The following is a 144,179-nucleotide window of genomic DNA, read 5'->3' as shown; positions in this document are numbered from 1 at the left end:
TGAGTGATTGGGTGATTGGACAGCGAGGGAATGCCCGAGTGAGGAAACGAGCCAGCGAGCGAGAAAATGAGTGAGGCACTGAATAAGCATGAAATTCAGCATTGCAGTGAATGCATGAGTAAACGAATAAGCAAGCGAGATAGTATGCAAATGAGTATGTGAGCGGATTGTTAGGGGGCAAGTGAGTGAGTGAGTTAGCGATCGAGCGTGAGCTAAAGAAAGCTTGTTAGCGAGTAACCCAGTGAGTGAATGAGTGAACAGCGAGGCAGGGAGCGAACGATTTAAACAATGATTAAATGTGCGAGCGAGCAGATGAGTGAACTAGATTGTGAGTGAGAAAATTAGAATAAGTAAACGATGAACGAGCATCTCAGTAAATACTAACTGAGGTGTGTGTGAAGGGTGGGGACTGAGTGATTAAGTTGGTAAGTGAATAGATGAACTAGCGAACGATCCAGTACGTGATTGATTCTGCCAGCATTGAGTAAGTCAGTGAGTGAATGAGTGAGTGAATGAGGCGATGAGTGAGGAACTGTGGGAGCGAGGTAAAGGGCGAGTGAAAGTGCCAGTGAGCGTCTGAGTGACTGACCAGTGGAAAGTGGCTATGTGACAGCCATTTAGTGAATCACTGCGTGAAGAAAACGAGCAAGTGTGCGACTGCGGAGGACACATGGGTGAGCCGGCGAGCGAGTGTGCGAGTACGTGAGAAAATGTGCGAGTGAGGCAGTCAGGGAGTGGATGATTAAGTGTGCGGACTACTGAGTGAGCGTGACAGGGAGCGCGCAAGTAAGTCAGAGAGTGAGCGAGACGGTAAGCATTTATGCGGTTGACTGAGTTAACAAGGGAGCAGTAAGGGAACCAGTGATCAAGCGAGCGAGGCAGTGAGCTAGTGAATGAGCGATCCGCCCAGTATGCGCGCTAGTGATTGATCGAACAAGTGAGCGTGCCAGTGAGCGAATGAGTGAGTTGGTTATCGAGTGACTGAGTGAGTGAACAATTGAATGAGTGAGTGAGTTGACGGGTCAGTGAGAGAATTAGCGAGCCATGTAGTGAGCGTGTGGGTCAGAGAGTGATCGAGTGAGCGGACAACGAGTCATTAAACGGGTGAGCCATTGACTGAGCAAGTGAATTAGGGAGGAGATTAGCGAGTGTGGGAACGAATGAGCACACCGGTGAGCAAGTGCGTGCGTCAGATAATTAATGAGTGAGCGAGGGGATGAGAGTGTGCTAGTGACTAAGTGAGTGGATGAGCGAGCGAGCTGGGCAGTGAGGGAGCTGAAGTAAAAGACACGCAGGCCTAGCAGGGCGGCACGATTGGGCGTGTATGCGGTACCGCATCGATCATATATAGCATCGAAAAAGATGAAGACTTGGCGAGCCCGAAAAGCGCGTATCAGGTCATGCCAGCCAGGCGATACACCACTCTCTCTCACTAAAAAGCTAGGTGGCTCTTGGGGCTTCCTTGCACGAGAAGAGGCGCCGGGTCAGGGCCGCTGCTGGAGACACGCTCCCGTTAGCGTCATTAGACCGGTCAGGGACAACTCGAGGTGTTGTCTCACTGGCATCGTCCATCTAAGTACTCGACTCACTCATTGGAGGCCTGATCTCGACAGACGCCTCCAGAAGCAGAAATCTCGGACATGTTCACCGTTACCACACGTTTGCCTGAACTTGCCGCCGCGGTGCCCGATAACCACCGTTTGCCGGATGGATCACACGGCCGTAACCAGACGGAGGCGTACATAGTCCTGTCGAGAAAGGTTGCTTAGCAGGTATGGAGGAAAAAAAAAACTAGGAGGAAGCGTGACGTCATAATCTTGAAGCCTAGTCATAAAAAATATAATGAAAAACATCATGGGAAATAGGCCCTCACGTAACAAGGCAGCGGTAGCTCTTTGCCGGATTTCGGTTTCGGCTTCGCTCTCTCGCTGTGTTGCGTCAGCCTATAAAGCACCCCGATCAAAGCTGGTTCGCAGTCTGGTGACTGTGGAGGGCCTATTTCCAAAGAGTCAGTGCGCAAAAGGGCCCTCGGCAGCGGCGTCAGAGAAGGATGGCTTGCAGAGGCTTAGCGCGTGACGTCATGCTCCCTCCTAGTTTTTTTATTCCTCCATGTTCGCAGGTGCCATGTTGGGGCTCGATCTTTGCACCCTCTCGCTCTACTGGAAAGCGGCCAGACAACCAACTTCGATGGTATAAATCTAGCAGTTTCTCCGCCCTGTGTCGACGTAGTTTTCGTCCTGTGTAGACGTAACCCTGTATCGCAACCGGAACTAATAATGCGTCTTTGCAGCGTACTAGCCTTGCCTTGCAGCGTAAGAGCGTACCAGCCGTGCCATGCGTGCTCGTGCCTTGGCGAGCACTGAAGACGTGCATCGGATCATGATGTTAGTACAGTAGGAGTGAGTGAGCGAATTATTAAATTAATAAGCTAGTAAGCGAGTGAGTGAGTCATACAGCATTTGAAGGAATGAGGCCGCGAGAGAGGCAGCAAATGAGTGAATGAGCGGGTGAGCAAGTGAGTGGTAATTGAATGAACAAGTGAATGACGGGGAGAGATATTTAATGAGTAAATTAGCTAGTCAATGAGTCAGTAAGTGAGTGAGCGAGCGGGAGAATAAGTGAGTTAGGAAGTCACTGAGGAAGAAGGTGTGAATAAGCAAGCTAGTAAAGTGACAACCAAAAGGATGTGGAAACAGTTAAGAATTAAGTCCAGCTTTCTCGGACAAAACATTTGAAAATCTGAAAATTGTAAGACACTGTTATAGAATTATTCAAGGCAATGGTCTATAATTCTCATATATAGCAAAATCTTTCTTTTATTGTGTTTCCAGCGATCGCATTGAAAAGTTAAGAATGCCATAGAAAACCAATGGGGAACGCCATTGACGAAAGCAAAAACGTGAATGGAAAAAAATACAAGACTGCCGTCGGGTGATCTGCAGATATATTGATTGTTATAGACATATCTTACATTATATGAAAAAAATGCGATCATAAGCGGTTTCCCCGCTAAAAAATGCTTTTGTCCAGAATTGCTAGCTATGGAAAAGGAAAACGAGGTAACGATTTTGTGCCAATTGTTTTCACCACATATTCGCCTGATTGAAGCACGGAATAGTAACGTACGTCTGACTGCAACCTTACGGCACAGTGTTGCATGAGTAGAGAGATTGCTTAACCTGGGACCAAGCGAAAAATGAGAAGAGAGACGACAAATCGACTGAACGCTATTCGTGCTGCACTAAACGCACAGAAATGGCTTCCGCGAAGAGCTGGCTGCAAAATAATTCATACAGACGAACAATTTGAAAACCGTTTACTTCAGCATAGACAGGACGAAAAAGGAGTGGGAGAGTTGACAAGCAGAGGAATGAAATAAAGAAGAAAAAAAAGCAGAAGAATGAACAGGGATGGCTTGTATAAGAGCGGTGTACATAGAATTGTATACTGTATTGTCACGAAACACTGCAGCCGGTTAGTAACGATCCTCACAGCGCAATGAGGATAGTACACGAAGAAGGGCAGCGATGCGCTTCAATGTGTTGAAAGTCTGGTGAAGTAAAGACACTCATTGGTCACAGGCGCCGTGGCTACTAACGAAGCATCGCACATCAACCAATCATGGCGTTGGAACGCTCAAGTTGTAGAGTTCGCTAGACTGCTGATTTGTATTCTCGTGTCTCGAACGCCAAACCCCAATGAAAAGATCTAGCGGCCGTGCTTAGGCCGCGAATACGCAGGCTGCACGAGCTGCGGGAGTATCTTGTTTGTTACGTGATCGAAACAAATGAAACAAAGAAGGGACGCTTTGAATCAGCTCGGCTCAGGCACGCACTCTGCCTCCGAGAGACGTCTGCTTATGACGTCTCCTACTTGCCACACGTGGCTTCCGTCCGTGTTGGTGCCTCGGTGAGATCTCTGCGGGACAGGTTGCGAGCGCTGCCGCGCCATCGTAAATCGCGTGCCGCTTTCAAATTAGCGCCGCTGTCTTCCCGCACCTGCTCCCGTGTTACACGGTGTCGCGTTCGCAGGCATTGTGCTAAGCGGCGCTGTATGTACGGTTGTGTGCACCCGAGACCGTTCTGGATGTTTGGTCATCTGGGTATTTATATAACCAGCACTGTACTGTCGCGATGCAAAGAAATGCGAGCAGATTTCTTTCGTCGCTCTTGCAGCTTGGTGGTGAGAAAGAGACGCTGCAGAGTCGCCCATGACTGTAATATAATGGACAGCTCTAGCGTCTTTTTGCGACCACCTATGCACGAACGTGATGGAAATGAGTGCCAACAGAAAATCGCGTGGGTGTCGCGCTGTGAGCACTTCCTCGTATCGCCCCTGTGTCTGGAACGAAGCGTCGCCTCCATTGTCTGCAGGAGGTGGCGCTCGAAAGTTATTCCTTTATAAAAAAGCAACAAACCGAGAACGGAACGACAGCTCACACACACGTTGAGCTGTGAGACGACGTACAGCGTGGCGCCCGCAAACTCGTCCGCATGTAGTAGGCTGGCAGAAGGAAAATGAAACAGCTGTAGTGGTAAGAAATGAAGCAGTCGCAGGTCCAGCTGGCGTATAGCGCGATATATCAACGCGTTCCACGACGTGTGCCTTGAAAGTGCTTTTTACACTGGCAGCTGTAAGAGAGGGGCTTGCCAAACTCACTGCGTGCTTTCTTTTTATTTCTCATCGTGCCGGTGTTGCTGATTAAAGAAAGGGGGAGTTTGTACACGTAGATCAGAAGACTGCCCTTTGTGCGTAACACAAAGCTGGTTTCACAACAAATCATTCCTGTACGTTCGGCGCTGCGAATTAAGCCGTCATTATTAATTTAAAAAAAAGGCGACATTCAAGCCTACCTCTGCTGATATTACTGGGTGACGAAGGTATTAAAGGAACATAATAATAATATAATAATTGTTTTTTTGGGAAAGGAAATGGCGCAGTATCTGTCTCATATATCTTTGGACACCTGAACCGCGCCGTAATTGAAGGAATAAAGGAGAGAGTGAAAGAAGAAAGGAAGAAATAGGTGCCGTAGTGGAGGGCTCCGGAATAATTTAGACCACCTGGGGATCTTTAACGTGCACTGACATCGCACAGCACACGGGTGCCTTGGCGTTTTTCCTCCATAAAAACGCAGCCGCCGCGGTCTGGTTCGAACGCGGGAACTCCGGATCAGTAGCCGAGCGCCCTAACCACTGAGCCACCGCGGCGGGTTAAAGGAATAGCAGTAACACATTCTGAGTTAAGAGTGCAGAGGAATTTCAGTCGCTATATGCTCTCCTTCGTTTTTTTCTTCTATGTGTATGTGCAGTGACGGGCTTTCAACATGGGCTGCACATCTGGCAAAAACTTAGACCACTATACATAACGTACACTAAATCTGTGCAGTAATTCCTCGTAAACGCAAGCACCCTCCGCAGTAGAGAAGTAACGGACATACAAAAACATACAACAACATACAAAAACATACAAAAAGTCATACAAAAACATACAAAAAGTCATACAAAAACAGGTACAATATAAATCAAGCAAACTGTTTACCCCAAGAATTACCACAACACTGAACGGCAGAAGTAGTTGCGACATTGCAGTTTTGAAGTAATGTAACTCAGGGCCGTATGGCTGTGGGCCAGTTGGCAAGACATTGACCCGAAGCACTGCAACAGAGGACACCGCTTTCTTGGGTTTCTTTCTGTCGTCCTGTGCTCCCGCTGTTATTAGCGTCAGTAATGTCTTATCAATTAATTGTTATAAAGCGGACAAATTGAAATGACATTACTTCGCGGTGAAAGCTCTGTGAAGGTCTTTGTCCGGAGTTTATGGCGCTGTCTAGTCAGGCAGCATCAGACAGCATCCCGAGCGCGTGCTCTCAGTGTTGAGACCATCTCACGATTTGCAGTCTCTGGCCTCCACAAGACTATCAGCGCTCTCAGACTCTTGCGAACCCTGAGGAAACGCGGCCAGCGACACTAAAGAGATATGCTTGCGTCGGAGTTGCAACTGCTTACAAAGGGTCTGTAATTTCTGCCGTAATCGAAATTGGTTCTGAAATAGATTTTTTGATGAAAATATTGATGCAGTAACTGTCTCAAATATCTCGGTGGACACCCGAACCATCGAGATATGTGAGACAGTTACTGCTTCATTACGCGCGAAAAAACTGCATTTCTCTGAAACAAAAAGAAAAAAACTGTGCAGCATCGAACATTTCAAAAGCCAAAGAAGCAATGAAAGCAATCCACCAAAAGGTTTAAAAAACTTTGCTATTCGAACATCGCCTCGTGTATAAAATACGAGAATTATAGCAGGGGTAAGTTCTTGAGAAGATTGAGGTACTGACTGACGCTGCGTTACATTGCCGGAGATACCTCTTCAGTTGCGATACTTTATAAAAGTGTTAAAGGCCATCGTCACTATCAGTGGCATTGTTCAGTGCCCTAAATGTGCACTCTCACTACTCGTTCAAGCAGCTAGAAACGTTTCTAGCCACCGCAGTCATCATATCAAGCACAGTTCAGTATAGGACGCGGGTATATTACGTACCCTGTGATAACCCTGTATTTTCATGCGTGCGGTGTTGGGTGTATTACCCTCGAACATTATAATCTTCATTTGGCGCAGCCTCATTAAAGTATCTAAAAAGAACTAGCCAGTTCTTACTCCAAAATGTCCGGTTCCCCACGGGGAAATTATATCCTCCATACAGTCGTATGACGCCCCTGGCCTCTTCGTAGGTGCTAGGAAGGCATCTTCTGGGCAGCACAAAATATAGCGTGGCAGATTGCAGTAAGCAATGCACGAATAGCTGTAGTTGACGATGCTTGTAACACCTCATATAGTCATGTTAGAGTCTAGGCAGAACCTTTCGCTTCGCATGCACCTGTGAAATTTGCTGCCACATCTAATTTCTTTGCTATCAGAAAAATCCAAAGTGTTTATGAATTTTGCACTCACTTGTGATCGCCACTGAATGCAATGTCCAACACAGCTGCCTTTTTTTTTAATGGCGTAGATTCAGCGGCTAAAAATGTGTCGCACGGTTTGAATGGCCTATATTTTTATCCGTGAAGCCTTCCTAGGAAATGCGAGCCTTTAAAAGCATAACATAACTTAGCTTTCGAAAGGCCATCAAGGTATTAGCTCCGATTCATTTTTGCCCCCTTTCATTCGAAAACGTGTATGTTGCTCGTGTGAAAAAAGATGCCGGGCTCCGTACGCATTCAGTGCATAAAGCAACGTTTTAAATAACCGCATAGGAGCAGCTGCAGTCTGCGATGACACAACGCGTGCATAGAAGTCTCCTCTGAAGCTTCTTCATTCGTTGTCAAATCCACGATCGAAAATATAGACAAGTCTGGCGAAAAAATGTAACACAGCTGCAAATAAAGTATCTAGACTGTGGTCACCGAAAGATATAACGAATTTTATGCTGAGCTGAAATAGAAAGCTCTGACTGTTCCGTGCAGGCTGCGTCTCTTTTGGCAGAATGCACTGGAGAAGTAGCTAAGCCTGCAAAAAGCTACCTGCTTAGAAGAGTGGAAACAACCAAACGCAGCTCTTCACATGCGATTAGACTCAATTAGAAAGGGCTTGAGTAGCAGTTTAGCAGCTTCATCAACGCACCAGCGATCACTCTAGAGTTAACATGAATAGGAGCGGCACTGCGCGAACAACTCACACAGTGAATAGCTGATCACGACAGTGCTCTTTTAGCTCATCGGACAATAATATTAGATCACAGAAATGTGAACACTCGTCTGTGTTAGATGATGAGCAACACTTTTGTGCTAACTCAGCCTGCCGCACCTGCAGTAGCTTTACATAAAGGTAGATAGAGTCATGTGTAGAAACCCCAGAAGAAGCGCACATGATATTACAACACTGTCACCGAGAGCAATTGTAAAAAAAAAAAGAAGAAAATAGCACGCTTCACTTCAAGGAAACAACTGACATTCGCAGCCCAGCACGCTGAAGTCAAATTACTGCGATGTAGAAACACAAGCTGTTCTATATGCTTAGTGATTGGGGGGCCCCTCGTGCAGCTCACAATGGCAACCGCAGCTTAAAAGAGCATTGCTGATATCGAGCGGTATATGAGCGCTGCTGGTACCATGCATGAGCACAGGTGACCCCTATGGCATCTCCACCAAACCGAAGTATTTTGGAACAGCGTAAATAGGAGGCTTTCAGGTAGCCAGACGGCCAGTGGCTTTCATCAGAAATAAATTTATTAAAAATACACCACAGAGAGTTCAGCTGAAGTGTCAGATCTTGAATATGCACAGGCTCAGAAGGCTATATGCGCCGGTCATGGTGCAAAAAGGTTGAACACTCGTGCTAGAGAGTCAAATGCGTGATGCGCAATTCTGTACAAAAGCATTTTTGAGCGGGAAACCGTTTGTGAGCGCAACTTTTTCACAGAATAAAAGATTTCACTATAACAGTCAATATATCCGCAGATACGGTGAAACTAATGATTCTCTTGAAATCACTGTCAACAAAAAAATAATACAAGACACCCTAGAGCTAGACCCGGTTGCTATTGAACGAATAAATCGTTAGGGAGACCAGGACCCGAAAAAACACGGCCGGTCATTTTTAAACTTCTTGATACAAGGCAGAAATCCGCAATACTGAAAAACTGTCACAAGCTAAAGAAAACGGAATACTCGATTGGCGAAGATTTTTCACCAAAAATACGAGAACTGCGCAAGAAGTTGTGGGAAAAAGCTAAGCCACACCGTGACAAACGTGAGAAGGTTTCAATGGCATTTGATAAACTTTACATCAACAGCCGCATATTTGTATGGGATGACGAAAGAAATGACATAGTTCCATTAGAAAAAAACTACGATCTAAGCCGGCCGCCGTCGCAGAACACCCGAGGCAGGGTGCAATCAAGGACTTAACAATAGTAAACATAAATGCCCGAAGTATCCTCAACAAAACTGATCACCTTGAGTACTTACTACTAGAGCACGATCCCGATATAGTAGGCATCACCGAAACGTGGCTGACGGCAAACATTTCGAATGATGAAATCGCCCCTCCAAACTACTCAGTAATACGTAAAGATCGCCAGACACGTGGCGGAGGCATAGCGCTACTAATAAAACAACACTTTTCCTTTGTCATCCTCCCAGATGGAGAAGACGCCGAGGCCATATTTTGTAAGCTAGAAGCCCATGGTGCTCATATTGTCATAGGTTGTGTTTATCGTAGCCCTTCTTGAGGGCACGAGAGCATAAAAATCATTCAAGAGTTCATGCAACGTCACATTCGCAATCCCAATACTCGAGTTATACTCATGGGTGATTTTAATCTACCTGAGATGGATTGGACAAATATGCACCTCTCATCCCCTGCAACATATGCGATCGTCGATTTAATGTTGAACTTTAACATTCGCCAAACTGCATCATGTGCAACACGCACGCAAGATACAATGAAAACAATACTTGATCTTATATATCTCAGCGATAATTTTCCGCTAGACCAGTCCCAGACTGACATCATCAAAGGGATGTCTGACCATGATATTCCCATATGCGTACTACCCCTGGAGATCACTATCACGCCTCGAACTAAATTAACAACGGTGCGAAATTTTGAAAAAATTGACGATGCTAGCATACTCACTTATCTCGAACATGAATTTCATTCCTTTTCCGCACTTTCATGCAATACTGATACAGATATTAATGCTCTCTGGCTTAAGTTTAAGAACACTGTAGGTCACTGTGTATCTCAATTTGTACCGCTGTTAACAAAACACCCTCGAACAAAAATCCTTGGATTACACGTGAGGTTATTCATGCAAAACGACGAGTTAAACGGCTCAGGCAGAACATGAAATCCAAAGGAGTAACCGCACTTGAAACAAGTAAACTGGCGCATGCTACTTCAGACTTTAAGCAAAAAGCAAAAATGGCCAAACAACGCTTCTTTCAGGTTACAGTTCCTAATTTCCTCATGAATAATCCGCGACGGTTCTGGAAACATTTTAGCACCAACAGAAATGATACTTCACACTTGCCAGTTGAAGAAAAGATTAAAAAAGCAAATGCTTATAATGATTACTTTCGTTCAGTTTTTACTCTAGATAACTGTGTTATACCCAGAGCAGAATTATGCAGTGGTTCGGAAATTGGTCCCCTTAGCATTACCGACGCTGGTGTTTTCAATCTTCTGCTCGGTCTGAACAGTAAAAAAGCAAGTGGCCCAGATGAAATTCCAAACGCCTTTTTAAAACGATATGCCGAACCCTGCAGCAGGTACCTCGGTCTAATCTACCGTAAATCCCTTGCCTCTTGCAGACTACCAGACGACTGGAAAATCGCCAAGGTAATGCCGATCCATAAATCAGGCAATACTTATTTGGTTTCCAACTTCAGGCCGATATCACTCACTAGTACCGCATGTAAAATACTAGAACATATAATTTCAAAGCACCTAACAGAGTTTCTAGAGTGCAATAACTTATTATCGCCTCATCAGCATGGATTTCGCCGCGGCTTATCAACAGTTACTCAATTACCAGAAGTTGTGCATGACCTAGCTTTAAGTACTGACAAAAACAGCCAAACTGACATCATATTACTCGACTTTGCTAAAGCCTTCGACTGCGTATGCCATTCCAAACTAATCGTAAAACTACGGGGTTACATCGGTGATGGGGAACTTTTGGCTTGGTTTGAAGATTTCTTGTGGCAACGTTCCAACCTCGTTTTGTATAATAACATTCAATCTGAAACGGTACCAGTCACATCCGGAGTTCCTCAAGGGTCTGTCCTTGGGCCACTGCTGTTTCTTGTATTTATTAATGACATCACCACCGACATTACCTGTAACATCAAACTCTTTGTATACGATTGCATAATTTACAGAGAAATCAGAAGCCATCAAGATCATGCCATACTTAACAGATCATTGCAAAAACTTTCGGACTGGGGTAGTGATTGGCAAATGTCAATTAACAAAGTGAAATCTGTAGCAATTGCAGTAACTAGAAAAAAGCAACCATCAAATTTCTTGTACAAAATCAATGGTACTCCACTGGCCTTCGTCAATGAACACAAATACTCAGGAGTTACATTAACTAACGATCTTAGATGGGGCAAACACATTGACAACATTACTTTAACTGCATTACGGAAACTGTTCTTTCTTAAAAGGTGTCTTCGTCTTGCGCCAACACAAACTAAACTTTTAGCTTATAAGACGTTTGTTAGGCCTGTACTAGAATATGCTAACACTGTTTGGTTTCCTCAGTCTGTAACCAATATTTCGCGACTTGAAAGAATTCAACGTAAAGCAGTGAGGTTTATTCACAACAGATACAAAAAAACGACTCACCAACACAACTAGCTGAAATCTCCAGGCTTGAAACGCTGTCAACAAGGGCAAAGCGCGCGCGACTAAAATTTCTTTATCAGCTCCTTAATAACACTTTTAAGATCGATTCATCAAAGTACATTTCACTGTCACTAACACGTGCATTAAGAAACCAGCACGCGTATACGCTAACCGAATATCCTTATCACAGTGACACTTTCAAAAATTCTTTCTTCCCGCTAGTAACAAGAGAATGGAACCGTCTAGACGAATCCATAACTAACGCCGATTCATTTTCAAATTTTTGTACCGAACTAGAAGCCGTGTTTTAAAACTAGAGTAGTGGTTAGAAAGATTTTTCTGCATTTTTGTCTATTTTAAGGAGTACACGACGTGTTGTGCCCATGTTAATGTTCATGTTTTCGAACGAGCATGTTTTTTTTCTTCAGTTACTTAAGCAAATCTGTCAACTGCTTTTGAGTTTTTTTTTCTGTGATATGAACTGTCTAATTTATAGCTGTCTTTCGCACAGCCGCTTTTAGAAATGTTATCCTCTGCTGTGATACGTGTTCTGCCCACCTGCTAAGGTCTCAACTAGAGACTGGCAGTATTTCAAATAAATAAATAAATAAACAAATAAAAGATCACCCGACGGCAGTCCTACATTTCTTTTTTATCAGCCTTTTTGCTATATTCGAAAGCGTTCCCCATTGGTTTTCTAGGGCAGTCTTAAGTGTTCGATGCGATCGATGGAAAGAGTTTAAAAGAAAGATATTAATACCGATCAGAAGAATGGACCAATACCTTGAATATTTCCATAAGAGTGGCCTACAATTTTCCAATTTTCAAAATTTTTGTCCGAGAAAGTTGAACTTGTGGCACGTCTTGGACCAATTTCTTTTTTACGCGGCAGTGTAAGGACCCAGTTCTGCAGAAACGCCGGCGTCGGCGTTGCCACCGTCGTCGGTGTGACGGGAAAATCCGGATTGGTCGAAAGGAGCTGTTACAGGAGGCTCCCACAGGTGGCGCCAGCCACACCAGCGTCGCATAAGATCTTCAGTGATCGGAGCAACCGCGAGCAACGCGTGCCAAGCGCAGGGGACGTCGGCCGCCGTCTTTCTTCTCAACCTGGTACAAAAACGGAGCGGACGACGACTCACGTTGCAGGCGTCGCCTCTCAAGCTTGCTACGCAGCAGACCCAATGCTGTATTCCTAGCAACTGCATATATACGTAGCCTAGACAGGAATCGAACCCCTGACCCTCGGGTTGCGTGCGAGTCATACACGCTAGCGGTTACGCCACGCAGGCACGTTCGTACGGCTTAGTTAAAGCGGGGGTATGCATACTTTTGCGGTATGGTATTACCAGGGTTGGCGGACGCCAGAAAGCTGGTGAATCATCTTAGCTAGTAAGATGTTTAACTAATTACCAATAATTAAATTTCTAACTATTAGAGTTAGGCGCCTAGTTGCAACTAGAGATTTGTAGCCGGCCGTTAGTAACCGCCGTATCAGTTTTTGGAATTTCAATAACACGGTTACCCTCGTCGCTGTGGCTTTTTCGACTAGTTACGTGCACTGGAGGGGTTGCTTGGCCTGCAGGCTTTCGAAAGCGCATGTATTTTCGCACGATGCAGCCAAATTCTGTGCAGCCACAGCGGCGAGGTTAATCGCGTTTTCGAAATTCTAATAACTGGTATGGCTATTACTAACGGCCGGCTACAAATCTCTTATTGCAGCTAGACGCCTAACTGCAATAGTTAGAGTTAATTATTGAAAATTTGTTAACCATCTCACTAGTTAAGATGATTCACCAGTTTTCTGGCGTCGGCCAATCTTACCAGCACCACGCCGCAAAAGCCATATTTTTGCCTCAAAAATACTATTTTGAACATTACTTAAAGTCTTCCTTGTAACACCCGGTATACGTCCACAATTACCAAATGTGATCAACCGAAATTAGATGGAGGCGTCGACTTGCAAGTGCTGCCGACCTATTTTCAGGGTCTGAGTGGGGTTTGGCCGAGCAGCGGGTATTACGCTGCTAGTTCCGAGCGCCCGTTCTCATCATGATGCATGGAGCTCCTCATGTCAAAAAGAAAAAATCGTCAGTTAGTACACAAATCATTCAACTAAAGAAATTTCGAACTGCGCGCTATGCCCAGCTCTCTCGCGCTGGCGTTCGCCTTCCCAGACAACCAGTCAAGAAAACCAAATTGCATTACTTCCGGTTAAATCAATGGTGTTTACTTCCGGTAACCCCCGGATCACCATGCTGCGGAACATGCGTCGCGCCGGATTCCGAAACTAAAGAACAGTTGGCAGTTCGGTTTGCCCCTTAGACAGCTGCGCCGTACGCAAGTGGAAGACATGGAAACTTCATTTTTTATCGCCTTTGATAGCCACTTGCCTCCAACTGCTGGTGCTAATTGCCAGTGCCTCGTTACCCGGCTGTTTTGAGCTGCGCGAGGAAGTACGTCGTCAAAGTTCACCAGGAAGAGATTGCGACTGTGTGAGAAGTCTATAAACGAAAGGGGAACAAACTTACAATCACCGGGAACTACATGTGTAAAAGAGACCGCGGTAGGAATACATCTTTTTTTTTTACTACCTAGACCTACAGCGGGGCCAGTGGGAAGGGGTGGGATCATATTATATTTGGAGTAAAGTTTTTATTTTGGTCAGGGAAGGCTGCGAGTTGGGGATCGACTTGAACACAAATACGGCACAGCGAATATTACAGAAACTTTATATTCGCTTGATACGAATACTTCGGGATTTAGAATACGAAACATTTGGATGTCGTCGACTAGCGAATATCGAAACACGAATGTCAAATATCGAATACTAATCGACCGAGTATTTGTACAAGCCTGCCACTGCACATTCGTCCAGTTTATTGTTGTTGTTTTAGTTTTTCGATGACGCCACCGAAACATCAAGTAAATATGAAGGTGAAGCCGCTAAGTGAACAGTGAGTTCCGACTAAAATTACATTTAATGCTATTTACTTTATTAATTTCTAGGATATCGCAGGCCAAAGAACCATGCTGGAGGAGCACACAAACAGCACTACCAAGACGGCGCGACCAGTGGGAACAGAAGAGACACACAAACGTGCCTTTTGCACAGGTGTGCCTTCTGAGTTACTGACTGGAGCAACATTCTTTTCGTCAGTCCTTTCAAACCTTCCGTACAGTCAAGACTGCTGCTACGATTGATTTAATTGCGCTTTCGGCGCAGGAACAATTAGTTGTTACTAATTTTTTTATCACCAGCGAATGCAGAGTTGGGAAAGAAAGTGCAACAGCTTGTAGCATCAACTGAGACCAGCCTAGCAAAAAAAAAGAAAAAGATCCCTCCTGAAACGACAATCATCAGGCGTTGATATAGTCGTACCAAGGCTGAGCCGGTTAGCTTGCTGTCTGGCGTTGAAATGTTGTACACAGTTTTTGAAAATATAAACAAAGACAAGGAAATTTTTGAAGCTGACAGCAAAGCCTTGAGAGTCAAAAACGAAGCTTTGACGGAATATTTATGAGCACGAACAAAATTCACGAATGAATAATGCTCAGCTAAAAGGGATACCCTGCACTCAGGATGAAGATTGTCCTCTTTGTGAGAACCAACGTAGCAAAAAATGACTGCTCCATCACTAGTTCTGACATTGATGTTCGCATTCTAGGATGACATCAGATAATAATCCGATTTGTTGACGATTATCTTGTCATTCCTCATGAGACCCTTCCGTCCAGAGCCTCGAAAGTTCTTTGTAATTTTTCCAGCATTTGGAGCCATTTGGTTGTGACCCACAAACTGTGCTGGGCCTTCGAGCCTCGAACCAACAAATCCTTTCTGACCTTTGACTCAGCTCACTTAAATTTAGCTTCTATGATGCAGTGAAAAAATATTGCAATCATGAGCTTGAAGATATCAACCAGACGCGCCGACTTGTGCAGGCTGGTTACCCGCTCACGCTCTTATCCTGAGTGGCCGAAGCCAAGTTGACTAAAAAAGAAGCACGCCAAAGAGACAAGGATAAGAAGATTGCTGTGATTACTTATGAGCACGAGATTTTTTACCCCCTGAGGAAAATAGGAAAAAGAGTAGGAATAGATGTTTTTTCAGCTCCGGATCGCTTGTCCCGCCTGTGCAAGCCCGTAAACCAGATGGGTCGGAGATAAGTTGGTTGCACCACAAATCACCGCAATCGGTTTGTTTCCTGCGCTCAAGGCGTAGTTTATTCCCTTCCCTTGTCTTGTGGCCATGCTTACGTAGGCCACACCAGCAGATGTTTTGACAAAAGACTATTATAACATAACTACAATGCGACTACGCGGATTTCAGGCCACCTGGGCGTCCCCTGCCGCGATTGCAAATGCACCCCTCAGTTGAGTGACAGAAGCGTGCTGAGCAGCGGCGAGACCAAATCACGCGAGAAATTATAGAGGCCAAAAACATCGCGAGCCTTAAAGACCGCTCTCTGGATGTTGTTGAGAGGGAATAATGTTGATGAAGGTACAAGAGAATGCAAAACGTGTTCTAGGTTCGAACTCGCTGGACCATACTACTCGAAGGCAATTTCGGGACAGCTGAATTGTTTATTTACACTTAACGAAAAAAGTTAAAGCAGTACAGAACAACAAAGCGAAATCTGTTTACACGTGACTGCATCGCAGATAGCCTGACCTGATGATAGGTGACCTCACTAAATCAGCCTCCGGTTCCCCCAAAACAACCCCTTTTAGTACCCATGTCCCCGTCCTCGGTGGGCACAACAACCAATTGGATAAATTCCCAAACACTCGTTCAATAAAACCTTGTGGAAAGGACGACACAGCATATCAAAGGTGTGGGAAAGAGGACGAGTCTTCGCCATCCAGTACTACACAAGTAACTTCCCTCTCCACTAGTTCAGCAAACACCCTCACTTTCTCGCGCTTTGCATATTTGCAGATTCAAAGGACAAACATAGTAAATACAGTACCACCCAAAACCTGTCACCGAGGCAGACCTACCAAATTGTCATCATTCTAAAACCTCAGAGACCCTCGCATGCACAGTCTGCGGGCGAACGCAGCCTGTCCGCCAAAGTGCGTCTCCAGAATCTCCATTCCCTGCGCGCCTCACCTCAGAGTGGCGTCCGCCAACGAGTGGTCATTGTCACCTGCGAAGCTGTCGTAGGAACCGACTCGTTGACGATGAGCCATCTAGGAACGCCGCAATGGACAACATCCGCAACCGGCGGCGGCGCCGTAGAGTCGGGAAAAAAGGGCGCAAGGCGAGCGACCCGATACTTACCGCGTGCTTCAGCGCTCAGGGTCAAGTGTGGACGAAGGATGCCACCCTCCCAGTTTAGTGGAATATGATAATAGAATTTTATGGCGCAAGGGCATCTGTGCCCAACGAGTACCATGGCACAAAGTGGTTTCGGCTACTCAACGTAGTGTCAAAGACCCATTTTCCAAGCATTTCATCCCGGGTATGCCGAATACTCCGCGCCTCGAAGGCGTCCCCATCCATCGCTCAGCGCGCTGGCCAGTATCATTCTCAATAGCAGCAGCGACTTGTCTTTGTTCTGCTGTCACATTCGACAATCCAGCAAATGAGTGAAAACACACAAACATACACACAGCGGTCGCTACATCAGTACGTAAGAGGGGTTCCCGACTGACGCGCACAACACTTTGACTCCTTCATATGCTCCAGTAATTTAGGTCAGCATACCATTCCTGCGGCTAACTATACGTTTCATTGTGTTACCCCTAACTGAAATAGGTAGTTGCGCGACATACCTCGCATATCAAGTTAAAATGCTTCTGCGGAATAAGCCAAGATCCAGCGAAACCAAGGAGCATAGGAGATGTGTTTATCTTTTGAATTTGGGGCGTTATTTGTTTGGATATTAGCAATGAAATTAATTTATAGCTCAAAGATAACTGACAACAAAGCAGAAGGAAAACAAACGACATGTCGCCGGTTGGATCCGAACCCACGACCTCCGAATTTTGCGTCCGGTGCTCTACCAACTGAGCTACGGCGACGGCTGTCCAATCATCTTGCTTTCGGGGGTATTAATGTGTAGTGTAACCGAACATTGAGAGTGTTCATCGCTGTAGCTCAGCTGGTAGAGCACCGGATGCGAAATTCGGAGGTCGTGGGTTGGGATCCAACCGGCGGCATGTGGTTTTTTTTCAGCTTTCTTATCAGTTATCTTTGAGCTATAAATTAATTATATTGCTGATATACAATTAATTAACACCGCAAATTAAAAGACAATCATCCCTTATGGTCTTTGGTTTCGGTGGCTGTTGGCTCCCGACACTTACGGAATAACAGTGTTTGTTCCAACATTTACTTCTCCTAATTGACGCTGATTTCACTTTAATACGCAGTCATTCACAGTAACTTAGCTTATTGGAATACGTCATGGAAAAACGCCACCACGGGCGTTCAGCACAGCTGCAGCTTATCCAAAATCAAGCCACTCGCATTATAATCTACAGTTCATATCGATGTGACGCCTGGGCACTTCGTCACGATTAACGCATTCCATCAATTTTTCGTCCACTTATCGTCACCTCGTGAACCTTGTTTACAAATCCGTCAACGACCTTACCTTGTTAGTAGTATTTAGTAAAGGTGCTCTTATTAATCAGAACTTAACAAGGTTCACTAAGCATCATTTTCTACTACCAGATGGGCGCACGAATTACGGCCATTAAATCGTTATTTCTCGCCGTTGTCACTATAAAAAAGTTCACCAGCGATTATTAAACAGTCTTCTCATCTCTGCACATATCCAAAGAATTACTAACGATTGAATTATAAAAAACTTGAAAGGTGCCCACTGACATCAGATTAAAATATTAAGCTTCCTTTGCTTATTTTTTCTTTGTTTTGAACCAAATGTGCTCTTTATTACTTTTTCTGTTCTTGCGTTGCTTGACTGGCTGCTTTATGCTAATTTTTTATGTATATAACTGTTTGCTTTTCATATCGGCATCATTCACAATATTTGACATTGCAGAAATTCTCGCTAACACTCATCGCACTTTTGTTTGTGTAACTGTGAGTTTTGCGGGAATAACATTCACGTGAATTATTAGCAACTCATGCATTAAAACTATGCCTGTGCTAATTATGCTTTATTTTTTCCCCTTTGGCACTAAACGTAGATACCAATGCAGCCATAAACTATGGGACTTCCTTCAGGATTTAGCCTGATTTCACAACTTTCGGTACACAAATAAAAATAAAATATTATGATATCGTATTGTATATAGATATTAGTAAACGGTTCGAAATGACGCTCGAATCTTCGAGTCTAGGTCTAATTAAAGACGTATAATTCCTTATCCTGCACGGGCGCGTTTCTAAGCATGCGTTGCAAAAACGAAACCTGCGACGAGCGGAAGAGCCCATGTCATTAACATGCGATTTTCACTTTATGTTGTTTGTTAACGTCACTCCCAGAAACTTCATAGGTATCCATAAATTATGTTGACTTCTTAGCGACCACGCCAATGTTATTGGCATGCGATTTCCACTTTATGTAGCTTGTTAACGTCACTCCCAGAAACTTCATAAGTAACCACAAATTACTTTTCTCAGCGACCGAGTGCTTTCTGCTCACTGCTCGCTCTTGCCGTGTCTTTGGCGCTGTCTTGTACACTTTTGTGTCTCTGCTGACAGCCGCCCGAAAAGCAAAATAAAACAAAAATAACAATGGTCGCGTGCAACGTAAAGCTGCCGTGCTCACCATCCTGCGTCCAGTGGTGGGACGCCCCCTTCTTCGCAAGGTTCATCCACCAGGGAGGAGAGGAACAGGAGCAGGCATGGCTCGGGACGTCGCACTGACGGAGAACCACGCACACCGACTACTCAACAGCGGCAGCGGACTATTGCGAAGCTCGCCGCGGGCGATGCGGCGGATGCAGGGATGACTACGCAGGCGGAGAAACGCGGAGGAGACAACTCCGAAAAGGGTGGCGCTTTCTTCGAGGAGAGGGGACGGCCAGGTAAACAAAGCGCAGGCCGACCAGCTACATCTAGCGGCGGCGTAGACGGCATGGAGGGGGGATAAGACGCCCGTGAGGCTGCGGCGTGTTGCACACTCGCGGCCGATGCAAAGTGACTCGTGAGAGCGCACGCGCTCGCGCGCAACTGGCTGCGTCGCCGCACGTCTGCCGCCGCCGCCGCAGGAGAGCGCACCGCGTGGCGCCCGGCGACCTTCTTGTATAAGCGTACGTTGTTTCCTGCACACGATGTCTGCGCGCGCGCGGGTGACAGCGGGCAAGGGGAATGCGGTTGTTGAGTCTAGTGTGGACGGGCCCGGCTGACGTGAGCGCCTCATGTGGGTCGTCGCTGTGCGGCCCCGTAACACTCTTGCTCGTGTCCGCCTCACCTTGTTCATGCTGGCTGAAAAGAAGCCTACCAGTTTCGTAACTTGTATACAGAAGAGCAAAAGTTGTTCAAGGCCCGTCGTCCCGCCCCTCAAAGCAGCACCGTGCACTGAACTTTTTGTTTGACAGCCGCAGGACATAGGACTTGTTGGAAAACTTTGAAAGCTTGTTGCTTCCCTTATTATATGTATGTGATGACCGAAGCGTAGAAGAGGTATGCGAGGTGATGGGAATAAACATGGCGTTCGCTTACCATCGCCTCGGCTACACGCCACATAACCCGACAAGATCCTACCGCATCGTGTCAAACCGCTCAGCAACCCCAAGTACTCCGCAACACCAGAGGTCGTATTTCATAGCCTGTTCATCGTCCATTTATGCATTCCACCCTCGGTCATTGGTCTTTGAGATATATCTGTGGTTTTCAAGCGTCTGTGGAGAGCAACCCAATGGTCGGGTCGCTTCCCACAGACACATAAAATCCGGTGTCGCGGGTATATCCCAGTGAACAATGTTAGAAGTCCAAATGGATAACGGACAGTTATAGAATGTGGCACCAGGTGATGTTCGGGTCAAAAAACGGCTTCGCCTCTTCGAAGCCAAAGCAGCGGCTGTGTATTGCGCATAACGCGACATGTTCGGTAATATCAGGGAGTAGAGTCTGCGTCGGCCTTCTGTAGAGCGCTCGAGCAGTGCGCTCCACGCAACTAAAAATAGAATGGAGCCCCAGGTTTCCAAACAGAGTGCTCGAGAACACCTTGCTTGCAAGTCTGTGGGGCTCTACTTGCGTGCAAGCGTTAACTCAAAATCGTAGAAGCTGCGACAAGGTGTCGGTTTTTTTTACTGGAATGTTCGCTGCACGAGCGCTCTACACAAGGGTGACGCGGACTGCACATCGACGGCGACGCGTTCTGTAGGTATTTTCCAGAGCATGTATCGCTGCATGCATCAACGGAAGATCTTTTATTCATAAATACAGGAGCAACAATCATATGTATCAACGAGGCTTTCCCCAACAAATCACAGTTGCTGTTGATAAGGGATTCCTCCATCAGTATTCAGGAAGTTATGACCGCCACGAAGTCTCTGGGTCGGGTCTATGAAGAATATACAGATTGGAAACAAAGAGAAGAGTTAAAGTTCGCGTACAGCAGGTCGTGAACACTGATTTACTCCTTGGCTTGGATACAGCGTTGTACTTTATTGTACCTTCGATGTCACTGAAGGAGATAGCATCAGGTTTCTGCCATTGAAGGCAGAAGAATATCATTCAGCCAGCACAACCTCAATTGCTGGCAGAGTGCTCGGTGGTAAACTGACCCAGTGTCAGCAGAGCCTCTTTGAAAGGCTTTTGACCAAGTCCGAAGGTGCTTTGTCCAAATCACAAACGGGCAATAGCAGCATCACAGCCGTGTAGCGTTGAGTAACTGTTACCACTAAAACTCCAATTCATAACCTTTCGTGCAAAGGCTCTCAATCGCATCGGGTAGAAATTGACAGGCAAGTGGGTGGCCTTGTATTTTTCACTGCTTTATACAATGTCCAGAGTTGAAATGCAGAAATTCGGCATCTAGATTGATTCCCGTGTAGCGCCGATTCTTTCTAATATCTTTCTCAGCCAAATCGATAGAGATATTATAGAGACTCTGGACAGTTTTTCTTTGAACCTTTTGCGTTATGTAGATGTCTATTTAGTGATCGCGCGTTCTGATCGTTTCAGTAACTCTGTGTTTTTGACCTTTTAAAGGTTTTTAAATAATGTGGACAATGTTTGAGCTTTACCATTGAATTTCCTAATCACAATTGCCTTCAGGTCCTTCACTTATCACTTCACTTTAAACACAAGGATGTCCTTCTTGCTCGCGCTTTTGAGAGGCCTTCGTTATCTCCCTAGCTGCTCCTAGCATCCTAGTAGAGAAGAAAGAAGACCGCACACACCTTTTTATTGCCTCCCAGCGACTGAACGCAGTCGCCTTGCTTGATTACAAACAAATTCCTCGAATGACGACGTTTTAGATCACCACGGGCATTCCAAGTGCTGCGCTACGCTGGGCATCACATCAGGATGCTGGCATATCCGAATGCATCTCGATGATAAGCACAAAACGGCGTTTCTCACTATAGCTGGCATTATGAATGGGTGGTCATACCGTACGAATCAGCAGTAAATAAATAAACAGCCTACTTATTCGTACACGTGCGTGCACAATGCGCGTTGTACCCTCCATTGGCTCAGCATATTGCACACGTCTTCGGGCAATGATTACTTCACTAATTTCTCTACAGGGCACCTTTTCTGTTCTTCAACCTCCCACTAGTGCATCGATAACGCCTTCTGCAGCTTCTGTAGGCTGTGGCAAAACATCACAGCGTCAGCTTTCCGTACAACCTTTTCCTCAGTAAACAGTGTCGTCGTTGTAGTATGTCGCAACCTAAACGCTTGTTCCTGGAGGAGGAGAAGAGTATGGTACGTGCCCTCTCCTCAAAAGAGGGCACGAAAGTCTTGGGCATTTATTTTCTTGCTCACACGCACAGACGAATACGAGCCCTCTTGTCGAACCGTTGGCAAGCTCCCTGAGGCTTCCCCCCGCCTTGTTCGCTTTGTGTTTGCAAGAAACCCACCGGCCTGCCCTGTCTCTGCCACACACATTCAAATGCCATTGGCCCCGTGTCTTAATGGAGACACTGAATGGAGCAGCGTGCAAATGCATGAGTCGTCCTCCTGATCCCCCTTCGCTCCGCGCATGACGAGAAGAAGCAGCTTCGGCCATTCTCCTACTCTGCGCCCTGGTCGGCCGCCGAGGTCTTGGAGCTGCCGAAGGGAAAAGGACGGAGAAAAACACGGCTGACCCCCTTTTCAGTATTCTCGGATTCCACTCTCTGCCTTCGTGCTCGTTTAAGTTTGTGTTTTTCCCTTTTAGTTATTTATGCGTTACACGCATCAGACTGCCGCACGTCACCGACTCAGTGAACCGTGGAGAGCCGTGGCCACTCAGCCGCAGCGAGTGACTCTCTCTCCACCTCTGCGATTTTCCCAGTCGCAATGGGGCTTCGTGCTTGCGTTGTGCTGCGTGTTGTCGCGCGCCTAATCACACTTTTGCTTATTACAATAATGCTTATAGTATTTTTACGGTTATCACAAAGTCAAAGCATCCGCAGATGATTTTTAAAACAGCTCAGGCTCTGCGCAATGTCCGCCCACTTAAAAACTTAAACTTTGCGCTAGAAAACATGCACAGTATGGACACTGCCAACTGACTTCCACAAATGAGGTCAGGCTCGCGTGCTTAGGTGAAGTGGCAAGTTTTCTCCGCTCTAACACAAACTGCGCAGTGCTTTGGACGCATGCGTGGAGGTCACACGTGGCGTCAGCCAACCATGGGTCGAGTTTGCGACACTCTTCGCACGCTCGAATGATGCCGATTAACCTGCACACGATAGCAGGCTCAATTGGATGACTGGATGACGGCGACAGTAGTGGTCTACAGAGATGCAGGACTTCAGTGAAAACAGCACACGTAATATAGACAGAAAAATCAATTTTATTTTGCGCCTTATTTGGCGCACTGTAATATGATCCTTCATTTCGCCGTTTCGGTGGTGGCTGCCACACGACTCGCGGGTGTTGATATTGCACTGTTACTCAGCACGTCGGAGAAGTTAGGGGTAGTAAGTCAGCCACTCCTTCAGCGATGACGGACAGGACAGCATGAGGCTGGAGCGTAGGAGAGGGAGGGGAAAAGCGAGGAGCATTTTAATGAAACAAACACATATTTTAGCCTGCGCATAGAAACACGCTGACATGCAACCCTGCGAAGAAAAGGGGATTTAGGGAGGAAAGGTGAAAAAAGCATATGCAAAAAAAATTCGCACAGCTGGGGCAATACATGAAGACTTATATGTGACGCGTTGCAAGCAATTGAATATTCGTAACAAATTTTATTTTCTTCAAATTTTGTATTCAATGGAATAATTTTTGTAAGATGTAACATTCTCGGTAACACAATTATCCTTTTAAGGATTTTTTTCTGAACAAGTTGTACCTCTAGTCTACCTTGGAGAACCTAAACTGGACAGCAAAACTGTGGTGTAGCACGGAATTACCTAGCGTTGCAGCGACAACCGTCGAGCTGCGAAGAACCCGAGCGTGCGAGGATGCCCGCATATCGAAGCCCGGGCGACCTGTATTTGACTAGCCACGTGTTCCATTCTTCGCGTTTCGCATTTCACGACGAGGGCACAACGGAATGTCATGCTCAGTGAGCTTGGTCTTCATCGCCTCGAAGCACGAACAAAAGTCAAGCTCGGCGCTTCGCGTAACTTCCAGGTTTTGCACAAGGCCTTCGCGTATTGAAGTCCTTCCCTCTGAGTTGAGTTGAGTTGAGTGGTTGTAAACTACCGGTGGGATTAGCCTTGCAGTTGCTGCCGGCAATTGCTCCACCGTAGCGACACTTTAATAGAAATCACAGAAACACTGTCCGCAAAAACCCAAATAGACAATCCTGAGGTCACCATGTGGAGGCCAAATCCGTGTCCTGCAGGTAAAGTAGAAGAAGGCGAGAAGCATCCCTTCTACTCGACTGGCTCCCGCGCGGGAAAACAATGTCCTGAAGAGAACTGTGAGGAACTCCTGCCTTATTGAGGGATCCGAATAACACAGCCCGTTCCGCGTTGTACAAAGTACAGCACAAGAGGTAATGTTCTATGTCACCACACACACCACACGTTCAACACAATGGTGACAACGCCAGGCCAGTCTTATACATCCACGCCGGCGTACGAGCAGAATCCGTGCGAACGCGGTGCAGCAAAGTGGCTTGGTACCTTTTGAGACCCTTGGTCACACATGGCTGATGAGGAGAGCTCCACAAAGAACTGAAGTGGCACAACACCACATCTCTGAACATTTGCTTGACTTCATGAGGGACTCCATGTACTGGAATCCCGGAGAGAGCTGTATGGGCGAGGTTGTCTGCTATCTCGTTGCCTAAGACACCTATGTGCGAGGGCACCCATTGAAAACGTATAGAGAAGCCTTTGCTATGTAGATTCTGCACCAAACGTAGGGATCTAAGACTCAAGGCATCAGTGGGGAACCCGTACTCTAACCTTTGAAGGGCAGATTTTGAATCCGTAATTATGACAGTAGGTTGAGGCGTACAACACCGTAGCTTCTTTAGAGCTGCCTCAATGGCAACGCTTTCGGCCACTGTGGAGGACACGACTTTAGTAAAACGAACAGACCAATCATACTTCAAGGACGGAATATGAAAAGCAGCTGCACTAGATCCTCTGACCTTGTCCACAGAGCCGCCTGTAAAAATTTGAAGATGACTGGCATATTCGGTCTCAAGATGTTCCAGTACGAGCGAACGCATTGCCGCTAAAGGAGAATTCCGCTTAGCGCGAACGTGGAGAATTGTCAAGGAACAATCGAGGCTCGGAAAGGACCAAGGTGGCTTCAACGTCTTAGGTCGATCTCGAAGGTCGAGACCCAGAGAACGAAGAGTATTTAAAGCCAAGTAAGCCCGGGACTCAGATCTCTTTCGAAGGCGCTGTAGAAGCGCTCTCCTGGCAACAGTCTCTCTGAGGCGGCCAATTTGCAGCCAAAGTCTCTGTGAAGCGGCTAGCCGAAGAGGTTTCGATTGATACTCATAGAGTACTGCATTGTTTGGAGCAGCCTGCGGAACGCCGAGAGCCCTCCTTAGTCCCATTCTGTGCAAAACCTCAAGGCGTTTCAGCTGCGATACCGAGGGGGAAATTAAAGGGAGCTGGTACATTATGCGACCTGTCACCAGGGCATCGTGAAGCCTGATCATTGAAGCAGGATGGTTTCGCCATTGCTCACTAGCAACTCTACGAAGCACATTGAGACGCGAAGATAGTGAAGCCACAATCGAGTCCACAGCTCGTCGCCACTGTAGACGTGAGTCAATAGTGACGCCCAAAAAACGTATGTGGTTAACCTGACGAAGGCAAGACTGATCAAGGTCTATGCTCAGCCGCGCATACCGTCGTCCCCTACCTGGAAACAGGACGAATTCAGCGTTTGTGTTGATATCCGGTTAACCAAAGACAAATGTCGTCTGCATATATCGACATATGGACATGCCTACAATGTTTTTGCACTTTTGCGGGAAGACCAGCCATGACAACATTAAAGAGCGTTGGGGACAGGACACTACCCTGAGGTACCCCTCGCGATACCGCCCTTTCGGAGCTCATTGTACTGCCTAACCGCACTCGAAATTACGATCACTGAGAAATGAGTGAATGAATCGCAGAAGATAGCCCTGTACGCCTATGACCTGCAGACTATTCAGTATTGAGCTCTGGAGGACGCTATCATAAGCCTTTGATATGTCTAGGAAAATAGCTAGTGTTGAAAGTCCAAAAGCACTCTGATGTTCATTGTGGCTTATCAAGTCCAGGACGCTATCTTGCGCGCTTAAACCTGTGCGGAATCCAGTCATGCATGTTGGTAGTGCCCTTCTATCCTCAAGCCACCAAGACAAACGCTTACTTGCCATCTTCTCCATGAGCTTAGCCACACACGACGTCAGCGATACAGGACGATACGAGGCCGCGTCTGTCATCTCTTTGCTGGCCTTCAGCAGTGGGACTACACAAGTCCACCTTTCATGAAGGGGGAACGTCACCAGACTCCCACACTCGATTGAGATAGGTTAGGAGCATCGTCCGGTGTTTCAGAGGCAGGTTCTGTCACATTTGATTGGTAATGCCGTCAGGACCTGGTGCACAGCGACGCCGAGGCTGCGGAACGCTGTCTGTAGTTCTCAAAGTGTGAACGGGGCGTCCATAACAGACGGAGACGTAGCAGGCAGAGCGCAGGGATGAATGCCTGGTCTGGAATTTACAAATGCATCCGCAACTTCCTCTGCCAAGCACACGAGATGTTTCTGCGTGCGCAATGCAAGCGCCTCGAAAGGTTTACTCGGACGAGAGCCACCAGCAAGACTGCCAACGACACGCCAAATTCTCGTTATCGGTGAGAAAACAGTCAAACTAGCGCAAAAGGATGCCCACTGGGACCTACAGAGCTTGTTCGCATGACGTCTAATGGCAGAGTTGAGCCTGCTGAAAGTTGTCTTCAAGGCTCTGTCGTCCTTCTTCCGCAACAGTTGTCTCTCCGCCCTTCTGCCCTTCTGCGCCCTTCCCTCTGGCACGTACATCGAGGTACTCTTCAGTGTCACTACTGGTCTATTCACAAGGAACCGATGGAGAAACACAGAAGAAAACTTCGAAAAACAACTGCAGGTGAAATTATCAACGTACGTAATACAACAAATAATAGATGAAGCAAGCTGCACCAGCCCATTCTCGACCGTGTACTATCGGCGTCAAATGAAACGCGAACAGCGGAACGCGTGGCGATAGGCCTAATTGAAGCCGCCTGCCTGTCGTTATCAGAGAGAAGCGTGAATTACCAGTTCGCGATAGTTCACTTCTGTTTTCTTTAGCGTTCGTTTTCTTGCTTTGCCACTGGAGCGCCACATTCATAATTACCCCCGATTACACCTTGCAGAAGGCTTTGATTTTGCTTCCACCGATGCCATGTTATCAGCACCTGGTTGTGATGCGAACAGCGCAGGAGGCATATCGGGAACGGTCGGTGTGGAACGTGACGTTTTTGATCGCTCTTTTTCCTGATTATGCGGACAACTTTAAAGCCACCGGAAAGGCTCAAATACACTGGTAGCGATCGTTTACGCGTCAATTGGAACCGACAATGCCGAGTGTCAGCCACGAAGAAAGAGCTCGAATCGTTGCTCTTTGCAGTCGTGGTGTGCCACAACGTCGGATTGCAGAGAAAATAGGTCGTGCACTGTCTACAATTAGTATAATTTTCCAGGCCTACCGTGACGAGGGGCGGCTTGAAAGCTTGCCTCGTGAGCACAGGCAGCGGGCTGCAGGAAACGATGAAGACGTGCATATTGTGGCCGCTGCAGCAGATGCACCCAACATCACTGCTCGCGAAATTAAGGACACTTTCGAATTGTCTGCCAGCACGTCCTCTATTAGGCGCCGTCTCCACGAGGCTGATCTGCGAAGCTGCGTACCGTCGCAGAACCCGCTGGTCTCAGCAGCCAATCGAAACGCAAGACTCCTGTTTGCACAAAGCCATGCATCATTGCCTGCAGAGCGCTGGCGCTGCGTGAAGTTCTCTTATGAGTCTACGTTTTCGACTCGTTGTGACCAGCGTCAGCGAATATGGAGAGCCGAAAACACCAGGTGTGTCTTTCCTACCAAATACGCATGTTGACACTGCCGTAGTTGATGTCGGCTTCCTTTAATGATATGGCTAAAATATTTCATATTGCGACGCGAAAAGAGCCCTTTTATTTATTTATTTATTTATTTATTTATTTATTTATTTATTTATTTATTTATTTATTTTTATTATTTATTTATTCATTTATCTGAATTACCCTCAGGGCCAAAGGCATTACAGAGGGAGTGGCCAGAAAAAAGGCAAATACAGGAAGAGTCGCTCATAGTTATAGAATATTAGCTGAAATAGTTTACAAACTTTGTTACCTTCCTAGGTATACATTGTTAGTTAAGGCACTGCGAAAAAGGTAATGATCAACAATAGAAGTGAGTGATCCGGGAAGGTGGTTCCAGTCCTTTGAAGTACGCGGAATGAATGACTGAAGGCAGTTTCTCGTACGGTAAAAAGTGATGCCAACTTTTTGTGCGTGTTAAGTGCAGAGAGAGATAAACAAAGGGAGAATAAGAATGTCGTTATGAACATGGGGCTGTAAAAAATTTTACGAAATAACAGGGACGAGAACATTTACGACAGGAGGTGAGTGATACCAGTTGCAATGACTTTGTTTTATTGGGGTTACACTAGCGAATCGATTATAATTACGAAGATTGAAACGGACACAGTTATACTGAACTAATTCGAGGGAATAAAGTTTTCACTGCTGCAGTCCCTGATGGATACGGCATATTCAAGCTTTTGTCCGCTGTGTCCATATTAGGCACCTATGTGCATATATTTTGTGCAGAGTTCTTACCTAGGTATTTTCGCCGTCTCTGGTGATGGAACATATCATTATGAAAAAAATTCTCCGTTTTTTTTTCTTTATTCAGGTTTTAGCCCTCGAATCTCCAACGCGTCGCAAGCAACGGCCGCTGCTTGCAAATAAAATCAGTTGTAAGTCTGCGCCTTGTCTCTGCTTATGTGTGCCTTTCGTCCCGTTCTAATTGCGAAGTTTTGCACATTCGCTTGTGCGTTCACGTTACGTCCGAAGTTAACAGTGTCAACTACGCAGTGGTTTAATTTATCACTTATAATAACGACCCGCCGCGGTTGCTCAGTGGCTAGGGCACTCGACTACTGATCCGGAGTTCCCGGGTTCGAATCCGGCCGCGGCGGCTGCGTTTTTATGGAGGAAAAACGCTAAGGCGCCCGTGTTCTGTGCGATGTCAGTGCACGTTGAAGATCCCCAGGTGGTCGAAGTTATTCCGGAGCCCTCCACTACGGCACCTCTTTCTTCCTTTCCTCTTTCACTCCCTCCTCTATTCCTTCCCTTATGGCGCGGTTAGGGTGCCCACCGAGATATGTGAGACAGATACTGCGCCATTTCCTTTACCTAAAAACCAATTAAAAAAAAATAACGACATTGCGAAGGCGAACGCCCAGGCAACCGCGGGCGAGATTGTAGTTCAGGTAACTTCAGTAAGTGGCAGCCAAGAAGCGTCCAAACCCAGTGACAAGAAAACGAGGATCGCGGTACTCTGAAAATTATTTTAGTGACTCCATTTAACATCACTATTTAGAGCCGTCTGTCATCCATCAGTCGCGGCCACCTCGTAACTCAGTAGGAAAATTTTCATCGTAATTAAGAGAAAATTAAGAACTTCGTTCTATGTGCTGCAGAATCTGATAGATAAAATGCTTAATGCGCTCGCACCAGCCAGTACTCGGACCGCTAGAGGTAGTCGGTGGGACCTACCAAACATTCAAATTTCCCCCGGTATGGATGAATGGATGGACGATAGGAGCGTCCTCTTTGAAACAGGGTGGTGGCAGTTGCCACCGTGGTCGGCTTTTTTCTTTATTTTTATTTAACTCTGTCATAGAATGGTCTTACATTTCACCATTTTTAAAAAATACGCTTTAAGTCCCACTCTTGTAATCTTTTGCCACCTCTCCGCTTTTCAGCCATAAATCTACCGATCGCTTTTTCTAACTTCCACTGCAGATCAATTTCGATGACCATTGTTATCTTAAGCCCTAGGGCCTCAGGGAGAGTGAGTGTGCCTGCATCGACATCCGGATGGATACTGTCGCATTCGAGTATGAGGCGTTCAATTGTGTCTGCAGATTTACCGCACACAAGACATGTGTCATCTTCTTCGTTAAATTTATTTTTGTAGCTGCGCGTTCTAAAACAGTCTGATCTAGCTTCAAAGGGTAGGGCACTGCCTCTTGAGTAATCATAGAACGATTCCTTCATGATCTGCCTTTTCCAGTATCGATATAGTTCTACACTATGCTTCTTTTCCATTGACTTAATCCTGTTTTTACCTTCCACGTAATATTTCCGGTAATATTTGATGCTCAGCGCCGTGCAGCAAGTGGGGCATACGAGGACACGTTGCGTTTGTCTAGATTTTCTGGGCTTGCCAGCGCTTTATTTTGTAATGGTCGTACAGGTATGCGTACAAGTGAGGAATGGTGGGTGCTCCACCACGTACTTCATGTGCGAACACTGAGATAAGTTGGCCGTCAACGTTGCCTAAACCTGAGTGTTAAAAAAGTTACAAATACGGTTCCAAGCTTTAACTAGTCAAAACGTCCTTACTCATTATGGCGCCCTATTGGCTAAGGTCTTAGGCTGCTCAACCCAAGGCCACGAGTTCGACTCCCAGCCGAGCCTGCAACATATTAAAAGCGGCGAAATGCATAACCGCCCACTGTGTGGTATGAAATGTCGTTAAAGAACCCCACTGGTAGAAATTTATCCGGAACTCTCCACTGCGGCATCTATCATAACATATGTGCTGGATCGGGACGTTAAACCACGAACACCATACCATACCATACCATACCATACCATACCATACCATACCATACCATACCATACCATACCAAAGCGTTGCAAAGCGTCTGCGTCTCTCATAGCCTGAGTTACTTTGGGACGTTAAACACCTATAAACCAAACCAAGCCATACCATACCATACCGCAACGCAGTCGTACCATAGCATAGCATAGCATGCCGTACCGTACCATGCCGTACCACACCAAACCACACCGTATCGTACCATACTATAACATACCGTGTCATACCATACCGTACTGCACTGTACCATCGCATAACGTACCATACCGTACCGTACTGTACCATACCATACCATACAATATCGTAGCTTACCATACCGTACCGCACCATACCATACCAACCAGAATATACACAATGTGAGCAAAGGAAAGATCACGTGAATTACCAGCTGAACTCTCACCTGGTACGTGACATTTCAACTTAAGCTTTAGTGTCGGCTATAGCACAACGATCATAGTTACTCAGAAATTTGTTTATCCGTGATGTTGGTCAAAACCCTAACTCGGGAACCCGGAAAAATAAATTTGAAATTCGAAAGTTGTGCAGGAGGCAGATCCAGCGGCGGTTCCTTTTGGCGACCGTTCCTTTTCATGGTAACGTGAAATCGACGTCGACAAGGACGGGGCCAGCACTTCAGGAGAAAGACGAAGACAGCGGCCAATCCGCGAGGGCGCGAAATCGCCGATGTCTTCGGCACGTTTGCTTATCTTTTACTTGGGTCATATTCAAGATAATAAGTGGTGCTACGTGCAAACTATATTTAATTTTGTACAATAATGTAAAATAATCAATAACAAACTGTAATATGGCAAAAGATTCCAATTACCAACGGCCGTGACACTTCCATAGCTCATGCTTTCTTTCTCACCGCAACATGATATGGCCTCGCAGTCTGTTTTAAGTCTGCTGCCTCGCACGCGCACAAGCTTTGTGTTCACGCGATAAAGTTCTCTATATAGCCCAAAGTAGCTGAACACACCGTCGTCTCAACGCTGCAGTATATGATGTTAGTGATGTTCTTGTAGCGACGCCCTTATTTACTGACGGTCGTCCGTGCCAACAGCGGAGATTACGCAAGCGAGGAAGGCAGTATTTGTCGGGCGAATTAACAATGGCGATTTAAATTGACACTGAGGAGATATTTAACTTGGCTTGTATCGATAGAATACCAGCTCATAACCACAAATAGACCACACTTACTGAAATTCAATTCAATTGTTTTATTTACCTTTACCAAAAGAGGGAGCAGTCACTAAAAGCTACCGTTGACGGTTGCTTGACGGGGTGGCTGCCCCTGCAGGTGATGGCAGGAGCTGTACTTACATCGAGGTGCAGTTCAAAGAAGCATGTACGCACAATTCATGTTTGTACCATGTATATAAGTTGCCTGTACACATTCGTTAATAAAAATCAAATGAAGATTTGGTATATATATATACAAATTCTAAACATCATATATAAATTATTTGTGGAAGCATCAGTTAATTATATTGAGCAAAAGGAAAAAAGTGGGAAGTGGCAAACATAAAGAGAAGAGAAAAAATTATCATGAAGCCAAAAGAAAACAAACACTTCAAACATTCAAACAAAAACATTTCTAACGCCTTTACTCGACATACTGGTAATGTCAGTTTTCTTCAGTTCATAATTACAATTACCAAATGCAGGCGGTAGTTGTTACGAGGTATAGGAATGTGCGAGTACTTGGGATGGCCGGCATTGCAAAGCGATGTGTTTGGCGTAGGTTTGGATAGATCAGCAAGGAAGGAGTTATTTGCTTTCGTAGCAGTACGGTACGAGTCTGCTAAACTATATTTGTAAAAACTATCCATTTTAATTCCGTTAAGACGATGAAACAAATCCGTAGAGGAAAAGTCAAAAGGTACATTTGCAATTATTATCTAGGTCATTTTCTGCAAAATGAGCAGTCTGTCTGTATCCGTTTTGGTTGTAATCCCCCAAACAAACTGTCCATATCTTAACTTGGACAAAATTAGGGAACTATAAATCAGCAGCTTTACTCATTCTGGTATTGAGAATCTGTTTTTGTTAAGTAGGCCAATGATTTTACATAATTTTTTATGCATTTCATCTACATGTCAGTACCAACTTTAGTTACTGAAGAAATGAATCCCAAGTGTTTTTATGCACTCAACAACATGAATGGAAATGGCACCAAGATCTATTTTGGGCAAATGAACCGTTTCATCATTTTGCCATAATAGTACCGCTTTTTACAAGTAGACGATAATTATTCATGCAGTCCAAAACGAAGCTCTTGTAGGGCGGAAAATAGCAAGAACTAAAATATACGTATCGTCGATACAGGCCAATCTCGCAAGGACAGGCGCGATGACGAAATAGCCGAAAAACCCTGATCTCTGAGGCTGACCAATGTGCATGAAGGTTGCGTGTTTGATCGATAATGAAGTGTATAATTTCGTTTTGAGACCTTTACTGTACCTTTATCGCACGAGGAAGATGAAAACAACCTGAACTTTGGAAGTCAAAGAAAACGTATACTTGGCGGCGCAACCGCCGGCCAGCTCAGATTCTGTATGATATTGCCACGCTGCTGACTTTCTGCCGGCGCCACCTGGAGGTCGAACTGTGTTCCCGAGCGCGTGGCCGAACGTCTTCTTGGTCCAGAACGAGCGCGGCGGTGTTGGCAAACCTCGCCCGAGTGAACAGTTTGGTTCTCTGTATTTTTCGCCGGTGACATTTTTGGTGGAGCCGTGCTGGGTATCATCCCATGTACGCTGACCGGGACGATAGCCCTGACGCTTCTCCCCGACGAGCAGACGCCACACCTGTCCACAAAGCTAGCCGTCGCCTGCGAGGCCTGCAACCCGAATTTGAGCCACTCACGATTCCTGCTCGGGCCATGACTTCCGCCACTGGCAGCCAGACAGGTCAGTCCTTCGGCAGTGCCCCGCCGTTCGTCTTTCTTGCACCTCGGTCGCCACCATCCTTCCACGGCGACCGGTTCGAGGATGTAGAAGATTGGTTGGCCGGTTTTGACCGTGTGGCCGCGTTCAACCAATGGGACGACGAGCGAAAGCTGCTGAACGTGTACTTCGCACTGCAAGACTCGGCGAAAACGTGGTTCGAGAACCACGAGGCGTCCTTCTCTAACTGGGCAGCTTTTCGCCGCGAGGTGCTCGCCACGTTCAGTTCGAGCGAGCGAAAGGAGAATGCCGAGCTTGCCCTTCGCTCCAGGTCACAGCAGTCCAACGAGAGCGTGGCCATGTTTATTGAGGACATGACCCGCCTCTTCAATCGGGCCGACCCAGCCATGCTCGAAGCTACAAAGGTGAGGCACCTTATGCGTGGGGTAAAGGAGCAGCTGTTCGCTGGCCTCATGCGCGACCCTCCGAGAACTGTCGCCGCCTTTGCCAAGGAAGCGACGACCATAGAACGTTCCTTGCAGGAACGGAGTGCCCAATACGGCCGTCAGGCAAATGTAGCGGCCGCTCAGTACTGCACGTCCTTGCCAGGCCCCGGGGATGAGGCGCTGCGAGCGCTTGTGCGGAGCATTGTCCGCGAAGAACTGCGACACCTCCACTTGAGTGCTCCGTCAGAAAGCGTACCTTCGACAGGCGATGTTCTCCGTGACGAAATCCGGCGAGCGGTGCAGCCACCCCCAGCACCCCTTTCGGAGCCGCACGTAATGTCCTACAGCGATGCCCTGCGCCGACCTGCCCCGGCGCCGCAAGCGTTTCGCCCCGTTGCCGAACCACCACCACCCCATCGTTACGTGCGTCCCATCGAGCAGCAGCAGGACCCGTGCCCTCCATTCCGCAAAGCGTACGTGTGGCGAACGTCCAACGATCGTCCGCTCTGCTACCACTGCGGGGAGCCCGGCCATGTTCTGCGGAATTGCCCGTACCGGCGGATGGGTCTGAGAGGATTCCCACCGGACGCGCCTCGACCGCGCTATGGTGAAAGACCGCGGGACATAGAGGAGTACCTGAACTCTCAAGTGCGGCCCCCGACCTCACAGCGGCGACAGTCGCGATCGCCATCCCCGAGGCGCTTTGCTACGCCCAGTCGGCCCTCAACCTCCGGTCAGTTCGGAGGCACGTCCCCTCGGCGGGAAAACTGAAGACGGCGTCCTCCGGGGGTAGGGCCGCCGCCGCTGCACGAAGTCAACAGCCTCCACCCGACGATTGGACACGACGGCCCGAGCGTCAACGACCCGATCCGACGACCCCACCGACGTGCTGCGAACGATTAGTTTCCGCTGAAATTTTAGTAACCGTCGACAGTTATGAACTGACCGCACTCGTCGATACCGGCGCTGATTTTTCTGTGATGAGCAGGGAGCTAGCCATGACACTCCGTAAGGTTCTGACGCCTTGGTGTGGACCCGTGATCCGCACTGCCGGTGGCCATGTCGTGACACCAATCGGCGTTTGCACTTGCCGCATCCAAATCCGTGGTCTTACTTTCACCGGCTCCTTTGCCGTGTTAGCTGACTGTTCAAAGGACCTCATACTGGGCATGGATTTCCTTCACGAGTATGGTGCGATCATAAACCTTCAGGAACTCATGGTATCTTTTTCCGCCCAGCGAGCCGTTAACACAACCACCGAGCCCTGTAAAGTAATGTTGCGCATATGTGACGACCACATAACAATCCCTCCGCGAGCCAGCAAGTTCGTCACAGTCGAGTGTACTGACAGCACCGGCGCTCTTGGCATTGCTGAAGCGAACATGTCCCTGCTACTCGCACGGCAAGTTTGTGTCGCCCGAGGCCTAGTAGACCTTGCCAATGGTCGTACAGAAATCTTAGTCACGAACTTTACTCGTGAACCGCAACATTTGACGAAGTCAGAAGTCGTCGCTTATTTTGACGAGCTTGGAGAGTGTACGAGGCAGTGCTCTTTATCCACCACGTCAGACCTCGCCGACGCGACGACTACAGCCATTCCGACTGACGTGAACCCGCACCTCTCGGCCAGTCAGAAAAACTGCGTGCAAAGCCTAATCTATTCCTTCCGCGACTGTTTTGCGGAAACTTCCAAGGTCCGACAGACGCCGCTTACCAAGCATCGAATTGTCGTTGCTGACGACCAAAGACCAATTTGCCAGCGTCCTTATCGCGTGTCTTCCAAAGAACGCGATGCCATCCGCCGCCAAGTTACACAGATGCTCCAGGACGACGTCATCCAACCTTCCACGAGCCCCTGGGCATCGCCTGTTGTTCTCGTCACGAAGAAAGATGGCACCCTCAGGTTCTGCGTCGATTACAGGCGCCTGAATACTGTCACGAAAAAAGATGTGTACCCTCTGCCCCGCATTGATGATTCCCTAGACCGCCTGCGCCATGCCACCTTCTTTTCATCCCTCGACCTCCGCAGTGGGTATTGGCAAATAGAGGTCGACGAACGCGACCGAGAGAAGACCGCCTTTATTACGCCAGACGGTTTATACGAGTTTAAGGTACTCCCTTTTGGCTTGTGCTCGGCCCCTGCCACGTTCCAACGAATGATGGACACCGTGCTGTCCGGTCTGAAGTGGCAGACATGCCTCGTATATCTTGACGATGTCGTGATCTTCTCTGACACGTTTGATGAGCACCTGAAACGCTTGCGTGCTGTTTTCGAGGCCATACGTTCCGCTGGTCTCTCTCTCAAGCCAGAGAAATGTCACTTCGCATTTCAAGAGCTGAAGTTTCTTGGTCACATTGTCAGCGCACGAGGTGTTAGTCCAGATCCCGAAAAGACGGCCGCCGTAGCTGCCTTCCCTAAGCCAACAGACAAACGGAGCCTGCGTCGTTTCTTGGGCCTCTGCGCGTACTATCGCCGGTTTGTTCCCAATTTCTCCCGGCTAGCAGAGCCTTTGACCCGCCTGACGAAGGATTCTGAATCCTTCATCTGGGGCCAAGACCAGGACAGCGCCTTCACAGAACTCAAGTCCCGTCTGCAGTGTACGCCTGTGCTTGGCCACTTCGACGAAGAGGCCGACACTGAACTGCACACTGATGCTAGTAACGTTGGCCTCGGCGCGGTCCTTGTTCAGCGGCAGGATGGTCTAGAACGCGTGATTGCTTACGCCAGTCGCACTTTGTCCCGTTCAGAAGTCAATTATTCCACAACGGAAAAGGAATGTCTAGCTGTGCTGTGGGCCGTTACGAAATTTCGTCCGTACTTGTATGGCCGCCCGTTTCGGGTCGTGAGCGACCACCATTCACTCTGTTGGTTGGCGAACCTGAAGGATCCCTCGGGGCGGCTTGCTCGATGGAGTCTTCGGTTACAAGAATTTGATGTCACCATCGTGCACAAGTCTGGCCAGAAACACAGCGATGCTGACTGTCTATCCCGCGCCCCAATCCTGTGCCCCACTGACGAGTCCGACGACGATTCCGCTTTTCTTGGTGCTCTCACCACGTCCACCCTTGCCCAACAACAAAGGGCCGATTCTGACCTGCTGCCCCTCATAGAATACCTTGAAGGAATCGCCCCATCTCCACCTCGGCTCTTCAAGCGCGGACTGTCATCGTTTTCCTTGCGCGATGGGGTACTCTACAAAAAGAACTACGGCCCAACGGACACTGTCTATCTGCTTGCAGTGCCAGCTGCGCTTCGCGACGAAGTTCTGCGCGCGTGCCACGACGACCTTTCTTCGGGCCATCTCGGGTTTTCCCGCACGTTGGCGCGCATACGCACCAAGTACTACTGGCCCAAGCTTGCTGCGGTTGTCCGCCGTTACGTCCGAACCTGCCGAGAATGTCAGCGCCGGAAGACGCCACCGACTAAACCAGCCGGGCTCCTGCAGCCTATCGATCCCCCGCGCCTCCCATTTCAACAGGTCGGCATGGACTTACTCGGTCCGTTTCCGGAGTCTTCCATGGGTAACCGGTACATTGCGGTTGCCACTGACTATCTCAGCCGCTACTGTGAGACCAAGGCTCTTCCCCGTGGTACCGCCGCCGAAGTCGCAAGTTTTTTCATTCATAACATTGTGCTTCGTCACGGAGCTCCAACGGTCGTATTAACTGACAGGGGAACCCCGTTTACGTCGGCACTTACGAACGAGGTACTTCGACTCAGTGGCACCAGTCATCGAAAGACAACGGCTTACCATCCGCAAACCAACGGACTGACTGAGCGGCTTAACAAGACAATTGCCGATATGCTCTCTATGTATGTCGACGATGACCACGCGAACTGGGACCGGATACTTCCTTACATAACGTTCGCGTACAACACTGCGCTTCACGAAACGACGCGCTTCACTCCTTTCCATTTGGTGCACGGTCGCGAAGCCTTGACCATGCTGGACGCCATGCTTCTTCCGGATCCTACTCCCTCTTCTGTCGTGGATGCCGACCAATTTGTCCGTGACGCCGAAGTTGCTCGCCAAGTTGCTCGACAGCGAATCCGGTGCCAACAACAACGCGACGCCGAGCGTTACAACCTCCGCCGCAGGGAGGTGATTTACACACCCGGTGACCAAGTCTGGGTGTGGAGCCCAATCCGTTTGCGAGGGCGCTCCGAGAAGCTTCTTCGCCGTTACTTTGGTCCGTACCAGGTGTTACGCCGCCTCAGCGCGGTGACCTACGAGGTGCTCCCTCAAGGAACTGCCCGGTCCTCTCGACACCCGACGTCCGAGGTCGTCCACGTGGCGCGAATGAAGCCGTTTTATTCCCGTTAGCCACGGACCGAACCCCGCCATTACCTTTCGCCTTATTTTTTTTTTCTTCCCCTCGCGTGCGGCATCGAGTCGATGCCTCTTAGATGGGAGGGGCAATGCCACGCTGCTGACTTTCTGCCGGCGCCACCTGGAGGTCGAACTGTGTTCCCGAGCGCGTGGCCGAACGTCTTCTTGGTCCAGAACGAGCGCGGCGGTGTTGGCAAACCTCGCCCGAGTGAACAGTTTGGTTCTCTGTATTTTTCGCCGGTGACAATATATACTGAAATGTTCTGCATGTAGATATGTTCTGTATGTAGATACTGAAATGCACCGAGATAATCTCCAGCCAAATTCTTCAAATAATCTTCGAGCAATCCACTGTAACTAGCTCAATTCCGGATGACTGGAAGCTAAGTCGAGTAGTTCCGGTCTTTAGAGGAGGCAACCTTCATAAGCCGACTACCGTCCAATTTCATTAACATGCATTGCATGCAAACTACTAGACTACATTATACATTCACAAACCGCATCTCACCTTGATTACAATTTCTTCCTGTCTTCAAATCAGCACCGATCCGGTTATTCATTCGAAAACCAAATGTTCGAGTACACTACCGATCTCAGCTTAAACTTAGATTCTTCATTACAGACAGACGTCATATATGTGGACTTCTCGAAAGCCTTTCATCGTGTACCCCACCGACACCTATTAGCCAAAATTTTATGCTTGTGTCTTGATCCCCTGATATTAACATGGATACGCTGTTTTTTAACTTATCCACAATTTTTTTTCTCTTGCGTCCCGCAGGGCTCGGTTCTCGGCCAACTTCTGTTTTTAATCTTCATAAACGATCCTCCTTCCGACATTTCATCGACAATTCGTCTATTCGCAGATGACTGCGTCTTGTACCTACCGTCGCATAACTACCAACAATTATCAGGTATTGCTTGAAAGTGACCTTAATAAAATTTAAAACTGGTGTTCCACTTCGGTAATTACGCTCAAAGTATCCATGTTCGAATACACTGAGGTAACACGCAAGAGCACTAAGATCAACTGCACGTATTCATTGAACTTAACCCCCCCCATACACAAATTAAATCATACCAGTATCTTGGAATCCATATCATCAACAGCCTCAATTGGTCCGAGCACATCACGACGGTTGCTGCTGACTCATGGAAATCACTCGTTTTACCAGACGGCACATCAGTTTCTCCCCTTCTTCCAATCACAGCCTAGCCTACAAAACTATCGTCCGTACCAAACTAGAATTTGCTTCCCCAATTTGTAACCTACACCAAGCCTACTTAACTGAAAGTCTAGAAGCCGCACAAAACCGGGCAGCCCGCCTTATTACCTCCAACTATGACATCGGCTCCAGCATTACCAGTATAAATTTATCTAACGCCATCGAGCGTCGCGAGCGTAGGCGGAAGATCGTCCGTTTATCGTTGTTCCATAAATTGTACTATTGTTTTCCCACACTTCGAAACTCCATTCTGCTCCCGAATTCCCTTCCGAATATCGCGCAGTCTTTTCAACTTTGTGAGCATTTTAAGACTTCATGGCTCCTCTCACGCATTTAAGAAGTGATTTCTGCCTCTTGCCATGGAAGAATGGAATTCATTACCTGAATAAATTGTAATCCAACGAGATGTTTTCAAACTCCCGCAAATTCAGCCTGCATACTTAAAAAATGTGACTAATTGCTGCCTCTGCGTTTTATTTTTATCGCTCATTGTATCCTTCACTGCAGCTGCCAGCTTGTTTTATATAATTTTATATACTTTTTTTCTCTTCTTTCACTTGTATCCTGCCTACCGAAGACTGTCTCACCTTTTTTGACCTAAACTGTCACATGCTATTCCAATGACCCCCTCCCCCCTTATGTAATACCCTTCGCAGGGACCTTTCAGGGCTAATAAATTATGATCATGATGATGATGAACCCCAGCTGCATAGAGGCCCAGGTCGCCCAACGAAAGTTCTGAGCCGCCATCATTTGATAAAGGTGATTGGAACAGCATTTGAGAAATGCGTCGCCACAGACAGCTCTGTAATTCAGCTCGGCGCAAAGAAGACTCTAAAGACGCTATATAAATGAGAGCGCGAAAGAATACGAAAAATAGATGGAGAAGATAGAACCTCCTTCTTTTCTTTCTATAATAGTTAGACAGATAATTTAAACATACACAGTGCCGTCCATGTGGTATTTTAACGCCAGTGATTTGTCGAACAGCGAAGTAACGATGATGCGAGCGCGCTAATGGCGAGGTGATGGCAAGATGCGGATGAAATGATCGCCGTATGGGCTTACCTCATGGTACTTTTCGCGGCTGTCTTAATCAGGGTGAGCGTATGAAACCTTTGCGATGTAGCAGCGTTAGCAACGGACGTATTTTCGAAAAGCTCAAATGCGATCTAAGGAAAGGCTTTCTGCACCGAAATCAATTGTGCCGTGCTCTCCATTTTTGCTGCGTTTTTAGTCGGACTTGTGCCTTGCCTTGGCTCCTATGCTTATTCTTAGCCGAAAAAATTCCCCTAGTTTTTCTTATCAGTCTTAAAATTCTTTGAAAATTAGTGTTTCTTTGTTCGAACCAAATTTAGGCCGAAAATTCTCGGAAAAATTTTCTCCACTATTATATTTCCTAATCAATGCATTTGCCTAGGGCAACAGTCAGAAGTGTTGCGTTATCCTGGCGTGCACCCCACGAACATTTTTCACCCACTCTGGCCTCTTCTTTCAACAATGCGGCCAACTTGAGCGCATGTCTTTCAACCAATTAGATGCGTCCAGCAGTGACATGATCACCGAGCGAGCAGTGCGCTCAGACGGGCCCCTAGCCTATTTGAACGTACTCTGACTTCCTATAATTGTTTATCGGGGCGCTTTCAGTATTAAAGTGCCTACAGACGGCTCTGTAAAGCAGTAAAAATGCATGAATAGAATTTCATAAGGTCACTTTTGAATTTTTAACGGGCCCATTGTGTAGTTTCGTCGTACCATGCGTCACAACAGTATACTATACATGATTTGGAGTGATTAGAAAAACGATGAAAGCACAAAATGGCCAAGCCGCTTCAAGCGCCGTCGCCGAGGAGAGCTGTAACTGGCTGCGCAGCGTGGCATCATCGAAAGACGCGTAGTCTTCGTAAACGAACTTGGTGTCGCCTCCAAAATCCTTCTCCAGGGTGCTCTTCACATCCTTTGCGACGATCTCTGAAAAAGTAGAAGGCCAACAGCGACATCGGTTGTGGTTCAGAGCGCGCGGTCGGCTTGCGAACATCTGGATGTTAGGTTTCCGAAATGTGATGTAATTTTTTCGCCTAATCCAACGAATGTTAATTTTTTAATCGCCAAGGGCTCGTAGCGCCGGCAACCTAAACGAGCCTTGAACCTCGACAGCCGCCTTTTCAGCTGTCTCATGCGCTTTTTACAAGCGCACTAAGTCCTTCATGGCTTTGTAATGTCCTCCTTAAGTGTCAATCAGGATGTAATTTATTTATTTATTTGTTTATTTACTTATTTATTTATTGACGAACTCAGAAAGGAATGGCGGGGTAGCCGAGTTTGGAGGAGCGTGAGTAGGTTGTGGATACCCCGTTTCACTTCCCACGTGACAGCACAGCTCGTGTTCAGCTCTTGTCCTGTTGCTACCAAATGTTGTACAGTATCTGCCCTGCTGTAGCCATTTGTTGTGACATCATTGCCACGAATAAAAAAAAAATTGCGCTCACACTTCTTGAAACCCTCTTGCGACACTTTTCTGCAAAGACACTACACCTGAACTAACAAAAGGCAGGGAACAGGCCGAAATTAACAATAATCTGCCCTTCAGTTTGTTTGCTCATAACCCACTTAGTTAACATAACGCTTCGAGAAATGTAGTCAAAGCGGGCAATATGTTTTTGTCATGGCATCTTCAACTCTGCAACCTACAGCCAAAAGGGCGTCACAGAAAGCCATCACAGGCAGATGTGTCTCCAATTTTGAATGGATTCTTCGTTAAAAGTGTTCATTAGAATTCTTTGTGACTTGCCTGAGGCAAACATAACGCGATTTTTCTGGACCGCCGACAGCTAGAAGAAAAATTAACAAAGGTGCTCTGTACTGCCAACACTTTGGGACCCAATGTGGTCATCATCATCATCAGCCTCAGTACTCCCAACTGCAGAGCAAAGGCCGCTCCCATGTCTCTCCAATTAACCCTGTACTTTGCCGAGTGCGCCTACCCTATGCCTGCAAGCTTCCTAATCTCATCCGCCCACTTAACCGTCTGCCGCCTACTGCTACGCTTACCTTCTCTTGGAATTCCCTCCGTTACCCTTAAGGACCAGCGGTTATCTTGCCTTCGCAGTACATGCCCTGCCAAAGCCCATTTCTTCCTGTTGATTTCGACTAGGATATCATTAACACGTGTTTAATCCCTCACCCACTCTGCCCGCTTCCGGTCTCTTAACGTTACACCTATCATTTTTCTTTACATTGAAGTCTAGGGTTGTCCTGACTCTATAAACGATTACCTTAGTACATTGTAGGCAACGGACAATAAGCTGATTGTTCTGCAATTTTTCAAGTCATTGACGTCTGCTGTCTTATGAATTAAGATAATGTTAACGTTGTTCCGAGCTTCGAATGCGCTTGAAATCATAAGGCATCGCATATTCACGGTGGTTAGCTTTTCTAGCACAATCTCTCCTCCGTCCTTCATCATATCTACTGCTACCTAATCCTGATCAGCTGCTTCCCCCTTTGCATTGCCGCTACATCTTTCTTTACTTCCCCTTTCGCTACTGGCGGGATGCCCCATTGCTTCGTGCTACTGGATCCCTTACTAACGTCCTGATTGCATTCGCTGTTGTATTGATTTGTCCCAGTGAGGTACCGTGGATTAGGTTTACTCCAGAGCGTAATAGGCGCCTGTATGAACTGCAAGGGTTCAAGATGGCATGTTTTAAGAGCTCTTGGAGTCTGTGTGTTCTGCTAGCTATCACCCAGACCAGTGCCAACGGTCATGCACTCTTGCAGAACGTCTTTGGTACACTACACAGAAGTACACGGGTAACAACAGAGCTAACATACTCGTTCTAGGGAGCTTCCAGCAGAATCGCACTTTCATAAAGAGGCACCAACCTGACGGTTCGTTCCACCTGCGAGAAGCATTTGGCATCATGACAGTCTGGCCAGACTGGTCGCTTCTGCGGCCAATCTTCGGCAGCTCATACTTGGGCAGCACCAAAATGGCTTTGCTGAACAGATCGGAGCCCAAGCGGGCCCAACTGCCACGTTCGGACGAAGCTGCTGGTGGCCCGATCGGCGGCGACGATGACGACCAATAATAGGCGGCAGCGGCTCGCTCAGGCTCGGACGAGTTTTCAACGCCTCCGTGAGTAGACGGCGGCCAATGTACAACGCCGGCTTTGAGTGGAGCCGCCGCTGCAGCTAGAGCTTCCTGGTAGAGCGTCAGGTCTATCTCGTCATCTACGCCATCTGTAACCAGTTCGAAAGAGACACCTCCTCTATTATCCCAATTGTCCCGCTGGCAAAGTCGCGATAAAATTATCTTCTTCGCTTAATTTTTTTCCTGGAATGCCCGGAAAGACCTTCAAGTTTTCTTCAAAGGGCGGAGGCTAAGAAGATCCTCGACTACACCCTCAAATTTTGCCGTGCGCATGGAAATTGGCTCCAAAAACATACAGGTCCCATGAATGCCTAACCTCAAGCTACTAATGCTCCGTCTTTAGAGGTTTCGCCATAAAACAATTCCCATAGGCCGTGGTATACTATCGTTCACCGGCGGGAAATCAGGCAGATAACTGCTCTTGTTAGCCCATTCGATATAGCATCGATTCTAAGCCAGGCACAACTGGGGAATTCTCACTGGAAAGAACTCGCGAGATATTCGACAGCCTTGTATTGTGAGGCATTCGCAACATCTCTAATGGTGAATGTTTGAACCACGATGAACCTGCACCAAAGGTATACTAATACTATGGTCACACTACAAAAAGACTAGACTAAAAAATAACCGTGTCCCAGCTCTGAGCACGTACTCGGCAAATTCCACCGGCACTACTGCCGGGTATTCAGAGCCTGATGACCCACTGCCCCAGTTTACGCGACATTTTCTTGTATAGGATAATTTCATTTTAAAAATTTAGTAAAACCACATTTTCTCTCTAAAGAAGCCTTCCAATGGCTCACCAATGTAAAATGCTAAACGAACCGCACTGAAACTGGCGTACACCTTGAACGTATCCTAGACTGACGTTTACTGTAGAAAGAATAACGAGCAATCGTGGCGGTGTAACTCGGCTAAAACGAACGAGGAGGCGCCGCAAACTCGGCCCCGCAGTAGACAAACTCGCGCTTCCGGTAAGCACGTAGATGAAAGAGCGTCTCCGGGCATCCGGGCGCCTGAGACACTCTCTCCCGAAAAGAACGTGGGGACCGAAGAACGCCGTTAAAAAAGGCGAGAAATTGTAGACAAAACGCCACAGTTTTACCAAATCCTGCCGTCGAAAACGCATGCCTTCAGAAGGAAACATCTGAACTGCTTGAATACAGGGCAAGCTGTTGCGTTACCAACTGTAAACATCCTACGAGGAGGAACGGTAGTTACCGGCGGCAGCCCTTTGTCATCGGCAAGTCTCGCGCACTTTGATGGTTTGGTAGCTACGTTTTCGTACGCTGCAGTGCGAACACGAAGGCAAGGATAACACGGGAGGTTTTTAGTTTGGTGCGACCAGCGTGCATTCAGGCAGAAGTTCCAATGCCGCGATGGGTATTGCGCACGATTTGCTCACTCATTGGCTTGTTGAGTTCGACGATGACATGACGAAAACATACGAACTCCAAGTCGTGATTGACAGCTTCGCTACGCAACACGTGTTGCCTTCAATGGCTGTGGTGACAACGTTCTTGTCACCAACAAATGCAAGTGCAAGATCTAGCCACCGGACATGGGCGCCATTAACGCGCTCAAGATGTCTTATCTTCGATGCATCGTCCTACTCATGCACAAAGCAATTCAAACACTATGTGTTGTTTCGGTTCAGACATCTTTGTTTACTGCCGTGGAAATGTTTAAGGCCATGTGGATGGGACTGACTGCGGAGTGCATCAAGAACCGCTTCCGTAGGGAATGCTTTATGGGTCAAGGCACGACCGAGAACACTGTTGAACATCCGCATGATTAGACGCATATGTATTTATAGCCACGCCTTGTTGATGCATAGATGTCCGGACATGATTTCGCTTGAAATGACTGCTTTGGTGCGGATCATGAGGCTGACATCGTAGAGTGATACACCAACGAAGCCATTGTGCACAAAATACAAGCGCTGCCCGACTGCCGAGAGTTTGATGACGATGGCAAGGAGGGTGTCCTGCCGCTAACTACCACGAATAGTTATATCCTTTTCTTAAACCAGCTTAAATGTTGGCACTTGCGTTCTCGGCGAGGAACATTAAGTATAACCGCTTGGCGTACGTCCCAGGGTGACTGGGGCTATGAGGGACGCCGTAGTGAAGGGTTCCGGAAACTTAAACCACTTGGGGTTCTTTAACGTGCGCTGACATCGCACAGCTTAGGGCCCCTAGCATTCCGCCTCCATCGAAATGCGTCTTTCGGGTCAGCAGCCGAGCGCCATAACCATTAAGCCACCGCGCGGCTCGCATAACCACTCTTGAAGGCTTGAAAAGCGCCGTAATATGATCTCCCTTGAAGAAACCACGCGCATAACGACGACCTTCTGTTAAAAATAAGCGCCTGTTTCGTTCGACTTCTTATTTCTGGCTATAAAATGAGCAGTGTGCTTGCTACGAACCTCGCATACTACGAAAGCAATCCGCGTGACCGTCAGGTTCTTTATAAGTGGAGTCGACTGTACCTCCTTTAAAGGCGCGGTGGCTCTGTAGTCTACATAGATATTTTCCAAAACCTTCACGTATGCCTCTTTTGCCCCCTTGGCTACGCAATGCTGGCATGAATGCTGAGGGTTTGCTTTATCGTAATCTGTGAAGGTTATAAATGGGAGTTGCTAATATTCTGCGCTTTTCTGTAATTCCTGATTGATCGTGCTAGTACATTCTATTGGCGACCACGCTTTTCGAAAGCAAGTCTGGCCCTTCGGTTTAGTTGAACGTTCTTTCGAGCTACCTGGTTCATTTCAATAAAAGGTAGGACTGCGCGAAAAGACAGGACAGGAGACATAGAAACAGAAACAAAACCACGGGGTAGTTGCTTACTGGTTTACTTGAGTATAAAGTTGCTGCGATTTTTTCAGGAATAAATTAAGTAATCGCCTTCTAAACAAAGGGCAGTAAGCTCATCGGTCGGAAATTTTTAACATCTTGACGTGTCCTTTTTTACGCATAAGGGTTATGTCAACATTCTTCCAAACTTCTGGTACTATCGAGGTCGTGAGGCACTTCTGACACGGTGTCCCTGCTGTCACTCAACAGATGTGTAGTTACCTTATCCTCAAAAGCCGCTTCCGCTTTTGCAATGCTCTTAAGACTTTGAATAGTTCGTCTTTGGTTACGGGCGCGATGCACAGTTCAATTATGCCACTACATCCGTCATTATTATGATTGTTTCGGCTACTCTACAGATGTGTAGAATTCTCCTGCTGCTTTAGCTATCTTGGTCATATTGGTAACTACTCATGGGGCGTACATATCATTTCTGCCCGTGTTTATTTCCTGTAGAATGCTTTTAGGCTACCCCCGTTCTTTAGAGCTTGCTCGATGCTCTTCATATTATAACTGCGTGCGTCATTTTACGGGTAATGATTACTTTTGACAGTTATGCCAACTTTATTCGCATCAGGTTTAAGGCTGTCTTGCTTGGGCGCGTCTTAATTATTAAGAGAATTCGTCTACAAAGGCAACTTACCAATATGCTATCAAAATACCCCGCTCCCTTCTTCTACCCCCTATTTCCTGCACTTATATTGTGCAGTTTATGATTATATTGGTAAGATCTCCTCTCTCATAAACTCAGGTCATCGTCTTCAGTTAAAAGGAAATATCTGTCGAGCAGCGAGATTCTGGACTGCTTTACTTTCCGCTTTATCGTTAACTCGTTGATGTGCTTTTTCTCGCTAGTTTTCTCTGTTTCCTATTCACATACCGGCTAATGAGAAAGCTTCCCGTCCTGTGGTCGCTGCACCTTACCTTTCCTAGAACCTCCACAAGCTGCACGATGCCGCGTTTGGCGCGCAGTATAAAGTCGATTTCATGTTTAGTCTCGCCGGGCTCCTTCAAGTCCGCTTGGTTGTTGCTGAAGATTGCATTCATGATTCGCGAACTATTTCGTTCAGCGAACTCTGCTACTAGCTTCCTCTGCTATTCTTACTTATAACATCGTCCCTTACTCCATGGTCCCCTTTCCTGCTTCTTGCCTACTTAGACACTGAAGCCGCCTTTAAGTGTAGTGTACTGCGCTTTTACTTTACTCACTGCCGATTCCTGCACATCCTTCAACTTGTAGCTCCAATTAAATTGCACTGTTAGCCTCTCGGAGAGTGTGAATGATTCATCGATGTTGCCAGCTATATTCTTGTTGACCAGAAATTCTCCACGAAGTTTTGGCTTCTACGGAACAGCGTGATAGCAGAACACATGCTCACCCTGGTGTATGCGACACCAGTTTTTTACCTCACTAAGCCCTGCGACACCGCAGTTAATGACCTATAGCTCGTCTAACCGCAGTGCTAGGCTAGACACACCGTATCAGGTTTTTTTCATTAAGCGGCGCCAGGTTCAGTTTCCAGCTGGAGCCAGTCTGGATGCAGTGACTCTTAGCCCCCTCCGCTGCGTTACAGGTCTGACCGCCGACCCGGTCACTTGATATGCAGCCGCCGGCCGGGAGTGAGGGCTGAGGGTTATTCCCGCTCTAGTGCATTACTAACGGGCGCCCTTCTAATTAGCAGTGGTAAGTATCTCATCGCGAGACCTTTATTAAGCCAGATTAACAATGAGTTTTACAATTTACAATGAGCTTTCAGGAAGATTCATGGCTCTCGGTGTACGTAATTATTCCGAAATCTCACTAAACACCATTGAGACCAGAGCATAAAGACTATTAGAACCCTCGTCTTCCGCAGGAGCAAGAAAATGTGTGAAGGAGGGGAATTTCGTGTGATGATATACCACAGCATCAATGCCGCTTACGCCAGAGCTATTTGATTCACCAGCTGCGAAGCTCCTCGTGTAACACGTGCATTTAAACCCGGATCTGCGAGGCCCAGAACTAGAAGGTTAGCAGACTGCCACGCCACTTGCAGCTTTCAGACGAACTGTTCTTCGTCGCTCAGAACACGAACAAAGTGGAGGAATAAAGTTGCAGGGCACCAGCGTTTGTTGGCTGCTCAACTTAAAAGAGGTGCCACAGTGTGATCGCCTGCGTGAAGTGGCCGCGGGTAACAACCGGGGTTAAAGTTGAAATTTCGCACGCAACTGGTGTGATCAAAGAGCTCAACGTTACGCGGGAAGGCACCGTATAGCGCTGTCAAAGCCAATACAACAAAAGGAAAACAACGAACTATGCCCGTGGCTCACCGATTATGTACGACTCCAGGTCGTCCTCCTGCTTCGGGACGACGTCGACCCAGGACGGCGGAGGCGGCCTGAAAGTCCCCTGTAGAGCATCGTTGTACCAGTACAGGCCGGCTGCGGGAAAGGCGAATGCGCATGCGTAGCTTGTAACTTCAGACACTGGCAAACATCATTCATATTGTTCCCCAACCACGTTGGTTCAATGGCTTTGGCGTTTGGCGGCTGATCTCAAGTTCGCGGGTGCGATGCCGGCTGCGGCGGAAGCAAGAAACGAAAACGCCTACGTTCTATGCGATGTCAGTGCACGTTAAAGAACATCAGGCATTCTAAATCAGTCCGGAGCCCTCCACTACGGCGTCTCTAGTTGAACATGTCGCTTCCGGACTTTAAATCTCAGAATTTACAATTAAAAATCGTATTATTGAGGATAAACCTGTAATTATTGCGCGAAAATAAAACGTTACAACTTCCGGAAGCGATGCGTTGATCTGTAGAGCTCTTTTTCGAAAGCCCAGCGACAAGACACATATAGCAAGAATATATGGGTTTAGAAATATACGTGCAAAGCTTATGCCTAAGCGTTTAAAATGAACCGCTTTTTCTTCAGAAGATAAATTTTAGCGCGTATTTTCTCTCGAGCCTGATGTTTTTGCTCTTTTCATCGGCATGGCAGTGATACTTTGCATGAAACTGAAGCTCCCGCATTGTTTTCAGAAACACTGTACGAACTTGTATCATTGTATAACTGTAGCATCACTTTACCAACTTATCACATATGGCAATTTTTTTCCCTTTTTCAGTTCACAGCCCAACTGAGTTGAACTACCACGCGGCGGTAACCACAAACACATGAGCTTTCTTCGTCTAGCAGCGGTGGCCCTGCTTGTTTGCCTTTTTTTAATGAAAATGCAGAATAAATAATCGAAGATTCAACAATTGAGGAACTGGCCGAGAAGGCGGCTTTCCGAAAAACAAAAACGCAGCAGAGCTGCACGGGCAGGTGTGGCTCCCGATGGCGGCAGTCATGTTTAAATGGTGACAAGGTGCTGAAAGAATGCCTTTCCTGCCCGCACACCAAATCCCACGCGACAGGTGGTCGAAATTTATCCAGAAAACTTCACGCATAATTCGTGAATTTCAACAAAACGCGCACTGCATGTCTGCACTGAGGTCCGGAAATGGGTAAAAACAGACCACGCGAGATGTCACCAAACGTCACCAAACTTAATCAGCTTTTAGAGGAATGAAATTTTCTCACCAACAGCTGCTAGGTATATGCAATATTCTTTACTCATCTATCACAGACATGCTCGACCTAGAGAACCTACGATTCTCAGCGGAAAGCATGTTAACACAGCGTTTACACGCCATCCCTCCCTACCACGTTCAGAATTATTGGCTTGAAAGAAGAGACGTCATATTTCATTATATAGTGTGGGTTTTGACCGAATGCCGTCTGGTCGAGCAGAGGCTCTTTTCATGCGACGACGGTAAGGTCGACAGGAGTGCTAGTGAACAGCTTTTCAGCAACGGCGCTTGCTTTCAAGAGCGCACTCCATTTGACGTTACAGAGCTTTGCGATTGCCTCAGCTGCTGCTTGAAGGGACACTGAAGGCAAATAGAAGTTGACCTGTATCGACAGTGTACCGCGTTTTAATCCCAAAAGCACCACACTCAGCGATATAAAAGAAAGATAAGATAGAAAGTACAAAAAAAAAACGAAACACAGGTGTCGCCATCACCGGCCGATATCGTAAGTAAAATGTATGCGTCTACATAATTGCTTGGGCGCAGATCCCGCAGGCTATGCTGCACCGCCATTCACTTCAAGACGGTTGCAACCCATCCTTTCCGGCATATGGACGGCACGAGTTTGAATCCACGGGCGGGATGCTCTTTGAATCGAATCTTCTCGGCGATTAATGCGTCTCTTCGTGCCGGACACACGTGATCGCAGCCAGGGGGGTCCGAAGTATCAATTTCTACTCAGAACATTAACTTCATGGAGTTGTCCTAAGTGTCCCTTTAACCAGCCCGTACTTGACGTGTGATGGATCCATCTACAAGCAATCGATCGGAACCGCCACGGGTGCATGGATACCCGTTACAACAGTAAACTTATTAATGGAAGCAATTGAGGAGAAAGTGGCCAAGTCTTTCGTCGACCGAACGAGTTTGAGATGCGTCTAGGTCTGCTTCTGCATCCTATCGACAAAAAACAAATGCAACGCTTGCTGGATCATCTGAACACTGTAGACGTCTCCATTAACTTCCCTCTTGGTAGAGGAAACAATGAAAGTACCGCATTTTTTTACGTCTACATAACACGCTCTTGTATCGGCCTAAAGTTTAGAGCTTACAGGAAGTCCACCCACTCCGGAAGATGCCTCGATTTCAAACTGGCGCATCCATTAGCCTCCAAATGCTCAGTCGTGACGTCACTTTTGATCAGGGCACTCTGCTTGAGTTCCCATGACCACAGCCTCAGCATGGTATTATCAAAGCGACTTAGAAAGGAACGAGTATACTGCAAAGTGTGTCCAACGGTCAGCTCGACAAGTATTCCTAGCCGGAGCACGCACAAGATGCAACAGCATCATCTCTACCAAAAGTCGTGGCAGTTCATTACATCCCCAAGCGCAAGTGAAATCCTGGCTCGGGTTTTCAAAAACAAAAGGTGCGCTTTGCTGACATGCCGACTAGCAAACTGCGAGGGGAACTCTTCGACGTAGAAGATGTTCTGTCTCGTTCGAAGTTCTCGCCTATCATTTACAGTATAGCCTGCGGTGATTGCCATTTTTTATACAACGCGGAGACAGGAAACCTGCAGAAACGGCTATAAGAGCACCGCAATGATGTCAACCAGAATCACACGGCCTCAAGTACAAGCGCAAAAAGCATTCCATGAAACTCCCGGGATAACGTGTAATTCATTGCTACCGAAAGAAATTTGTATATGCGGCCGCGCTTGGAATCCTTGATAATACAGACGACACCGAATACACTCAACAGTGCAACGGGAAACCTCAGTCTAGCTTGTGAAGATGCAATACTGTGATTCGTTAAAGCTACAAGAGCTGCGCGTTAAAGGGCCAGTTTTTCATTGTGAAGAGGAAACCCGGGCAGGTACCGGGACCTCAGCTAATATTTTGTCAAGATCAGTGACCAAAGTGTTTTTCTACTATGATTGATAGCATCAAGACAGATATCGTGGCAAGCGCGCCCCTATTCTGTTAACCACGTTACCCAGGCATTGCCAAAAGTGGACAGGATGTGGGCTCGTGGAAAAAATGGCTTCGTGGCAAGCTAAGCCAGTTTACTGAAATGTCTGGAAGGAAGAGAGAACACCAAAGTCCCATCCACTCACATTACTCGGTAAACAGGCAAAATAAGAATTTTTTTTTCCTGAAAAACTGCATGCCGTAAAGTTGCGTCCATGGTGGAACGTGCCGTTGGTCAAAAAACGAACGCCATACAACGGTCTGAGTCGCACAGACCACTCCACTCAGTGTAACGAAAAACAAACAAACAAAAAGAATGTAACAGAGAAGAAAATAAAATTGTTTTTTAATTTTAAATGTCAATTGTGTGCACTGCGAACTGGTAGCATTCTTTTATACTGTTTGTCTTAGCATTTTTTTCCCTTCAGGCTTCACGTTTCATCGAGCAAACAGGGTGTTTTTTTTACGTCAACTAACGAAAGCAGAAGTCAATATTTGTCAGAATAATGAGCACGGTATCCCGTCAACCGCCATTTTCTAGCATATAGATTTGGCACCAGTGGTAACGTAAAATTATTTTCTTCAATTTCATTGCTTATGTTCGTTTCTTAAGCAGTAAATTACTCTCGTAACCCTGGAATTACAATATGACTTCGTTTGTTGAGGTTTAACATCCCGAGGCGACTCAGGCTATGAAGGACGCTGTATTGGTGAGCTTCGGAAAATTCCCACACCTGGGGTTCTTCAACGTGCACTGACATCGCACAGTACACGGACCTCTGGCATTTCGCCTCCACCGAAATACGACCGCCGCGGCTGAGACTGAGCCCGCGTCTCTCAGGTTAGCAGCCGGGCACCATAATTATACACCCGCCGTGACGGTGAATTACATTCCCACAAATCCTAGTATATTAACATTAGGGCTTCCAAATATTTTGATACATTGTAAGAAGTTTTGGATATGCGCGTTAAAAATTAACGTTTGCTGTTTTTTTAACAAAACTGAAGATTTGCCTTTCGTGAGGCATGGATGTACTGTTTAGGTTAGGTTAGGTTAGGTTAAGGATTTTCAATCAAAATGATAGACGGTGTCATAAAGGGTTAACGGCGTAAGGACAGGTTGGCCAAAAAGCGCCAAGGCTAAACTTGCTGGGATTTGCTGGAGGTGAGGCCAAATACGAATTTTCTCAAGCATCTGAGATAAAAACAGCCGAGTGCGAGGCTAGAAGAGAACTTGCACCCATTGGAAAACCGATGGGTGAGAGATGGCACTGGGGATCGAACTCCGCCCCTCCCGCAGACGAGGCGGATGCCCAAACTACAAGGCCATTGCAGCGGAAGCAAATAGATATGCGCAAGGATCACCAGGTGGTCCTCCGGCAACTCACAGAGCACCCGCGTGCCATACAAGGACCGGTCGCAGACGCAGCGCAGTCGCGCCCCTCTCGCGCTGTAGCAGTCCTGCAGGAAGCAGTGCATCAGCCAGCACCGGCCCGCGTACACGTCGCAGCGGTCGCCCGTGAAGCCGAACAGGCAGCGACAGCTGCGGCCCTGCATCCAATGGCCACGGGGGCAGTGGGAAGGTCGCTGCTCAACCAAGGTGCTCACAGACGCACACATCTAGAACGCTCAGTATCCAGAAGCTTCACGCTTCGCAGCAGGAAGCGGAGTATACCGGGTGTTTCAGAGAACTCTTACGAAAGTTAGTAAAATAGTGCTTCAGCACTCGTTAGCACCACTTTTATCTATAATACTCACATCACGTGTGCATGTTCCGACGCCACAGAACCGTGTGTGCCTCCCTCTTTTACACGATGGATCTGAAATGAGAACCACAAGACCCACAAAGTAGAATCGGCATCACACAACGAGCCTGGTTCGGACCCAGAGGACGGGAAGCGAGTTGTTTGTAGCAACACAGGTCTCTGACACCAGCACAGAATTTATCAGCAATGACGCCACAGGATAAAGGCGATTTACATCAGTTCGTGAAAAAAAAAATATTGGGACACTTAATACATAACGTGCGGGGAGTGCAATACCATTCAAATCACCGAATTTTTTGGCAGACAACTCCGACTTTTTTTCCTCATGCGGCCTCTGTTTGCTGTGATGCAGGGTAGCAAGTGGCGCATCACGCGACCTGATGACGTCATAACTGTCCCGACCAATTAGTGAATTTTATGGCATCCCAAATCCCGGGATTTTTTTAGTGCTCAGGCTTCTAATGCTATCTCACTAAAAAACTTAAATGTGGGCCATTTTTTTGACAGCAGCTATCTTCTTGAGACTTGCAATAAAGAACCAGTGTGCCGTTTGCAATGAGCGCTCGGTCGATGGATCATTTGTCGGATGTTCTCTACTTAATACCTTTTAGCGTCATGGAAATTTACGGCTTCCCTGACAGGCTAAGTGTTGACGCGATTGCACAGGAAACCTCCAACAAAAGGCAACGGCACAACTCTTTGAAATGTCTTTGTGTAAGCTGATACTGATTTAAAGCTTGCGTGCATTTACCTGCAAAGAATAAGGTACTCTCGAACCAGCGCGTTCTTAATGACCAGCCCTGATGCCCCTCCTGTCTGTCATCGGACTCTTGTTCGAAAAAATAGGCGCGAAATAGCAAGAATGCCGTTCGGAGATAATACTTCTGTGAACTGGCACTGAGAGTGGAAAAAAATTAAAGGTGCAATTTTTAGCTGTTATGTTTAGAGGCAACAGGAATTCTGCCATTTTCACTTTCTATGTTTCTTTATTGCAACTGGTCCGTTTTTAACCTTCTTAAGGCTGGTACGAAAGTTAATAATAATTATCAAGTGCGGTAATAATAAAACAGTGTAACTTAGCTACGGGTGGAATTTTGTCACGTCCAGCAGTCTGGGGCCTAACCTGGCATGTAGTATCCTGGCAAAATGATACTGAAACCACACGCTAGATTTTCCGTTCGTAGTCTCGTGATAGCATGACAGAGCATGCAAATGCAACGCATTCACCGACCATGGCGGACGCGGCGAAGGTAGTGGTGGAACTGGAAAAGCCGCTCGGGCGACATGGCCACCACCGGCCGGGTGGAGCCACGACTCTCCAGGCAGGTGAGGGCGCGCCGCACAGAGTTGAGCGCCAGCGCGTCGGGTGCAAGGTCGCCCGCTGTCGCCCTCTGGGACGTGCCGTCCGATGGAGCAAAACTGAGCAGCAGTAGAAGCGGAAGACACAGGCGCTTGCCGAGAGACCGGTGACTCATTTTCATGCTCTTCTTCTTCTTCTTTTCTGAACGATGACATTTTATGTAGAGAAAATAAAGCGGCCATGGATGGAAACAGTGAACGACCACTCGGTCTGTTTGCTGAGGTTGTTCTGTCTCTTGGTGCTTCTACCATTGGGCACAGCGACAGGAATGTGCTCTCCGCCATTCAAATTTTCCTTTTAGACGCGAAATGGCTGCCATCCTAAAATCTTTCTTAGTTCCATCTGCTGGCTCCTGTTCTTCAAAATTTACCTATAACCAAAACTTCCTAAACGCTGCACATTGACTCCCATCCCCATTTTCCGTAACCGACTTCACAGTGTTTTATTCGTTCTTAAATTAAATCACCAAATCTGCCTTCCTTTCTTCTTAAAAAAAACGTTTTGAGCACCTGTCAGTCACCACCTAGGTCCTGGCCAATCGCCCGAAGTGGGCATACGCCGTTATCTTCTTGAGGACAATAACAGTGAACGAGGCCGTATGAAGAGTTCGTTCATTGCCTGTACCAACGGTCGCCGTTGCTGTTGCGATTTTTCATCTATCTTTATGCGACTTTGGCCACAGCAACATTTACTTTATGCATGCGTTCTAGAAATGGGGACGTAAGAATGTCAGGTGAAGGGACGCCAGAAATCTTCCATTACATGGCTGAATGGTAGTGTCGTCCTTATTGAACAAGTAGTGAACGGAGTGCATCGCGGCCCTGTTGGGCAAACCTCCTGAGGTTCCAACCCTCCGTGTCGTATGGTATGCTTAGTATTTCATTGAACTGCGATCCGAAGGTGAGGTGGGATGACCGTTGACCTTGGCATAACCTCTTGCCTTTGACGGCTCGAGCCAGCTGGGCACGTCAGCTTGAGAGCCGCACCAGCCCTCGCGACTCGCAAACACGCTGTAGCCTTACAGCACGAGGCCGTGGAGCTGTAGAATGACTGCCTTGAAACTGGCGTCTGCTTTGCGTGCCTCTCACTCGCAGTCTTCTTACACTTCGTAGTTGCCCCCTTTGATGGAACGCCGAGGACAATTCACGCTAACCGACGCGGTTTTCGAAGTTACCCTCTCAAGCGGCCTGGTAGATGCTCCCATTGCACAATACTTCAGTGTGCCAGAGTGCAGAGCGCAAAACAAGCTGAGTGTTCCGCTCTCTTACCAAGGTATATATTCCCGCTTCACCATACGGCTCTCCATTTTGTGAGAGGCGCTGCCCCTAGGTATCATGCGCATTTTCGTAAAAGTGATGTTGAAGCTTTTGTGGCTTATTACTACTGGATTTTTATACCTAGTCGCTTGTCAGCCCTGGTGGATACGACAGCTATTTTAGCACACTGCTCGTTGTAACTGGTGGCTGCTTATGCATCGGCTGCGTAAGGTTTACGCTTCTTCTTATATTTGGTACGGGTATGTGCACTTTAACCTGGAGGAGGAGGACGAATATCTTGACGAATAAAGGTGAACGAAAGGTGAAGTGTATGCGATGTTTTACGACTGTGTGCTAGCGAGTACGTGTGCCAGGAGAAATTAAGGAAAGATATAAATTAAAAGCCTATTGCTTTCTCCTTCAAAGCACGTAAGTAGCCGCCGTTCAAGTAGTTTTTGAGTAAAAACTGATTCTCTGGGTATTTGTCGGCATGTTAACACTTTCGCTACTACGAGTTACCCATCCCAACATGTGATCTATCGCTCGCGTACCCATGCGCGGACGAACCATCTGCATCCGGACAGACAGCTACACGCTCAGACATACCCGCGGCCGCTGCTGCAGCACTATACCTGCCATCTTGACAAGCACCATCGCCATCTTTAAGTTAGGAAACAAAGACACAAGGGCAATGAGAAAAATATTGGCAGATATCGCTTGAAAACCCAGGTAATTACCTTTGTATTCCAAAGGCAAGAAAAAGCAATCGGTCGCCAAGTGTGAGTGACATGCAGTTCAGACAAGATGTGTTGTTGGGATTCCTGTTTTATTGGTCACATTCAGAGAAGAGAAAATGCGCAGCAGTTGAATTCCTTTCTCTAAAAGCCCTGAAAAACAAGTCTCCACCTGTTGTTCTGCCATGCCATGTTACACACTCTTCCCCAAATTTGAGCTCCTATTGAACCCATTGGAAGTAAATGTCCTATGTGATATTTTCTTTGCAAGCATCAATTTTATTTTGCAATATCTATTACTTTTATTGTGTTTACAACTCCAATGAGGATCAAATAGCAATTTGCACCATGTACTAGCAGATTTCCCAATTTCGAGTTAACAAAAGGTTAAGAGAAAAAATTACCTCTAACTCCAGTTCTCGTATGGACGTAACATAGTCAGTATGGACGTAACATGAGAGTTTTAAAAAAGAACGATGTACCACGGCCAATGCTCTCAGCTCAGTACAGATCGGCTTTCGTCGCGGACGCTCTATATGGTCCGCGCTTGTGGATCTGGAGAGCAGAATCCGGCTCTCGCTACGCAGAAGGGAAGTTTCAGCTTTGGTGACCCTTGACGTAGCAAAGGCCTATGGCAGTGTAGAACATACTATATTACTTAACAGACTTGCCCAATTACATCCTCCAACCTACATTTATGCGTGGGCATCTGAATTTCTGAAGGACAGATACTTTTACTGCGCACAGGGAACCCTATGTTCTAATAGATATTATCAATCAAGAGGTGTGCCGAAACCATGAGTGCTATCCCCGCTGCTTTTTAATATTTTGCTCAGTGACATCCCTATTCATCCAGATATAGCAGTTTTTGTGTATGCAGATGGCATAGCTTTCTTGGCCTCAGCCAGGTATATCCATTCCCATTACCTGATTCTGCAGGGATATTTGGATGCTCTTGAGCATGGTTGCACTGTATAAATTTATCCCTTAATGCTATCAAATGCGGCGTACTGGTATTTCCTCTAGACACGCCTTTGCATATTTCAATAGTCCATCGCTCTAACCGGATTCCAGAAGTGGAATCCGTTAAATATCTATGTGTTACTTATTACCCAACATTAGACTGGAGCCCACATATAAAGAACAATGTGTTTAAAGGAGAACACGCTCTAGGGCTGCTGACAATAATCGCCAATAAAAAGTTTGGGATGCACCGCGACACATACTTGTTACTATACAAGGCCTATGTAAGACCTATACTTGAATTAAGTTGCATTCTGTTCTCTGTTAGCGCAAACTGAAAGATTCAATCCTTAATCTTAATGGAAAGGCACGCTGTACGTCTCCGCCTTGGTCTCCCAAAATTAGTTTCAAACGCCCTACTTTATCTGGAAGCCCGCATCCCTGAGCTAAATTCCCACTTTCAAAGACTCACGGTGCGAACTTTCCTCAGGTCGTTGTACCCGGTGACTGATGTCAGTACTCCTATTTTTGTGTCTCAGCAGGTCTTATTCTTTTCTCATCATTGGCCACGGCATCACATGTCACAAATTACGTTAACGCAGAATTTTTTTAACACTGATCGGTGTTGATCTCAGTTCTTTGCAGTGCGTTAATGACACGCCGGCAGCAGTGGAATCCCATTTTGACCACATCTTTCCCTTTCATGTGAAACACGTGCCCGCAAACATTGTAACCGGTTTTATTTCTGATCACATAGAGGAATACCCCCATGATACGGTGCTTTCTACCGATGCCTCCGTCATGCCAAAAGCTGCAGGATTTGGCATGGAGCTCCTCTGTCCGCATTCCAGATTATATTCCTATATTCTTTGCGGAATTTTTGGCTCTTCGAATGACCCTGCACGAAATTCCATGTCATGTGTCACACTTTGTCATCCTCGCTGATTGTTTGTCAGTTTAAGTCTCCCTTGAAACGTCGCAAAAATTTTTTTTGAGTCGTTTTCTGCGGTTTTTTGTCCCATGCACTTTGAAAGATGTCAGTTTTGTGTGGGTCTCTGTCCATGCATGTTTTTATTCAAAAAAGGTGGCTGATTTTTTAGCGAGGTTGGCTCTTAACGGGCCAGTGACACATCCCGTCCCAAATTTCAGTTTGCTGGCGATTTCCATGTTTCAGCGGTTCCAACACATATCAGCCAGGTTACGCGATCCCTTCCTAAATACCACCGATTATCAGCACTTCGCACATGATTGGAACATCTGCTTGGAACGCCCCAGTTTTAATTTATATCTATGCAGATGTGGGTGGACACCGACAAACCTATGTGATTCTTTGCGGGGAAGATTCATCTGTAGGCCATTTTCCCCTCTACTGTCCAAAGTTCGCACTTCGAAGAAAGACTTACCTGGAGGTCACCCTCTCCAGGTTAGGGCTCCCCTTATCTCTGCGAGTGTTATTATGGTTCGGTGTGAGCGCCAAATGATTTCCATTGGGTTCAATTTGTGGGATTCTCCATGATTACATAACTGCAACTGGTAGGTTGATTTGCTATATCTTTTAATATTTCTGACTCTTCTTTTTTCACCAAAATACTGTTTGTTATTGTAATTTTAGTATTGTTCTTTCGTTTTCCACCAGTAAATTTTTCAAAATTTACACTTGGCGCTAATATTGTGTCGTAATCGCCTAGGGGAATTTCCTCGTTTTTGCCACTACAACTTGGCCAATCCCCCCATGTGGGTATCTGCCATGTTTAAGGAGGAAGACGAATGGTACCACGTTCAGAGGCAAGAAAAACGAAGCCGTCGTCTTTGCTCGCCCGCATGCATCTGCTCAACTTGGAAGAAGAAGAGCTTTCTCAATGGCAAGCTGCAAGGGTATGCACGGTAGAACTCCTGCCTTCAGTTCTGCGTAAGTGTACCTGATTTTTTTTTATCGAACTGGCGGCCGTTTTCGGTTCCCCTCGCTAGGCTGTCACTAAAACCTGCTGAGATGTGACACGTAGAAATAACTCTGGTTCCGCAAGGCACTCACTTAAGTTGCAAATGCAATTCATCGTGCCGAGTGTTTAATACACGTTTTTCTGGCGTGCTGTGCGAAACTTCAACGTGGACGTAGAAACAATGGACCAAAAGCAGCGCCGCGTTTGTCCCATTCATTTACGTTTGGGCTGCTCTCTCACGCAGTATGCTTGTATAACAGAAGGTTCATCAGCTGAGTTATAAAAATGCGCTTGCTTAAAACTTCTCCATTCGTAGGTGTCTCTCTGTTCGATCTGGCAGAAAATAAAAGCTTCGAGAGAGTTAGCTGCTGGGCTAGTTCGCGTAAAGTTTATGTAAAGCTTCGTGTTAAGTTATGCAATACGTTGTGGATAATATTAAAGTGCGAGTGTCAGGCTGTCGGTAGTGTGGTACATGGTAGAATCAAGCTGCGATTACATATCGACTACTGACATATTTTGACGGCGACTAATATATCATTTCAACCGCGCCTCTGCGCCGGTACGCTGCAATCACATTATGTGTAAAAGACAGTTATGCTTCTAGAACCAGAGGTGAAGAACATTGGCAATATTTTATGAAATGAAATATTTAATGGTGTCAGAATATTTTACGCCACTATCTCTGTTTTGAAGTCTCTGAAACGCTTATTGTGTCGAAAAAAATGGACCGAAACCAATAGCAAGAATCTTAGTAGGACCGCTATTGGGCTGCTAGATCTTTTCCTCAATGCTATTCATCTCTGACCCGGATAGTTGCGGCTTATTTATTATTATTTTTTTTGCGAAAACCACCGAGCGTTCTTGAAAACGTCGTCTCATTTTTTAGGTGTATACCTTCAATGGTGAAAAAGTCGCCGAACAAATTTAGCAACGGAGTCGTAGGAGCAGCTATCTGAGCATACGCATGGTTATAATTTTATTCAAATGTCCAAGTACACCAAGGCTGACCTTAGATATGTTAGCGAGCCACACCAGCCTTCGCTATAGCTAACGGCGCTTGTCGTCATTTTCTATCTTATGGGCAAATTAGGATGCCAGCTCAACTATCATTTCTTGGTTCATTCTGATCGGCCGGACAAAGGGCTCCGAGGCATCTTGAACGGCAGCTATTTTTTCTTAAACTGTTTGTCTTCATAAATTGCCGTCTTTGCTTCTGATGACCAGTGTCTTCGATGACTGCGTACATTGCTTGACTCTGCAGATTGCTTGCAAATGTTACCGCCCTTATATTATATAGGTTGTAGTTGGCAATCGTAGAGGTCTAAAACAATTTATTGGGAACAATTAGCAACTAAATAATGCTCCAAGAGCCCAATTTTTCACGGAATACTCCTGCTATGTTCTGTATTTTGTGATTTGTTATGCAGCGATTTGATTCGTTCCCATGATTCGTCATTATTGGCAACAGCCAGCTGTGACGTCACAGCTGGTACCTTGCGCACAATATCAGGCATGACCACTGGGATGAACGGGTGATGGAAGGGAGATTAATGCCGAATAGGTGCCCTACGTTAGGCGAAGTAATCTTGAGCGCAGTCATCCGATTATTGCAAATTTTATATAATGCAAGTATGTGTAACTGCAGAGCTAAGTAGTTGAAATAGACTGGAATTTATTAGGAAATGCCATGAAAGTATTCTCGACGCGTCACATCAATGCACGAGAGAAGCGCTGGGTTGTTGGCCAATACAGAACACATACTCCCATTTTACATGGTAGAGTTAAAGACCCCGCTGGTCAGAAAATTTGGATTGGCGTTGTCAGCGTCGGATTTGTGAGCGAAATATCAAAGGCATGACTGTGGCAGGTGGTTCACTGAGAGCAACCTAGGAGGCAGGTGGGCCACCTAGGAAACGTGACCTTGCGGCGTCATCACAACCTGCCTACCAGGTAGTGAGCAAACTACCCACCGTGGCAGGTGGCAGTAAAAGTATTGATGGGTCACTCGGCAAAAGCAACCTGGGCTACACAAGGCCCCTCGCTGGGAGCACCTCCCATCGTAGGGCAGTGGCGCATCGCTTAACCACTGCACCACTGCGCCAGGAGGGGTATGAGGACTTCCTGAAATCTTTCAATGTAAAGAAAAAAATGAGCATCTGCGTATATCAGAATTAACCCTTTACGCTATTGCGCCACACCCTTAAGGCGGAGGTGAAGTGTCCCCTCGAATTTGTGACTATACAAAACTTGCAATAACCGATATCAAAGAAGATAAATACAAGACGAAGAAAGGATTAACCAGATATATAGAAAAAAGCTCATTGCGACACGACGTCGGTCAACAGCGCGAAAAAGCGCAGATTCTTGATAGCTTACAAGTGGCAAAATTTCCACCGGAAGACGGGTTCTTTTCTCTTAACGGTTGTTGTACGGTTAAAAAAGCCTCTCCTGGGTGCACACAAGAATGAACCAAGAACAGGTCATTAGGCTGCAAGCGAGCGGGAAGATGGACTTCACTACATAATGTCGAACGTCTTAATTTCAATCTTACACTAGATTTACCGAGGAATCCAGCTTCGCGTATTTACGAATTTCCAACGCCGTTTTCGCAGTGAAATTGCGTGAAATTTGGCAGTTGTGCAGAGACCATACCTGCCCAATGGCCTTCTGCAATGAACCGATGTAATTAGGTGAACGGGTACGCCAGACTACCAGCTTCTATTCGGCTAGCTCTTATGGCTAATAGACCACCAGGGCAATCAGGTCAAAGCTGAAGCGCTTCACGGACTGCCCTAAATACTGAACCTAGATATTGTTTTTATGGTTCAGCAAGTAAAGAACGTTGAAATGTTGCCCCCGGAGTGTCAGGGCTTTAGGAAAGGCGGAAAGTTTTGGAACGGAGGAAAAAGTGAACAAGGAAAAGAATCTTCACATAGCGCGGCTTCAGATGATTGTGCACGACCTTCGTCCTGTCGTCGTCCTTACGCGCTCCCCCCCCCCCCCCCCCCTCATTCATATTAACCAACGCGCCACACTTTCTGCTTTAATCGATCGTGCGCGAAGACGTACCAGCACCTTCTGTACCTTGCCCTTGATTCCGGCACAAGTACGTCATCGCCCCGCCACAATACCACGCAGAGGAGCGGAGCGCAGTCACGCAGCGACTACATCGCCGCGTCTCGAGGCGACGGATTGCCAGGACGGGCACCAGCCTGCGCCGTTCATCGGAGGCAGCCAAACCATAGGTGGCGGCCGTGCTGCCCGAAGCTGTGGCCCCGCATTCAATCTGATGTTGCAGGGAGCTCTCATGTGCCTCGTGTCGGCAGCCACCAGTGGTCTTGTCACGTACTGCGCCCTTCACTTGCATAAGGTACGAGCTGCGTTGCCTGTGCCGTCTATTTAAAGGGCTCTGTACTCATCTATACTAAGCGTGTATTTGTGGTGTCCAGTCGGGGAATCGAACTTCCACTCCTCACTGATCTCGGAAACCTTTTTTTCAGACGTTTCTGACACGTTTCACCAATATTGAATTCGTTGGGACGTTAAACACGTGGAATGAAGACCCAGACCATTAAACTAGCGCCTTATCCATAAAAAAAATCGTCCCTGATTACAGCGAGGAATAAAAGGAATTAAACTTAAGTGGCAACCAGTCAGAACAGTCTCGTACTTACGCAACTCTACGGGGGGCTTCTTCATTTACTTGCACATCCTGTGTGGCGCTGCCCCGAATAGCAAAGGTTCGCGCGTTCCTCTAGAAGTTTTCAGCTTACCGATCTGCAGCTCTGTCTTTTTAATGCTTTTGCATTACTACTGTCGTCATTGCAAAACCTCTCCGTCTCGTGCTATGTGACGCCGGTAAGAGCAATGGGAAGAGAAGGAGGCGCGGCAGCCAAAAAGAGAAGTGGAGAGGGGGAAAGGCTGTTCGATGCGTAGTGGGGAGAAGGGTAAATGGGGTGGTAACAGCATCGGAGAGTGGAGAGGCCGAGAAGTGGAGTGGAGTAAGTGGAGAAGATGACAGTGACCCCGCAGCCGGGTTCCTAGGTTACACAAAGGATACACGGTGCAGAGACAGGTCGGCTGCACGACGTGCCCCATCTAAAGCATACTGTGCTGCATGATTCCCACTGATCTGATCATCTTCATTTTTTTTCAAGACATCGTCAGTTGCGCCGCAATCCATCAGAACCAACCGAACGCCGCCTGCAAGTATAACGCCGGAGATGGCAAGAGATGCTGCGGAGCCGATGGCAAGGCAAGCTGCGCCACAGGTGAGCTCTTAATGTTGTGATCCTGAAAAAAAACGCCAGCAACTTCCTACTCATATTAACGCGACAGCGTGAAGGAGCTCGTGTCGCAGAAAAGCCGGTGTCGTCGGCGTCGGTGTCTTTGGCCGTGAGCGAAAAATGGCGCATCTCGGTGGACACCTGAACCGCGCCGTAAGGGAAGGGATTTTAACGCGACAACATTAAGGATTGATTGAGTGATGGACCGATTGATCGATCGATCTATTCATTGATCGGTTGAATGATTTAGTTATTTTTATTTATCTATTTATTTATTTATTAATCGATCGATCGATTTTTCCTTCCCTTACGGCGCGATCCGGGTGTCCAGAGAGAAATGTGAGACAGAAGTCATTTCCTTTCCTCAAAAATTCTCTTACGGCCTGGTTCGGGTGTCCGCCGAGATATGTGAGACAGGCGTCCTTTTCTTAAATTTTCCAACGGGCCACGCGTCGCGTCGAACGGGTGATGGCGTTGCCTGTACTACTCGGCAACGCTGCCACACGCTGTCGCGTCTCATTCTTAAAGACGAAGCTTAAGAGTCCTCCAATTCTTGCTGCCAATAGGAAGGCACGGGGAAAGAAAGTAGTTGAAGTGCGCGCTCATTCCAACTTTCTCCAAGAAATCACGTAACGAAATCATGCAGCCTGAAAAGTGGACGGGAGAGTATTGTACGCCACATAAAAGCATTCGCCGCTTTTCTCCTTATCGAGAGTAACCTCCAAATTCACGAATGCGCCTCGACTCGATAATCCACCTCCACCCCCTCGAGAGGAGAAAAACAGATGCTGCTCCTTTCGAGGGTCGACAGGGAAACGAGAACGCTCCTCGCTATTGCCTCCGAGAAAGAGCTCCTCGAGCAACCCCCCTCCTCCACACCTCCATCGAGGAACCGTGGATGTCGCGTGGAGATCAGATTACCCTCACAAAAAATTTTGTATACACTCTATAGAATGTTCATAGACGGTCAATAAACTGCTTAGACTTCTTGACCCAGTTTTTAGGGAAACCCGGCAATAAGCTTTAAAACACGCTTTTCGAGGTATGACGACCGCTTCTGCTCACGCTGATGAACATCAGAAGATACGTGATTAATCTTAACTAGTAAGGTGGTTAACAAATCGATGATAAATAGCTTTTTTATCTCGGAATCACAGATCGGCAGCCGGCTGTTACTAACAGCCATATCAGGTTTAAGAATTTAGAAAACGCCATTGACCTCGGCGCTGTGGTTCAGCAAATTTCGGCTATCTTGATTGATTTTAAAACATTTATTCGCAAAATTTGGCCATCTTGCACAAAAACAAAAAAAAAAAACCGCGCGTGAAACAACGCCCTCATGTGGATGTCACTCCATGGACTAAGTGTCACGTGACGTTCTCTCTCCCGCCGGTGCGGCGGTGCTCACCTCTGCTGGGTACTCGAGGACATATGTGACAGAGATAGTCACTTGGCCTTAGCGCCGTGCATAGGCGTGCGCTGGAGGGCATTGCTTTGCGCGCGGGCTTTTCGAAAGTGCTCGTCTTTTTATCATGAGCTGGCCAAAATTTGTTCAGTCACAGCGCCAAGGGTAATAGCCGTTTCGTTATGACCATTATTAACAGCCAGCCACAAATCTCTGTTTGCAACCAGTCAAATAACTGTAATAGTTATGAAAGCTATTTGTCACAAATTAGTTAACAAGCTTACCAATTAACATTATTCACCTGTTTTGTGATGTCCGTCAAGATTGGTATTATTCTGCCACAGAATCCATCTTTGCACCTCAAGATGCCTATTTTTAAAATTTAGTGGCTGGCTTCTCAGGAACAACTTCTGTATACAAATCCTATACACCAGTCTATAGAAAACCTAATCATTTGTAGCCACACAAGTTTAGGTAACTTTTGTCTACGTATACAAGTTTAGGGTTCTAGTAGACACAAGCCGGTAGACTATCTATAGATATTCTATAGATTTATGGCCTTTATGGCAGGTTATTGTCGGCAGACAATCTACGACCTCTGTCTACACTACCTTCAATAGAAGGATTGTCTATAGACACTGTCTCGTCCACTCACGTTGCCTACGCGCGTGATTTATAATGGATGCCTGCCTTGGCTACCCTGTTCCTTGAAAAGCAATCCTCATCGCTTTGATAAATACGGATGACCAATTCAAATTTTTTTCAATAACCTTAAAATAAAGACAGTTTCTCTGGAGCACTCCTTTTGATTTTAAGACCTACTGTAAAAATTGATCTCTGTAGGGCATTAATTTTACATTACAAGATAAGTCTGAATAATTGTGTCATGTTTCAGCACTGATACAGTGCGAACTGTAAAAAAAATGCACTGCCACATAACGCACAATCACAGCTCTCAGCACAAGCACGCCAACAGAATGCTATTGCAACGTTTGTTCTTATACCCGCTATTAAACAAGCGCCTTCAAAACTAGGCTGCATGAAACCTGGTACACCGATACTCAGACGGGCACAAACCGGGCAAAACCTATCCCGGCAGACCGGGAACCATTTCACTAGAGTTCTGCGCCTACAACTTTAATCAAAAGGAAGGCGAAGCATTGGTGTACGTAACAGCCAGCTGTTAAATACAAACACGGATGCAACTCCCCGCATACCACGCACAGTATACAGAGATGGTGGAGCGGTGCACCTCCGGCTGCATGTACTCCTTTTTAAGCCCAGATATGAGCATAATACAGCATGCGCATTACCCCATGATGAAATACGTCTGAAATTCACTTAGTTTATCCTTTAAAGGTAGCCCAAGACACGCGGGTAAATTGGTGTCTTTTGCATGCATCGAACCTTACCAAGGGCTGATGGAAAAGTGAAATAAAGCAACGATGCAGCTAAAAAAAAATTGGAGGACGCTTAAGCTTATCCTTTAAGAGTGGAACGCCATCGCCCATTCGGCGCGACGCCTTGCCCGTTGGAAACACCTTTGAATGCATTTTTCATTTTTCATTTGTTTCAATTAGTTAAGTGATTAGTTCCACGGTCTAAATTTTTTTAATTACCATCATCAAGCATTGGCTTATCATTTAATTTCTCTCCCCACTGCCCTCTGTGTTGGTTTTCATGCGGTTGAGGTTAAATAAAAAGAAATAAACTAAAAAGCTACACATTTATGCCATAGGTCTTTTCTTGCGAGTGTTCTATTACACAAAAGAGCGCAGTATAACACATGCTTTCCGGCCCCCCCCCCCAAAAAAAACACAAGAAACTGTCACTATTCGGCACAAAGCAAATTTTTGTTCGGTTAGAATAGGAGAGGATGAAAGAAAAAGTGAAACAAACCACAACGTTCCAGGATGCCCAGTTGATGAGACATCGGCCTGCCTTGTGCCCCTAATTTTCGTGAGACAGTCTAATGTCCCCAAAGTCATCAATGTCGTAGAGCAGTGCTCATGAGGCGCCGCTTGAGGCCCTTCCGCAGCAGCAGTGGTAGCAGCTGTCATACTTTCGGACTGGTCGAAGCCGGCCGTAAAGGAAGGCTTTCCGCATTGGCGCCGATTGCGCCGTTTCATCCCTCTCTTCTCTACGCGCATAACTGGCAGTGTGCCTTGCCCTGACCGTTGTATTCATTTTAGGCGAGAAACTCTTATACCCCCCCCCCCCCCACCAAGAAAAAAAAACATCATTTCTCGGCCAATTGCAACAATTTCCTGAAAGCTCGTCAAGATTAGTTTTTTTTCTTTTGCACCTAATTTTAAATCTTAAAACAGCGCAGAGGATGCGGTCCCTGACAGGAGGGAACACACGCGGCGCTGTGCACCTCTATTCTTGTAAATCTAAATTTACGCAGAAAACTCCCTTGAAAAGTAGAAATTTTGCGAATCGATCATCACTGACCAGAAGGATAAGGAAGCATTGAATTGGGCATTCGCCGTGACGGCTCAGCGTGCAGGCGGCATTGATGCATTCGCAATGGTGAGGAGCAAGAATCTGTCTCTCCTGACAGAGGCCCATCGCTATAGGTTGTGCAAGCGGCGGCGACAAAGAGCAAGCAATCGCGCAGTCGGAGGCGGAGAGGAAGAGAAAGCGAGTGAGACAGAGATGCGAGCTCATGCATGTGACCTAATAATGTTACCCGGGGACCTTGTTTTTCTCTGGGAACGGTTTGAAAGCTGCTATTTGTGCGAAATGGCTCTCAGTGCAATGTGAAACCAAGGGTCTGATGTGTTTCCACTAACACAGGACACAACAAGGCAAGTTATCGTCGTATTTTAGAAACAGGTCTAGGTACTAAAAGATCGCATTTACGTTGCTGCTACACTCTACAAACACATCAAGTTCATAGATAATTAAAAAAATGTACATTGATCTCTACATATAAGGAAGCGCTTATTTTTGTCTCTACTCATTGTTCAGCCCAGAAGGCCATTGACATGAGGACAAATGTAGACGAGCAAGGGTACGCAGGTGCTCCACTCCACGGATCCATGGTTGCACGAGTGGCCGGAGCCGGATCTGTACCGGTGGACGCCAACGTGCGAGACCTCCGCGTGCCAGGCTCAAAGCAGGTGGCTGCTCTCCATGATGAGCAACCAGGTGGACCCTTGCTGGGAGACCAACGCGTTTGTCTGCACCCGCTCCGCTCTGCCCAGCGTGCAGCTTGCCAGGGTCATGCAGGTAGGTAGTGTTTAGTCAGGCATGCCACAGCCACTCGCCGCTCCCCAAGGTCACTTGAAAGTTGATTGCTGTATGCCTCTAGACCCATTGGGAGTGCGGTAATACCGCATTAGTTTTTAATTCCTATTGTTTCGTTTCTTATAACACCAAAAATACACAAAATGTAAAATTCGTACAAACCTTGGCAGTCATTCATCTTCAATAAATGATATTGAATCATTCCTACGTTTTGTTGCTTCTAGGCGTGACATGGAGAAAAATGCTTCACTGATGACATCGAAAAATATTGGTTGAAATGTGGCTTTTAAGAAACCGAATTTAATAACCGCATAACCAGCCTTTCAGGGCACGCTTTAGGACGCAGGCTTAAAAAAAATTGACAACATTCTTCCAGGACAGGTCGTATGTAAAAAGGCGAAGCCATATTGAAATCGACGTATGCATACAGTAAGAGTATATTTGTTATTGTTTAGTGTTTATTTTAGAGAAACTGTACCGTTAATCATTTAAGTCGAAAATGATTTGGTATAGAACGGAATAAACGGTAGCATAGTTCTGGTGGCAACCGCACCAAAGTCATCGTGAGTCCTCTGCGGCATTTTACCCGATGGCGCTGGGGCATATTTATGCACCGCGGTTTCAGCAGCTGCTTTCAGTCTTTATAAGTTCGAAGCTAACCGTTGTAACTGTCCAGCAACTTTGAGAGCGTTCACCACCTGCACACCTCAGCCATACGGTGCACGGCTGTGTCGTTTTTATCGCAGGTTCTATTTTGCAATGTGATCTAATTTGGAATGAAACACTGCCGCAAAACTTCGTTATGTTTGTTACGGCATCAATGCAGTGAAAACCGAGATGCGCGCTATAGTATGAGCAGAGAGTAATGAGAAATTACGGCGATCATTAGGGTATGCATCGTTTCAGTTCTCTTTCTCTGATGTTATATCATATCTTAATAAATTTTTAACGGCGCAAGGGCAGCTTGTCCCAATAAAGCCGTCGCAGGTGCCTTTCTTTACCAGAGGTGAGGTTCAACGCTTTATTCTGCACTTATCTCGTTCTTTAGCGTGTGTACTCTACAGTTACACGAAAGATTTTGCAGGCTTACTGTTTTCACTCTAGACTATACGTGCGAAAATTGTTTCAAAAAGCATTAGCTATTGGCCAAACATTTACTTGTGTAAAGTAGACATATTATTGACATAAATGACGATTATGGTGAAAAAATCCCCTCATAGCTGCTTTCTTTCATGGCTTCAGATTGTGGCCGTCTTTGCTCCGTATTAAAAACCTCAATTCCCCATTTTCTTTATGAATCTTCAAGAGTGTAGTTTTTTTTCCTGTCTTGCACGTTACCAGCTATCCTTCGATTTAACGGTGCCAAGCCGTATCATGTTCACCCTGCTAACAGGACGATACATCGTTGTGCAGCGTTTTTGTCTGTGTGGATGCATTGTTTTATAGCTGCTGTACATTTTCTGAGCGTTCGCACTGGGGCAGGAATAAAAGCAGTTCGAGTTGCTTCCCAACGCATAATACACATATTTCGCTCTCAAGGGTAGCGGAGGGAATTATTTCAGCTACGCGTCCGATGGCCCTTCGGGAAACCAAATGACTTTCCTCCACTTATGTCCAGGCCGGGCACAAAGACGGTGACCACGGAGCGTCTGGCCACAGCAGGGCCAATCACGGCGTGGATCGAGATAAGCGAGCTCACAGGCAGCGTCGCCGTAGCGACGTTGACCTCCACGCTGCCTGCCACAGCTACGTGTCGAGTCCTGAGGAGGGCGTGGACACGGTGCGCCAGTTCGCGGCCCAGTTCAATCTCGACCTCGGTTCGATGAAAGACGACCTCAACGAAGATCCGCTGGATAGAGTGCTGAATCTTTCCCTCCACTTCGGCGTCCACTGCATCCTCAGGGCGCAACGCGATTTCGACATTGCCGACGAGCCGTCCTGGCCTTCAGTTCTTAGGGTGAGTACTGAAGCCTTCAGCGCTGACATGCTCCACGCATCGTCGTCGCGGTGCGGTCAGGCACATCTTTAGAATCGAAAATGTTGAGTGCTCTGAGGCACGCCTCAGTATAGGGCTTCTGATCTGAGTCATTTCGACTTATGTGGCGCTTTGACGTAGATCGATATCTCAGCGCAAGGACCCTTATGCCTTTAGTCTACATCAAAGTGCTGCTTTCTTGGCGTGTATCTTGGTGCGTAAATCTTGCTCCTTTACCGAGTGCAGTGGTTGCAACCACGCCGCGGTGAATGTGACGTCACTTTCCCCGCTTGACCGGCACATAGTGTTGGAGAGGAAGGGTTGGTTGGCGCCGTTGCTATAAACAGCGGCAGAACTTAACTGAATATGCGTGCTCATGCAATACCAGTGCAGTGTATCTTCACAAAAGTAGGTACTTTTTCGCCTTTGCTTCTTAGACATATCGCGGCTAGTTTGGTGAACCATAACAGCTTACTCGCGGAGTGCTCGCGGATCAGGTATGCGCAGCTATGGCGTTCTTCTCTCGAAGGCCGCAATCGGCACCGTCACCGCTCTTTTGCGCAGATACATCCCACCAAGCACCGCTGGCACCAAGAAACGACATGAGTTGTCACAGGCGTCCCAGAAGGCCTTAGAAATAAACCCATTTCACTTCACGCTCATGTCCAATTTGTGACGGCGATGCGAGAGAAATCACCTTCGTTTCTCGACTTCCTCACGCAGTTCTCCAGTCCAATTCATGCTCATAAGCCTCTGCTTTTTGCCCTGTGCCTCAACTCATATCCACGGATAATAGCCGACGGACGCATGAGGGCGCCAGCTACTAGTCACAATAGAACCTTGTGCACAAAAAAGACCAGCGTATGCAGGTGCTTCGTTTTCAGTAATGATGATAAAGATGAATTTTTATGGCGCAAGGGCAGCTTTGGCCAAGGATCGTCATGGCACAAGGTAGTTTTCATTGCACAAGGTCGGGTCAGAGACCCATTTTCCAAGAACTTCCCCCGAAAGAAGCCGTGCACCTGGCAGGGTACAGCTTGTACCCATTGTATCACCGGTGGGTACCCAGCGGCACTGGGGATCGAACCCCGCACCTACCGCATTCGAGGCGGATGCTAAAACCTCTACGCCACCGCTGCGGTACTCCGCTTTCAGTAAAAGCGCGTTTTCTGGTATATTGCAGTAATCTATAGATTAAGGTCATTATATTCAGTCGTAGTGCATATTTAACGCTAGAAAGTTGTCGAGCCGTGAACCAAAGACAGTGCAAATGTGTTATGGGCAGCCTGAGGTGAAGTTTACCATGTCGATCACAGCACCGTAACACACAGCCTAGCTAGACGAGCAAACAGTTTTTGGGTGCATCCATAGTATTTTTTCACGCCACCTGCCTGCACATGTGGGCTTGTAAAAGCAACATGTTGTAAAAGCAACATGTGGCGTGCGTCAGCTAACTGGACTACTTCGAGAGCATCTGTAGGCAAGAAACGTTATCAGCCAAACGCGCATTTCTAAACCTTGAGAATGGAGTCCCGCGTTTATTGCGACCTAGGCGGCTAACGGCAGCAGTTTTTAGGCGCGCAGTGAAACAGCTGCAGCGCCGCCTGAGCACTGCACATTGCCTATAGGCGAGATCTTTTTTTTTATTACAGATACCTCAAAGGCTCTTGGGTGAGGGCTGATGGCGGAACAGTGGTGCTCTCTGCTAATCGCTGCATTGAATTCTCAACTTTTTTCGAAAATTTCTTGAAAAGAGGGGAGGCGTGAAACTTTTGCATGGTTGTAACGGCAGCAAATACCGCAATTTAAGAAGTCTCGCAACCGACTGTAAGGAAAGGAAAGGTTCCCTGTCTAGAGAGAAAACTGTTGCGCAGTTTTTCACTTTTTCTTTTATATTCCGTTTGTGGCCGGGTTAATTTGCGCCTGGGTCTGGACGCCATCATCATGTTTAGCAAAAAATTTTCCTAATTGCACTGGTTATTCATAAAGTTTTCTCGTAATTCGTCCTGATTTTACTTTCCCTTTTGGAGAATTTTAAACCGAAAATTCTCTGAAGTGAATTTTTTTCGGAATGGAACACGAATGAGATGCACCACAATTTTGACCTTAGTTGGTGCCTTCAGCGTGTCATAATAGTTGGTTTGGCTCTCCCCCTCCACCTTAAAAAAAATTCTGCCGACCAAAGACGCGAAATCCTGTACCAACGTTAAATGAGACTGCTTGTGCGACATGCATTCCAGCCTTCGTTCGCACCTTGGGCCGACCGCAGAAAGGTCCCGGTTTGCGCAGGGTACCAAGATCAACCGGAAACGCACGGTAAAATCTGCTTTACTTAGACTACCTAGGCTTCGCTAGTCTAGGTAAAGCCGATTTTGCCGTGCGTTGCCGGTTGGTCTTCAAGTGAGCCAGAGGTCAAGTGCGGTTATAGGCCTTACCATATGTTCCACCATGGTGTCGCACCGCTTCACCCGTGACCTTTCTATTCGCCGGCAGAAGGCGGTAGAATAGTCGCGTGACAATCACGTGATGTCGCGCGATGGAAACTGCCGCTGTGACGTCAGTCTGGGGGAATATATAGGGTGCAGCTTTCACTGGCTGACCAACGTCTCGCGATCAATCATTAATTTAACAGCTACCTGCGAGGGTGGCAGGGTAGGCGCGCTGCCTATCCATTGTACGGAACGCACTCAACGTTACAGAAGCCAAGCCGCGTCTAGTTGCCCGATACACTTGAGCTTTCGCTCTCTAACAGTGTTCAGCAGTAGTCAAACCGCAGCTAATTTTTTTCTTATTCAGTTGCACCTCTTTACAACTAAGATGCCCTTTAAAGCCTAACACTGTCCGCGACAATTTTTCTGTACATATGTGTGTTTTTGTGTTAACGATTGCTTGTTGCGGTTAAAAGCGCTGTTAGGGTCATTACTTGCAAGGGAAAACCTTGTCAGGCATGTAATGGCCATAGGTGAGCGAACAAAAAGAAGGCCGGCACCGTCTGGACGACGTTGAAGTAACGAGCATTAGCTGTTCGGCTTACTAGACGAAGAAAGCGAAGAACGCGCCGCTCCTCTCGAGAAACGAAATGTACGGGACCTTTTAAAACGGGGTGGATTGCCACCATGCTCGGCTACGCGTGCAAGCACGCCGCCTAGCGGAGCGATTGACGCCTAGCGCCATCTATCAGAGAAATTACGATGCACGTCTACCCGTTGTCGAGTTACACCCACTCAAGATACGTCCCAAACGGAATTTGCTTCGTTTGGGGGGGGGGGGGGGGGCAAGTTGGGCCTAGAATTCGGCTTGCGTTGCGATATGGTAACACTTCAATTAGTAATTGCATGTATACAATGTTTACCTACAATTTATTTGTGGTTCGATTTCTATACCACCGCCCATAGGGTTCTATTTACCATATTCGGTACCCAACTGTCCCCGGATGGATGCCCCTTGTTGTCGGAGTATATATAGCCGAACGAATGCATGCACACATAGCGGTCCCGTAATGGGAGAGTTTTCCTACCGTTATATGATATTTTGGGGGGAGGGGGAGACGGCAGAGGGATATAATTGTACCACAAATTTTAATGACCGGCATCTTGGATTTGAGAAACCGGAACTATGCCGCCATTTCGTCCCCTGTCGTCATACACACATAGTTCAACCTCTATCCACCATATTGGACAGTGACGTCATCATTGGCACGCGACAGGCAGTTGTATCTACAATGCTATTGTAGATGGCGTTACACGTCTCAACACGAGATGTGCTGTTTTCTAGTCTCTGCCACGTATGGCACTGTGATCTCCAGGTGGTAGCAGACCCCACGAAATCTCGAAACGTGGTAAGAGCTAACGCTCTTAAAAACCACATGCGTGCGAGTAAATGGCGTTCCACCAGTAGACTGTGCTTGGCGGGCAAATAGAGCCCCCAAGTCTTCCCATGCGTATGCTCGTGTTTAAGTAGCGATCCCACAGTCTCCTCGCACTGCTGGGCAGTCGAAAAAAGCTCACACTCACCATAGACTGCTCTCTGTGCGTACATATATTGGGCATCGGCCTCTTCCGGTTAGAATTCAAAAAGGTCAATTCGGCGTGCTTTTATCGGTGTGTTTCGGTTTCAACCCAAGCATCCGACCCCCTTCATAATGTAATAAGCATTGGCCGCTATTTTTTTTAAGTATTCAGCCTATTGTTTGGCACTTGTCTGTAGGTCTCTCGAGCAATGGCGTGTCATCCGTAGGGTTCATTTCGCTCTTATTTTGCTCAATTGTATCGTCATTTGGTTACGTTGTATTCTGGAGCTTTCCTTTACAGCATGGCCCATATCCTGTTTGAGGACCTTAAACCTCAGAAGCCAGCCAAACGAACCGTTTGAGTGCATTGTACAGAATGTTCAAACTGACACTTCGCTGGTATTTTAAAAATGTATACGATGAGCAGTTCGCGAAATCGGCATTCACGCGCAGGTTATGCTGCGTATAAGGTATAAAGGTATAAGGTATCAAGTGGTAGGATGGTTGTCCCCGTTAACTTCCTAATTATCATATATTGGTAATTTAACAATGTAGCTACTGTAAGAAGCCTGCACTTTTATATTAGTATTTTAGAGGCGGTCCCATGTTTAGAAAACTACGCCTGGTAGAGTACTCCTATAGCAGAAGCTTGTTTCAGAAATATGCGTCCAAAAAGTGAGCCCACCTAATTTTTTGGGGGGAAAAGAAATGGCGCAGTATCTGTCTCATATATCGTCGGACACCTGAACCGCGCCGTAAGGGAAGGGATAAAGGAGGGAGTGAAAGAAGAAAGGAAGAATTGGGGTGCCGTAGTGGAGGGCTCCGGAATAATTTCGACCACCTGGGGATCTTTAACGTGCTGTGCGATATCAGTGCACGTTAAAGATCCCCAGGTGGTCGAAATTATTCCGGAGCCCTCCACTACGGCACCTCTTTCTTCCTTTCTTCTTTAACTCCCTCCCTTATCCCTTCCCTTACTGCGCGGTTCAGGTGTCCAACGATATATGAGACAGATACTGCGCCATTTCCTTTCCCCCCAAAACCAATTATTATTATTAATATTATTATTATTATTTCACTCCCTCCTTTATCCCTTCCCTTACGGCGCGGTTCAGGTGTCCAACGATATATGAGACAGATACTGCGCATTTCCTTTCCCCAAAAAACCAATTATTATTATTATTATTATTATTATTATTAATTGAGCATTCAAGGCGATGGTAATCCACCCGGAAGTCCTCCATGGTGTGACGTAGCTGTTGCGTCGAGCGTTTCTTCATGTCGATAGCACGAAGTGGTGAATGCGGAGAGGGCGCGTGGTGTGTCATAGTCGCAAGAGAAAGGTGAGCTGTTATCAGGTTCAGCTTTCATTGTGCACCATTGGCAGCGAAAGCGCGATAAGTAGCGCCATGTCCTACCGAGATAAAGTTTGGGACGATCGTCATCGACTTTTGTGCACATTTAGCCAAGTCGAGCAAAAATATTAGGAGGCCGATATCTTAGGAAAATTCTATTTTTAGTGGCGCGGTAATTCGATGACCCATAAAACCCCAATATAAATACGTACGCAAGTGGCAGTGGCACAAAAGTTGAGGAATTGTGTATAGTTAATTAGGAGGTTGAAATCGAAAATTAGATTCCTTTCACTTTCTCTCCGTGTTGCCGCAAAAGTGAGTGCCAAAACAGCTCTCGTGTTCAACTCGCCGTTAATTTTTGAAAAATCCGGGAACGCCAATTTTGAGCACTGTGCATATGGCGATAGGTGATTTTTAATGTCGCATTATTGCCTTTCGTTCTTTTATGCTTCGCCTAAAAGGGCATAAGCAGACCATTGCTACTCAATATGGGTGCGTTAAATTTCCCAGGAGGCTGCGCGAATGCCATTGAAAGCATAACGCCCGTAATGTGACCTTTGAAAGCGCAAAAACTGTCTTGCACTTTCGCAGGTGGGCGTTGATGAAAGCATGGAGGAATACATGCTCCACCGATGGGCCTTAATACCGGACGCCAACTGGACATCGTATTACACGACATGTCTCGAAGGCTTCGTACCGGGATTTGACACAAATAAGAAAAGCCAGCTCGTAAACGATTTGATTGCTGCGGAAAAGGAAGGTGCGTAGCCGCGTGCCCGTGTCGCTCCAGTTTTCACAGCCGTGTGTAAAGAAAAACCTAATTTCGATTGCGCACTTTATTGTGCAGATGATCACTGCTACGTCGTCTGCATTGTGGTTTCCAAGTTGTATAGCATTTACTTTATATGCTGCCGCGACGCATGAGCATACCGAAAGTTATTTTTGTCTTTCTTTGTAAGTACTAATAACCACCGCGCAAAAATGCACTCACTTTGAGTTCAGCACAGCGCGGATGCTCGTGACTCGCGCTATGCTGCGAATCAAGCGTGAAGCGTCACCAGCGTGGAGAGGCGATGCTGCAGCCTCATGAGTCTCCTGCATTACACTGCATGGCGTAAACGTCAGTTTTATTCTCTAAAATGTGGTGTTTTAGGACTGCGCGTTTGCAGCCAGCCTCTCTAGCTCGCACTCGCTGCGCTCAGCCTGCTGCGTGTCGGGTGTGTCTCACCTCCCAGCTACGTGGTTAGTCCGCGAAACGTTCGTAGTCATTTGGCGGCTGCCTTGGGCCGTGTGTTCCAGCCGATGACGACGGAGGATTCGCTGCGCACGAGGCTCTGCATGCGTGCAGAGGCAGTGTAAGTGATCGCGGGTGAGGACGTGCCTTACGAGAAGCGGTAGCGCTGTAGGCATTCCCATGATGTTTTCAAAACAAAAAAAAATTGCCAACAACACATGGTGGGCTTGCTAGCAGCGCCATTACGCAGGTCACTAATAAGCTCGCCGAACAGTGCAGCGATTTATTTCCAATTTAGGGAATAGAATGGCCTAATTGCAGAATGAGAACAAATACCTTATAATCCTCAGTGCAAGCCATGAATATCTCCGAACTAACACCAACCAGACAACCTGCTTGTTCTCAGCATTCGAACTACATTAAGGCGACGCCGGAAACTATTCGCGACGAATTAATTTAGTATTCCACGACCTTCATCACGCTGATTGGTCACAAACTTGGGGACATACCGAACAAATCATCATTCGTCACTAGTGAGGAATGATGAATGACCTTATTAGTACTAAGGTCACCTGAACGGTGACAATCGGTCCTAAATAAAAAAAGAACCCTCACATCTTATTACTCACCATAGTCGCCCGAGGACGGTTAAATTCATGTTCCACAAAACCAGAGAGAAGGTTTTATCAAATTGCCGTAAATTAAATCTACATCTTAAAGCATCTATGAGCGCTTTTCTCGCTCTGTCCAATATCGCTGGTAGCAGTCGGAAAATCCAAAACTGCGCCCTTTTTTCCGGGATACAGGGCGTTGTTCATTGGTTCAAAGCCCTCCGTGTACAGCAACGCATCCCACATTGTATAACAAGCCTCATAACGGTCGTCTGATCTAAAAAAAAAATACTAAACATCCCCATGCCTTACAAAGCCATTACCATTTATTATCTGTAACCTGTACGGAGTTTCATGCTGAAACGAGCACTCATTTCTAGCACAGTCGCGACATGCAACAGTAATAAGCTCCAACAGGCTTATTGAGGACATCATTAACACCGCAGTTATTGCTGACTTTAATTTTTTTTCCTCTTTTCAAATGACTGCGCTTATTCTACAGGGGCGGCTGACTGATAGCTGTAAGCCCGGAGTTATCGTTTTAAACAATCAACATCTCGTCTAACTACGCAATACTAACGCCTATTTTCAACACATTCAGGAGGGGTGGGCATGCCTTGATAACCTCCACACGGTAATCCAAATTGAGATTGCAAGGTTAAAAGCACACATCAGTTTAAAATTCGTACCCTAATGCATATATTCTACTCGCCAATGATTTAACATTACAGAAATCGATTGGCAAAGTCAAATAAATTTACATCATGGAAACACAGAATCAAAAGATTATTTGGATTTTTTACATTTCACGTTAATCAGCTGGTAACAAACACAACATGCACCGCAGGAAAACAAGAAAAATTAGAAACCTGATAGAAACTACTTACCTACAGACCTTATCATCTATACATACTTACAGGAAAATAGGCACCACAAATTTGTTCGAACGGAGTTTTGCTTTTGCGCTGAACGCCACTAAACATGCAACAAAACAATCACCTTGTACGAGAGAGGTTATTGACGCTATTAATCACTAATTAGGCAACTGCTTCACAATCGTTGTCTATAATTTCAACTGGAAATCCGTTACCGAGATTTGGTTTATACTTAGGCACAATTCACATGAACTAACCCAAAAATGTGCACATACAATAACCTACTATATTAATAAAAGCTTAAAGCCTTAGTTGTTCGAGACTCTAAAACGACCCGAAAATAAAAATAACTGGCGTTTCTGAGCTGTGCTGCTGAAAATAATTTTCGATGCGTGAGAAAAACACTAGCGTGGAGAAAAAGTGTACCGAACTGCCATCAGCAACGGACGATATTTACATTTTAACCGCGACCTGCAGCGCATTCTGTGCGATAAATTGAAGTACTTTTAGGAAGTTATTAGTCGGACACCAACGCGCAATCGCTCTCGCTCACACTTGAGGTAAAGCGGGCTCCTATACGGAACGTCGCATTTTCGTCAGTTTTACACAAGAGCCTGACTGACGTCATGGGTGCGTTCTACTCATATCACATCTCTATTGCGGGTAATAACTTTATCTTCAAATCGAATTTTTTAATTAAAACAATGAAACTTTCTTCATCAGCCGATGCCGACGAAATAAACACCGAGCAATTGTGACAGTTCGTTGTACTTGCTGAAGTTGTTCTCAGAGTGACTCTCTACCAGTGTTGTACGAAAAGTTCGGCAATTTGGTAACGTTGTTCCCTTTTATAAATCAGGAAATAAAACTTCCTTTCCTCTAGTGTCTCATGACCCAGACCGGCATACCCTGCAGACTTTTAGAAAACGTCGTACACCCTTACATTATGCACCTCTTAGGAGTTAAGATTTTTTTTTCGCACGGGCAACCACAGTACTTGAGAGGGGTATTCTTGCCAAACGGGGCTAGCCTTGTTCATTATCGAATTACATGGTAGCCTATGAACGAATGTTCAGCACAAAACTCTTCTTCTGAATTGCAAAATGGTGTAATCACTGTCAATAAAAATCGCAAATACCCTGTCTTAGCACATATCTGCTGAGACATCAAATATCTCAAAAGGCTTTTTTATTGCCACTATTTTGGTTTTTGTATATGTCTACGAACTGCTGCTGTATGTATTTACCCGTATGTTTGCGGATGACTGCGTGATCTACCGACCAGTATTGACTCATCTGACCGTGAAACGCAAAAACTTACTCATGACCCTTAAATGAAAACTGAAGTGCTTTTTCGGAGAATCAGACGACATTCAAGAATTCGTATGCGTGTAGCTTTTAGGTGTCGCTTTTAAAGATTTTGTACTAGGGTTTAATATAGTGACGTAATAGCCAATTAAATTTTTAGTGATACGCAGGCTTCTCCTTTTTGCATAGCGTTTTGCGGAGAAGCTTAGCTATGATGTCATAGTGAGTGAGATTTAGATCTACCTGTCTTGGCCGCGTCGTGTTGAATTCCGCCGTGCAACGCTCCGCAGCATTCACGTGCAATGGCATCTGTCCTTTTTTTTTTTCGAGCAAGTGTTTCTGTCTTGGAAATGTACCGCCTCTCCAAGACGACGTCATTCTGCGCCTCCTACCTGGCCCTGCGCAGTGCATAGAAACCTCAGCGCCACGTTGGCTTTAGTCGGCGATGGCCCCACCATTTAAAATGCGATCACAAAATACCACGTGCTTCCCCTGAAACCATCACACGTTCCATCCCTTTCAGTTCGCCGAATTCTAAAACTTGCAGTGCAACCGAAGCAAGTACAAGGTTGCCTCCTTCACTATTCACAAAACTCATGCCTCTCAGTGCAAGAGTAACATACGGAAACTTTGAGTCCACACCATCTTATCATCTTTCAAATCTTGGCCAACACATCACCTAGCGACCTAACGTGGAACGCGTGTGTTGCTGACGTGATATCAACTAAGAAACAACTGCTATTTCTACACCTCCCCCAATATATTGACTGAAGCGAACGGTCACCGAAAATAAAGCAGCATAGGGGATGTCTTTCCTTTCACTTCTTTAATTTGTGGTTTTCATTAATGGGAGAATAACAAAAGCATAAGAAAAACCACATACCGCTGGTAGGACCTGAGCCCACGACCTCCGAATTTCGCGTGCGGTGTTCTACCAACTGAGATACAGAGATGGCTGTCCACTCTTATGCTTTCAGGGGTGTTGAGTAGTATAACCGAACCGTGAGGGTGTTCACCAGCGCCACCTTCGTTCATAGCGGCAAACGTAGCACGTCCTGTGTTACTGCGAGTGCCACATTGGAACGTGATCCAATGGTGAGAGTGGAAGCTGTGCGAGAACTCTATCATGCTACATATGGCAAAAAGACTGTCAGATTCGAGGCCCTCTTTAAACTATTCTACAAACAGGGGAATAGAAACAGGTGCTCGTTACGCCATGCATGGTGGAAGCCATAAGTCGGCGAAACAAAGGAGCATAGGATTTGTTTTGGTTTAGGGGGGTTTAACCTCCCAAAGCGACTCAGGCTATGAGAGAGGCCGTAGTGAAAACCCCCGAAAACTTCGGCCACCTGGGGTTCTAGCGTGCTAACATCGCACAGTACATGGGCCTCTACAATTTCGCCGCCATAGAAATTCCACAGCAGGGTATGAATTTCCTTTTCCTTTTTTTAGTTTGCGGTTTTCATGAATTGGAGAATAATAAAAGCAGTAGAAAAAACAGCCACATGCCACCGGCGGGTTTCGAAACCACGTGAAATTCGAAGGTCATGGGCTCGGATCCCACTGGCGGCATGTAGTGGTTTTTTCTTCTTCTTTCATTATCCTCCAATTGATGAAAAACACAAATAAAAACAGACGTTCCCTATGCTCCCAGGTTTAGGTGACTGTTGGCTTCCATCATGTATGTCGGAACGAACAACACTTTCCTTCCCTTGTCTCCCTACTTCTTGCAAGACTGCTTTTTCTTAAATCGCTCGTTCGATCTGTGTAGAATCCGCGTCCAACATATGAGATCTGTGTGATGTCAATCTCACTAACGATGTCGAAGCAATCCAAAGTCGGAGCGGGATTCTTTCATTTTTTTCTGTAAATATGACATGACCATTCCACATTTGCTTTTGGACTTATTTATATTATCACGAACAAGACGAAGATGGCAGAGGCGCGGGACGATGCACTCGCGCTAGGTCAGCGGCCATTAAATCATTTCTTTGCCATCGTTCCCCGCGTCTCATTCTTCGGCCAATGCGTTCACTAAAAGGTGTACCCACTCCCATTATGTTTCTCGTATGAGACAGCAGTATTTGTAAATAAGTAAAAAGATAAGGCCGGATTATTGGCTCTGTTTTCTTTCTTTATATTTTGTTGCTTCTTTGCTGCAGTATTGTAATAATGCACCAAGTAGCTGAGCTGTCCAACCTGTTATTCTTCGTTCCCGCTTAAGTACCCTTTCTGTGTACAAGTTTTCTGGTGTCTGATATACTTCAGAACAATACACAATTCACCGCAGAGGCCACTGGCATCATTTTTTCCGCCCACTTGCCCAATTAGTTACTTTGCAGCGACCTCCTTTCCACGTTTCGCTAACGACTGGAACGCCCTTCACAGTCATATTGTTGTCATCTCTTTCTCGCCATCACTCACTGAAAAGGCAACTTTTTTAGAGTGCATGTGGACAATATGAGGCATTGTCACTTTCTTTTATTCTTCATACCACCCCTTGCGTGATGTGCCCATGGCGGGTCTTGATGGAAGCAAAAGTAATCGATGTGGAAGTCGCCACCACAGGTCTAGCTCTAATTCGCTTGTATAAATTTATGCGCGTCACGAAACGAGTTACCGTTGGTGCATTCTTCGAGATATCGCATTGAACACAACACGTTTCTTTTCTGCTGTATTAAAAGGGCTTGATTTTGCTACTCAACTTTCGCTAAACTTTTAAGTTCGAAATAAACTTATGGCGATCATAGCGGTTCCAGGCACAATTAGCGACCCGTTGCACTCCTTGTACTGGCTCTCCGATTACGGCTGTAAGAAGACAGTGGTTGCAGATGTCCTCCTGTGTCCATGAGCTGCCAAAGGACAAAAATATGCGCTGTTGAAGCAATACCTGTCGCATACTTATGTCTTCGTGGCTGGTGAGAGAGACCCCGAAAGGCACACGACTTCTTAACCCTTCGCTGCACTTGCGTACATCGCGAAGTTATCAGAGGTACAACGCATGTCGGAATATTATCCTTGAAAGTAGCTTCATCGCACAAATATTTGAAAAATTAAAGCCCTAAGTGCAGCCTGGCATTCAAATGGTGAATATTGGTCGTGAGTCAGTTGCATATGTTATATTAGAGGTCTTGAAACAGGCTTATAAGATTACATTTTTCATACTATAAATGGTCAGCTATGTTATGCTTGCTGAGCAATTGTGCTTGAGGCACAGGCAAGAAGTTTTCAGAGACAGGTGCTCTTTTTGCATTGTCCTTCTGATTGCCGAAGCAATAAACGTATTGAAAGGGCTCAGTACGCATGTGATCACTAACTAAAATAAAGTATCATTAGTCTGCATGATAGCTACAAATGCCGTTTGCATTTCCTTTTTGACAACGTTGCAAATTGAAGGTTGCAGTTTTAGTCCTGGCACATCAGCACTCCCGGAAGAAAGTAAATCGCTCACCCAGAATTCTTCACCACAGCTGTGCTTATGGCTCAGGTACGGTGACCGGGAGGTCACAGAAGCTTCGCCGTGCGCGTTCTTAAAACACTAGCTTCGTGTCGCACGCAGTGACACACTGTTGAATAAACGAGGTATGTTTCAAAATTTCGGGTTTTCTCACAAAAACTAGGTTCGTGCCCCTTTTCCTTCTTTATTTCTGCATCCCAAACGAGACAGTGTTTTGCAAGAGTTGAGATCTGGGCCAGTTGGTACACAGTTAGGCGAAAAAAACCAGCCAAAAAAAAGACCAGGGAGAAGAGGAAAAATGCACACAACTAGAACTGGTTGTGTGCGGACAACAACGTTTTTTTCAACATTTTGTTTTGAACATTTCTTTTCAGTTCACCAAGCATACAGTGGTGCAGCAAAAACTAATTTCACACAATGGAGCTTTGAGAAAGTCGCACAAGTGACCGGCCAATCACGCGGTGAGTTTAAAAAGCCTTGTGCTTCTTTCGGCGCACAATTTTGCGGCAAGTACATTAGGAATAGAACACAATCAGGAATGTATGATTCTAGCCACGGTGTAATGGGAGAGAATTGAGACGACGAGAAGCAGTGCAATTGCGACGAAGTTGGAGCAGACACCTGCTTGTTGCTGGCAGCATGCCGCAGCCTCAGCACAGCTGACGTGAACCCTTGGAGGGTTAGTCATTCTTCAGGGCATGATAATGAAGGGCGTCAGGAGTGCGAAGGGAAATAAGGATGGAGGTCTGGGCCTACTGAGGCGTCACCCAACAGGCTGCCTGCTTAATGCATTCGTGTGCAAGCTGGCGCGCCTCGTGGTTATCGGTCACCAGATCATGTTCCGGTGCTCATCGGAGTTTCATTTGGGTATTGGGGTTCAGGTGACGGTGAAGGAAGTTGAGTGTGCGGTCAATGAAGCAACCCGTTTGGAAGGGCCTAAAGAATGCTTGATAGTCTGTAATGATGCTAGCATACGCAGTGCGAGAGGGATTTGCAAAAGCTACGCCGCTCTCCTCAGCACCAGTGACGTCAGGAGTGAGCATGGACGCAGTAAGGACAATGGAGCGTGTGTGGTACGTGGGGGGCCACTGAAGTTGCGATTATATTTCATCGATATTAGCACTGCCTGCAATCTCGGATCGAGTCGTCGTTTCCGTAATGGTTCTGAATGTCGCGAGCGCGAGCAGCGCCACCTACCGAATGAATAGAGGGTAGCATGACGCCGGCAAGGGGAGCAATTTGAATTTGGGTGCGGTACAGGCAAGGGAGACTCTGCAGCGCCTGAAAATAGGAAGGCCGAGGCAAATGCGTAGGACTCGCTCGGTTGGATTGCGATCAAGACGTTCTCGTTTGCTTGATCAAGTGCACTTCTGACTGCTCCGGAAAAGTGTTGTGGACCTCTATAGCCAGATATCGCTGCGTAGACATGTGCAGCTGTAAACCGAGGACTTGCTTATGAGCTTCTCGAAGAGGGCAGTCCAGTTGATTCCTTTCGTTTTAAGGGAATCCAGGGAGCTTCATAAGTGAGGCGGCTTTAATGAGGTCATATATAAAACTTATGATGTCACGTTCAATGAGCCCATGTATACTGGAGGTGATTCGTCCATGTCTCCTGGACATGGATGCATCCAGGAGTCTCATCGAGAACTCCAATGCTCTCACTCCACGTGCTGAGCCTCACCTTAAAATCGAACGCTCGTGCCTCCCATTCTGTGTATGAACTCCTGGACGCGTCCAGGAGTTCCTGGCACTTGCTGAATGTTGCAGAACAGGGAGTTTAGACTTTGTGGCTAAGCACCGAAGGCTGCCCCTGGCAAGTTAGCGCTAGGTAACAACTATGGGCGCTTGCAGGGCATCTTGTTGGTAACCCTAGTAGCCAGGCATTGCCCAGATTGTGAGGTCATCGGCAAGAGCGAGTGCGGGACAGGAATGGCTGAGAGGAGAGGAGGGAGTTTACAGAGGACCAGGTTGAAACTCGTGGGGGCAATATCAAGCACTGTGGGGTGCCTCTGTTTGGAAGACTAAATATCGGGGAGCAAAGGGTGCCGTGACCAACGGTGGCTGTTTGGTCTTGTAGGAGGCTGCAAATGTAGGTGTACACTTGGTGGCCGCTTTTGGTGCAGGCCAAGTTGTCGAAGTGAGCGAGTGACTGACATTTTCGAAAGCTTCCTTGTTGTTGATGCCAAGGATCACGTGTGCGGTAAGGGCAATCGTGTCGGCAGGAAGTCTTCCTCAAGCTGTAGGAAGTCGTCCTGCGCAGACGGTTTGGGGTTAGAGCCGACCATGGTGGGGAGAAAACGCCCGCGTCTTCCAGGCAAGGATGAACGAGACCTAGGAGTACGCTCTCAATGAGCTTGCCGACGTATGATGTTAATTAAATCATTGTAACTTTTCGATAGAACAGCTGGGACCTGTGCGGCTCTTTGGGTTCACAGGGGTATCGGCGTGGTTCTGATCTGCTCGCTGTCCCATGTCTCACACTTGATTGAAGTAGGTGTAAGGGTCTGCAGAGTTCGGGAATCAAGGTTTCGCAGTGTTTTGTTCGTAATTTATAATGGCCATGTACCGTGTTCCGCGTTAAGGCAAGGGTGGCCTGCGTCAATATCTCCACTGGGAACGGAGCATCCAGGTATACGTTTGGACGGCCGTGGCAATCATAACAAATGTTAATATGTGCTGGGCTAATATAACGCCCTAGAAGGTAACGAAGGTACGCCTCTGTGCCCAGATAGGTAGATCAGATGAGCATGAGTGCCCGCGGGTTCTGTACTTTAATGTTAATGGGGTCCAGAAGAGAACGAAGAATATTTCAGCCGCAAGAGGTGCCCTGAGTATATTAAACGGGAGGGGATGGGATGAGAGGGGGTCGACCTGACTGCATTCCAGTGCAGAAAGATAGGCTACTACATCATAGAATACTTGAACGAGCCGTTCCATCAGCCTTGCTACGAGTGGCACGAAGGTGGTCTCTATTAACGTCACCATGAGGCGTGTCATCTGCACTACCACGTGATATAACATGAAATTAAGCGGGTGCCTTCCGTGCTCAGACAAAAGGAGCGCAGGAGAGATGGAGGTGTAGGTGCAGAGGCAACTTCTAGTGGGCCGTGTTCATAGCCTTCAGTGCTGCGCTTCGTAAGTCATCAACTTCTCTTACACTACTCGAAGCAGACCGCTCTCACTACCGTATGCCGCGGAGGCATGTGTACTGCGGATTTTGAAAGTAACCGTGGTCTGTTAGGATGGCAATGCCGTCATGTTATATGGGCTAAATTTTGTGTATTCGCGAGAAAGTTGGGAGAGTTCTTATAAAATGTTATAGATATGCTCCACTGTGTTCTTGGATGTGTGTGCATCTGCTCTCCATAGGTGCTTCTTGTCTGGGAAGAGACCACTTGTGAAGTACTTACGGGGTGTACAGACATGACGCCTTTTAAAATCATGATGAATAACGCCGGTAGTGCGCCTGCCAGACTCTTCCAAGCGGTGCCCTCTTCTGCTATCCTCTGTGAAGTGGCCGCAAGAAATAGCTGTGTGTATATGCGGAGCCACCGGTGTGGTCAAATATTTATAGAGTACCACAGGTGAAACATAAGTGATCATTCTCACTTTCATCTGCTCAGCCTAGAGAGTCGCGATTGAAGGAGGAGATGGAGAGGCAATTACATAGCTGCGTTAAAGCGGTGATACCAGCATAATGTAGTGAAAAATTACCACGCTGCTATTTCTGTTTCTCAAACAGGAAATGACCTCCTCAAGCATTGCTATGCATCTGACACATTTACGAAAGTTACTGAAAGTGGAAAAGTGAATGCGAAGGTAGTCTAAAAACTGCTGTCATTGTTTTGCAGACTACTGGCTGGCCATTATCCGCAAACACACTGGAGGCGCCTACGATGCCAGCATGGATATCAACACCATCACCGAAGCCATGATGGTGGCAAACGTCCTACTTCGCCCGAGCAAGCGGTTCGCTATGCGCAAGCTTGTCGCCTGGCACCTGCTCCGCAGTATGATTGGGTTCAAGCAGCACTGCTCGGTCGCATTCAACAATGCCCGTAAACATACGGGAACAGAGGTAATCTTGCAAAGGAGGTATCAATTCATTAGTTCTTGTTTGAATGCTAAGCACTTGCAGGCCCAAACTAACATTACATTCCTCAATTCCTCATAACATCGTGTAGCCGGCCTACTATACATCATCACTTTCTGATGCAGCCGTTACACATACATACACACGCACTATATATATATATATATATATATATATATATATATATATATATATATATATATATATATATATATATATATATATATATATATATATATATATATATATATATATATATATATATATAATATATATATGAGAGAAGTGGGCACTTCTACAAAGATACATTTATTTATATTGATCAACGTTTCGACCGCGGAAATAAATGTGTCTTTGTAGAAGTGCCCACTTCTCTTAAATCTTTATTCTGCGGAGCCAACGCAACCTACGTTCGTAACATTATATATATATATATATATATATCGAAGTATACGCTTCGTTTAAGGAAACATTTTTATCTTACTCGACGTTTCGATCGAAGGAAAAAGATCGGTCCTCCGATCGAAATGTCGAGTAAAATAAAAATGTTTCCTTAAACGAAGCGTATACTTCGGTGTATATTATTTTAAGCAGTCAAGTATCTCATGTTTTCGCAACTATATATATATATATATATATATATATATATATATATATATATATATATATATATATATATATATATATATATATATATATATATATATATATATATATTGCCACCTGGTGTTCTCAGGTGGCGCTGAAGTGTCTTCGAAGACGTTGAAGTGTCTCGCGCTGGCTGGCTGGCTGCTTGCTGTATTCTGCTGGTTAGCGACCTGTCTCCCTGTTTTCCGTTACATATTTTGGTGGAGGTGCTGGGTAGACTCCAAAAGCCCGTGTTCGGGAGGTAGGCCTTGATTTCTCCGGCTAGCACGGTGCACGGGGGTGTCCACTAGCGAAGGACTGGAGCCCAGGGTATCCGGAGGAGTATGAGACATATACAGGGATCTTTGCCAGAGCACCCACACATCGACCTGTCATGCCAGCTGCTGCCTACTACACCTTGCAGAATCCGCGACTGCCCAAACCATTCCACGGCAGTCAGCTCGAAGACGTAGAGGACTGGCTTCTCGAGTTTGAACGCGTGGCCTCATTCAACCAGTGGGACGACGCCGCTAAACTTCGAAACGTCTTCTTTAGTCTCGAGGATGGTGCACGTACCTGGTACGAAAACCGAGAAGACGCCCTAACATCATGGCACGAGTTCCGCCGACGCCTGCTGGAGACCTACACCAGCACGGATCGTCGAGAACGGGCTGAACGGGCTTTGCAGTCTCGCATTCAGATGCCGAATGAGACTGTAAGCATGTACGTGGAGGATATGACTCGGCTCTTCCGGCGAGCTGACCCGGCCATGCCCGAAGATAAAAAGGTGCGCCATCTCATGCGCGGCGTTAAAGAGCAACTTTTCGCTGGCCTCGTGCGCAGTCCACCTGGGACTGTTGCTGAGTTTCTCTCGGAGGCGGTCACGATGGAGAAGATGCTCTTGCGGCGGTCTACCACCTACGACCGGCCGGTACTCGCCGCTTCACTTACAGAGCCGCTTCCTGCCTTCGGGGCTAACCCTGGTCTTCTCCGCGACCTGATCCGCTCCGTTGTGCGCGAAGAGCTCCAGGCGCTTTTCGGTGCTCCCCTGCCGACGGCCGGCTCTCTCGCTAGCCTGGTCCGCGAAGAGGTTCAAGCCTTGAGACCTTCGTTCCCGTCCGTTGACCCGCCGCCTTTACCAACGGAGTGCCGTCGTCCAACGTACGCTGAAGCCTTGCAACGTCCTGCGCCCTCTTCGGCGCAGTTTCCTCCGTCCAATCAAGGCTCGCTGTTTTCCGCACACCCCGACACGTACTACATCGACAATCGACGATCACCCCAGCGGAAGACGGACCTGTGGCGTGCTCCGGATCGGCGGCGTCTCTGCTTTCACTGCGGGGAACCCGGTCATCTGTATCGCCAGTGCCCGTATCGACAGCTTGGGCTGCAGGGGTTCCCTATCGACATGCCCCGTCCACCAAGAGGTCAACGACCCCGGGAGATCGAGGACTACGTAGCCCAGCAGCGCATGGCGACAATTCCCCAGCGGCAGTCTCGGTCTCCATCACCACGCCGACCTTCGCCACAGCCCCAAAGCTCCTCCTGGATGGCGCAGAGACGGTCGCCAAGTCCCCGCCGGGAAAACTAAAGAGAGCGACCTCAGGGGGCGAGGCCGCTGGCAATCGATACGAACAAGACCCCCCGACAACGCGAACAGCGACCGACCGCGATTTAAAGGCAACGACTGCAGTACCTGAACTCGGCGATCGATTCTCGTTGGATATACCCGTGCTTCTCGATGGCTATAAGGTTAGTGCTTTGGTGGACACTGGCGCTGATTTCTCGATTTTAAGCGGAAAGCTAGCGGCGCTTCTTAAAAAAGTAATGACACCATGGTCCGGCACGCAGATTCGCACGGCTGGCGGACATGTCGTAACTCCGCTTGGCCTATGCACAGCAAGAGTCCAAATTCGCAGCTCCACATTTGTTGTCAGCTGCCTAGTTCTACCGAACTGCTCCCGTGACTGTATCCTTGGCGTTGATTTTCTCCGAAAGCGCACTGTCACATTTTCTACCGAGAAAGCTGATGTTTACTCCGAGGACTGTTCACGCCGCGCCGCCCTTAGAATATCCGCCGAGAGCGTTTGGATTCCGCCACGCGCCAGCGTTTTTGTGAGTGTTCACTGCGACGGACTACGTGAAGGGACAGCGGTCGCAGAGGGCAACCTGTCCCTTTTGCTCACCCACGGCATCTGCTCAGCGCGAGGTCTCATCCATCTCCGCGACGGCTGCTCTGAGCTCCTGGTGACTAACTTCTCTAGCGAGCCCCGGCACCTTTTTCGTGCTACTGCCATCGCATTCGCCGACCCCTTAGCGGAGGTTTCTGAATGTTTCGCGTTCGAAGCTGTTAGACCTGTGCGCCCATCCCTTGACATCAGCCCGGACCTTTCGGTGACTCAACAGCGAGAACTACGTGCCCTCCTACTTGAATACTCCTCCTGTTTCGCTTCGTCGAAAGTCCGGCAAACGGCTCTTCTCAAGCACCGCATCATTACGCCCGACGATGCCCGCCCCATCCATCAGCAGCCGTACCGTATCTCACCGAAGGAGCGTGAGGCGATCCAAACGCAGGTGAAGGAGATGCTTTCAGATGGAATCATTCAACCTTCCAGCAGCCCCTGGTCTTCACCTGTCGTGCTGGTGAAGAAAAAGGATGGGACACTCCGCTTCTGCGTGGATTATCGGAAACTGAACAACATCACCAAAAAAGACGTCTACCCGCTGCCTCGTATCGACGACTCGCTCGACAGACTTCGTCGCGCCCAGTACTTCTCCTCCATTGATTTAAAGAGTGGGTACTGGCAGATAGAGGTCGACGAGCGGGACCGCGAAAAAACGGCGTTCGTGACACCCGACGGACTGTACGAATTTAAAGTGCTACCTTTTGGGCTATGTTCAGCGCCGGCAACTTTCCAGCGGATGATGGATACCGTTCTCGCTGGACTAAAATGGCAAACTTGTTTGGTTTATCTCGATGATGTCGTCGTATTTTCCGAAACCTTTGCCGAACACCTTGAACGCCTGAGGACAGTATTAGATGCCCTCCGATCGGCCGACTTAATGCTAAAGCCCGAGAAGTGCCACTTTGGGTACAAAGAGTTGAAGTTTCTCGGTCACCTCGTGAGTGCCGATGGCGTTAAGCCCGACCCCGAGAAAACTGCTGCCGTCGCCAACTTTCCTGTTCCTGCAACAAAGAAAAGTGTGCAACGTTTTTTGGGTCTGTGCGCATATTACCGCCGCTTCATCGCCGACTTTTCAAAGATTGCCGCACCCCTGTACCACCTCACGCGCAATGATACACAGTTCGTGTGGGCTGCCGAGCAGCAGGAGGCTTTTGCCGAGCTGCGCAGACGACTGCTAACATCCCCTGTTCTTGCGCACTTTGATGAAGAGGCTGAAACCGAAGTCCACACCGACGCGAGCAACGTCGGCCTCGGCGCCGTACTCGTCCAACACCAAGGTGGCGTGGAAAGGGTCATCGCGTATGCAAGCCGCACGCTTTCTCGCGCTGAAACAAACTATTCGACCACAGAAAAAGAATGCCTTGCGGTTATGTGGGCAACCATGAAATTTTGTCCGTACCTCTACGGCCGCCCGTTCAAAGTAGTTACCGACCACCATTCGTTGTGCTGGCTTGCAAATCTTCGCGACCCATCGGGGCGCCTAGCCCGATGGAGCCTCCGCCTCCAAGAATTCGATTACACCATTGTGCACAAATCTGGCCAGACGCACGAAGACGCTGACGCACTCTCTCGCGCGCCCGTCGGGTTAGCGGATGATAGCATAGAGGACGAGAGTGGTTTTATTGGAGTTGTCAGCGCCTTAGACCTAATGACCCGCCAGCGAGCTGACCCAGACCTGCGACCTATCATTGATTATCTGGAGGGCCGAGCTTCTGTCGTACCCCGACAATTTTCTAGAAACCTGCCGGCCTTCTGTCTCCGGAACGGCATTTTGTTTAAGAAAAACTCCAGCACTGTTGACCGAGCGCACCTCCTCGTCGTTCCGGCAGATCTCCGCGCCGATATCCTTCTTGCTTGTCACGATGAGCCGACCTCCGGCCACTTGGGCTTTGCCCGCACACTTGCACGCGTGCGCCAGGCGTATTATTGACCCAAACTTTCTCACGCCGTCCAGCGTTACGTCAGAGGCTGCCGCGATTGCCAACGTCGTAAGGCGCCTCCTCTCAAGCCAGCGGGCTTGCTCCAACCTATTGAACCCCCTCGGACGCCTTTTGATCAAGTCGGCATCGATCTTCTGGGCCCATTCCCTGTGTCATCGGCCGGTCATAAATGGATCATAGTCGCGACCGACTATTTAACAAGGTATGCGGAAACTAAAGCGGTGCAGCGCGGTACGTCATCTGAGATCGCCCAGTTTTTTATGCAACAAATCGTGCTGCGGCATGGCGCACCGTCCCACGTAATCACTGATCGAGGTACGGCGTTTACGGCACAGCTCATGCGCGACGTGTTCGAGCTCAGTCACACGAACCATCGCAAAACTACTGCCTATCACCCACAGACGAACGGGCTCACAGAGAGACTCAACAGAACGATCGCCGACATGATCGCAATGTACATAGACTCGCAGCACAAAACCTGGGACGAGATTCTCCCGTACGTCACATACGCTTACAACACGGCCACCCAGGAGACGACCCGATTTACACCATTTCGTCTGGTCTACGGACGTGACGTTCAGACGATGCTGGATGCAATGCTTCCATGCAGCACTGATGACCACCCACTCACGCCAGACGCCGAGCAGTTCGCTCAGCGCGCCGAGGAAGCACGTCAACTTGCCCGTCTTCACATTCAGCGGCAGCAGGGCACGGATGCACGCCGCTACAACCTCCGTCATCGGCACGTCGAATACCATCCGGGAGACCAAGTTTGGGTGTGGACCCCGGTACGCCGCCCAGGCTTGTCTGAAAAACTGATGTGCCGTTACTTTGGACCGTACCGAGTTTTGCGCCGCATCACCGAAGTGACCTACGAAGTTCTTCCTGACGGGACTGTGCAGCCTCAGCGTCGTCCACCCCGCTCTGAGGTTGTGCACGTTGTCCGCATGAAACCCTACTTCACGCGGTAATGGATAGTACGCTCAGTGTTCTGCTAGTTTTCGCGTGGGACACCTTCGCCCACCTCCCTTGTACATTTTTGTGTGCTTGTGCTGTTTTTTTTTCTCTTTCCACTGCCCATACTGCAACCCCGCTTTTGTTTTTTTTTTTTTTGGAGGGGGAGTAATGCCACCTGGTGTTCTCAGGTGGCGCTGAAATGTCTTCGAAGACGTTGAAGTGTCTCGCGCTGGCTGGCTGGCTGCTTGCTGTATTCTGCTGGTTAGCGACCTGTCTCCCTGTTTTCCGTTACATATATATATATATATATATATATATATATATATATATATATATATATATATATATATATATATATATATATATATATATATATATATATATATATAGATACTGAAATTTGCGGTGCCCCGGTTCCTGCCAAAGCTTTTGTCGCCGACAGTACCGATATTCCTGCGTGCTCTTCCGTAATTGTGCCTCTCTCCTGTGCTTGTGTTCGTGATGCCAGTGTCCTCTTGACTCCGCCTCCTGCTTTTCTGCGTCAGCATTGCCTGCCGCTGCCTTATGCCCTGCTTACTTTCTCCGCCGGTCTCACCGCACCGTGGTTCTTCAACCCGTTTTCAAGCCCCTTCACTTTGCGCCGTGGAGAATGCGTCGGAACCGTGCAGCTCTGATTCTGTTTTCAACCGTCCCGACGCTGCCGCAGAATTGCCGCCGGTCGCCATAGTCGCCCTCAGCTGACCTACTCCTGCGCCCGCCCCGTTGTTGAGCGACCTATTCCTTCGCTGTATCAATGCCACTCTACCTCCAACTCAGCGAACCCAAGTTCTTGCACTTCTTGAGGTGTTTCGCTCCTCCTTCGATTGTCACCAACGCGTTTTGGGGCGCACGTCGACTGTCGAGCATCGCATTGACACCGGCGCCCATGCCCCTGTGTGACAGCGCCCATATCATGTTTCCGCCACTGAACGACGAGTTATTGAAGAACAAGTAGACACCATGCTTCAGAGCGGCGTTATTCAGCTTTCCAACAGCCCCTGGGCCTCCCCGGTTGTCCTCGTCAAGAAGAAGGATGGCTCCGTTCGGTTTTGCGTCGATTACCGCCGCATTAATAAGATCACACGCAAAGACGTCTACCCTCTGCCCTTATTGATGATGCTCTGGACTGTCTGCAAGGCGCGGAGCTCTTTTCTTCCCTTGATTTGCGCTATGGTTATTGGCAGGTCCCAATGGCAGCTGCAGATCATGCCAAAACATCGTACATGACCCCTGACGGCCTCTACGAGTTTACCGTCATGCCTTTCGGCCTGTGCAGCGCTCCTGCTACTTTCGAGCGAATGATGGATACCGTTTTGCGTGGCCTCAAGTGGAAGACGTGCCTGTGCTACCTGGACGATATCGTTATCTTTTCACCCGACTTTCAAACGCATCTATCTCGCCTGCGGGACGCCTTGACATGCCTCACAGACGCAGGCCTGCGGCTAAACTTAATAAAATGCGCCTTTGCAGCCCGTGAACTGACAATATTAGGTCACGTTGTGTCGAAAGACAGTGTACATCCTGACCTAGCGAAACTTCGTGCCGCGACTGAATTTCCCAAACCTCCCACCCCTAAGGAACTTCGCAGCTTCCTAGGGCTCTGCTCTTATTTTAGGCGTTTCATTCGCAGCTTTGCCCCAATTGCTGCCCCTTTGACTCAGCTGCTCGGCGCCAATGTCGATTTTTCGGCTTGGTCACTGTAAGGCCGCGCTTCACCAACGCGTACATTTTTTTAATTCCCTTGGCTTGCGGTCACTGCGGGCCACCGGTCTACGCTCCCCCCCCCCCCTCCTTACACGCGTGCCCCCCCCCCCCCCCCCACTCCCGGAAGCAGTGGCAAAGGCGCAGGAGGAACTGGCTGATTGACCACTGTGACGGCGAAGACACCTGGCTTTGTTAAGCACGCCAAGAAACTATGCGAGGCGCACACAACGAGCACGTGGTGCCGCTTGGTCTTAGGCAGCATTCCCACTGCGGCAGAAAGCGAACCACTTCGCATTCCGCGATGGGTCTCTTTTTTTTTCTTCTTTTTTTTTGCATTCTCGATGGCACCGAAGCGTCGCGGTTCTCCGCCGGTCTGACATTCCTGCGGCGAGCCAGTGGATCAGTGGTCCCGCCAATTAGCTGAAAAAAAAAACGTTTTCATCCTTTGGCGATTCGACGCGCGGGCGCGGCAGGAAGGGGAAGGCACCAGCAGTGAGGGCGAGAACTCCGCCACCCCCCCCCCCCCCCCCCGGGGAGAGGGTTTTTAGCATGTTTTCTGTATGTTTCTTTTCCTTTTTAGCCAAGCTCTGGGCTCAAAGTTGGGTCCAACCTTCAGGGGCTGTGGCTAACTCCATTGGTTATCGAAGCTTAGGGCGGGGCCTCGAAAAATAACCGCCCTAATTTCTTCGTTTGCAAAAGATTTAAAATTGCATGTAAAACCATTGGAGGGCAGTCTTGTCTAGTCTTGTCTAGTTGAGCTAGAGGCTCCGTGCAGTGGCACGTAATTGTACAGACCTAGACTCTAACCTCGGGTCGATGAGTAAGGTCTTGTTGAGATTCTCTGTGTGAGATCATTTCTTTTATGTTAAGCTACAGTTTGACTTTCTGCGTGACTCAACTTGTAACGCAGTTTGCCTTTGTACATCCTGTAAATATATTTTCTCTTTGTGTTCATCATCTGGCGTCAATCATCGTCTGCTCCTTCAACACCGTCGAATTCACGTTTGGAGAGGTCCTGTGGCATTCCGAAGAAGCGCAAAGAACCATCTTTGAATTTACTATCACTCACCTGCGACGACGCCTACATAACCTTACGTCGTCACCTCAATGCACCGCCATCTTGCGCCATTTCGTCCCGGCGGCCCCGACTGAAGTCCACACGAATGCCAGTGGTATTGGTCACGGTGCAGTGCTCGCTCAGCGCAAATATGGATACGACGAATATGTCGTTGCCTATGCCAGCCGCACACTTACAAAAGCTGAGTCTCACTACTCTGTGACTGAAAAACAGTGCCTCGCCATAGTGTGGGCCTTAGGCAAGTTTCGCCCTTACGTTTACGGCCGTCCTTTCGACGTCGTTACGGATCATCACGCCCTTTGCTGGATTTCTTCTTTGAAAGATCCTTCAGGCCACCTGGCGCGATGGGCGCTTCGTCTTCAAGAATATAACGTCCGAGTCGTCTACCGGTTGGGCCACAAACATCAGGACGCCGACACCTTGTCTCGCTCCCCGCTCCCCGCCGAACTTGACAGCCTCTGCGAAATCGGAGCCCCTACGCCATCTCCCACCGTCAGTGACCTACCTTCTGAACAGCGCAAAGATCCCTGGGTTGGTGCTCTTCTGGACTTTCTCTCTGACCCATCGGCGGTTACACTATCACGCGCACTGCGCCGTTAAGCTTCCCATTTTGAGATCCGAGATAGCCTGCTTTATCGCCGCAATTATCATTCTGATGGATGAAAATAGTTTCTCGTCATTCCTCGACACCTACGGTTCTATATCTGCTCACGTTTCCACACTAACTTACAATGCGGTCACGCTGGCCTTTTCAAGACTTACACGCGCCTCCGCCTCCGCTACTACTGGCGTGGCATGTACAATTTCGTTTTGAAATACGTACGCTCTTGCCTCGACTGCCAACGCAGCAAGACACCCACTACCCGTACTGCTGGCGAGTTGCAGCCGCATCTTGTCCGCCTCGCCCTTTCGACCACGTTGGCATTGATTTATATCGGTCCCTCCCCTATACCGTTTCTGGCAAACGATAAATCATTGTTGCCGTCGATCACCTCACACGGTATGCTGAAACCGCCGCGCTCTCTGCTGCCACGGCACAGGATGTGGCATCCTTTCTTCTGCGTCGGTTCATCCTTCGACACAGCGCGCATCAAGAACTCCTTAGTGACAGAGGCCGTGTCTTCCTATCTGATGTCATTAAATCTCGGCTCCGTGAGTGCAACATCATCCATCGGACTTCTACCACCCTCAGACCAACGGCCTCACTTAACGCTTTAACCGCTTTCTGGGGGACATGCTGGCTATGTACGTCGGTTCGAACCGCACGGCCTGGGACCTTACGCTCCCGTATATTACGTTCGCGTACAATACTGCTACGCAGTCTACGACAGGATTTTTTCCTTTCTTCCTCCTTTACGGCCGCCATCCCTCCGTTCCCATTTATACTGTTCTCCCCTACCACCCTGAAGCATCTGAGGGCACCACCGTTTCCGAAGCCGCCAGGCACGCCGAAGACTGCCGCCAGATCGCACGGTCGCTCACGACAGCTACCCAGTCCCTTCAAAAAAACGCGCCACGATGAAGATCAACGTCCCCAGATTTCTCGCCCGGCTCTTTTGTCTGGCTGTGGATACCTCCCAGTACTCCGGGCCTCTCCCTGAAACTGCTGGCGAAATATCAAGGGCCCTATCGCATCTCGGAACATCTCCAGTCAACTATATTGTTGAGCCCCTCACGCCGTCACCCGATCTCAGACAGCGCGGCTGTGAGACTGTCCATATCCAGCGCCTCAAGAGATACTACGACGCCGATGTCTTGTCCGCCCCTTAAGTCGCCAGGATGGCTCCTCTTCTGTCCGGGGGCCATTGTAAGGAGTGCGAAGAGCCTTATGCGCGAGCCGCATGGTCATCGCCTGGTGCACGCTCCTGGCTGGACTAGCTGACCTCGGACTGCTGTTGGCTCTGCTCCGTTAAGAAGCTGCACCGAATATATATATATATATATATATATATATATATATATATATATATATATATATATATATATATATATATATATATATATATATATATATATATATATATTAAGGAAGCACAAAGGTCACCGAAACCAAGGTGCATAGAGGAATGTTTTCTATATTTCATTACCATTTTAAATCTGTTGTGCTGATAAAAGCGAGAATAATACTTCGATTAACCTGTCTGTAAAGAAAACTCCTTATAAATTATATTTTTCTTATAATTCCTTATAATCCCAGGTGAAGCAGCAGATTGGAGAGCCATCGCCCGTAGCTCAGTTGGTAGAGCACTGGACGCAAAATTCGGAGATCGTGGGTTCGGATTACACCGTTGGCATGGTTGTTTTTGTAGCGATAGCTGCATTACGGTAGCATTTCGAGCCTTCAGCGTGGCGGCGCCGTGGCGGTGGCGGCGCGCCATCCTGTGGCTGCGCCGTAACGTGGTGCGTCACGACGGTTGGTCACCGTGGGCGGGAGCTGCCGGAGGCGCGGCGCCGTGGTTCATCACGTGGTTCATCACATATTTGGTCTTGTGACCAAATTCCCTCGGCCAGCTGTAGCTATCGCGTCACTCCATGTTTAACCATAGCGGAACCACCGCAATTTTTTTTTCGGTTCCGTGACGTCCCTTGTGCGCAGCAGAACAAACCAGCGCTTGAGCACCGGCCGCGGCACGAAAGATTCATGGCATGCTCCGTGCAGAGCGGAGCGCAAACGCCGCATTAGTAACGAGAAATGGAGAAGACCCCGCTTCCGTGACGCGACAGCCGAGGCGCAGTGGCCTGGATCCAGCAAACTGTCGTCACAAAATTGCAGGTTATACAATCTTGGTTACAGTTGGCCACATTTTTTTCTGTCATCTCGATTAAGTCATCATCATCATCATCTGCCTTATTACACCCACTGCAGGTCAAAGGCCTCTCCATGTATCTCAATTAACCCTTTCTTTTGCCAGCGTCATCCACCCTTTGCCTGCAAACTTCTTAATCTCATCCGCCCACCTAAACTTCTCCCGTCCCCTGCTTTGCTTACTTTCTCTTGGAATCCACTCCGTTACCCTTAAGGACCAGCGGTTATCTTGCCTTCGCATTACATGCCCTGTCCAATCCCATTTCTTCCTCTTGATTTCGACTAGGATGTCATTCACCGCGTTTGTTCCCTCACCCCACTCTGCCCGCTTCGGTCTCTTAACGTTACACCTATCATTTTTCCTTCCATGGCTCACTGCGTTGTCCTTAAGTTGAACCCTTTTCGTTAGCCTCTGCCCCGTAGGTGAGTACCGGTTTAGATACAGCTGTTGTACACTGAGAGATATTGGTAAACTGCCATTCATGATCTGAGAGAACCTGCCATATGCGCTCCACCCCATTCTAATCCTTCTAGTTATTTCCCTCTCATGATCCGGATCAGCTGTCACTACCTGCCCTAAGTAGACGTATTCCTTTACCACTTCCAGGCGCTCACTGCCAATTGTGAGCTGCAATTTCCTTGCTTGACTGTTGAACATTACTTAGGTTTTCTGCACGTTAATTTTTAGACCCAGAATTCTGCTCTGTCTGTCTAACTCATTGGTCATGATTTGCAGTTCACCTCCTGAGTGACCCAGCAAGGCAATGTCATCAACGAATCGCAGATTATTTAGGTATTCTCCATTTACTCTTATTTCCAACTGTCCCAATTCAGGCCTCGGAACACCTCCTGTCAGCAGGCGGTGAATAGCATTGGCGAAATCATGTCTCCATGCCTGACGCCCTTTCTTATTAGAATTTTATTGCTGACTTTATGGAGGACTATGGTAGCTGTATAGTTGCCATATATATTATTTTCCAGTATTTTGACATAAGGCTCTTCTACACCCTGATTACGCAATGCCACTGAGACTGCTGAGGATTCCGCTGAGTCAACTGCTTTCTCATAATCAATGAAGGCTATATATAGAGGTTGGTTATATTCTGTGCATTTTTTCTATCACATAATTGATAGTGTGAATATGATCTATTGTGGAATATCTTTTACGAAAGCCTGCCTGATCATTTGGTTGATTAAAGTCTAAGGTTGCCCTGACTCTATTAGCGATTGCCTTAGTAAATACCTTGTAAACAACAGATAGTAAGCTGATCGGTCTATAATTTTTCAACTCCTTGGCGTCTCCTTCTTGTGAATTAAGATAATGTTGGCATTCTTCCAAGCTTCTCGTACGGTTGAGGTCATTGCGTACACAGGGTGGCTAGGTTTTCTAGAACGATCTCCCCTCCATCCTGCAACACATCTGCCGTTACCTGAACCTCCCCAGCTGCTTTCCCCTTTCTATTGCTCCTAAGGCTTTATTTACTTCCTCTTTCGTTACAGGTGATTACACATTGCTCTGCGTTACTGTTTCTCTCATTAATGCTATGATTACACTGGCTGCTGTACAGAAGTTGTGTAGAACTCTTCAGCTACTTTAACTCTCTCTCCATATTGCTAATGACATTGCCTTCCTTGTCTCCTAGCGCATACATCTGGTTTTTACCTATGCCTAGTTTCCTCTTCACCGCTTTTAAGCTGCCTCCGTTCTTTAGAGCTTGCTCGATTCTCTCTATATTAAACTTCCTTATGTCGGCTACCTTGCGCTTAATTATTTGACTTTGATAGCTCTGTCAGTTCTATTCCTGTCGGTAGGGTTAGACGCCCTCATGCTTTGGCGTTTCTTAATCAGATCTTTCGTCACCTGAGATAGCTTTCCGGTATCCTGTCGAACTGTCCTACCGCCTACTTCTACTGCGCACTCCGTAATTATTCATGTCAGGTTGTCGTGCATTGTATGAACATCAAGATCGTCTTCCTCAGTTTAAAGCCGAATATCTGTTTTGCAGCGATATCCTGAATTAATGTGCTTTCCCTCTTACCGCTAACTCGTTAATGGACTTCCTCTTCACTAGCTGCTTCCGTTTCCCTCTTAAAGTCTAAGCTAATTCGAGACCTTACCATTCTGTGGTCGCTATAGCGCACGTGTCCGAGGGCGGCCACATTCTGAATGATCCCAGGTTTAGCGCATAGAATGAAGTCGATTTCATTTTTAGTCTCGCCATTGGGGCTCTTCCAGGTCCACTTCCTGTTCTCTCGTTTGCGGAAGAAGGTATTCAGGATCCGTAAACTATTTCTATCTGCGAGTTTCACTAATAACTCTCACCTGCTGTTTCTAGAGCCTATCCCATAGTCACCTACCACGTGGTCGCCAGCCTCCTCCTTGCCCACCTTCGCATTGAAGTCGCCCATCAGTACAGTGTTGTGCGATTTTACTTTATTCATTGCCGATTCCACGCCTTCATAGAAACTTTCAACGGTCTCGTCATCATGGCTGGATGTAGGCGCGTAGGCCTGCACCACTTTCAGCTTGTACCTCCTATTGAGCCTAATCACAATAGCTGCTACCCTCTCGCTAATACTGTAGAGCTCCTCTACGTTGCCAGCTATATCCTGATTAATGAGGAATCCCGCACCTAGTTCTCGTCTATCCGCTAATCCACAATAGCACAACATGTGTCCGTCCTTTAATGTTGTATACTCCTCACCTGCCCTCCTGAATTCACTAAGCCCTATGACATCCCATTTAATTCCCGCTAGTTCCTCGAACAGCACTGCTAGGCTATCCTTCCTACATAAAGCTCTTGCGTTAAACGTTGCCAGGTTCAGATTCCAATGGCGGCCTGTACGGAGCCAGAAATTCTTAGCACACTCCGCTGCGTCACAGGTCTGACCGCCGCCGCAGTCAGTTGCTCCGCAGCCGCTGGGGACCGAGGGCCGAGGGTTAATTCGTTTGTTCATAGAAGGTTGTAGCCAAGTACTACACCAGGGTGGCCAAATCTTGTTCTGGTGAGGGAGTGCGTTGTCGGTTCTGGTCACCGAGATCAGGCCGCACCCCAGGCCTGGTTATGCAATTCCATCGACACGCGGATTTTTTTTCTTTTTTTTTCAAACCCGGTGGAGAATTGCGCGGCACCAGGATTCGAGCCCCGGTCCTCTTGCACGCGAGGCGGATGCTCTACCTCTAAGCCATCGCTGCTGGCTCTCAATTAAATTATCTCAATAAAATACTGTTACTTAATTTTTGCATTTTTCGCTGATCATACATTCATCGCGAAAAATTTGGCCCAAGAAGCGCTAAGGAGGAAGTTGGATATGTTCGCGAAATTTAGTACTCGACATCGTATTCTGATGCTCCGACAATTCTAGAGTTCTTAAATTATTGAGCTGCCTAAATAATTCTATTGCAGTCAAGAACAAAAATTGAATCGAGAGAAGTCTGTCTTTGAATGGTTAATTGGGTTTAACGTCCCAAAGTGACTCGGGCTATGAGGAACGCCGTAGTGGAGGGCTCCAGATAATTTCGACTACCTTAGATTTTTCAACTTTCACTGACATCGCACAGTACACGGGGCTCTAGAATTTCCCTTCCATCGAAATGCGCCCGCCACGGCCGGTATCGAAACCGCGCATTTCGGGCCAGCAACCGAGCACCATAACGGCTCAGCCACCGCGGCGAATAAGTCTGCCTTTGAAGGCAAGCAACAAGTTCAAGGAGAGAAGGTGGTTGAATTGAGTCGGTTGGCATATGGGCATGAAGTAGAAAAAGCAAGAAAAAAAGAAAAGAAGAACACAGCGAGACGATATACGGCATTCTCTCGAATGGCGCGTGCTTCATAGAGCTACTTTTTGTGCGCTGTAAGTCATGTTTATTCGAAGGCCTATTTGCTTCTTGCATAAATAATCATACCAGTTTCGTGTCTCACCTATTCTTGTTTGCTTCAAGCGATTTAAGGTGAATTCTCTCGTGTCACAATGCACTCATTGATGTCGTGCAAATTACGCCACAAACGAGAATCATCTCGTATATTGATATGATATAAACTTCAACGTCTTTATTAGGCATTTTCTTCGCTCGGTTAGATTGCATTACAAGTTCATCGCAGCCGCGATGCGAGACTCATCAACTCCTGCGCTTTTCCTCCCAGACACCTCAGACCATATGCGACAGGTTACTCGCATTCACTAAACGACATGAGGGCATTGGATTCAACCTAACCGAAGGTGAGTGGAGTTTTCATCATTCTGCTGCGGTAAGCGCGACAGCTGCAAAAACATGCGAAAAAACATAAGGTAAAAGTGTCTTCAGGTACCAGTGCTCCAAATTTTAAACCGTTCCAACCAGGTTACAATCATTGGAGCCTGAACGCTTCATATCTTAGAAAAGGACAACTTCATGCTGAAATTTCGCGAACCTCTCCCCAATCGCAGTGCTGTAACTAGTTATAAGGAAGCATTGCTTTTAAGTAGCTTCTAGGGCGACTCGGGAGAACTATCCTGCTTCGAGTGTGCTAACTTTAACTGTAGGTTGCCATCTTTGTTCTGGTCAGTCACCAAGTTTGCCATACCCATTGAACGTAGTTCGTGAACAAATCAATTTTAAAGCTTGCCTTTTTTGGGGCCTCAGTTCATGTGATTTCGATTGGCAACACTGTGCTGACGGCGACACAAATATCACCCACATGATGGTGCGCCATCCGCACCTGGCAAAGAAAGTAAACGAGCCTGCATGACTTGTGTCAGGCGTTTTATGGACACTGTGAATGTTCCCAATCGCTATTTGAGTCTTTGAACGCATGAAGAATTCTTTCTTAATTAATGTTTTCAATGTCATCGAAGTGGCAAGTTGAGCGTAGTGCCTGTACACGAACCGTGTCTCGGTTCAGTGTGCTTTGTTTACTGCAATCGGTATTCTGAAAATTGGTTTTGTGCGCCAGAAGAAAGGTTCTCTAAGAAATGTGGAGTGATAAGAAACTCAGAAATATTAAAAAGCCATATATGAGCAGCCCTTCTACGGCGCGAAGAGACGAAAAGATTTGGTATTAGCTGTTCGATCAACGCAAGTGTAAGTTTCGCCTTTCCAGCAGCATCTTAAACATCATGCGAGCAGATACGCGAGATCATGATTTTTCCAAAGCGTGGCGCCTTACGTAGAGACCTCTAGTGTCAAATCCAGGCACCCCAATGGCCTGGCACCCCGACCCTCACCCTCCCGCTTGCTTTTCACTTCTCCTCAACCCTCTGGGAATTGTGCTCCTCGGCGAAGGTTACTGTATACTCTCGAGACCTGGATTGTGAATTTTGCTCCAAGTTTGAATCAGAGGCTTAGGTTAGGATCAGTAATGTCCTCATGCATGGCTGAAATATGTGTTACTACGTTTTGAACTTTTTGGGTGTTTGCTGCTAGACGACGTATACAGGGAAAATCATTGCACTTTCAAAGTACAGAAAATGGGGAAGTTCCCTCATTGTAGCGATGGGCGCCAATGTGTTCTAACCTTAATTCTGCGACTCACCAGTGCTATTAATTACTTAAACTTCATTTAACTTCTCTTTGAACAGACGTTAATCTGCTTTTTTATTGCGAAAGCAATACTGCTCGCACTTTCGACCAATCGGTGGTCGTGGCGCCTCCTTACACAGCTGCGCGTCACGTGACCGTGTGACGTCACGCCAGACCGAGAGACGGGGCCCCAGCTCGCGGCATCGATGGTGGAGGCGAAGCCCTGCGCGCCGCCGCTGCGGCGCTACCGAGAGAAGCCGCTCGCTGGTGTGACGTCACGCCAGACCGAGAGATGGGGCCCCAGCTCGCGGCATCGATGGTGGAGGCGAAGCCGCGCTACCGAGAGAGGGCGCTCGCTGGTGTGACGTCACGCTAGGAGGATAAATGGGGCTACAGCTCGGCTCCTCGCAGTGGTCGGCGCGCTGCCTTGCGCTATATCGGATGATGTGTACAAGTGTTAATCCATGTATAGCCATGCATAACATAGATAAGTCATAAGTGTACCAAGGATATCAATAGCAGAAACCAAGCAAAACAATGCATACCATAAGTTTAACAAAGGGCAACCATGTCCACACCATCAGCCGTACCAAGGCGCAGCCAAGGGTATTGCTTTCGCAATCTTCCAGGCTTAACCAAGCTAAGCCTTCAGCCAATTTTTTTGCATGTATTCAACACTGTACCTTAAAATGTGTTCTCTCCGTAATTCAGTTTTGTGAAAGTTTCTGAAAAGGACAGGACAGAAGCAATACAACTTTGACCACGCTTACTCGGTAGAAGCACGGGTCTTAAGAGAAGACTAGAAAACGCTTTCGGCTGCAATAGCCATTTGCCATGGCTGCTACATCTTCGATTTCGTTTTCTAGCGTATAGCGTAACTTATTGATGGCCGGGTCTCGGGAGGAAATTGTATTCGACATGCAAGTCAGAACCAAGGCAAGTGTCGAAAAGTCCGGCAGCGAACTGAATCGTTCCCATTCTTCGCCTTGGTTAACTTTCTACTGCCAGGACCATCTCCCTCGCTCCTTTCTGCACCATTAGTGGTTACATGGTCAACGGGCACCGAGAGCATGAACTTTTATTTTCAATCAGAAAAGGGGTCGTGTTAGGTGTGCTGGAGCTATGTAGTGAAGCCTATGTACAGGCCATGGAAAGAATAAAAACATGCCAGCGGCCAGCCATTGATTCGCTTGATTACAGCGGATCAGCCCCGACTCTCGCCAGGCGCTTTTTTTGTGCATCCCTCGCTTATATTGAGCGGCTTGAAATGCAACGCTGCGGCATTTTCTTGCGGCGCCTGCGTTGAGCTTAAAGACTTGTTCGCGCCGTTTCTAGGAAGCTGACAGCTGGTTTATGCTGCCTTAGGAGTGTGAAGAGATATCAGCATTTCCCGCTCAGAAAGCATGCAGTGACTATTAAGCCACAATGTTGTATAATGAGAGGTGTGTCGCGCGCATTCTCCGTTTTTCCTGCATTCATGCCGGCAGAATTCATGCAAGCTTGTCGTGCATGCACCCAGTGAAATCTGTTTGCAAGTATGAGGGCGCTCAAGGCATGACATTTGTATTGTTCCCATTCTCCCTAAAGAAATGCGAACATCACCCGAAGTCTGAGGCAAATCTCACGTAGAACCTAAAAAGAAACCTGTCCGAGATATTTGGATAGCTCAGTCACGAAAGGAATTCAGTGAAAAAAAGTGTAGGATTTTATAGCAGTCAAACCGAGTAGACATGCAAAAGCACGTCTTTAGCCTGATTGACTCATGGTTTTGCTTTGCTGGGTCGTCGGAACGTCTGGCGACTGTATTAGACTCTGCTTAAGCTCTGATCGACGTTAAGCTGGTTTTATTTGTTCGCGCCACAGATGGAAGTTGATGAAGACGACGATGTGCGCTGCACGGCGCCAGTGTGTGTTACAGTCTAACACGAGGCAGGATCAGATGCGCGGATAGCATATTGCTCTCGTGACGTGGCCAGTGAAACTGATTTCTTCTCGCCGGCGCGGGTTCGAATCCTAGGAGCCAATGTATGTTTTGTTTTGTTTGTTTGTTTATTCAAGCTCAAGGCTTCAGCGATGAATCGACTTTCGCAGCTTTAGTCGTGAAACCGAGCTTCCGCTCTGAAAAAAAAAATTGCCATGCCATAGCCCTGAGCAAGATCATAACAAGCGTCAACGCCCAATTAACACCTCAGACCATTTGAGCATCGCCGTAGACTCACGAGTGCCGTGCTCCAAATGATATCCTCTCAGGCTATGTATGTAAATCTCAGCCTTCATCACCTTCCATTAGTTCGTTCTCCGCTTCCGATTGCTCGAAATAAACAGCACCGCCGCGCATGGTGCAAATGGTAGCTTTACGTAACTGCACAGAAAACAGTGGGACCAAACGGGTGAGTGCTATGGCGGTTGAATCAGCGGAAGCAGATAGGAGCACTAGCTGCGCGGCCCACCTCGAAAAAGAGGAGGATCCGAACGAGGCGGTGCAGTGAGCTCCGAAAACGCCCATTTAAGCCAATTGCGCCACTCAGCTAGGTCGTTGATGGCGGATGTTTCTGTAGCCACCGCGCTTCCGAGTTCTTAGAACTGCAGCTCCGAACACGGCGCCACGCGCAGGAGCCATAGACACTATAGGCGATGCCCGACTGCGGGTGACGTCATCTACACTCTGAACACTAATACAAAGATGAGGAGTAAAAAAGGAACAAGCTGTCCCCTAGCGGACTCTCTCTACAACATAAGTGCTCTGGAGTGCAGCCTTCTTCTTCTTCTTCTTCTTCTTCTTCTTCTTCTTCTTCTTCTTCTTCTTCTTCTTCTTCTTCTTCTTCTTCTTCTTCTTCTTCTTCTTCTTCTTCTTCTTCTTCTTCTTCTTCTTCTTCTTCTTCTTCTTCTTCTTCTTCTTCTTCTTCTTCTTCTTCTTCTTCTTCTTCTTCTTCTTCTCTTCTTCTTCTTCTTCTTCTTCTTCTTCTTCTCCTTCTCCTTCTCCTTCTTCTTCTTCTTCTTCTTCTTCTTCTTCTTCTTCTTCTTCTTCACATAGCCACGCAGGGAGATTGGCCAAGGTTCAGTAGATAATCCCAGTGAGGTATTTTCGCGGGGAAAAATAAGCGTGGGAAGACTCAATCAAGATCAAAATTGGAAAAGCCAAATGAATTAAAGAAATATGAATTACCAGGAATAGAATCGAGCCTTTTTGGACATACGACAAAATTTTTTATACAGCTAACAAGGTAATCGATCAGTTGCACTTATGTAATCATGAAGGTAGCCGCAGACACTGCTTAACGGGAATTCCTTGGCGCTCGCACCGAACGGAAGAATAACTGGAAGATACAGAGGGAGTCCTAACCTCGTAGGAGGGACCTCCAAATACTGTTTTTTTTAACTGTGAACCGCCGGCAAGAGAGGAGAAAATGATCTGTTGTTTCAACTTGCCCACATGATACACAAAGGTTTCTCGCAGCGAACCCACATCTGCATAAGTACAAATTTAAGCGAGGGATTCTGCATCGCAGAAGCATCATTGACACCTCACAAAGCCTTTATTTACACCACCGGATATTCCATGGGAACCTTAAGTGGTTAAAATCCACGGTATTGAGCAATGGATCACTCAGGTTGGCTGAAAAATGTTGGAAGCGCTGGAAACGTGAAGTTTCTAACAGAATGAGGTGAGGGACGGGATAGATCACAGGAGCGCTGAGAGCTGACTTTGCCAATAAACAGCCACCTCGTTAAAATCAACGCCAATCAAGGCTACGTATTTTAAGACAAGGGACAAAACAACGCATCGGCCAAAGTAAAGAGAAGCTGCCCTTACAAATATTTCTTTAGACAGTCTATAGACTCTCTACAGCCCTCCGTCCATGAAGTGTATAGATTTTTATAGACAAATGCTATAGACTAGTCTCTAGACGATCTATAGATTTTATGGCCATACAGCGTCGACAAAAACGGTTGTAAGGATCCCACCCACACTTCGCGCGAAGTTAAAAAGTGGTAGGATTTTAACTTAGTTAAACCGAGTAGACTCGCGAAAGCATGTCTTTAGCCCGTTTTGCTCATGGTTTTGCTTTTCTGGGCCGTCGCCACGTCTGGCTAAGATTGCTTTGCTAGTAGTATTAGTTGATGAAGACGAAGATGTGCAATGCGTAGCACTAGTGTGTATTGCAGTTTAACACGAAGCGTGACCGGCGGCGGTGATAACATAGCGCTCTCCAGCAGTGGCCAGCGAAGCTGGTCTGTTATCATAGCAGAGGGTTCGAATCCCAGGCGTGGCAATATTTATAGCATTCATTTTTTCATAGTTTAGCCAAGGTCCCCTTTCAGGTCAAACTTCACACAAACTCGATAAGCTGGTTTGACCTGCTGAAGTTGTGCTTTCGCAGTAAATTATGTCTACAAAAGTCAATAAGCGTTACAAAGCTGAACGACTAAGGTAATCTTGCTGGCTAACACATGGTAGATTTTTGTTGTTACATGTGATTGCAAATCGGTTTTTGTATGTCTTCAACCCGTGGCCGAGCGGACACCCGGATTTTACAAGGGATCGTGTTGCTTGCCCTCTTGCTTATTTAGAATCCAGTTAGCGCTATCGTTCCAGGAGTGCAAAGCGTTTGTCTCGGGTGATTGTGGTATGATCACCGACAGCAGGTGTAGCACGTTATCCATAAGACAGCTGGAAGAGACAACCAGTGATTCTGCCAACGGGCAGAATCAACTTGAGTCTACAGTGCGTGGTATCTATGGACGTCGAATAGGCAAGAAGAAATTGAAATTACTACAGACTCAGTCGAAAGGCATTTTGTAGCTTGTCCATGGATATGAGGAAAATTAAATAGTTGTAGACTTTATTCGAAAGGAAGTGTTTAGATTGTCTATTGACAAAAGTAAATTGAAATCATTATATATTTTATCCTAAGGGAAGTCTGTAAATTGTCTATGCACAAAAGCAAATTTAAATTATGAACTTAAGCCTAAAAGAAGTCTATAGGTTGATTATACATAATATATAGACAAAAGAAAATAGGAATGGTTGCAGTCCTTAGCCTAACGAAAGTCTTTATATTGTCTACAGACTGAAGGAAATGAAACTGTTAGACTTTGGTTTAAAGGTTTTATGTAGGCTGCCACTAGACAAAAGAAAATTGAAATGTTATACTGGTATATACATAGTCATAGACCGTCTATTCACGAATGAAAATTGAAATTATTAGGCATTGTTCTACAAATAGGCTATAGACGGTACAGGCAAAAAGAAATTAATGCTATTAGACTTTTGCCGATTGTCTATAGACCGTCTATAGACAAAAATAAATGAGGCTTTTATAGACTTTAGTCTATAAATAGCCTATAGATTTTCTGTAGACAAAGGGAAAGTCTAAAGGGTGCCAACAGAATATATAAGAAGTGTACAGAACATTTTTATAAGTGTACTGAAACGTTCGTACACTACAAATAACTTGATCCCATTATACTTTGTGGTTTCGGTTTCGCAGCCACATACCATTACGGAATCAAGTTTTTTTATTAAAACATGAATGAACGTACACAACGGAACCAAATCCTTCGTGATCATACCCTTGGTCACGCGGAGGCCGCGCACAGGCGCCGCTGATTTGCTTTCAAAAGCTCCACCGCGTTTTCAAACAAGTCTCACGTAGACAGGCATTTCGTTAGTGGACAATGTGAAACAATAAAAAACCACAGGAGTAGTCAGATTGAAAATAGGATGCCCAAGGTAAGGGTCTCGCGATAGCGCACTTAATCCGAGCAGCCGCAGCAATGGCTTACCGAAAGCAGTGTTAGTTGGAGGCACCAGGTGAGCGGCGGGCCGCTCGCGTCGTTAATTTAATATTGGCACAAATTCTCAGCACCGGCGTGCATTGCGCTTCAAGACGTAAGCAACATATATCCTGCAGGTCCCAACGCCGTTCCATTGGCTCGGATGGCGCCTGTCATGCAGCTGATGGCGCGGGTGCAGCGCACGAATGCCGCCATTTTGAACTTCGTCATTCGCTTGCCCAAAACTGAGGAGTACACGCCTTTCGGCAACGTCTTGTTCGACGTGCCTGTAAAAGCCTCGTCCAGCTGGTCGTCGGTGCTGTTCGGAGGCCTGGAAGCGCTGCCAGTCGGCTTCGTCTCCGACTGGCTGCGTCGGCTGCGTTCGTGGCAAGGCCTGCCTCCTTTGCTGCGGGGACACCTGGTCGCCATGTCTAAGACTATGGGCGGCGCGAGCGAAGTCATCAAGTACTTTGCGCCGCCCTACTACTACGACGATGGACTAGAGGCGTACAACTACGCCGTCCTGGGGCAGGCAAGTCGATGCTCATAGCGCACTGTAGTCATTGTTATCATAAAGGAGAAATGTGTTAAAATTGTACGCTCATTGTTGCGAACATCTTCGTGACAGCCTCGTAGTGCTTGAAAGCGTACCTGACAGCACGGCTACTTTTAATCGACAGGGAAAAAAATTAGGAACTAACTTAATTTTCGCTTTTAGAGTAAACTCAATAGTGCCTTTTCCTTCTCTTTTTTCTCTTTTTATGCCTTTTATTTCTCATTTCGCGCTGATTACCGATCCAGAATGACATTACCGACCACGTTCATCGATTACAATCACAATTACCGATTACGTTATCGATAGATTACCAGTCACTGTTTAGGTTACACTCAACGACATACTACGCCGCTACACACTCGTACACATACACACCATTTTTTTCAGTACAATGAAGGTCTAAACACCACCTTTTCATTCCGCGCAATATCTGACGCCTAATTAACATATTTGCATAAACTTAATTTTTACTTACTATAACACCAGTATAAACCTCCACCCCACAGGGCTGTCATACACACCACAGCGCGTTCACTTCGTGCCCCTCTAACACGCTTCAACCCTCGACCCCTTGTGGCACGGGCGTTGCGTGCCCGCCTGGCAGGCCGAGGGCCTGGGCTCGACTCCATTGTCGGTGGATTTCTTATTCCATTCGAAACTTCCGGAAATATTTATGGCACGTTTCTGAGAAATTTTTGTCAATCCTGGGTCGCGGCGACTGCTTTTCGACCTAAGTAACTGTACACGCTATCGCGTGAAATCGCACAAGCCTGCCTATTCTTGAGCACTTGCGCGGTGTTCAGCTTCAGTGTTCAATCGATCAGAATGCGATACTTAACGAAAGCAAAAAAAAAGAGGTGCATAAATTACTAGCATGGACTCTTATGCAGTGTAGCAGAGGCATGTTTTCACTGCCGGCAGACAACGACGAGGTTGCACCTGCTCCTAGGTGCCTTAGCTGAATAGGTCTGTTGTTGCTTTTGTCTGACTGCTGGTTATTGGCACTACTACCCCCTGCGATGTACGCTCGCCCCTAACATACACAACTCCGACTAGTATCAGCTCAGTGTGACTGTCGTATGTACGCACATATGCGCCGATCGGTCGGTTAGGTCGGCTCCCCAACTACAGGAAAAGGAAAACAAAAGTGTTGCTTGGAATATCGTATATGTCGCCCAGGGAAATATCTAAGCCACCGACATTCGACTAGGATGGCCGGCACAGCGCAACATATATCACTGATGGAGCGGCACTATCAGAAACGCGTCGCCCGAGACGTAGCTCTGGTTGCTCCGAAAGCTAAGACGAGCTAAACGAAACGGTCATAGTAGAGCGCCAGAGTTAATGCAACATGGAATCTCCTTCCTTTTGGACTATTAATCTTCTGGAGACAACCCAAACATATTCAGCTTCATCGGTGTCGTACACTAAGGCCAGTAATTAATCGAGTCACATCAAAATATGTTTCCCCCTCCAAAAATTCCTTTGATTATCCTTCTATATCCTCAAATTTCCTGAAAACTAATGAGTGTTTTGCATAGCTGGGGCCTATAATTTGAAACATAAAATCTTTTAAAAGAGAAATAATCCCCCGTGCAACATCGCAACGTCTAAATTTTACCCAGCAAAAAAGAGATATTATACTGAGTAATCTAGAGAAGCTGCTGCTATGTATCGATTTAGAGAGGAGATCTGAAGTATTCCAGTACGGCTGATAAATTCTGCAAGCGGAGTGCGCCTGGTACAGTAGTGGTAGCTGAGTCTATACTGTCATCGAGAGAAGATTCTATCATTTAATGATTTAAAGGGAAGGCCTAGAGCACTCTAGTACGGTTGATACGCACTGGTAGCTGTCTCAATCTCGTCGTCGAGAGATGATGTTACCATGGAATGCATAAAGGAGGGAAGTTATAGCGTATTTGAGTACGGTTCATACATAGTGGTAGCCCCACTCTGGTAGTGGCGTCGAGCTTCGGCTTCTGAACGTGGCTCCGATTTCATCCTTTCTGTTATTCTTGCGAAGCACTGCACGGGCATGGTTGCTTTCGCTTCTTGAGAAGCTTTCGCATTCCGTCGTTTTATTTGACGTAGACAGCGTTAAAGGCTCGCTTCGCGCGGTGCTCCAAGTGCCACCGCACTGCGGCTTCTCTTTTTTGTGATGGGCAGCGCGCTCAGCGTGTCACCTTCCTTGATTGATTTGGGATAGCGCTCTTCAGAGGATTCAGCAGACATTCATGGCGGAGAACAAAGGAATGAATGATGGTGGAAACGACGGTTTCTAACACATTACTCCAGAGGCTACCAGTTGCACTACGTAGAGAGAGAGAGACTGAGGCAATGGCTGAGTGTTCTGGAGTTTCGGGAAACGAGGTTGCCTTGTTTGCGCTGCCGCTGGTTCGAAATTTGAGCTTTTTTTAACGTGATAGGGTTAATGGCCCCACCAGAAAATCCGGTGTCGACGTTATCGCCATCGGCGCTGTGAGCGAAAAATCAACGGTATTGCTCTGACATGTGGTCTCCAGACAGCAACAAGGCAGCTGGCTACCTAGGTGACGTGACCTTGCGGCGTCATCGCAATCTGCCCAGTGCATAGTGATCAAACTGCCCACCGTGCCAGGTTGCAGTTAAATTAATGATTGGATGCTCGGGAAGAGCAACTTGGGCCGCACAAGGCCCACCGCAAGGGGCACCTGCCTTGGCATTCCAGGGGCGCATCGCATAAACGTTGCACTACTGCGCCGGCAGTGCTATGAGGACGTCCAGCAGTTTATAGATGCTTTGGTTCATTTTATGGAGGTTTAACGTCCCAAAGCCACTCAGGCTATGAGACACGCCGTAGTGAAGGGCTCCGGAAATTTCGACCACCTGGGATTCTTTAATGTATACTGACATCGCACAGCACACGGCCTCCATCCGCCTCCATCGAAATTCAACCGCCGCGGCAAGGATCGAACCCGCGTCCTTCTGGTCAGCAGCCGAGAGCCATAACCACTGAGCCACCGCAGCGGATCTATGAATGTCAAGTAGAGAATGACCCGTACATATAGCAATTAACCCATTACGCTACCGCGTCATACACTTAACGCCGAGCTTAAGCGTCCTCGGGAATTTTTTCTTCGATATGTTTCGGACGCAAATTTTCGATTACGAGGAATAACCTCTCCTTCAGTTTCGGCTTCAGGCTCGCTGTGGTTTCCGAGAGATGCTGTCCTTAATTTGTCAAGTACGGCAACCAGAAGCATTTGCTACTTAAAAACCGATCTCCTGCGGTTGCCCCGAAGGGAATTCGAACCGGCGTTGGCTTAAGCAGAGCAGCCACGCTTGACGACGCTTTAGCTTACTCGGCCTTTATCGCAGCCTCTCGCGACACGCGTTGCGACGGGAAACCTCTCTCGCTATGTGTTGCTGCTCTGCAGCGGCAGTTGAGTTCCTCTGAGCGTGGGGGAGCCGAATAAGTGGAGAGTGAGAGTTTGGAATGATTGTTTGCAACACATGGAGACTCCACATGTTGCAAACGACAGCGCTTTGTAGGTGCGCATGAAGGTGTACTAAGGTGGGCGAGCGTGTCATTATGGCTGAAAAAAGGGGGGCGAGCGGATTTTAGGTGCGCATGAAGGTGTACTAAGGTGGGCGAGCGTGTCATTATGGCTGAAAAAAAGGGGGGCGAGCGGATTGCCTCGTCGCGAAACCAATGAAGCAAGGAACGCGTAGCGCGCTCTATAGATGGAAGAGAAGCGGCTGCAGAAGGCGGCTTCTCAAGAGACTAGAGCGTCCTGGGATACTTTGCGCACGGCGTAGGCTGAAGAATAGAAGCGGGCGAAGTGCGGCTACCTCATATACGAGCCGTCCCAGAATGTGGTACGTGTTTCCTGTAGTACATTCCACGCTCATAGCGACTCCCGATGACGATGAAGGCTATATATGGATTTAGTTTTATCTGCGGCTGTGGTTCAGCGGTTTGTTGGCTTTAATCCCTGCGGTGGAGGCCGCATTCCGAAGGTGGGTGAATGTAAAAACTTTCCGGGGCGATGTCTGGGCATGCTGTAAAATAAGTCACTTACAGGGTCGCCACGGTGGCTCATTGTTTATCGTGGCTTGCTGCTCACATGAAAGACGCAGGTTTCATCCAGGTAACGGCAGTCTGATTTCGACGGAGGCGAATGCTAGCGGCTCGTGGAATATGCGATGAAAGTGAACGTTAAAACGTCCACGCGGTCGAAATTTTACGGCGCCCTCCACTACTATGTCCCTTACAGCATGACTCGCTTTGGGACGTTATACTCCATAAACCTATGAATTACTTATTTGTGAGGTCCTCACTTTCGGGTTTTTCAAGAATCGGATACACTTCAAGAAATAATGTTTCTACAAGTAATTTGGACAGAATTACGACTTATTTCGGCAAAAAGTTTGGCCTGCAAATCAAGCGCGTTGTTAGTGCCTTTAATATTGATGTCATGCAAACAAAGACAAGACACCAAAAATTTACGTTTGCTCCAAGACATTTGTTTCACAATACCTGCCTCAACGTATGTGGGACGGATAGTTTCGTAGCGCACTTGAGTTGAGGACACACTTCAGTGAGCCACGTTTCTTGAACAAGACACTTCGAGATTGCTATGAAGCGCATTGCACCCAGTGAGATTTTGCGTCTTCTACACTCTGTCCTTATTGCAATGCCTGTTGTGCGCTCGCACCACACCAGTGCTGACCCTATCCCTTGTAAGAAGGGAGCACGAAGGGGCCTGACACACTACTACTTTGCCAAAATTAGTGGCCGTGAAAGTTCCGGAAAGCACGCTTTCGGCCACACTCGTAAAATGTTTAGCCTCCCAAATACGAGTCCTGTGTAGTAATCCCAGTTCGCTGAAATGAAGCTTGAAGCCTCCACTGAGTTGTACCGTCTATGCCAAAAGTAACCAGGCAAATCTGTTTCTTTCATGGCCGTCTAAAGGAGCACTTGAGGCGTTGCTTAAGCTGTAAACCTGTTCTGTAAGTGGAACCCTTCTCCTCATATTTCGAGACCTGTGGTTTTAGGGGTTCACTTAGGCTATACCGTGCACCTTGGGAGCAGACCCTTTTCTCTCGTTACTTTTGCCAAACGTCACTGCGAACATCCAGCTTTCCAAGATTAAAACCAACAGGCCACCACCTACCATATCTTCTTTATTTTTCTTTCGCTTGCCATTTCTAATCCTGGCCATCCGTTTAATAAATGACTGAATGAAATCCTACGTTCAAGTTCACCGCAGTTGTATAGACCGCGAGTGTCGCAATGAGTACGAAAGAAGAAAATATTTGCGTCAATACGTGAGATTGCCAAATGTTACTTTGTGTGCGACAAGGTATTTTCGTTTGGTCCATCTTGATTTGGCCTCTTTTTTTTGCTCTTACCGATACTGTTGAATATCCAAACGTGAGTGAGTTGTCAAGTTCAGTTAGAGGTAGCATCGCCTCTGATCTTAACTTGTGTACTGCGTCCTTTCCGCGAGTTTATACGCTGCAGTGGTGCAGCGAATTTCGCTTTAAGCTGGTGAACCCTAAGATGGTGCGATCGAATTCTGGCAGTGATGGCCGCATTTCGATGAGGCGGTAATGAACAAAATTCTCGTGGACTATGTGATGTCAATGCACGTCGAGCGACCGCAGGTGTTCGAAATGAATTCAGAGCCCTTCACTACGGCGTCTGTTAGAGGCGTTATGTCACTTCTGGGCGTAATACCCCACGCGCCAGTGCATGCCACAGCGTGCCATGACATGCCGTGCCAAACAGTATCATGCCATACCATACCACACCATGTCTTTACTCGAGACGAAGTTGGTAGCGAAGCAACCCATTAGTGCTGAAAACAAGGTAATTATGTCCCTTGGGTGCTTTTTTGTTTGGATTTGTATGTTTTGATTTTTACAAGAGGGGAAGCTATGCCGAATAAAATAGTTCTAGTGAGCGATAGGTGGCGCACGGTAATATTTCTAATACATGCCTTCCGTCTTTATTTTCACAGATAATCGCTGAAAGCCTTTGTTCGGAAACCTTGTCCACTGTCGGTTATCGCTGGTGGATGTACTTCCGGAGAGATCCGAGCGAGTTAGACTACAACAGTGTGTACTGTGCTGATTACTGGGATGCCAAGGTAAGAAAACAATCAGGAGAGATACACCGATGCATTGGCTTGGGAATGAACGCTAGTGCTGATGACGGGGTTGAGGAACATCGTGCTAGTGGTTTCTATTGTCCCTTCGTCCGCTTCAATGCTTTTGCGCGAAATTAACTTACCAGCTTGAGTGCAGGTTTTCAGTTTTGATCCATCGATTATAGTTATAGTCTTTGCGGCTATGATATGGTTCAGCGCGTTTTTTGAAGTTTTACAGTAAACATGCTTTTAGTGTAATAAGAAACTGTACCCAACAAGCCTCGAATATGCATTATATAATTCTTTACAAGCGATAAAGGTTATCGGCTGCTGGGGACATGATCTGCGTGCACATGCTAATACGCGCAAAAAAACGTGCCTGTTAGGAACGGAAAAATTGGTCTTTGGGGAAGGAAATGGCGCAGTATCTGTCTCACATCTAGGAGGACACCTGAACCGCACTTTGGTGGAAGGAATAATGGAGCGACTGAAACAAGAAATGAAGAAAGAGGTGCCGCAGTGGAGGGCCCCGGAATAATTTCGACCACCCGGGGATCATTAACGTGCGCTGACATCGCACAGCATGCGGGCGCCTTTGCGTTTCGCCTCCATCGAAACGCTGCCGCCGCGGTCGGGTTCGAACCCGGGAACTCCGGATCAGTAGCCGAGCGCCCTAACCACTGAGCTACCGGGGTGGGTTTAGAAACAGAGCAGACTTGAGAATCGGACGTCGTTGTGAAATTTCAGCGTCCTTGAAGCGCATCCCATGCATTGCTCGTTTGGTCGTTTAGTTCGTTTTTTACGTTTCACTAGAGAAGAATTCATGGCGGCACTTCGACAAGCAGGTCAGTATGCCTCACGAAGCAGCTGCGGTTTTAGGAGATTGCTTGTTCGACACCAGAGTGTCGGCTGAATCCTGGTGGTGATCTAATGCACGGCTGATAAACGTCAACGGGAACGCGGGAGAGTGTGTCCCTGTGGCCCGCCACGCATGCGCGTTGCTTGCGGTAAAAACGGAAGGCAGTGAGCCTCACGACGGAGGACTCGTGCAGGTGCATGATGGGATTCTTGTAATTGCTTCTGTCATGAAAATTTGAGGCGCACTCAATGATGAATCTGACGTATAGTTATAAAATCAACGAAAGATTGAGGGGGGGGGGGGGGCAAGAAAGGCGGTGGCAATTTTTTCAAACCGTCTCCTTGAGAGGCGGGAAGGGGAGTCTGGACGTTCAGTCTTCCTTCGTTCCCAACCACCGGCGCTGAAAAGCAGCTGCAACAGGGTTCCGCCTTCCTTGTGTTCACGCCGCCGCCTCACATGGAAGGCATACGGCTACCACAGCGAAAATCGAACTGAAATCGAGTGTTTTTAGGAGTTATTTAAGATACCGGCTAGCATTTTTGTCGTTCTACATACTGTAAAAATAATTCAACATTAGTTAAGTTTCTCAATGAGGCCTGTAACAAGGCCAGCGTTCTTGGAGAGAAGTTTGGAATATTTCGATAGAGGAAAGTGTTATGCAAATATTGACGACAGTGGTCCATTCTTTTGACGCGGCAAATTTTTTTTTGAAGTTTTCCATCGCTCGCTTGGCGTAATTATGACTGCCATAGAAAACGTTTTCGACGATAGCAATAGATGAATCGCAAAAAAAAGAATCAAGCCTGCCGAGGGGAGACGTCCAGATATAGTGATCGTGGACGCAAAAATTGCGTTCAGAAATATTTTAACTTTGCAAAATGCCTTGGTCCCGAATTGTTGGGCCATGTTTGAATTGGAAGGTTCTCGAGCCTCATGCAAACGTTCCCACCCAGATGCTTCCGACCAATTAAATAACGCGAAATTTAAAAATACCACGTGACAGCATGCTCCGTGTGCACGAGTGCGGGGCAAGTAGAGCGCTCTCATCTGCGATTGGGTAAAGCGCTGACAGCTTCGAGCCATCTGCGTTGTGCTCGAGAGATCTTCATGTTGCTGCTGGCTCCAAAATAAGAGACAGCGGCTTCTGTCAGCCTGCTTTTAAGGTTGTGTAAATACCAAGCCAGGAAGGACACGCTCGTATCAGTCCAAGGTGGGAACAGTCGAATATTTACTGTCCTCTTATGGCTTCTCAGCTGCCACTACATCGGTTTTTCTTCGCCTTCAACATCATCCTCCGGGGCATGAAAAAGTTCTATATTCCGTTTCATACTTAGCAGGCAACGCTGCCAAAGCTGAAGCGCCTGTTCGCGCAGCCTGCCCCGCACCCAAAAAGTAGGTCGCCATACAACCACAGTGACCATAGACGTATTCCGTTGCTGCAAATCTCAAGTACCTCGAATTGTTACCGCCTGCACATTGTTTTACGCCTTGCCACATTTTCGTAATAGGACTTGGACACTGCACCACTGGCCAAGTGGTTGAGCATCCTCCTCGCATGCGGCAGGTGCGGGGTTCGATCCCTGTGCCGCCGGGAACCCACTGGTGATCGGTACAAGCTTTCCCCTGGCGTGGTGGTCGGCTTAGCTGGTGTGAAATGCTTGGAAAGTGGGTCTTTGACCCCACCTTCAACACTCGAAAATACCTTGTGCCACGGCGCTCTTTGGCCATAGATGCCCTTGTGCCATAAAAATTTGTCATCATCATGACATGCAGTGATATGATACGCTGATGGTAGGGCGAATCACTTTTATTCCATCCGCGCCTAAAAAGTAGTCCACACTGTGTGACAAAGCCAAAGGGCCCGAACACGTGAGTGCCTCAAAGCTTTGAGCGTCATTTTCAGTGCTGCTGTGACGTTCCCGCCTGTCGGGGGGTCAGTCACAAAGCAACCTAATTTGTTGCTATCTACGGATCCTGCTGAAGCGAGCAGAATTGAGCCAATGAGGCGGTAACTGTTTATTAACTAATTAACTAATTATTTATTTCTCTGCCCGAAGGCGAAACTGAGGGTCCGCTCACCGCTGGCTTTTAGGAGAACTGATTGTCCGTCCAGCAGGTCGGGGCTTCACTCCGCTCATCTTGCGTCGGCGGGCCGCGGCTGCCTCGGCTCTCACGTGGTCTGCCTCTCTTCCCGGCGGCCGGCTCTCATCCCTCCGTGTCCGCTGTCTTCCCGCCGTGACCACCGCGTCTCACTGGAGATTCCCGGCTTCTCCTTCTCTCTTAGGGTCCTCATCGCTGAACGGTCTTTTCGCCGTCGCTGCTCCTGCAGCCAGCCAAGAATGCACGCCGAATTCTCAGACACCGCGCCGTTAGAACGGGAAGGCCGATCTCCTCGTTGGGGATGTCTCGTAGGAATCAGGTGTCCCTCGCAGGGCAGCGCTTTCCTGCAGCCAGCGTCTCGCCTCCTCTGTTGGCAGCCCGTCTGGTGCTAGCTGCCGAATTCCTTCGCCACTTCGAGCCGTTACGCCGTCTGCTGCTGGTAGGGAAGTTTGCCGCCACACGCGCACGCACACAGAAGCGTGTTCGTCCGCCCGTCCAGGGGGGGGGGGGGGGGGGGGGAGAGGAGACCACAATTTCACAACAAACCACGGGGAATCCGTTGTGAGCGTCAGGCACCGCACACGGCCTCCCGTCTTCTACCCTCTAGCTTTCTGTGCCCCGTCTGCGTCTGCAGTGCCCACCGCATTACACACCAGCGCATTCGCAGGCGCATCGAGGTCTATATTTCTGTACATAGGCGCAATATCGCTGGCAGAAGTGGGGGGAGTGAGTTCTTGGAGCCCTGATTGTGAGCAATATATTGTCCTTACATATTCAGTCCGTCACACTAGCATTTCTTTTTATATCACTATTTGTTTCATTGAAACCTCACAGGAATCAAAATAAAAATTTGCAGACGCCACCTATCACAAGCCATAACCTCAGTGGTTATGGCAGTCGGCTGTTGACCCGAAAGCCGGGAGTTCGATCCCGGTCGCGGCGGTCGAATTTCGATTGAGGCGAAATTCTAGAGGCCGGTGTAATGCGCGATGCCAGTGCACGTTAAAGAACCTCAAGTGGTCCTATTTTTTCCGGAAATCTTCACTAAGGCATCCCTCATAGCATGAGTCGCTTTGGGACGTTATACCATCATAAACTATAAACCAAAGTTTGCCATTTCTTCGAAATTTTTGAGTGCCAGAAGAATTCAACAACTCACTAAAATAAATCGTGCCATCATAGAAGTACGAATTTCCCCGTATGGCGAACGACCCGTGAATATTGAGGAAACATTTCAACGTGAAGCTCTGTCTACTCCTTGTCCCATTATCTTCATGAAAAGTGCCTTTTCCTTGAACCCATATCGTTCTGAACCATCTTTGAGATTTGTTTTCACTGGTAAGTTATAAGAGCAAAAAAAAACACAGATTATTAGGATAGTATGTAATGTGAAATTTCAGCGCAGCTCTTCAGGTGTTTTCGCGCTATACCTGCCGAGGCTGACAGGGGCGTGTTTGGCGCTAGCCGTCCTCCGGGATCTTCTCGTGGCAGCCACCGTCCGGTTGCCCACTTCTCTGTTCTTGCCGTGGCAGGTGGAGGTTCGCTCTTCTACTACCTGCTTGACAACACGCCACCTGTCACAGGCCACTTGATAGGTGGTGTGTGACAGGTGGCGTTTGCAAATTTTTATCTTGATTCCTGGGAGGTTCCTAACTTGCAATTTTAAGAAATCGCCAAAGAGATGTTTGCCTGCTCTTGTAAGAGGAATTTTTCTTTTCAAACAAACTGCAGCGTTTCAAGCAACACTGAGGGGCATTAATTTGTGTAAGTACGTTTGCCCATCACATATAAGAATTGCATTGAAAACAAAAAAAAAAGTCAATAAGGCCTCCTTATCTGAACCCAGCTACTGCCGACTGCCCAGCAGCAAGCTGACCGTATCTGGGGATGAATGTGAGACCCCAGCAGAGCATGATGGTAATGTGCAGAGCAAATGAAGACGAAGTCACTAGGAAGACACATGGAACACACAGTGCTCGTGTTCTCCGTGTGTCTTCCTAGTGTCTTCGTGTTTACTTGTGGTGTACTTTTCCATCATGAATCACCAACATGCCCAGACTGCCACCGCAGCACAGTACTACAATTGGCCCGACGGGGGGCATTTCTTTTGCGTGTACAATTGAGTGTAGCACTATAGCGGAAGCTTTTTAGTAATATCGATGGCCCAGATGTAGGTAATCAAAGTGCAGATTAGAGTGACCGCATAGGGATGCAGTGATTTATCAGCTTGTTTTCTCTGCTCATTCTACTGTGCACCCAAAGAGAACCCGTCTTGAAGGTGTCGCCGTAAATGGTCGACCTTTCCACAGGAGAACGACCGTCAGGATTTTATACTTACGCATTTCACTGAACACACTGCTCCTTCATTGTCCTCTGGATATATTCATTCCGACACAGTGAAGCTAGACCGTATGTGTAATTACGCGAGACTGTATGAGATATTCCCCGGAATCAAAGGTAAACTACGTGCTCTGACACCGGACCGGAGCTTGTTTATTTTTATCTGTAGCTCAGCACACTGCAGTATGCGGCAGCGATACTTTCTGATTTATTCAGTGATTTATTTTTATATATTTATTCAGAAAGCAAACCGCGAATTTGACCCTCCGGAGGGAAGCTCTTCTGGGTACAAAGCGATAGAGATAAAACATTTTCTTTTTCGACCCTGTTCCGGGTCGGCTTATTATCTAGAGCTTTGCCTAATGCATACTTTCTTTTTTGCAAATGATGCCTTTCAAACGTTTGTAAAGACTTGCGCAAGTTTAGGCAAACAAAAAAGCGACGATCGTACTGTGACAAGTGGTTTGTACCACACCCGGCGTACTGATTATCTCTGTCAGTCCCTGCAATACCTACTTCCATTTAATCTCAATGATTATAAAAGGATAGAAATATATTTTGAGAACTTCAATAAAAAGCTATTGCTACAGCATTTTGTAACCTATAAAACTGCCTATATGAAATAACAATGTTCACATTGTGAATATAGGTAGATTGACATGTTTGACTTCCCGAATGTTTTCCGAGCTTAGTTTTGAATTGAAGCAGAATGCTTACTTTTAATTTTCATGGATAACTATTTTTTTGTTAATTATTGTATTCTGCATTTGTTTCAAATTTTGTGTGCTGCCTTGCTGCCTTGTATGGGCCCTCAGGCACTTTTCAAGCTTCCATAAAACAGCTTTTTCGCCTGGGGGGCTTCAACTTGGAGTTGAAAATATACGAATTGAATTCAAATGAAGCAGGGCGAGTCGGAGCCTTAATCGCCCAGCACGTGTGCAATATGGGCAAAGAGCAGTGGCCACAGTATTGGCAGGAGCGCAACATGATGAGCCGCCCAGCTCTCCAAGAATAGGGTACCTGAGTGGGTAGGAATCTGCGTTGGAGGTATATAGTGGTGACAACGTGGCACGTGGGCAGGTCCCGTATGTCTGTTGCGTTGTCTTAATAAGGCACGCGCCATATACCAGACAGCGGGAGCTGCTAGAGCGCTTTAGTATGTGGGACGTGTACAGGTCCATGGTAGAAAATTTGTTGGCGCTTGTCTAATGACAGTATATTCGTGGCCACTAAGATGTGGAGAACAGTCTGGAAGGAGCCAGCGGCTGTGTCGTAGTTCTTTCAACGTGAGAAGTGAGAAGTATGAGAGCAACACACAATATTGTAATGTCCGCTCTACTTTCCTTCCAGGGCGTACGAAGCAAGCAGATATCGATCGATCACCCGCATTATGAGACCTTCATTGGCCAAAGCTACCCGTTGCACCCCAGAGCGTCGCGCATCGCGCAAAACACTTTCAAGCGGCTGCCTTTCGCCGAACGCCGCACGCTGCCGGACATCAGGCTGGCGCCCATGCAGCTGTTCCACGTCATACATTGCGCCTTCAGGTGCACTCGCAACGATCCGAATTTTTCCCCGTCCGGAGCATACTGCATGGTCACCTTTCTTCATTCGCGGGGACTGGCGCAAATTCCGTGCGGGGGAGGTGCGGAACTGCCCACGTATTTCTGCGGCTACATTTGAACGCTGAGGTTTTATATTGGTTTGAGATTTTTGCGCGTTTTTGCCCCAGTTCTGTCAAACCTGAGTGCTAAGAGGTAATAAAGATTATACTTGGGATCATGTCATTGGTTGGTTTGAATTTCCATGACAAAACTCGCATGATCAGTGACTTGTCGCAAGCTAGCCCCGAGACCTCCGCTACTACTTTTTAGCTGCTACGCGTAAGTAACGGAAAGAAACGATTCGAATGAAATGCAGTACCTTGAAAGTTTATAGGAATGGCGCTGAAATTTCTGGGCCCTTCGCACAAACAATGCCCTCCTGAAAATCTCTTTTCGCGTGTTTGTTCTTGATCGGCATTCGAAACACAGGGCTTTCAGAACTGGTGCTGTAATGGACAGCTGCGACTAGCGAAAGGAAACGATTCACTTCATAGAATGCACGCGAAACTTCTACAAACGGCGTTGGTCTTGCTTGGCGCCCCGTACCGAAAGTGACCAACCGCGGGCATTTGCATATCATGTATTGATCACAACATTAGCTGACGAACAGCATCAGCGGAATAAAAACGTGCAATAAAGTTAAGAGGGCGACGATAACCATATCATGCCACTAAGCTCTGCGCTTGCTGCCTGAAAATTCCACCAAGAGTAATAATAATAATTGGTTTTTGGGGAAAGGAAATGGCGTTGTATCTGTCTCATATATCGGCGGACACCTCAAGGGAAGGGATAAAGGAGGGAGTGAAAGAAGAAAGGAAGAAAGAGGTGCCGTAGTGGAGGGCTCCGGAATAACTTCGACCACCTGGGCATATTTAACGTGCACTGACATCGCAAAGCACACGGACGCCTCAGCGTTTTGCCTGCATAAAAACGCAGCCGCCGTGGTCGGGTTCGAACCCGGGAACTCCGGATCAGTAGCCGAGCGCCCTAAATTCCACAAATAACGCTCGAATTCAGTGTGCATGGAATTTAAAAAACGCTTTACTTGTTGTCACCTGCGGCTTGGCCTCTCAGAGGAAAAGCAAATTGGCGTGGGCGATAATGTGTATCACCTATGACGGTATTTTTCTAAATTGTTTCGTCGAAAGGAACGGCACAATTGTTTTGCTGTCGGTGATCACTTCAGGCGCGCCAAATGTCATGGAATTATTCGTTTCTAAGCAAGAGTTGTTCAGTAAGCAGGTATGCTGAAGTAGTCCGAACCGAAACTACAGGATTTTTCATCCCCTGATTGGCAGGGTGAGTGTGACCGGCGACTAGGCCGTGCGAGAGGCCGGTCGCGGACCTGACAGACATTGTGGCCAATCCGAGAACCGCTGTCAGCTTCTGTAGTAATTATTACTCAAGACCCAAGTTTAACCATGGCATTTTTTAGTGTGAAATCTATACTTCACGAGGTCTAACTGCCTCATCGAGTTTGTGTGAAGCTAGACCTTGAAGATAGTAGCAAAACCTAAGATAGCAACAGCCCACGCAGAAATAAAACATTGTCGCGACTGGGTTTCAAACCCTCGGCTGCGCGAACAAACCAGCTTCGCTGGCCACTGCACGAGGGCGCTATGCTATTGCCGCAGCCGATCACGCCTCGTGTTAACCAGCAACACAATCTCGCGTTCTTCATCTTCTTCTTTTTCTCAGTAAATATGGTTCTGTATTGCACATCTTTTTCTTCATCAACGTTCCATCTGCGGCGCGAACAGATCAGTTCAGCTTAACCTCGATCAGAGCATAGCCTGAGTCTAATATCGTCGCCAGCCGTGCCGACGACCCAGAAAAGTAAAGCCATGAGACAGCAAGGCTTAACACACGCTTTCGCACGTCTACTCGGCTGAGCTACGTTAAAACCCTACCACTTGTTCTTTGAACGCGCCCAACAACTTGCCTGAATAACTGAAGACTTCAGAATGAATAAGATTTCATTATTTCCCTCTACTGCTCTCCCTTTCCGACGTACAATTTGCTTGTATTACGGACGGCGAGAGCACGTGCGCATGCCGCTCCGCTAGGCTGCGGATATGGCCGAATTGCTAACGGCGAACGCCAAATGGCGATTTGAAGCAAGCTTCTTGCTCCGGTAAGTTGAAGAGCCTAGTTCATTGGGCGCTTTGGTTTCAGGTTCTGAGTTCGAATGCACTGCGATGGCACGGTCCCTACATTGCCTAGACTGCCAAGACGTCTTGCTTCTTCAAGGGTTAACAGAAATGCTACGGATCGGTGTCAAGAATTCGCCGTAAGGCATTCGGAAACGAATCTGTTTTGTTCGCGCTGGTGGTGGTTCGCATAAAGCTGAAGAAGTTAATTCTACATCATTCCGATGAGTGGCGGACAGCTGCCGTACAATCGACGGCTTCTTGCTGTAAAAAAATCTTCCAGGGTTCGTGCTTGAGTTTCATCCGGCTCTTATCATCGAGCGGAAACTCCTGAGCCAAACTGCAGGCTTTCCCAAACGTGCACGTGACCACAGTAATTCCCAACCCCAACCCCACTTCACCTTCCTAATAAGCGAAAATCCCTGCAATTAGACCAAAGTATTCCTAGTTCAAGCCCTTTTGTTGCGAGCGCTACACTGGGCTACCAGTCCAGCATTTCTCGGTACAGGGAAGAGGAAATTTGTGCGCATGCGCCGTTACCATGGCAACCGGCAACGAGCAAAGTGCGGCGTGCGCTTCGCCGTCGCAGTGGCCGCGCGCCCGCTCCACCGTAAAAGCTGAGTGTGACGTCATGCGGATGAGCAGTTGTGCGCATGCGCCGATACCATGGTAACCAGAGAGACCCCACAGCTGCACCGCGTTCTTCGTCGCGGCCTGGCCGCACGCCGCTCACTCATCCGAACCCCGCGTCGCATGCGCAAGATTGCTTATAAAAGGCGGAGATGTAGTGGCCGTCTGTATCACGAAGTTTGACATGCATGCAGAGAAGGACAGTCCAACCGCTGCTGAACGGCGGTATATAAAAGAGAAGATTAAGTCTTCCGATCCTGAGGTTGTTGCCTGGCAGTTGGCTTGAACCAAATAAGAACGCTGGAGTCCGTGTGTGTGTGAAACAAGGTATCACCGCTGTCAGACATCTCCCTTCCATCACGGTGAATAATGGCAAGCCTGCTGTGTTCGGCTTCTGGAAAACGGCATTATCATACAAGGGGTCTACGTGGCACCGGGAACACCTGTCAAGCAGACGACTAATGCGGTTTCCACTTGTATACCAGCCTACGGCACGGTATCACTGTTGTGTGTTACAAGTTGGGTAATATCAACAAGAAACAGGACTTTCTTAGTGTATGAAAGAAAAGTTTTACTTTAATTTAGCTTCGGACCCTCACGTTCAGTCTACACAATGGAGAACTACTATAGAGCTTGTATACTAAAAAGGCTCTACCAAATCGAAATGCTGTGTCGACAAAACGGAGACCACTGCATGCTACTTCACAGATCATCGGGCTGTATTCGTCTCTGTGAAGCAAACTGAATAAAAGATGTGTATACCCAGTGTCTCTCATTGCTAAACATACAGTGTCCACAACAAGCTCAGCCAGGGAAACGTACCTCTCGCTACGTATATCCGGGCATAGCCGAGCTAAGCCACTGGAATTTTTTTTTTTTGCACCAGGTTGAAAACCCAGGCAATTTGAAATAAATAGTGATGCAATTTTGATTGCGCGAAACTTGGTAAAAATTCTCTTTTGCCGATGTTCACCCCTCAAACTTTTTGAAAAAGAGAATCTCTCGAATAGAACATCCATACCTAGCCACTCTTTCTTCGTCGAGAGGCTAATGGACGTTCTCTTGAAGAAAAATTATTTGCCAACCTACTTCCAAATGTAACATGAACCGATAATAACCTGTCGTGCCCATCAACGGTGTCAACGAGCTGAGTGATATCAGCTACTATCCGCACATTTAGTGCAAGTTTTTAAAAATACTTCCTTACTAACGAATCCTCCCAGTGCCATTTCAGATCCTGCAGTAACCCAAGTGCCCTGGAAAATTAGGTGAGCAACACGCGTTGCACTCATGTTTTAATTCTTGAAACACAGATGTGCGGAGTGAGAGCGTTCACGCTTTTACAATTTTCGTTTGACGAATAGCCACTGCTGCGCTTTGATTACCATAGGCTGCATTGCCAGTCTACAGGATTCGTGTCGTCACTATGGGCCTTGTTCATATATTTTGCTCGATAATAACGTAGCAGTAGGGTTTCGGTATTCCACGACCGTGGTCTCAGCAAGTTTGCCTGGGAAAGTAAAATGTTAGTCGTAAATTATAATTTGCGAATTTCGAGCTTTAGTGTCCTGAAGTGGCACATGAGCTATGAAGGATGCCATAGTTTACGGCTCTGAAAATAATTTTGGACGTGCGCTGACATCGCACCGCTCCAGGGCATTTTACAGGGGTCGGTATTCAACCCCGCGGCTGTGGGATCAGCAGCCGAACGCGAAAGCTACTAGGTCACTGTGGCCGGTCGGAAATAAAAGTGTCACCTGCCAGTTTGAGCACTAAATTTGCAAAGTCTACCCTCTACTTTTCACAATTTAGGCGACAGTTTGTGACTGTTTATTAATGTTCACAGGGCAATTTACGTCTAGGTCTTAATAGAAGACATCTATAGCTGTTATAATGGGGCTACCGGCCTGGACGTAATCTCCATGCGGGTTCTTCTCCAGCGTAATCTTCGTAGTGAAGTAACTGCGTCGACATACCCCCCCCCCCCCCCTCCCTTCTATTCAGCGCACACAGTGCGACAGAACATTCTACGCATAAAATTGGTCTAATAAAGTCTACCAACAAGCTTCATTAGAGAAACTCCCCGTAGGATGCTACACATGAAAAGAAAAAAAACATCGATGGATGAGTCAATTATAGAGGGCGAGCCCCTACCAGAGACAGGCTGAAAAAACTTTCATTATGACGGGCTTTTAGGGTCCCAACGTAAAGACCAAGACACCACCAACAGCCAGTAGCAGCAGCACAGTACCGTCCCTTGCCACACATATGTCTTCCCCGTTGATCTCCCACCCGTCCTGTGCTCTGGCTCCTAAGTCCTCCCTATCGTCATAAACTTCCAAATCTGATGCACCAGCATTACTATCAGCTGCAAATTCTCTCGAGAGCAAGCTGATGTCAGCTAATGACAGCCACCTTACCTCAGCCCCAAACCCGACATGCAAGACTCTTCCCTCACACACCACCAACACTGGTCTTTTGCGTCGGCCCTCCGTCCGACTACCACCGGAATAGCATGGTCGACGTAAGAGGACGGAAAGGGCACTGAGGAAGGGAGAACAGAACGACAGAAGCACCGACTTTCAGCAAGGTATACTGGAAAGCGCGTTAGGTATCCATAGTCACCATAAAAAACAGGAAACCAGATAGACAGCCACGCGAATTTTATGTGCAAGTAACGCCATTGTGAAGAGTTTAAAAGCAAGAATTGTTTTTTTTTTTTGCGAGTGCGAAAGAAGAATTTATGAATAAATGGGCCTCGGTCTTTTAAAATTTTATCTGCTTTAGTTATGTCGTGCTCCTGAACTTCCTGCTATGGGTTTCCCCTGCATGCAAGGACACCCACTGCCGAGTAAAAACGCAATAAACGTTTTGAAGATAACATTTTAATTCGGTTCGAAAGAGTGCCTATATGCTCTTTCTAGCGGTCAAGAGCTGTCGCTAGCTCGCAAATCTTGAAATGAGGATAGCGAATAATAGTGACATCCCTAAACAGTTAAGCTTGACGTAGAGTGAGCGCCTACAGTGCTTATATTGCACTGACATCGCACTGACATTTCACAGCACATGGGCCTCTAGAATTTCGCCTCCCTCGAAATGCAACCGCCGCGGCCGGGATCGAACCCGTGTCTTTCGGGTCAGAAGCCGAGCACCATAATTACTGAGCCACCGTGGCTGTTTTTCGCAGGAGAAGTCCGAGTTTTCGTATTCGATGTCAATGACCGGCAAGAAGTCCTCAATGTAAACGCCCGGAACAGGCCATTAGGGCCAATAATGGTGACGGCTGCAGCCTCGCTCGAGGCGGGCGAAATATCTAAGCTCTCGAGCGGCTTGTCTGCCTCTGAGGTATTGGCTACAACCATCCTTATAACAACAACAATAATAATAATAATAATAATACTTTGTTGCGCAAAGTATAAACGAGACGTACAAGCATCTGGCGTATGCAGTCGCACCTGGTCTTGGGTGAACAACCAGTCTACCTCGTCGAAAAGAAAGCCCTGCAGCGGTCACTGGTTCTGGCCCGTCCACCTACCGTGGGAGTCGTAAAGTCTTCGCTCGGGGAGTCTCTGAGTGAAGATCTTGGTTCGTCGCCAGCTGCTACTGGCCCTGTCAGCAAAACCACCGCGACGCGAAAAAAGTATGCGCCACGCGGACTAGCGCGTGCGAGGGTTCCATGGGTGTAGGCAGCCGCGGAAGGGGCGTATATGGAGAGTAAAAAATTGCTACTTCACAGTAATGTTCGCCGCCACAACAACAGCTGGACCGGAGATTAACGGTTCATCAAAGAAATCTAAAACAGTTTGGCGCCACCTAGTCACAAAAGCTAAAAGCGCATCACTGGAGATGGGACGGGATCATTTTTTTTCGGGTTCGAACCCGACCGCGGCGGCTGCGTTTTTATGGAGGAAAAACGCTAAGGCGCCCGTGTGCTGTGCGATGTCAGTGCACGTTAAAGATCCCCAGGTGGTCGAAATTATTCCGGAGCCCTCCACTACGGCACCTAATTCTTCCTTTCTTCTTTCACTTCCTCTCTTATCTCTTCCCTTACGGCGCGGTTCAGGTGTCCAACGATATATGAGACAGATACTGCGCCATTTCCTTTCCCCCCAAAAAAACAATTATAATTATATATAATTTATTTTCATCGAAGGACGCACTGGAGCAAGAGTAAACTTTAAAAATCATGAAGAACAGTCCTGAAAGGAAAAAGAATAACACTGCACTGACAACAAAGGAATGATATTTTACCAAGATGCCGGCACCCGGTAAGATACCCGTTCCTGCGTTAATTCCGCGTCGCAGTCGTCGGCGTGACACGCCACCTGACAGGTGGCGCGTTGGCAGGCGAAACGTTACTTGCCACGGCGAAACGCAGAAATGGACAATCGGAAGATGGCTGCCACTGCAAGGTCCGGGAGCTGTGGCTACCGGCGTACTATGCCACCTACCAGCGTAGGCGATCTGCGCTCAAATTCCGTATTATCGACTATTGTACGTAATCGTCTGTCAATTTTCAATAGCTAATATCTGTGGTGTTACATAACCTTAATTATGCCAAAATTTTGTGTAGGAAGATAATGCGAGATTCAAAATCTACCAGCATAGCGACTTTCTTACATTGGATGCAAACTGTTCCAGGGGCCCTTTAAAGCTGCTGATGAAACAACCATGGAATGTTAAAACGGCCAAGACATCGAATTGATAAACACAGCTCTTTATTTCCTACACATCGAATTGCAGCAGCTCCCTGAACGTTTAATTCATCCGGTGTGTTCGATATTTTAGCCGCATTTTACTCGTGTTTTTATGAAGAGTTTGGTGATCTGGCAATCTCTGGTCGCTTATGTAAGAAAATTGTCCCCGCTCCGCGTCGTCTGCTGCACACCATGCGTTGCGCTGATGAGTAGGAGCAAGTAACAACTTTATTAACTCAAGTAAGGATTAACTCTCTTGCAAAAAGTGCTGGCCCACCGTGGACGGCGGTCACTCAAAAAATGCCTTCACTTTACCTAAAGATCAGCCATTTCCTTCTTTGACGGATCCTTCCAGCATGGTATACGAACTTAGGGATAATTGGAAAATAGTCATGTTCGCGGCACCCGTCTTCAGACTGTCGAAGAGGGAGAAATCACTGGACATATGATGTATTATTAAATCATGCATGCGGAATTCTTGTGGTCTGAGCCTGGTCGTTTTCTAGCATCCAAATGTTCCCGCGTTTACAACAGGGTGCGCACCATGCCTGCCTCTGCATGTCGGCGATCAATCGTTAATTTCACGGCCATCTGCCACAAAGGCCAGTTTGCTCATAATCCGGTGGGCACGTTATGGTAACGCCACAAGGTCACCTGATCTGGGTGGCCCACTTAGGTTGGTTATCCGGCTGCTGGCCACCTGGGCCACCCTAAGCCACCCTATTTTTCGCTCACAACGCCTACACCGGATTTTCTGGATAACGGGGCCTTTAAATCTGTTGTGTCGACAGACAATTTTCTGTCGCGTTTTTTGACTAGGTACTCACAGCAGTATCTCGGCGTTCGCTCCCCTTCTGGTTGGCACCAGCGAAACTGTTTCCAGCTACTGCACTCTCTCTACGCCTTCTCACCTTGAGTGGTCCGCAGCTGCCTCATCCACGAACCCAACGCAAAGCAGAGGTGTTCTCTGCGTATCGATCTTGCCACCTGCTCCAATCACAATATTATTGGTTTTTAAAGGTGTTACTTACTCCTCCTAAGCGATTTCATTCGGTTTTAAAGCGAAGTGGTTCAGTGTGGATGTCGTGACGAACCTTGAGTGTGTGCTTTACAACTCAGGACGTCGGCACATTACGCAGATCTTCCGTAGGTAATGCAGTCAAAAGCATTTTCGCGAAGTGTTTTTGATTATGACATATGCAAAACTGGTTTAAACTTAACTTCAACACTCCTGCTACCTCGCTAACTTCCAAGTTAAGAGTTTAAGCTCCCTCCAAAACCCACGGCTGCCAATCACCGCTGGCCACATCCGGCGATCCAGTGATCTCTGTCGAGCGCATACAGTCTGTCACCTTCTTTTCTGGTTCTTCCCGAGACATAAGTGAGCCGAATCGCTCCCCTCCAGTCTCATGTGCAAAGGCAAGAAAGCGGCAAAGTGCGTCCACAGGCGGAAACGGAGAACGAAAGACGACGGTATTCGTGATGACGATAGCTGGGCCCATTAGTCGAACTCGAAACGACTTAGCCGACATCTACCAGGTTGTACAAGGTGGGACTTCTACCACAGGGCCTGCTTTGGACTGCTGTATACCTGGAAGCGCACACCATCAATTCAATCCCCCAGCAGACCGTCTATATGCACAGGTTCCTTTTTCTATTTGGAAAGAAACGCTCTGCTCGGTGATGCTTGGAATGCTGGAACTGATTAGTCCGCTCACTGCGCAGTGACGCTTTTTATCGATATTTGCTAGGGAACGCGAGGGGCTCTGTAGTGTGCCGACGACAACACCGCTAAATTCCTCCCCAGCCAATAACAGTTCTCGCGCCATTTTTATTTCAGCTTGGGAGTTATTCAAGACTACCAGAATAAAAATTATTCATGATTTAGCACTGTCTGTATATGCGTTATATGAGCGATGGCAGCTTATCGCTTCTATGAAGCCCTTTCAGGTAAAGAAGAACTCTGTTGAGATGCACGTGTATAAATAAGCACGCCTTTCGAAACAAAGTCCGAAAAGTACGAAATTTTGCTTGCCATGTTCCGCCTAATGTCCAACGGACTGTTCTGGTCGTCAGCGATTTTACGCGGCAAATCCCAGAAAAGGATCAGAGTAAAGTTCAGGTCACATAAAGATCAGAGTGGTACAGGAGTTGGCACACCTGCATGTGCGGAATTCGGTTGGAAGTCAGCCGTTCCGCAAGCGGATTTAACGGAAGGAAATTTGCAGGATTAGGAGTATATACTTAACCATTACTCATATATTATAAAGGAACCTTCTGTTTTCTCAAACACACATAAAGTCACCACTTAGATAACTCACCTCGGGAAAGATTATCAGTAACACGCCAAACATGATCGCAATCACAGGGGTTAGTTCCCGCTTGGGCCAGGGTCAGTCACACATAGAATACGCACGACCAAATGGATTGCCCAGAGAACCCCGCTTGAAGATGTTCTGTCCACGTGCTGCTGCTGTCGTTCCTCCGCTTTCCGCTTCTGTTGAGCAGCCTTAGCCAAGCAATCCGCATCCAGTCGAAGGGCTCTCTTCTCTACACCTTCCGAAGCTAGTCGTTCCCATATCTCGGCAATGCGCTCAGTCTCGACATTCGATTCAACTTATATACAAAGCCATCCGCATGTAGACACTGCGCTCGCTCTTCGGCAGCTTCAACTTGATGCCTGGCACGCTTATGCTATTAATGCTGCACCGCGTCTTCTCTGCGCTGGTGTTCAGCCTGTCCTCCTGAGCGCAAAGCATCTGGATCGGCATCACAAGCCCCGCCGTGAAGCGATGTGCAAAGCAGGTGCGGGACCAATCGCTGGGGGAACCGCGGATCCGCTGAGGAAACCTACGCGCCCCGCGAAACCCATACGTGGCGTGTCTCATCCAAAAGGGAAAGGGAATGTATATGTCTGCACCTTGAAGACGTGGGTGCCGAAGCGCAAGTGTCTTTCGTTGGCAGAATATAGTGCTGAAAACGACGAGGACCAGGCCAAAAAGATCACACAAAAGAATCGAGCCATTTCTCCGGTTTAACAATTCTGCGAACCCCGCAAGTCGTCTCTCGCAATTACAGAATTAGGCGGCAGAATAGAAAGGCCGCTCAACGAGCGGGCTAACAGCAGAACCCGGTGAGCAGCCTTCTGATCGGTTTCCCGAGTCGGGTGCAACAAACCCTCGTTTACTAACCAGAGTATTTGGCGCAGTAACACTGCAAGGTGACAACGAAAAGTCTCCTTCTCTTCCTGGCTAGATTTGGCTGCAATGAATACTTTCTGCCAAACGCGGGTCTCAGTCGTTCAGTATGTGCTCTCACGTGCGCAGTGGCCCAAATGGCTCAATGCATGAGTTTTTAATTACTCGCCCATTGAAACAATTCAAGCGCCGCCGGGGCAGGGCACGTTTCCGGTCGCACCGATCGAGCCACGTGACCTTCTGTCGTTCTTCTGCGCCGCAGAGCTTCGCACTACGTGCCATTCAACCAGAGGCCATCATCCTCATCATCACATGCTGCGCCGCTACGTCACGTGACCATCCGCACCTCTGCTGCCCACTCCTTTTTCATCCCGGCACAGGACGCTTTTTTTGCTAGCGACCCAATTAGTGCTATCCCACTAAAAAAATCAAAAAGACACATCCAACGAAAGCACCACTTTCACGCACTCGAGACAGCTGTCCACACCTACTCCCCCCCCCCCCCCCCCCCCCCCAAAGAAGAAATAGAAACAGCGCCAGTTCGCGTCATTTCATGCACTCGTTTCTGCACAACTCAAGTGCTGTCGCTCTGTCTTCAGGAGAACCAAAGAGCAAACCCCTAAAACGTTGCGGATTCTTAGTAGTGTAATGTCTCCAACATTCGTGAGGGGAGAAGCTAAAGCCCGATAATTGGATGCACTGTGCGGGGGCCTACGCCTCGCCTTTTCGGCCTGTTTTCCTTTCTTCAGAGCGCCTATGCAGAGGGCCCAGCCTGCTTCGGGCCTTGATTTCGCCACGCGTCTGCACCATGACCAAGGCATCGAAGAGCACGCGTCCGAGCGTCAAGGAGTGAGAGTGCGCACGCCAGCGTGGCAGCAATGTGAAACAAGAGACGAACTGAGATATTCTTAGCTGCATTAAACTCATTTCTGCCGCTTTATAATGGTGAGTTATTTCCTTCCATCATAGGTAGAGCAAATTCTCCGCATCGACGCCGCAAATCACTTCCGTTTGCGACCCATGTTACGCCCCCTATCCCATGCATTTCAATATTTTTCGTTTCTTCTCGACTCCACTTTACTAAGCGTAGTGTGAAAATTGCGGTGAGAATTCATGCTGTAGGGTGGAGAGGGCGGGAGAGGGAGGGGCTTCCTTGGCTACGTGCCTGCCTCAGCGCGATGCGGTAGCTCAGTGCTTGTTGTTTCGTGTTATTTCTTGAGATCTAATCGTTACGGCAGCAAGACCATTTGTATTCCATTAGTTCAGTTCCTTGCTTGAAACAGCTCTCACATGGTTGTCCGCGAAGGAGGGGTATACTCTTTGTGGCATGCTTCAGCTTAGTTTGGCTCCTCGCTTGTGCTTTTGTGTATGGATGTAAAGCGTTACCTGCCACAATACCTGTGGCGCTCATTTTCAGACCAAAGTCAGCCGGCTCTACAGCGCCCGCGGCGACTACATTCTGGCGAATGTGAAATTCAGAGATGCTTGGCTGTGCGATGTCAGTGCACGTTAAAGATCCCCAGGTGGTCGAAATTATTCCGGAGCCCTCCACTACGGCACCTCTTCTTCCTTTCTTCTTTCACTCCCTCCTTTATCCCTTCCTTGACGGCGCGGTTCAGGTGTCCAACGATATATGAGACAGATACTGCGCCTTTTCCTTTCCCCCAAAACCTATTATTATTATTACTATTATTATTATTATTATTATTATTATTATTATTATTATTATTATTATTATTATGCTTGGCAACTACTTCTGATTTCTACCCCGCAGAAGAGGTGAAACCCGCTGTGCGTTCGACTGTTCAGATCAAAGAGGTCGCGGCAGATACTGTTTGGTATTTGCACCTGTTCTTTTCCAGAGCCTAATAGTTATCGAACTCAATTAATACACTGGTTTTTCAAAATCCTTTCTCTTTTAGTTCTGCTTAATTCATGTTCCTTTGTCAGTAACCCAGAAGAGTGTTCGAGCTAACAGACTTAGAACATCCCGCACAGGTCCCAAGAAACTGCTAGCCAATGATGTCCTTCCACGATGTCGTCGCGTTTTCCTTTCAGGACGAGCAAGCCAGTGCTGAAGGCAATAAAGGGTTAATGATCGGCTTCCAGGTGGTGAAGCTGTTTATATGAATCGACAAAGGATCCAGGAGGGAAGTGCATGATCAATGTAGACATTACCTCATCCTCACAATATCCGCCTACCTGCTTTTTCTTCATTAATATAATTCCTATTCTTTTTATTTTTTGAATAACGGTTTCCCTTTTTTTAATTTCACAGTATCTACCGGCTCCACTCTGCTCAGTTGCCTATAAAAGCGTTTCATTTTTATGTCGATGATGTATCCGTGGTATCTCAGCGTTTGTATAAAAACTCCTTGCTAACTGGACAGGGACAGCCGACCCATGGAACAGGGTTCACTGGTCCTTTTCGTGGCTCTTCTCTCTTTTAAAATATTAAAATGAATCGTTTGACTTGATATGAATTTTGAGCAGGACGATGGGATAGCCAAGAAGAGCGTGGATCTTCGGATCCAGTAAGCATTCTTTTCGCACCCACCCGGTACTCAGTGGTGGTAATACGCTCTGCTGATTCATGGACAAGTCTGGGCAATGCGCAGTGACCTGCCATCACTTTTGGCTGGCGAAGAAGAGTAATACGCACGAGACAGGCACCGCACATCTCGAACGCTGTCCACGAGACTGGGCAGAAGAAGGCTCTTTTGGAATCGCAGGCTCGCAGTTCAAAGAAAACAGTATTTGGAGGTCCCTCTTTCGAGGTTAGGACTCCCTCTGTCTCTTCCAGTTATTCTTTCGTTCGGTGCGAGCGCAAAGGGATTCCCGTTAAGCAGTGTCTGTGGCTACCTTCATGATTGAATAAGTGCATCTGATCGATTACCTTGTTAGCTGTATACAAAATTTTGTCGAATGTCCAAAAATACTCGATTCTATTCCTGGTAATTCATATTTATTTAATTCTTTTGACTGTTCCAATATTTATATTTTTTAAGTCGTCTCACGCCTATCTTTCCCCGCGCAAATACCTCATTCGGATTATCTACTGAACCTTGGCCAATTCCCCTGCGTGGGTATGTGCCATGCCTACTAAGAAGAAGAAGAATCGCAGGCAGGTGAGGAGGTGGTTTTAGGAGAGAGGTGACGAGTCCTTGCTGGCTGCTACTGTTCTCTGCTTGTTCATCATTGGTTAGGCCGTACTACGTAGGGGAGTTTTGGCCAAAGCGTAGGATAAGACGCAATTCATGTCAACCTGAGGGTGCCTTTTGCTGAGAGGTGTCGTTGACCTCCTCAGGTGGAGGGTTGGCAGCTTGGTCTGCCAGCTTGCCAGCCCAAAGCCTGCCGCTTGAATCCCTTAAAAAATGGCATTGATGCAATTCCCGTGGCTCTTGTCCCAATCGGTGAGCGCGCGATCAAAATTAAAACCCCCCAACTAATTCAACAGGAGCTAATATCATTGAGACCCCACTATCTGGAGATCTCTGAAGTGCGTCCATGTGGCCCTAGAGGCATTGTGTGCAAGTCCTCAGACGTCGCTTGTGTTGCAGACTTGCTTCAGTGCAAAATTATCAGCGCGCTCTAACTGCCTGCTAAAGCCTTCATTCCCGAACAGCTAGCATGTGTCAAGGGTATTGCACGTAGTGTCGACCCAGTATCTTCCCCACAGGATAGAAGAATTTCAGGTTGCCGGAGTTGGGGTTCTTCCATTCTATCGCTGCAGTAGAGAGGCAAACGGCTCGCGTGTTGCTACTGAGTCTGTGATAACAACTTTTGCTGGCTCTTCCTGGGCTGGTGAACTAAATTTTTGGCCGATTGTATACCGTGTGGACACTCTGCAACCCCGCCCTCTTCAATGCACCAACTGCTGGCGGTTTGGGCATAGCAGCAACGCATGCAAGTCGGAGACCCGCTGCCGTTTATGTAGAGAAAGTCATTCTGCTGATAACTGCACCTCAGAACAGCCTCATTGTTGCCTCTGGAGCAACAACCACTTAGCTGATGATTCCGATTCCGCAAAACGTAGTGAAGAGTGCAGCTTCTTGAATGTCATCAGAGAGAAGCGATGCTCAAGAGCCGATGCTTATGCTGTTTCTAACAGGAAAAAAGATCCTATGGTAGCCGTGTGCGCACTTCTGTTGGGGACATTGACTCCATTTTGAATGCCTGAGTTGTGACCACTGTAGAAAAAGCCCTTAATAATGTGGTCGTGCGAATGCTAAACACTTTTTCTGAGGCGTTGCCTGAGCTTATAGCAATTCAATCTGTGTCACCATCACCATCGGTTCTGGCAGCAACGTCTCCATCTGTTTCAGCTTGTGCAGCTAGGGCTATCCGTTGAACATCACCTCCTGATGCTTCCCAGGTATCACCTAACATCGCTGTTACTAGCAGCTCATGTTCGCGCCGACATCTGCAGAATAGATGTCGAAATGTCGTGCCCTACGCAGAAGCGCCGTGCTTCCTATATAAATCTAGAGTTCTCCCCCGATGAAAGTTAAAAAAGGACCACCCAAACTTCTTCCTCAGGTTGATATCCTCAAATAAACAGTTCCTTCGTCTTCAATTGGTCAATAATCATGGCAGGTATCAAAGTGTTACAACAGAATTCCCGCTCCGTACTGTTTTTTCTTCCAGATCTAGAACTTCTTATGCACCAACATAACCCTGATATTGTGCTTTTAGAAGAAACTTGGTTATCACCGTATAGATCATTTTCAACGAGAAAATTTCGAGCTTTCAGCTGTCTGCAAATTTAAGGCATCAGGAATCTGTCTCTGACAAAGTGTTCTCCCTGACTGTGAGCTTTTAGCGATCAAAATTTAAATTCCTGATTGTGCCGATATTTTCCTTTAGGTGTATACAGGACAGACTGTTTAGATAGCTTGGTAACTGGCGCAAGCGGTGTAGTCGTCGCAGGAGATTATAATTTCTACAATATTGACTGGGGAAGTCGTACTGATTCCTGCGGCCAGCCTCTCTGGTCGTGGCTGTCTGCAAACGCTGTACGCTGCTGCAATTCCAGAGAAATAAGCATTATGCGAGGGGCTGCTCGCTTAGCCATTTACTTACCTTTATCAGCAGGTAGGCAAGAGGTGACTGATTGGTCGACAGAGTAATTGGCTACATTCATTGACCATTTTCCTATAATTTTCAATATCCGGTTATCTCTGTTCAAAAATAGTTGTGTAACCCATAAATTTTTCAACCACAACGCTTATACAAATTTGTTGTCCGCCTCACTTGCCTCTATAGTTAGTACAAGACGAGATGACAGAGCTCAGCAGATGGTTTCATTTTTGCAGAATGTAGTAGACCACTCAATATTCACTGTGCCCGCAGCAGCCTCTAATAAACAGCTGTCTCCGTGGTGGACAAAAGAATGTGAGATGGCGTTTCGTCGGAGAAAAGCGGCCTGGAAGAGGCTAAGCTGCAACTTCAGTGCTGATAATTAATTAAATTACAGATTCTTCTTTGCACCTTTCAAAAGAACAATTGCAGAGGCCAAGGAGTAGTATAGCCAAAGTTTAAACCCATATCATTCAAATCCTCGTAATCGGAAGGCCCTATATAGATTCATGGAAGCTAACAAGAGTGATCCAGTCCCTCACCTGACTACTTCAACCGTGTTATCTCATAAAAGGCTCAGAAAACCCTGGCTCGTACTGCTCAGGGAATGGCGTTACGTTTCCAGACAGAGAAAAACGTCCCTTCGTGCACAATCTCACCCTCTTCTGATTATACCGAGGTTGACGCATCAGAGCTCCTCTCAGACATGGCAATGTTGCTTCCTGCAGATCCTGGACAAGATGGTGTCACTGTTGGTATGATAAAAATTTTAGCCCAGGATTTTACAAGCGACCCCTTAGATATTGTCAATGCTTCGTTGGAAAACGCATGGAACACAAGCATTTGGAAGAAACAGAAAATTGTGTTACTGATCAAAGACGCAGGGAAACGATAAGCCTCGGATAATATTCGGTCAATTGCGCTAACTTCAAATTTAGTCGAATTATTAGAAAGAATAGCCCATAGTCGCTTCACAAAACAGGTTCATGACCTTAATGGCCTCAGTTCAGCCCAGATTGTTTTTCGTCGCGAATGCTCTATATGGTCCACGCATGTGGATCTCGAGAGTAGAATCCGGCTCACGCTACGCAGAAAGGAAGTTTCAGCTTTGTTGACTATCGATGTAGCAAAAGACTATGGCAGTGTAGAACTTACTATTTTACTAAATGGACTTGCTCAGTTATATCTTCCAACCTGCATCTACGCGTGGATATCTGAATTTCTGAAGGGGAGATACTTTTACTTCACAGAGGGAACCCTATGTTCTAATACATATTTTCAATTAAGAGGTGTGCCGCAAGGGTCGGTGCTATCCCCACTGCTTTTTCATATTTTGGCCGGTAGCATCCCCATTCGTCCTGATACCACAGTTTTTGTGTATGCAGATGACGTAGCTTTTTTCGCCTCGGCCAGGGATATCCGTTCCCTTTACCAGATTCTGCAGGGATATTTGGGTGCTCTTGGTGTATGGTTGCACCGTATTAATTTATCCCTGAATGTTAACGAATGCGGCGTATTGGTATTTCCTCCAGACATGCCTTTGCACATTTGATTAATATATCGTTCTAACCAGATTCCACAAGTGGATTTCGGTAAATATCTAGGTGTTGCTTATCACCCAGTATTAGGTTGGAGCCTTCATGTAAAGATATATGTCTTGAAAGGAGAACGCGCTCTAGTCCGGCTGACAAGAATCGCCGAATAAAAAGTTTGGGATGCGCCGCGGCTCATCCTTGTTACTATACAAAGCCTGTGTAAGTATACTTTCTGTGCCTGGGAAAAGGAGACGTGAACAATGGGAGCCGGCCGTCGGGGCTAGAACGGTCTTTCGCCGCCACGCGCCGCCATCGGAGTAGGACGCCCGTCGCATCACCGTCGCTCATAGAAACGCGGACCGTTCGCAGCTGTTCTGTCGTTGACTTTTCGACTGCATTCTTGTTGTTTTAAGTGCAATCAAAACTCTTTTGGAATGGAGCTGGGAAGCTCTTGTCACTAAGGGTAACCGGCCCATTTCAGCCGTGTCTTTTGCGGCTATTGCTGTGCAATGCGCTCGCGCGTCGTCTGCTGCGCAGATATGACAGCGCGCGCCTGTTTGAACCCAAGTCGTGAAAAATTATTCTGTCACCTTTAAGTTCGCTTGTCTGAGGGTCCTTATTTGAAAGCAGTGTTTGCAGCAGCTAATACTGAAAGCTTGGGCGCCGATAAAGCTCTGTTGCGTGCTGTTTACTCATGTAACAGACGACGCAGGCCGGAAGGGCATGCGCTATAAGTAGCACGTAAAGCCGTTAGACTGCTTCCAAAGCGATACCTGTTCCCGCGTTTCCTTCGTGAAGTTTTTGAGAGTTACCTTTGACGCCACCGAAGCCACTGTTGGCGCCAGAAAATGTGGAGCTGTGCCATGTGGTATCATCATTTGATCGGCCGCTCACTTTCCTGCAGCACTGTTTCTCGAGTCGCAGTGTTGACGCTCAACTTTGAGCGGTACGCGCGAAAAATGCGCCCTGCTGTCAGTGCAATCAGTTATGTAACGTGGCGCTGCACCATCTGCCTGAAGATAGCACTGCCTCAGCGCAGCGGGTCTTCAACTTTCTATCTCCCGCATTCCTTCCCCTTTTTTCAACTTATGCCTCATGCCACACTTTTCGAATAAGAAAAAGATATAGGTGTTCATGTATTGAATAATAGTTCGTTGTGACTCAAAACTTACCCCAAATCGAAAAAAAAACATTTATTTTGGTGTCCAACTCTCACATGGCAGGTTCGCGTACTTTCGCGTTTCACAGTCCCGCGTACTTTCGCGAAAGGGGCTTTTTTGCAAAATGTTAAACTACGTCATGCTTGTCAGTAACATTGAATGCGTATTTGCAGAGGAGCGGCCTCAGGAAACGAACAGGTTCATGAGCTTAATTAAGCCTGGGCTCGTTGCTGCCATCGCTCTTGCACTTTGCAACTCTGAGGCACAAAGAGCTGGGACAGCGTGCTCTACTAACTAATGTAGCGAGAGGATTTTTGCAAGGTCTGATCTTCCGGAAGGGCGCGCTCACCAAAAGCTATAATTGTGTCGAGAACGAAGAGAAGTCGACGTCATGGGAGGCTTTGGATCAGAAGAAGAAGTTGGTTGCGCAGAAGAAAGGAGATCAGTGGGTATGAGCCTTGGCATTGAACCACATTCTTTGTGGACAATATTGGATGCTGAATTAAACGCAGCGATCATGGTCTTCAGTAGCTTTCCGAGACCTGACAGTGCAGCCCGAACATCCAACATGTCGTTACACCTGGATGACATTCGCAAACTGCCAAACAGGGGTTCAATTGGATCGCTGTTGAATTTTCGGGCGGGGACGAAAAAGAACTTCTCTTCTGTCAGCAGATATTTGACACACGCCACTGTGGAATAGAAAGTGATCAAAATCGCCTCTTCATTCCTCTTCGTTCATCTTCATTCTGAGGAACTTACAGAACCTTTGTTGTTCGCATTGTCAGCCCGATAGAGGTGACGCACTCTTCTAGAATTTGAACAATAGGTTCATCAGCGCCTCCAGCGTAAAATGCATCAGCTGACGCATTACTTTCGTTTAGAAGGGTCACGCTGCAACAAGCTGTAGTTCTAGAGAGGCGCTAGATTATCATAACTATATCTCGAGGATCCTCGAGGTCATGTGGCTATCCTTCACTAGTGTCCGTTGATAAAGGCGCTGCCATCAACTAAAACAAGGCAACATGCTCGCCTGCTCCTGTAGACAGGTGCTTAGAACACGGCCGCATCGCAGGGCTCTTTCATACTGGCGGTTTTCAAAACCAATTGTTGCAGTTGCGCCGTGGCCTTCCAGGAACACGCGATGAAGCTCTAGCATAAGCCACTTAGCATTTATGGTCCGCTTTGCCTGCCTTTTCGTCACAGTCTCATTATTCTTATATCGACGCATTCTGACCGTCTTGCACAGCGGGCGCAGAGCAATCCACGCTAACGAACGCCAAGCTGAGCCGCGATCGTCGTGCGAAGTGCTTTACTAAGTTCGCCTCTCGAGTGGCCTGGAGAATGCTCGCATCGCGCAGTACTTCTCTGTGCCAAAGTG

The 144,179-nt window shown here is 47.3% G+C and overlaps 3 protein-coding genes and 1 non-coding gene across 4 annotated transcripts in view; 1 reads left to right on the top strand and 3 right to left on the bottom strand.

Moving 5' to 3' along the window:
- LOC144124819 (beta-1,3-galactosyltransferase 1-like) overlaps positions 1–19,503 on the bottom strand; it is a 50,294-nt gene extending 30,791 nt beyond the window's left edge. Inside the window, exon 1 of the mRNA XM_077657718.1 lies at positions 19,098–19,503. Within this exon, the coding sequence (XP_077513844.1) occupies positions 19,098–19,100 (3 nt within the window). The 5' untranslated portion in view covers positions 19,101–19,503. The remainder of the gene's footprint in view (positions 1–19,097) is intronic.
- TRNAL-CAA (transfer RNA leucine (anticodon CAA)) lies at positions 17,307–17,379 on the bottom strand. The gene has a single exon. It is a non-coding gene; the product is annotated as a tRNA-Leu (tRNA).
- A 23,877-nt stretch (positions 19,504–43,380) lies between the features above and the next one.
- LOC144124019 (uncharacterized) lies at positions 43,381–53,887 on the bottom strand. Its single transcript, XM_077656699.1, has 4 exons — positions 53,656–53,887; positions 49,050–49,160; positions 43,617–43,973; positions 43,381–43,412 (listed from the first exon to the last, which is right to left on the bottom strand). The coding sequence occupies exons 1-4, from the start codon at positions 53,885–53,887 to the stop codon at positions 43,381–43,383; spliced, it is 732 nt and encodes a 243-aa protein (XP_077512825.1).
- A 15,231-nt stretch (positions 53,888–69,118) lies between these two features.
- LOC144124018 (uncharacterized) lies at positions 69,119–111,307 on the top strand. Its single transcript, XM_077656698.1, has 7 exons — positions 69,119–69,211; positions 70,848–71,186; positions 77,160–77,328; positions 84,427–84,513; positions 87,904–88,130; positions 103,625–103,700; positions 110,895–111,307. Exons 1-7 carry the CDS (start codon positions 69,119–69,121, stop codon positions 111,305–111,307), a joined length of 1,404 nt encoding a protein of 467 aa, XP_077512824.1.
- Positions 111,308–144,179: the final 32,872 nt, after the last annotated feature.

Source organism: Amblyomma americanum, chromosome 3 (genome assembly GCF_052857255.1).
Source record: "Amblyomma americanum isolate KBUSLIRL-KWMA chromosome 3, ASM5285725v1, whole genome shotgun sequence".
Taxonomy (NCBI): Eukaryota; Metazoa; Arthropoda; class Arachnida; order Ixodida; family Ixodidae; genus Amblyomma; species Amblyomma americanum.
Note: the sequence above shows the minus strand (reverse complement) of the source record. Positions and strands in the feature narration are given on the sequence as shown.

Bases quoted from the DNA above. Each gene is read 5' to 3' on its own strand.
- LOC144124019 (XM_077656699.1), bottom strand. From the start codon at position 53,887: ATGTGTGCGTCTGTGAGCACCTTGGTTGAGCAGCGACCTTCCCACTGC. The intron at 49,161-53,655 runs GTGAGTTGCCGG...CCTTTCCCGCAG, and splicing joins GTATGGCACGCGGGTGCTCT to CCGGCCTGTACTGGTACAAC. The intron at 43,974-49,049 runs GTGAGCCACGGG...AACTGGTTACAG, and splicing joins CCTGGAGTCGTACATAATCG to ATGGCGTAGATGACGAGATA.
- LOC144124018 (XM_077656698.1), top strand. From the start codon at position 69,119: ATGAGCAACCAGGTGGACCCTTGCTGGGAGACCAACGCGTTTGTCTGC. The intron at 71,187-77,159 runs GTGAGTACTGAA...GCACTTTCGCAG, and splicing joins CCTGGCCTTCAGTTCTTAGG to GTGGGCGTTGATGAAAGCAT. The intron at 84,514-87,903 runs GTGAGTTTAAAA...ATTGTTTTGCAG, and splicing joins AGTGACCGGCCAATCACGCG to ACTACTGGCTGGCCATTATC.